General features: G+C 39.6%; 1 protein-coding gene and 1 pseudogene across 1 annotated transcript; one reads left to right on the top strand and one right to left on the bottom strand.

The window, feature by feature from the left end:
• The first annotated feature begins 50,769 nt into the window (after window positions 1-50,769).
• LOC132002956 (uncharacterized) lies at window positions 50,770-70,528 on the top strand (annotated as a pseudogene).
• Window positions 70,529-71,253: 725 nt separating this feature from the next.
• On the bottom strand, window positions 71,254-127,978 carry RXFP2 (relaxin family peptide receptor 2; the record flags this gene model as incomplete). The annotated part of the gene is made up of 18 exons (XM_059378239.1): window positions 71,254-71,513; window positions 75,740-75,958; window positions 78,952-79,362; window positions 79,983-80,212; window positions 82,831-82,902; window positions 85,001-85,072; window positions 85,180-85,251; window positions 88,536-88,607; window positions 90,067-90,138; window positions 94,033-94,104; window positions 95,160-95,231; window positions 96,703-96,774; window positions 97,374-97,445; window positions 104,622-104,693; window positions 105,536-105,641; window positions 108,760-108,837; window positions 111,305-111,451; window positions 127,897-127,978. Coding segments are annotated over 18 exons (2,253 nt in total), but the record flags the coding sequence as incomplete, so codon positions are not given.
• Between the last annotated feature and the right edge of the window lie 16,201 nt (window positions 127,979-144,179).

Here is a 144,179-nt window from a genome sequence, read left to right as displayed (position 1 = left end):
ATTTATTTATTTATTTATTTATTATTTTTTTCCCAAGTGCCCTTTAAAGAATAATTCTTACCAGATTATCATGGACCACTTAATATGATAGCAATTTTTTATTTCTTTCAGAGGATGTCATTCTAGTGATGAAATAAAACCAGAGGATCTCCAACATTATAGTAAATGCAATCAATGCAATTGTTATCCCAGTTCGGGTTTGGAGTCAGGATGAAGTGTTTTCTGGCAGATTTGAATCATCTTAGCTAGTTTTATAAATTCAGTTCTCATTTCCAGCTAAGACTATTCTGCCTTCTTTTTTTTTTTTAAAGATTTTATTTATTAATTTGACAGAGAGAAATCACAAGTAGACGGAGAGGCAGCCAGAGAGAGAGAGAGAGAGGGAAGCAGGCTCCCTACCGAGCAGAGAGCCCGACGCGGGACTCGATCCCAGGACCCTGAGATCATGACCTGAGCCGAAAGCAGCAGCCCAACCCACTGAGCCACCCAGGCGCCCAAGACTATTCTGCTTTTATCAGGTTAAAATATATATGACTTCTGGAAGAACCACACAGATGTTATACTGTAAAAAGCAAGTGCAGTGTTTTCAGCTCTAGGCAGGTTCCTGAGGCCTTGTGCTCTGCACCCACAGCCTTCAGCGTGAGTCAGAACTAGGACTCATTGAATTACAAGAGCTGACAGAAATTAATTCCCAGGAATGTTAAAAATAGGTAGACCAAACCCTGGAGCTCTGCTGATAAAATAAGATATATACTTGTTGACTGGGCAGCTTAGGGCACTCACGTGAGATTGACCAGCAGCTAGGACCTGGAGAAGGGAAGTGGGGGGAAGTGTTATTTCCATATGTGTGCACAGTGTGAAAAGATCCAACAACAGCCTGCTTTTCCCTTAACTATTCATTGAAGTGAATCAGGTTAAACTCAACTCAATAACCACCTTAAAGACAGGGGTAAAGGGCAGCTTGAGGGATGGGAATGAAAAAGGGGAGGGACAATTCCCATGTAGGCTGGGATTTAGGTGTTGAAAGTCTGTAGGTATGTGAGTCCAGGGTTGTTTATTTTTTAGCAACATTTGGTAGAATAATTCTCAGCTTCTTTCTTGCACATAAAAGATAGGAAACCCTGTTCATTTCTTTTGAGGTATATGTGTGTGTGTGTTTCATTAAGTATTTTCTCTAGGCATTTAGAAGGTGTATTTCTCTAATTGTGTTTTTAAACTAATACCTACCAAGTTCTTTAATAAGAGGGCTCTAAGTATCTTATAGTTAAAGCTTCCAGTTTGAGGTCAGAATTAAATATCCACTAAACTTATAAACGTGCAATTTTCAGATACCTTTTGAAAATATACTCAAATTATAGATTTTGAAGTGCCAAAGAATATAGGTTTCATGAATTTGGGCATGTTAAACTATTAGTTATTATGAATAAAAATGAAATTCTCAATACCTCTTTGCTCAGAAAAAAAAAATCAATTTTAAACTCAACTAAAAATAAAATTGCATAAATAAATAAAATCTTTAAAAAAATAAAATAAAATTGCAATGAATGGGAAGTCAACTATGGCTTGATTTGTATGAACTAGATTAATATATTAACTGTTTTATTATAGTCGATTTACATACCAGAGCACAAATTTTTAAATCTTAGAGTAATATATAATTATAGAGTAATTTTTTTTCTAAAAAAAATCTTAATTTCCCTAAAAATAGGCAAACCTCACCTAAAGCAAAATGCATTTATATCTGTTTGCTTTTTCAATATCTGAAAATTCCTAAGACCTAAAGACAAACAAAAAATTATATTTTTTATAAATTATGTTGCTCTGTTATTTATAATTATTCCTCATTATTTTAATCTCTATAGGACCATTAATCTTATTTCTCCAAATATACCTTAGGAAAATGAGTTAAGTATTACATAATTAAGGGATAATAATATTGAACTCATGAATAATATAACTGCTTTTTTTCTATAGTTTTTTAGAAATATTAAGATAAAAGAAACAGTGAATTTTATTCTATTCATTTCTTTGTTAATCAATATTGCTGAAAATTACATGTTACTAAGTTGTAACTATAGAAAATCTATGGCTAAACACAGGGTTAGTATTCAGGGTTAATGGTCTTTCAGCATTTAGTTCATCCTCTAAGTTGATTAAATAAGTATTACTCCTGCACAATCAAATCATACACACAGAATTGAAAGTATAGTTTTTATTTTGATAAAGCTTACCTTTGATTTTTCTAGAAAATGAGATGTATAGGCCTCTAGGATGAATAATGCCCAAGTATGCATTTAAAGTGCTTTAAAGTATTGATTTTTAAATTATATTTCAGAAACATTATAGTTATGTTTACAAACACAATAACAGACATCTCTGTGGTATTCAGTAATAGCTGACAGATAAGAGAAATAATGTATTTCATTTTAAAAACAATTTAATGTTAGATATGCATCACAATATACGCTTGGATTAAAGTTATTTGATTAAGAGACAACTATGTGGAAATATTCCTACTTTACAATCTAAGAAATTTAACTTTTCTGTGTCAGTTATTAAGAAAGAGAAAATAAATCAATAATTTGGTCTAATTTTATAATACCCGTTGGGTGCATTGACACAATTGAATTTTTTCTTGAAAATGCTGTTTCTAAATTGGAAAATAAATACTCAGATAAAAATAAATATAAGGAAAAAAGATTATTAAAAATAATACAATTTATTTTCTTCGTTAAAAAATTGAATCTGACTATGAAAAACTGAATTATTTCTTTCTTGCAGTTGATTATTATTAATTTTGAGAATCTAACATTAAGCAAAAGTGAATAGTACTCTGATCTTGCAAAAACTCAAGTTATTGCTTTTGTTTTTGTGAGTCTGATAGTTTAATGTTGTTTTCTTTTTTACTTTAATTCTAGTTAGTTAACACTCGGTGTAATATTAGTTTTACGTATACAATACAGTGATTCAACAATTCCATACAGCAGCCAGTGCTTATGATGACAAGTGTACTCCTTAATCCCCATCACTCATTTCACCAATTACCCCACCGACCTCCCCTCTGGTCACCATTTTTTTCCTCTATAGTTAAGAGTCTGTTTCTTGGTTTGCCTCTCTCTCTCTCTCCGTTTTGCTCATTGGTTTTGCTTTTTTAAATTTCACAAATGAGTGAGATCATATGGCATTTGTCTTTCTCTGACTTATTTTTTACTGTTGTTTTCTTTATGCAATGACAATTCAGTGACCAAGTCCTTTAGCAATGAAGTCCATCATAATAAAATTGACCAAATTTGACAAAATTAATTTAGAAGAAAAAAGCTCCTTGACACTGGTCTTGGTCATGATTTTTTTTAAAAAATTTGATACCAAAAACAGAAGTAACAAGAGCAAAAACAAACAAGTGGGACTACATCAAAGAAGCTCTGTACAGCAAAGGATATCATCAACAAATGAAAAGGAAACCTATGGAATCAGTGAAAACATTTGAAAATCATATATCTGATAAGGAACTAATTATCAAAATATATAAAGACTCATGCAACTCAGTACAAAATAACAACAACAACAACAAAAATCCTATTAAAAATTGGACAGAGGAACTGAATAGATGTTTTCCCAAAGAAGACATATGAATGGCCAATAGGTACATGGAAAAGTGCTCAACATCACTAATTATGAGGGAAATGTAAATTAAAACCAGAAGGAGATATTACCTCTCACATCTGTTGGAATGACTGTCATGAAAAAACAAACAAACAAACAAACAAACAAAAACGAGAGCAAGTACTGAGAAGAATGTGGAGAAAAGAGAACCCTTGTACACTGTTAGTGGAATTGTAAATTGGTGCAACCTCTATAAAAAACACTTTGGAAGTCTCTCAAAATATTGAAAATAGAACTACCATAGGGGTATCTGGGTGGCTCAGTGGGTCAAGCCTCTGCCTTCGGCTCAGGTCATGATCTCAGGGTTGTGGGATCGAGTCTCACATCAGGCTCTGTGCTCAGCAGGGAGCCTGCTTCCTTCTCTCTCTCTGCCTGCCTCTCTGCCTACTTGTGATCTCTGTCTGCCAAATAAATAAATAAAATCTTAAAAAAAAAATAGAACTTTTTTTTTCATATGATCCAGTAATTCCACTTCTAGGTATGCATCTAAAGGAAATGAAAACAAGATATCAAGGAGATATCTGCTCTTCCATGTTCACTATTGCTTTATTCATGATAGTCAAGACATGGAAACAACATAGCTGTCTATCAATAGAAGAATGGATAAATAAAATGTAGTGTATATATACAATGGAATATTATTTAGTCTTGAGGAAGAAGGAAATACTACATTTGCAACATGGATTGAACATGGATTGAACACATAATGCTAACTAAAATAACCCAGAAAAAACAAATATTGTGTAATATCACTTATATATGGAATCTAAAAAAAAAAAAAAAGTAGAAGAAGAAGAAGTCAAACTCATAGAAATAGAGAGTAGAAAATTGATTGCTAGGGAGTGAGAGGTGGAGCAAATAGGGAGAAGTCAGTAAAAGAATACAAAGTTAAAGAAAATAATTTGAAAAAAATCCCAAAACAAAAACCGGCCAGATTTAAAACATACACCCGTACATTAATTATATGAATCATGACTATGTGCACATGTTATCAAGGGAAAATATTTAACTCTTTGAACCACAATTATATGTTATATCCAAGTAGGAGGTAGACCTAAAGACCATTCTTAAATATGTGACAGTTGATGAAACCTGTCTCCCCAGTCCATATCTCCCATTTTCCACATCATTCATTTCACTGAATGAGTGAATGACTGTTCCTTTTAGTCCTTTTGGATGGTCAGGACTTTTGGGGAACATCAGTGATATGGGCCTCATATTTGCCAATTCGTAAGAACAAAACAAAGGGCTTGCCCACATTGGCCCTCATGCTTTGGGCGTCCTGAGATCCAGAGCTCTGGGTTTGCATATGCCACAGGACATAAGAAGAAAGTGGTGAGTTCATCGTTCGTAGTGATACTTGTTGAACTCTTCACTGCAGCTTGTTTTTTTTTTTTTTTTAAGATTTTATTTATTTATTTGAAAGAGAGGAGGTGAGAGAGAAAACGAGCAAGGAGAAGGTCAGAGGGAGAAGCAGACTCCCCGTGGAGTTGGGATCCCGATGCGGGACTGGATCCTGGGACTCCAGGATCATGACCCGGGCCGAAAGCAGTCGTCCAACCAACTGAGCCACCCAGGCGTCCCTCTCACTGCAGCTCTCTTAACTAAGGGTTGTGGCTTCCCCACAGGACCCCCTTCACTTCTCAGGCTGTCTCCTCCTCTCTTGAATCTCCTTTGCTCTTTCCCAACACTTCCAAATAGGAGCTGTGCTTCTCACAGGACACTGCTGCTCAAGGTCACTGCTGATGAACAGTCCCAAATACTGTTGGCAATGTACTCTTTGCACACGGTTTCTACCTCAGGAAATGCAGAATGATCCTTTTGCATAAACTGCGGGCATTTAAAATCTTTATGATTTTTTAAAAACGTGAAAGTTAAGAGATCATGAGTGTTTTGTGTACTTGTTACTTCTTTCGTGGGTGGTACTCAGTACCACTCAGCACATAATTGTTCTCATGTGTAGGGCACCGCTCCTTTTAATTTTCTCATTTTGGCACGTTTATCCTTCAGAACTGCCAGATCAGAGGACATCATCATTGACAGACACTGAAATCCTCTCTGTTCTAAAGCCAAGTATACTACCAGACTAATGGGAATTAAAGGAATCAAAAAGGCTTTTGGCAAGATATTATCGGCATTCCCAGAACTTTAAAGGAAGGAACTAGCAGGTAGAGCGCCTCTACATCAAACGATTAGGGCCAAGAAGAGCTTCTCAGATTGGGGTGAATGTGGTCATTTGGTGGTAGTTATCTCTGCTCCCCCAGCCAGCTGAATCTGGCTCTCCTTAGCTGTCAAGTGAGAAATCTCCTCCATTAGCATCCTAGTAGGAAAGTGGTTCTCAGGAGTCATTTGTCTCTAGAGGGTTATTATTAATGTACACATGTCATACATTCTGTGGGAGCAGCCCTATACATCCATCCTCCTTCTATAATACTCAAGGAGCCTCTGGATTTGCTAGTTAGCCCTTAAAATCTGAGGGCATGAGAACACACCAACTATTGAAGTTATGAGTAAGGGAAAGAGTACATGCTTTAGGTTGGGGGGATAAAGATAACATAAAGATGGCGAGTCAAGGATGACCAAGTTAAAAGGAGGAGTTTGGGAGGCCAAGGGATTGCCAAGGGTGGAAATCTTCACAGAGCTTGGTAGATCCTTTTTTTTTTTTTTTTTGAAGATTTTATTTATTTATTTGACAGAGAGAGAGATCACAAGTAAGCAGAGAAGCAGGCAGAGAGAGGAGGGGAAGCAGGCTCCCTGTTGAGCAGAGAGCCCGATGCAGACCTTGATCCCAGGACCCTGGGATCATGACCTGAGCAGAAGGCAGAGGCTTAACCCACTGAGCTGCCCAGGCACCCAAGCTTGGTAGAGCTTAAGGGAGAGAGAAAACAGAGATTAACAGAGAGAAAAAAAGAAGGGATACTCAAACCAACTTTACTTTTTTCCATTTTTATTTCAGTTTAGCCTAAGTCTTATTCTATTTACTATCAAACTGATTCTCACCTTCTCTATTAATACTTTATTAATATTTCCCAGAAAAATCAGAATAGTTTTCTCACTCTTGTTCACTGGATTTGTTGGGGGCAGCTCCACTTCCAACAGTTCTTGTGCTAGTAAAGAGTTAAAAGAAAGATCTCTGCCTTAGCAAAGGGAAAGTTTTAATTTTTAATTAATAATGTATTTTTCAGTGAATCGAAATAAGAAACTCAAAGATCTCTGAAGGTTGCTGAAGGTTATAGAGAGGCAAAAGCACGTATTGCACTGGGTGTTATATGTAAACAAGTGTAAACAATGAATCTCTGAAATCCATCAAAAACTAATGATGTAGGGTGACTAACATAACACAATAAAAAAGAAAAGAAAAGGACTTCATTATATTCCCTAATTTTTCTTTTGTGGCAACCATTTGTAACTGAATTTATATGTTAATCTGAGACTATTTCTTTCTCAGAAAAAGAGAGAGAGAGAAAGGGAGAGAGATGAAATGTTTGTAGTGAGACAGTCTGCAGCGGTGGATGTCACACCAACTGAGCAGAGGACTCAGTGGTCAGAGGCAGTAGGCATAACTTCCCAGGCATAACTGACACTTTTCAAGTGCTGTCATCCCCATGATGTCCAGTCTCTACATTATCAGTCTCTCTTTCTCTTACAAATTGAAATGTTGATTGCTCTTTTGATTTCCTACTTACTTTCAAGCTACTTGCTATCTTTCAAGCAAATCTCCTAATGATTATGAAAGAACTTTACAAGAAGAAGAAATAAATGAACCAAGGATTACTCACAAAGTTCTCTGGTCAAGATGGGCTGAAACATTAACAAAATATCCACCATCCCATAAAACCATTTTACTATGACTTTGTACACATTCACAGGACTGAGGACCCATATATCTCCTTTATATCCATCCCTACGTGTGTACTTTCAGCTCCCTCAAGTCCTTTCTTTATACCCAAGATAGCAGGCTCTCATGTAGTCTGAGTCCTGGGTGTATAGTGTATAAATTATGTGGAGTACATTGACATTCGCTCAGAGTTTTTGATTTTTGGCATCTCTTTTGAGCCTTAAAAAGTTAGTTCTAGCCAGATGTGAGAATAATCCAGGAGAGTATTATTCTAGAGTGATCTGAATGGTTTAATGTTGAGAAGGATGGACTTATAGAATAAGCAAAAAACCAAAAAAACTCTCCAGAATCTATTGAATAATAATCATCTAACATCTTGCATTCTGCAGAGTGCTTTTCTCAGACATATATTATGTTGTCAGTAAGTTTGCATGATAACTACCCTATGAGAAAGAAGCGGAGGGATAATTCATGTCTTATAAACATTTGAGGTTCAAGGACAGTGCAAGTCTTATTCAGGACCACACTGACTCTCTGTGGCTCATCTGGAACTTGAACCAGATCTTTTGATGCCCAGTGTGAGATTTATGTCATATTTCCACCCAAAATTCTGGCAACCTCATATTTCCTTCATGGTATGTCACAGGTTGGGATCTCCAAAAAGAAGACCCTCAGTTTAGTTCAGGGGTCATTATTAGGGAGTACCCTCGGGATCAATACCTGTGGAACACATAAGGAAGGAAGCAGATAATGCAGAAAGAGAAGTGAGCTGGATGTGGGGCCAGTAGCCTGGGCTGATGCCATGAGGAGCACCAGATATGAGGTGACTCATCAGAGCTGTCATGCATGGAAATGCACTGGGCCAAAATGGCCAGCCCATCTCAATCAGTTATTGATACCAGCCACCCTTGGGAGATCAAGTCTTTGGCTGGAGATTCTGGCGATGAAGTGGTCCTTGAAAGGGCTGATAGCTGAAGGCTGCTGACTTCACTCACAGCAGCTGGGACAAGAAGTCCTGCCTTAAAGGGCCATGTGGGCAGGTGGGGGGCATATCTATTTCGCCACTACAGAGAACAAGTAGGAGTTGCAGTTGTGACTCATTCTGCGTAGCTTCCCCCAAGCAAAACAAAAACAAAACAAAACAACAACAACAAACCAAACCTAACCCAAACAAAAGCCAAAGAAAACCCTGTAGTGACCTTAACTTCAAGTAGAAGCTTTGAAGAATGTTTGCTACTAATGGCCACACACATCAACAGAAAACTCTAGTTCACATTCAGCAAATCTCACCATTTTAGTCTCAGCTTTGCTTATTTGCATTCCAAAATAAACTTGCTAAGCCTTAGGTAGGTGTTAAAGAAGAGTGAGAAGAGAGGGCTTTATGTTCAACAAGTCCATTGTCAAAGAGCACAAGCCCTGATTCCATTTTTAGTGTGCCCTTGCATTTCGCAGACCTACTGCACCTGTCAATCACCTAGGGAGCTCAGATAATGCAGATTGTGCTTCAGCAGGTCTGAGGTGGGGCCTTGATCCTGCATTTTTATTAGATTCCAAGCTACTCCTAATGCTGCTGGTCCTTTAACCATACTGAATATCAAGGTCACCTATGGAAATTTCAAGTCTGTCTTCAAGGGCAAAGGAGAATCTACCTTAGGTAAGCTGATGGAAAGTGATTTGATTACATGCCACCAATTAGCATCTGCCATGTTTGCTAATTACTGTCAGGGAATTTTCCTCTTGGAATGATTCATGTGTGCTGAGACAGAAAGGAGTTATGACAAAGAACTTATACTGACATTTACTTGTGTAACTTAGCTATTGTTTTCAAAATTATGGAGGTTTGCTTTCTTTATTTTAGTTTTATTTTAAGGCGAATCTTTCAGAGAGAATAACTGTCTCTAAAGACAAGAGATCCTTGTCTCTTTCTTCTATTGTATTCCTGAAGAATTCTTGTGGATATCTACCATACCCATTTGTAGGTGGGAAGGTTGATTTTTTTTTTTTATAGGCTATTTGTGTCAGATTCGGAAAGAAAATCAAGTATTTATTCTTCTTATACTGTCATTTTCTCATCCTGGTCATATCACTTGCACCAAATCAAAGACCACGTGTAGTAAATGAACCTGAATAAAATATTTATGAATAAAATAATAATGTGTTTTGAGCACTTTCTATATTCCAAATACATTCCATGTGTTGAAAATATATTAATTCCTTTAACTTCAAATCATTTAACTTGAAGGGGTGAGGAAACAGCCACAATAAGGTTCAAGAGATATGGTGGAGCTCCAAGAGCTAAGGATTGGTGGACCCAGCATTTCAGTCCAGGCAATCTGGCTCCAGACCCTATTAACTTTGAGTTTGCAACTGAGAAAATTAATGAAAGGAAACCTCATTTAGAATGGAGTTGGGAGGCCAGTAGCTGTCCTCTCATGCTCTACCATTCCTTGTCAATTGCGGACCTAATAGGAAAAGAGGGACCTTGCATGTGGATACTACTTTACCACCCCAGGAGGAGAAAGCAGGGCTTTTCTCTTCCCCCAGCAATAGTCCAGCCAATGAGAAACTGTCACATCTCAGCCAATGAAAAGCCACTATTCTTCGACCTCCCGGTTTACTCCAATTAGCTTTTTGTTTATAACAGCCCTTCCAACTCCCAACTTTTTTCTAGAAGAGTGTTCCTCTCTTTTGTTCTCAGGTCCTGCCTGTGGTTTGCTGTAGCTTGCTTGTGAAAAAATTGCATTTCTCTGCTACTCCTGAATAAACTTATTTTTGGGGGGTGGTGGTGGTGAAATAACTGGCAGTTTTATTTTTTTTTTTAAGGTTAACAAAGTTATGTAACCTGCAGAAACTGTTTACCATACAAATGGCCTTTTCCATACTGATAACTTCAGCTGTGTGAGAAGTAATTTATTACAATCCAGTGGGAATAAATTCCAGATACTTTCTTGTGAGAAGGTCTTCATGGGGCAGAAGGGGAAGAGACAGTAGGCACCTGTGGGGTTTTGAGAAGAGGCAGTTACAGCATTCTGACAGATGGTGTAAAACAGGCTAAGGAGGCTAACAGAAGTAGAGGTAGCCTCCCCTGTTCTCCAGTGTTTCTCCGCAGTGGTGGTGTGGTGGTATTAACTTCCTGTGGCCGCTTTGCCAAAGGACCACAACGTGAATGGGCTTAAAACAACAGAAATTTATTTTCCTACGGTTTGAAGACTAGAGGTGTGAAACCAAGATGTTTGTTGGGCCATTCTCCCTCCAAAAGCCCTTGGGCGGGATCCTTGTCTCTTTCAATTTCGGGTAGCCTCTGGTGTTTCTTAGCTCGGAGGTGTAACTCCAATCTCAGCCTCTTCTTCACATGATTGTCATCCTTCAGTGTCTGTGTCCAAATTTCCCTCTCTTTATAAGGACACCAGTCCTTAGATTAAGGATTCATCCTAATAACCTCAATTTAACCTGATTACATCTACAAAGACCCTATTTTCAAATAAAACATTAACAGGTACTGGGGTTTGGGGCTTCAATATATGTTTTGGAAGGACATAATTCAACTCATAACAGTATGTTAGTCAAGATTCTGCAAAGAAACAAAACCAATAGGATGGATATCTATCTACCTATACATATAGATATAGATAGATACAAAATCATTATGGAGGCTGAAAAGTTGCATGATCTGCAAGCTGGAGATTCAGGATAGCTAGTGGTATAATTCAGTCTGAGTCCAAATGACTGAGATCCAGCGAGTTGGTGTATATCCCACTCTCAGAATGGAAGATAAAATGAGATGTCTTAGCTTAAGTAGAGAGGGGAAAAATGGGGTGAATTCCTCTTTCCTCCAACTTTTGTTCTATTCAGGCCCTCTGTGGATTGAAGGATGCCCAAGGACAATCAGAGAGCAATCTACTTTACTGGGCCACTGATTCAAATGCTAATCTCATCTGGAAACACCCTCAAAGGAAAAACCAGGAAATAATGCTTAATCTGAATGCTGAATGCTTAATCTGAATAATGCTTAATCGGACTGGCCCAATGTCCAGTCAAGTTGACACATAAAATTAACCATCACAATATCCATTCATTGCTGGGAGGGATCCAGCAAGTAATTTAAACATTTAGGAAACATTAGCAGCAAATCAATTCAGTGCTGAGGTACATTTGACACCGATTTAATTTGTAAAATTGTCAAGGATAATGCTGTGCGTGAAATACGCAAACTCAGACTCTGGAGTGATGTGTTTATTTGTCCAGTCTGTTTGCCTACCTGCTTATATTATGTACCAGAGCAGCTTTCCTCAGTGTCTACCTGGTAAGTCCTCTGGCTAATTCTTGTCTTGGAAAGGATCCCGAGATAGAAGTGTATGAGACACTGTAGTAGACCACATGCCCTCCTGGAAATTCATGACCACACTGGCTGTGGTCAAGAGCACAATTTTTTAAAAAATCCTATGTTTCATTTTTGTTGCATTCTAGCTCTCTTACAGCATACTTGACTTTGCAACCCCTCCCTTAAAAAAAAAATATTTCCCTTCCTAAAAATTTTCAGAAATGCTAATCAAGACTTCAAAAACTTATTTTTGATGTCTGACCCTTTCATTGCATTCTGCACTGGGTTTGTGTCCCCTTTTAGTGAGCACATCTCTTTCACCCAGCACTTCTCAAGGGCAGAGACTATTTCATCCATCCATCCATCTATCTATCTACCTACCTACCTTTCTTTCTTACTTTTCTGTCCCTAAAGTTAGTGTGATGGTTGGTACATTAAAAAATGCTTCATGCCTTATAAATTAATGAACAAAGTCAGAAAGATACAAAATGTTTCACAGCAGGAAAGTAGTTAAATTAATTAAGATTAATACATCCATGGAAAATCATGCATCTCTATATAGAAAAATAACAAGTATGAAAATTGTGTAACAAAAAAGTTTTGCAATACAGCAAAAAGAAAACAGTATAATGCAATCATATGTACTGTACACGAGTTTTACAATGACAATATTTGGGTAAAAATCTCATGAGAAGTGCCTGAGATCTCACAAGATTTGGACCATGATCTCACGAGCTTTGGATTGAGATCGCATGATTTCCCTGCGTTCTCACGATATTTGAAATGAGTTCTCACAAGATTTCTATCCAAATTGAGTCACAGTCTGAGTGATGGTGGAAGATGACGAGCCAGTGGGTCTTGGGACCAGTGGAGGCAGTTGTGAGCTGCATTGGGAGATGCTGGGAGGCTCATTCATGCCACTGGAGGGAGTGGTGAGCTGCTGTGGGAGAGTCACTGGAAGGCATGGCAATGCCGCTTGCCACCATTGGAGGCAGTGGTGAGCTGCAGTGTGAAAGACTTAGGAAGATGGATCTGTGCAGCCTGCTGGCCCTGAGGGCAGTGGTGAGGTGCTGGGTGGGGGACCCTGAAAAGTGACATACTACTGCTTGTTTCTACAGGAGGGAGTGGTGAGCTTTATAGCCTCTCTTTCCTCAGGCTCAGAAGTGATGGTAACAACCCCTAGAGCCATCTGCCAACTCAGCATTGTGCCCCGTGTCCCTGGGTTTGGTGATAATGGGCTGTCAGGATGGTGCAGGAGGTGCCTCCCAGTGGGGGTCTGGAGCCTGGAGGAAATGAGACCCAACTCATGTTGCATTTGGAACTGATTAGTGTGTATTTGGAAGAGTAACATCACTTCTCCAAAAAGGACAATAGCATTGGTCGACTTTAGAATGATACTAATTACTATTTAAGAAATAAGCATGTGTCTCCCCTTGCCCAAGAACTGAAACAGGTGTACAGGCCTTAGATCGGAGGTACTGTTGTATCCCCACCTGACAACACTTCTCGATTCTGGCTCCACGAGACCCGATGCTTTGAACAGCATCTGAGTCAGTCATGTAGCTTGTCACAGGATGTCAGCCTTCAGAGAAAGCATCAGGTACATTGGGCACAATGTCACATCCATGTGAGGACAGGAAGTAAAACTTCTCTTCAACCCCAAACCTCCTGCTCTTTTCTCTTGTCTCTAGTGGAGCCACAAAGTCACACTGAAGCAGCTGTCAGCAATCTAGTGTGGTACAAGAGTTCCTTAGTTTCCCTGTAGGAAGAACATGGCAGGGGATCCCATTTTCTCTCTTCACTCTGGTTTATGAAGGTATTTGGAACATCTCTTTCCTAGGCAATTGCTTTGATTAAAAAGAGAAAATGAGATTTACTCTGTGTGTGTTTTAAACATATAATCTGTTCCTTCATCTAGCAGTGTTTATTCCACTGGGCCTAGGCTGTGGTGGAGTGGCCAGCAGAGTTACGTGGCTTTTTGCGATCAGATGGAGACTTGGATAATGTCTTGTCATTTGTCAAAGGTGATGTTTTCCTAACTGATTAGTCTTTTCATCCAAAGAGTTACAATGAGGGTAGAGAAAAGATTCAAAATGATTCTAAGGAGATTTTGATGATTTAAAAGCGAAGCTTGACTTTCTAGTTTCACTAAATGGATCATCTGGATAGTTGGACAAGCCGTATTTTCTCTGTAGTTTCATTTTTGGTGAAGTCAGAAAAAGAGTCTTTTTTTAAAAAGATTATTTATTTATTGACCCCCCACCCCCCACACAGAGATCATAAGTAGGCAGAGAGGCAGGCAGAGAGAGAAGGGGGAAGCAGGCTCCCTGCTGAGCAGAGAGATCCCAATGCAGGGCTCGATCCCAGGACACTGAGATCATGACCTGAGCCAAAGGTAGAGGCTTAACCCACTGAGCCACCCAGGCACCCCCTGAAAGAGAGTGTTTGGGAATTCTCCTGGATAGAAGCATGCTGGTGGCTTCAAAGGGCTTGGCATCAGGAACCTAAGGTGAATTTCTATAGCTGCTTGCCTGACCCTGGGTGAGTCAGGTTATGCCCCAGGTTTTCCATCTCCTCCTTAGGAAATTGCTGGCAGGTAATGCTCTGCTTAAAGAAGAACCGTCCTGCACTGTTGGTGGGCATGTGGGCTGCTGCAGCCACTCTGGAGCAGAGTATGGTGGTTTCTTCAAAAGCTAAGAATTGAACAGCCCTAGGATCCAGCAATTGCTAGTATTTACCCAAAGGACACAAAAATGCACATTAAATGGGGGTACAAGCACTGCGATGTTCATAGCAGCATTATCAACAACAGCAAAACTGTGGAGGGAGTCCCAATGTCCATTCACTGATGAATGAAGAAGATGTAGGAGATAGAAACACAATGGAATAGGACCCAGCTTTGCAAAGAATGAAATCTTACCATCTGCAAGGATGCGGATGGATCTAGAGTACATTAAGCTCAGCAAAATCTGTGAGGAAAGACAAATACCCACTGACTTCACCCCTCTGGAATTTCAGAAAGAACACGAATGAACATCGTGGGAGGAAGAAGATAGGTAAATGAGGAAAGAGACTTAAACTTAGAGCACAAACCAAGGGTTGCGGGAGGGCAGGTGCATGGGGGGAAGGGTTAAGTGGGTGATGGCTATTGGGGGGGAAGCACTTACTGTGATGAGATCCAGCTGTTGTATGCAGGTGAGGAATCACTAAATCCTACCCCTGAAAGCAAAGGAATTAACACTGGACAGAAATGAATTGGAATTGAAGTCAATGAAGAAAAGAATAAGACCATGTTCTGCTTCATGAAGAGTGAGGTAAAAATGGAGTGATTTTTCATTTTCCTATTCTGTAGATGATAGTTTTCAAACACACTGTGGTAGGATACACTAGTTTCTTATTGCATAAGCAGTCTTCGGAAAGCTGCAATGAAAGATTCAGATCCCAGAGCGTGTTCATTTTCCATTGATATGTTACTTACCATTTGCCCAGGTAGAAAGGTAAGTGCAGAGAAATATGACAGAAAAGGAAAGAGGATGTTAACCATTCATGAAGTAGCCTTCTCCCTTTCTCATGAAAGCCATGGGCCAGTGTCATTTTGAAAGGGGGGTGGATCCTGGAGCTTTGCAGCAGGCAGGGGAGTTCCAGGTCTGGGTAGAGCTGACAGGGGTCCTGGAGGAGAGCGGAGTGCATTCTGCAAGAGGTTGTAGGCAGGGATGGCTCCAGGGGTGGCTGTGTGTCTCCCGTGTGACAATTGTGACAGGTCAGGGTGGCAAGCAGGTTCCTGGCTGAGGACAGGTGAGGCCCGGGTGGAGAGCTGGCAGAGCCCCTTCTTCTGTGCCCCCAGCCCCCACCTACACACACAACCTTATCATCTGTCCCTGTCACTCTAGTTCAAACTTCTCCGCGTTACCAGGCCAAGACATTGGTTTGTGCTTCTTTCCTTGCGTGTGGGTGAAGTTTTCAAAGTTAGATGGTGGAAATGATGGGTCACCAGAACGTCCGTTACTCTTCTGTTTCCTGCTCTCCTTTCAATCACTGAAGTGGATTAGACCTGCTAGTGGAAGGGGCAATCTGTGTGGGGTTTTTTCCTGTTTTAATTAAACAATGGGAAAACAGGCATCTGAAATAGTCAAAGAATCCTTTGTGGGAGTTCATGTTTTTCTCTTCCATGAACCACTTTCTGATATTTATAATTATTTTTGAGGGGCACCCTGGTGGCTCAGTCATTCAGCATCTGCCTTCAGCACATATCATGATTCTAGGATCCTGGGATCGATCGAGCCATGCTTTGGGCCCCCTGCTTGGTGGGAAGCCTGCTTCTCCCTCTCCCAATCCCCCTGCTTGTGTTCCTTTTCTTGCTGTGTCTCTCTCTGTCAAATAAATAAATAATATCTTTAAAAAAAATTAGTTTTTAAAATAAAGCACAACCAGGGCGCTTGGGTGGCTCAGTGGGTTAAGCCGCTGCCTTCGGCTCGGGTCATGATCTCGGGGTCCTGGGATCGAGTCCCGCATCGGGCTCTCTGCTGGGCAGGGAGCCTGCTTCCTCCTCTCTCTCTCTCTGCCTGCCCCTCTGCCTGCTTGTGATCTCTCTCTGTCTAATAAATAAATAAATAAATCTTAAAAAAAAAAAAATAAAATAAAGCACAACCTTACAGCTGTAACAGGGTGTGGTGCGCTCTTTGAGCTGGAGAAATGGAGGAGGAGTGTGGGTTGTTTAGGAGCCCAGGGAGTGGCTCATTGTACTCCCAATGGAACACAAGCCCCTGTTAGCATTCCCTAGCTGGCAGGGGGCGGGGGCCGGAGCGGGGGTGGGTGGGTGGGGGATGCAGTGTGTGTGTGGCTGCTCACCTGGTGGCCCACCCTGGCCTCTGAAACCTGACCTGGTGAATCTCTTGTGACTTGAACTGGAGAATTTATGAAGAAAATAGAATGAACCCTGGAGGGTGTCTGCATCCTTTGCACTCAGACAACTCCATGGAGCAGAGGAACCCATCACCTGTGAGGTATGTCAGGCTCCCTGAGGGCATGGGCTTTGCTTCCTGGGAAGAGGTTGTGTCTTCATCCTTATCTGAACCATAGCCATGTTGTTTGGTTATGGAGATCCAGACCTTTATGTGACTATGTCATCATTATTCTGGTTATTTTAAGAAAGCAATCTGGATATTGACTTCAGGATACAAATATCCAAAGGAAAACCACAAGGACAAATACATATATGAGAACCGAACTTGTGGTGCCACTCATTAGTATGGGCAATGTTGGGCTACCCATATGAGAAAAAACACAGAATTCTATTTGGATAGAAGTGTGCTGTGCACACATAGTGTTTGATTCTATCCTTTTCCTTACTTCTCTCAAGGAAAAATAGAGAGTGATTAGAGCTTGGTTTCTGGCTTGAAGGGATGGGAGACAAGAGATTTGAAAGAGCAGTGTTCATGCTGACATGGTGGTCCATGCCCAGTGAGTGAGTGAGTGAAGCTTGGACTTGTTCAGGGAGGATATGGTCCAAGCTTCCTGCACACAGAGTGACTTGGCTGGTCTGCCTCATCGGACCAGTTCCTGCCTTTTGAAGGGCAGCTTGAAGGTGGCTCAAAAGCCTAGGGCGCTGGAGGAATGATCTGGAAAGGACACTTGAGTAGGCCAGTGGAGACAAACCCAGGGAATTCCAGAGCTAACGATGAACACGTTTCTGAGACTGGAATTTGCTTCTCTGTGAGCAGAAGTGAGCTGGGGTGGAAAGCAGTCACTGGGTCTTAGGAGTCATCATGTCAGCAGGTGTGAGCCTGGCAGGAGAGTCCAATCAGATAGCTGGGAGACTGTGAGCCATGGCAGAGGGCCTTCACTCTTGATACACAGGCCAGCTTGCTCCAGGGGCAGAGCTCTGCTCCTGGCCGGCCCTCCTGCTACAGATGTGATAGGAAACTTGCCTCTTGTTGGGTTCTTAAGGCCTCATCTCAGCAGGTGGCTTGGTGGGAAGCAGCCCACAGGCAGCATTATAGATTCTTGCCCAGTGTGCCCCTTGCTGCCTCGGATGTGGCACCACAGATGTCCTCTGCCTGTTGTCTGAATTCAGCCAGCAGCGGCACTTCTTCCAGATCCACAGCCCTGAGAAATCCTCCCTTTTCCTGTGCTGTGTGGAAGAGGTCAGTTTTCATCTGGAACTGAAATCTCAGCTCCTGCCATTAGCTTCCAAGGCCACATGGCACACCAGTCTCCTTGAAGCTCTCGTTCCACATGGGGCCTGTTGTGTGAGACTGAGACCAAACCTGGGCAGCCTGCTGCTGCTGCTGCTGCTGCTGCTGCAGTTCCTTCCTGAAAACTGGAGCAAAGTCTGGTTTGTGATGACGTCCCAGGAAAAAAGGACAGGTGCACCAATCTGCCCCAGGACAGGAGGACAAAGGACATCAATCTCAGGTGTCTGGTGCAGGAAGGAGAGATATCTGTTTACCAGAAACATGGCCAGAGGGAGATTTGGACCCTGGGATGCTTCTCTGCTCAGTTTTCTCAGATGAGCACATCAGACCAGGGGGGAAGTGTGTGTGCTCACCTGGAATTGAGGAAGGTGTCTGGTTTCAGGTTTCACGTGCAAGTAGATTCCTCTTATGGCTCATTTTCCTGATGGCCTGCAGGGTGCAGTAGGGGAACCCATTGTCCCAGGCATCCTGGCTGTGCAAGAGCTCTGGTCACCTTTTACCCCAGGGCTCTGGACAAGGAAATTGGAGGGAGTCAGTGGTGAAACCATCTAAATAGTCCTCTGTTTCTCCCTTGCCAAGATGGACTGGTGACTATGATAGCTACTCTAGAAATATAAAACAGGAGACAGACTGGGGTGTTAAAGGGGATATGGAGATTGTGCTTGCTATTCACATGGCGCCAGATGGGTCTTTACTAGGAAGGTGATGCTTGAGTCAGGTTCTAAAGAAGGCAAGTGATTATCACATCAAGAGCCTTCTAAATCGAAGGGAAAGCATATGCAAAGGCCCTTGGGCAGGAGAATACCAGGTATGTCCAGGAGCAACAAGAATGCCCTGTGGCCACAGGAGACAGCTTAGGGCATGACCTCAGGGAGGTGACAGTAGGGTGACAAAAAGCCATTACAGGGCCATGACCCCATGGGACCTCTTTCACTGGGCCATCCTGGCTAGAGTGTTGAGAACAGATGACACAGTGTTAAGAATGGGCAAGAGAGGTCAATGATGAAGCTTTTCCAGGAGCTCAGGCAAGAGATGGGCTCCTGTGTGGACTAGACAAGTGGTCTTAGAAGGAGGGGTTAGTACTATTCTGGGTACCTATTGAAGATGGAGCTCACAGGATTTGCCAGTGGGTTTGCTATTAGAATTGGGAGGAAGGAGGAATTGAGGTAAATCTGAGCTCTTGTGGGTTGTCCTGAGCGAGGCAAAGAAGGTTTCTGGGTGTAGGAGGTAGTCCGTGTTCCACCTGCTGAGGAAGATGTCTTTTACAGTGTATCTGCTGATGTTTGTGTCCAGGAGAACTTTTAACTTCTACCCCCTCAGCAACTTTCAAGTACAAGTCTCCCCCCTTTTCTCAAAGTTCATGGTAAGATGAAATTTTTGGGAAGATCTATGTTACTACTTAGCTCCAGTAGCAGGAAGAAACCTGAAGAGGATTTCCCTCTTATGAAAAAAGTCAAGAAGTTGGCATCGTGTTCAGCATCTGTTTTGTGGGGAATCACAACAGAGGTGGTGTGCACACCAACCAACTCCTTCCTGGGCACTGCTAGCCACATCCAGCCACAGCACTTTGAATTCCATCTGTGAGCATCTGCTGTGCTTTATCTCCATATATTTTGGGCATCTGTTAGGATGTTTTGTCCTGAGGCCTAAGAAGAGCCAAAGAGAAGGAACTTTTGGTCTCTGAGCATGCTCACTCACTTTTCTGTAAAAATGAATGGTACTTCCTTTTTCAGTTTACACCATTTTTGCTGTGAAAGGTTTCCTAGGAACACTGTACTTTCTTTTTCTTTAAGTTTATTTTCAGCACAACAGTATTCATTATTTTTGCACCATACCTAGTGCTCCATGCAATCCATGCCCTCCCACCCCCCGCTGCTTCAAACCTCTCAGATTGTTTTTCAGAGTCCATAGTCTCTCATCGTTCACCTTTCCTTCCAATTTCCCCCAACGCCCTTCTCCCCTCTAACTCCCCTTGACCTTCATGCTATTTGTTATGCTCCACAAATAAGTGAAACCATATGATAATTGACTCTCTCTGCTTGACTTATTTCATTCAGCATAATCTCTTCCAGTCCTGTCCATGTTGCTACAAAAGTTGGGTATTCATCCTTTCTGATGGAGGCATAATACTCCATAGTGTATATGGACCACATCTTCCTTATCCATTCATCCGTTGAAGGGCATCTTGGTTCTTTCCACAGTTTGGCGACTGTGGCCATTGCTGCTATAAACATTGAGGTACAGATGGCCTTTCTTTTCACTACATCTGTTTCTTTGGGGTAAATACCCAGTAGTGCAATTGCAGGGTCATAGGGAAGCTCTATTTTTAATTTCTTGAGGAATCTCCACACTCTTCTCCAAAGTGGCTGCACCAACTTGCATTCCCACCAACAGTGTAAGAGGGTTCCCCTTTCTCCACATCCCCTCCAATACATGTTGTTTCCTGTCTTGCTAATTTTGGCCATTCTAACTGGTATAAGGTGATATCTCAATGTGGTTTTAATTTGAATCTCCCTGATGGCTAGTGATGATGAACATTTTTTCATGTGTCTGATAGCCATTTGTATGTCTTCATTGGAGAAGTATCTGTTCATATCTTCTGCCCATTTTTTGATATGATTATCTGTTCTGTGTGTGTTGAGTTTGAGGAGTTATTTATAGATCCTAGATATCAACGTTTTGTCTGTACTGTCATTTGCAAATATCTTCTCCAAACACTGTACTTTCGAATAGCGGGGGAGCCTGTACCCCATCCTGCAGGGTTAGCTTTAGTCTCTATACTGCACAATACATTCCATGACCTGTGGATTTTATCACTCAAATATGGCAGCTTTGACAACCTTTACCCCTTTCCCCCACTCCCTGAATCTGGCAATGACCAATCTGTTCTCAATATGTATGCATTCAGTACTTTTTGGATTCCATGTGGAATGTCCAGGAGAACCTCTGGTATTTGTCTTTCTGTCTCTGAGTTACTTAGCATAATGCTCCCAAGGTTGATGTTTCCATGTCTGGTTATTGTGAATAATGCTGCAGTGGCCATGGGAGTGCATCTCTCTTTTTGAGGGAGTGTTTTGTGTTTTCCAAAGAAATACTTAGTAGAGCAATTACCGGGTCACAAGGCAGTTGTATTACTTTTTTCCCAGAACCTCCATAACTTTTGTCGCAGTGGCTACACCAATTTCCATTCCCATCAAAAGTGCACAGGGTCCCCTTGTGTACACACCATTGACCACACCTGGTGTCTGCCTCTGGGACGATTGCCATTCCAACAGTTGTGAGGTGATAGCTGATTTTGGTTTTGACTTATGTTTCCCTGACAACATTTAGTGATATTGGACAACTTTTTCCGTATCTGTTGGCCACCTGTATACCATCTTTGGAAAGGATCTACTCACATTTTCTCCCCAGTTTTTATTCAGTTTTTGTTTGGATTCGAAGGAGTGTTTGTGTATTTTGGATATTAGCCTCTTCTCACACATAGGATTTGCAGATATTTTTTCTCATTGGGTAAGTTGCCTTTTAAGGGTTTGATGGTTTCTTTTGTCATGGAGAAATTTCAGATTGATGTCATTCCACTTGTTTATTTTTGCTTTTGTTACCTTTTCTTTTGGTGTCTGATGTAAAAGACTCTTCACCAAAACCAATATAGAGAAACTTACTACCTGTGTTTTCTTCCTGGAGGTTTATGGATTCAGTTCTTATGTTCAAATCATTCATCCACTCATAATTTTTATGTGTGGTGTAAGAAGGTGATCTAATCACGTTCTTCTGCATTTAGTGTTCAATTTTCCAGTACCATTCACTGAAGAGACAGTCCTTTCCCTATTGTATATTTTCTGCTGCTATGTCATAAATTAAGACCATGCATGTGTAGATTAGTTTCTGAGGTTTCTTCCTTCTTTCCTTCTTTTCTTTTTCCTATCTTTGTCTCTCTCCCTCTTCTTTCCTTTTTATTTCCTTTCTTTTCCTTTCCTTTCTCCCTTCCTCCTTCCTTCATTCCTTCTTCCCTCCCTTTCTTTCCTGTATTACAGTTTATTTGTTGGGAAAATATTTTTCCAGTCAGAATATATGCAGTGCTGACTTTACTGTTGAGATCTTTGTACTCTTTATTAGGACTTTCCTCTGACATCTGTGTTTTTGTAAATGAGTAGCTGGCTCTATAACTTTCAACAGGTTGAACATTTGGGCAGAACTACTTAAGTAGTGTTATATTCTTCCATCAGATACCAGATTGTGGTTCTTATGTGATGTTCTCAGTTGTCATGATGGATATCTATATTTCCTTTTCCATGGTAGGTTTATTAAAGTGCATTTAATTTCTCTTAAAATGTGGATTCTAAATCTTTATTTTATAATATATATTTATATAAAGCAGCATGTTTAAAGAAAGGCATTTATTGGAAGCAACAGTTGGAACAGGACATAAGTATTATTAATTCCCATTCAGAGTTAATAATTCTATCAGAACTAAGTTTAAATATACCTTTAATATATTAATGAATAGGGGCACCTGGGTGGCTCAGCAGGTTAAAGCCTCTGCCTTCGGCTCAGGTCCTGATCCCAGGGTCCTGGGATCGAGCCCCACATCGGGCTCTCTGCTTAGTGGGGAGCCTGCATCCTCCACTCTCACTCTCTGCCTGCCTCTCTGCCTACTTGTGATCTGTCAAATAAATAAATAAAATCTTAAAAAAATATATATATATTAATGAATAATCTTTGCCAAAATTACTATGATTATCAGTTTCTGAACATTCTATTTTGTTTCATTGACCTGTGTGTCAGTCCCATACTGTTTTGATAACAATAGCTTTGTAATCTAGCTTGAAATTGGAGTGTGCTGAATCCAGGTCGCTTAATTGCTTGTTTGCTTGCTGTCTGTTGGTCTTTCTTTCTTTCATCAATGAGATTGTTTATTTATTTATTTATTTAAACTTTGTTTATATTTATAATCTAAATGTTTTTTCTTCACTTCTTTATTATTATGATCATATAATGTGTTATTTGTTTCAGGGGCATAGGCTTGAGATTTTTTAGTTTTACACAACACATAGTGGTCACCACAGCACATACCCTCCTCAATGCCCATCACCCAGCCACCCCATTCTCCCACCCTATCTCTTTCAGAAACCCTCAGTTTGTTTTCTGAGTCTAAGTGTCTCTTGTGTTTTATCTCCCTCTCTGGTTTCATCTTGCTTCCTTTTTTCCTCTTTTCCCCTATGACCCTCTGTCTTGTTTATTAAATTCTGCATATAAGTGAGACCATATAATAATTGTCCTGCTCTGATTGATTTATTTCCCTAGCACAATACCCTCTAGTTCCATCCATGTCATTGAAAATGGCAAGATTTCATTTTTGATGGCTGTTTAATATTCAATTATATATATAATTGAATATATATATATCATATATATGATATATATATATATATATATATATATATATATCTTATATCTTTATATATCCTTTCATCTGTTCATGGATGTTTGGGCTCTTTGCATGCTTTGCCTATTGTGGCCATTGCTGCTATAGACATTGGGGTGCAGGTACCCTTCATATCACTACATTAGTATCTTTAGGGTAAATACTCAGTAGTATAGTTGCTGGGTTGTAGGATAGCTCTATTTTCAACTTCTTGAAGAACCTCTACACTGTTCTCCAGGGTGCATTCACCAGCTTGCATTCCCACCAACAGTATGAAAGGGTTTCCCTTCCTCCACATCTTCCCCAACATGTGTCATTTCTGACTTGTTCATTTTAGCCACTCTGACTGGTGTAAGGTGGCATCTCATTATGGATTTGATTTATATTTCCCTAATTTCGAGGGATGTTGAGCACTTTTTTATATGTTTCTTGGCCATTTGGATGTCTTCTTTGGAGAAATGTCTGTTCATGTCTTTGGCCTATTTCTTGATTAAATATTTTGTTCTGTGTGTGTTGAGTTTGATAAGTTCTTTCTAGATTTTGGATACTAGCCCTTTATTTGATATGTCATTTGAAAATATCTTCTCTCATTCTGTTTATTGTCTTTTGGTTTTGTTGACTGTTTCTTTGCTGTGCAAAAGTTTATATCTTGATGAAATCCCAACAGTTCATTTTTGCTTTTGTATCCCTTGCCTTTGGAGACATGTCTAGCAAGAAGTTGCTGTGGCTGAGGTCAAAGAGGTTGCTGCTTCTGTTCTCCTCAAGGATTTGGATGAATTCCTGTCTTACATTGAGGTCTTTCATCCATTTGGAGTCTAATTTTTGTGTATCTTATAAGGAAATGGTCCAGTTTCATTCTTCTGCATGTGGCCATCCCATGTTCCCAGCAGCATTTATTGAAGACACTTTGTTTTTCCATTGAATAGTCTTTCCTGCTTTGAGGAAGATTAGTTGACCTTAGAGTTGAGGGTCCATTTCTGATTTCTCTATTCTGTTCCATTGATTTGTGGGTCTGTTTTTATGCCAGTACCATACTGTCTTGATGATTACAGCTTTGTAATAGAACTTGAAGTCTGCAATTGGGTTGCCACCAGCTTTGGTTTTCTTTTTCAACATCCCTTTGACTATTTGGGGTCTTTTATGCTTCCATACAAATCTTGGGATTATTTATTCCAGTTCTGCGAAAAATGTGGATGGTATTTTGGTAGGGATTGCATGGACTCTTTGGCTTGTTCTAGGGAGCATAGATATGGTTAGATGGATTCCTAAGTATCTTATGATTTTGGGTGCAATCCTACATGGGATGGACTACTTAATTTCTCTCTCTCTTTTTTTTATTTGTCACAATGTTGCTGTAGACAAATGCAAGTGATTTCTGTGCATTGATTTTATATCCTGCCACTTAACAGAATTCCTGAATGGATTCTAGCAATTGTGGGGTGGAATCTTTTGGGTTTTCTACAGAAAGTATCATATTGTCTTCAAAAAGTGATAGTTTGACTTCTTTGCCAATTTGGATGCCTTTTCTTTCTTTTCATTGTTTGATTGCTGAGGCTACGAATTCTAGTACTATGTTGAATAATAGTGATAAGAATGGGCATCCCTGTGATGTTCCTGACATGAAGGAAAGGCTCTCAGTTTTTCCCCATTGGTAATGATATTTGCTGTGGATTTCTCATAGATGGCCTTTATGATGTGCACGTGTGTACCATCTATCCCTTCACAATGAAGAGTTTTGATCAAGAAAGGATGCTGTAATTTGTCAGATGCCTTTTCTGCATCTATTGAGAGGATCCTATGGTTCTTGTTCTTTCTTCTATTAAAGAAGAGTATTCCATTGATTGATTTGCCATTGTTGAACCACCCTTGCAGCACAGGAGTAAATTTGATTTGGTCATGGTGAATCATCCTCTTAATATACTGTTGAATCCTATTGGCTACTATGTTGGTTAGAACTTTGCATCCATATTCGTCAGGGATAGAGGTCTGTAATTCTCCTTTTGGGTGGGGTCTTTGTCTGGTTTTGAGATCAAGGTAATGCTCACCTTATCAAAAGGGTTTTGAAATTTTCCTTCCAGTTCTATTTTTTTGAAAAGTTTCAGAAGAAGAGGTATTAAATCTTCTTTAAATGTTTGATAGAATTCCCCTGGGAAGCCAACTGGTCTAGGACTCTTGTTTCTTAGGGGATTTTTATTTTTTTAAATTAAAAAAAATTTTTAAAAGGTTTTATTTATTTGACAGACAGAGATCACAAGTAGGCAGAGGCAGGCAGAGAGAGAGGAAGGGAAGCAGGCTCCCTGCCGAGCAAAGAGCCTGATGCGGGGCTCGATCCCAGCAACCTGGAATCATGACCTGAGCCAAAAGCAGAGGCTTTAACCCACTGAGCCACTCAGGCGCCCCAGGATTTTTATTTTTTAATTTTTTATTTTTTTCAGTGTTCCAAGATATATTGTTTATGCACCACACCCAGTGCTCCATGCAATATGTGCCTTCCTTACTACCCATCACCAGGCTCACTCATACCCCTACCCTCTCCCTTCTAAAACCCTCAGTTTGTTTCTCAGAGTCCACAGTCTCTCATGCTTTGTCTTCCCCTCTGATTTCCCTCAGTTCACTTTTCCTTTCCTTCTCCTAATGTCCTCTGTGTTATTCCTTATGCTCCACAAATAAGTGAAACCATATGATAATTGACTTTCTCTGCTTGACTTATTTCACTCAGCATAATCTCCTCCAGTCCCATCCATGTTGATACAAAAGTTAGTAACCTCTTTGACATTGGCCACAGCAACTTCTTTTAAGACATGTTTCCAAAGGCAAAGAAACAAAAGCAAAAATGAGCTTTTGGGACTTCATCAAGATAAAAAGCTTCTGCACAGCAAAGGAAATAGTCAACACAGCAAAGAGGCAACCCACAGAATGGGAGAAGACATTTGCAAATGACACTGCCAACAAAGGGCTGATATCCAATATCTATAAAGAACTCCTCAAACTCAATGCCCCCAAAACAGATGATCACATCAAAAAATGGGCAGAAGACATGAACAGACACTTCTCCAAAGAAGACATACACAAGGCTAACAGACACATGAAAAAATGTTCATCATCATTAGCCATCAGGGAAATTCAAATCAAAACTACATTGAGATACCCCCTTATACCAGTTAGAATGGCTAAAATGAACAGGACAGGAAAGAGGAAGTGTTAGAGAGGATGTAGAGAAAGGGGAACCCTCTTACACTGTTTGTGGGAAAGCAAGTTGCTGCAGTCACTTTGGAAAATAGTGGAGATTCCTTAAAAAATTAAAAATAGAGTTATCCCATGACCCTGAAATTGCACTACTTGGTATTTACCCCAAAGATACAGATGTAGTGAAAATAAGGGCCACATGTATCCCAATGTTCATAGCAGCAATGGCCACAATCACCAAACTGTGGAAAGAGTCATGATGCCCTTCAACACATGAATGGATAAAGAAGGTGTGGTCCATATATACAATAGAATATTATGCTTCCTCAGGGATTTTTGATGACTGCTTCAATTTCCTTGCCAATTATGGGGCTCTTCAGATTTCCTTTTCTTCCTGGTTTATTTTTGGTCATTTCTATGTTTCTGGGAATGCATCCATTTCTTAGAGACAGCCTGATTTGTTGACATAGAATTGCCATTCTATGTTCTTATAATTGTTTGTATTTCTTTGGTGTTGGATGTGATCTCTCCTTCTTGATTCATGCTTTTATTGATTTGGGTCCTTTCTCTTTTCTTTTGGGGAAGTCTGGCCAGGGGTGTATCAATCGTATTAATTCTTTCAAAGAACCAGCTCCTAGTTTCATTGACCTGTTCTACTGTTCTTTTGGTTTCTACATTATTTATTTTTGCTCTCATCTTTATTTTTTCTCTTTTTCTTCTGGGTTTAGGCTTTTTCTGCTGCTCTTTCTCCAGCTCCTTTAGATGTAGGGTTAGGTTGTGTATTTGAGACCTTTCTTGGTTCTTGAAAAAGGGTTATAGTGCTATATTCTTCCCTCTTGGGACAGCTTTTGCTGCATCCCAAAGATATTGAACAGTTGTGTTTTCATTCTCACGTGTTTCCATAATTTAAAAATTCACCTTGAATTGACTGGTCGACCCATTCATTCTTTAGTAGGTTATTCTTTAACTCCATGTATTTGAATTCTTTACAACTTTCCTTTTGTGATTGAGTTCCATTTTTAAAGCATTGTGGTCTTAAAATATGCAGGGAATGATCCCAGTCTTTTGAGATGAGAATGAACATGGTGGCCTCCCAATCTCTGGCCCCAGAGCTGAGAGCTTAGGGCCCCCCTCCTCAGTGCACCTTCACAGAAATGTGGCCAATCTTTCATGTCTCCCTGGTTTCTGTCCACAGTCTGTGCTCACCGGACCTGTTACCAAGTGTTTCTATCTCTGGCACATGACCCCGTTTGGGGTCTCCAAACCCAGCAGACTCCTGCAGCATGCTCAGGTACCACTCCTCCTGGGAAAGGAAGGGGCTCTCCCCAGTTGTGCCACTTCTTAGACCCCTTCTCAAAGAGCAATAGCCAGACTGTGCCATGGATCCCAGTTTATGGCAGCCTGTAGCTTTAGCGCCCACTCCTGGGCTCACTCTTTGCAGACAGCTTCTCTCCTCTGATGCCCAGGAGCTATGCTGCCCACAAGCAGCCCTGGTCTTTCTGGGACCTTGAGAATCCTGAGACCACACTGTCCCATTGAGGGTTCTACCCCCTGCTTAGCCACCAGAGTGCCATCCCTCACCAGTGCAGACTTCTAAAGATCCTGATTTCATGCTCTGCTTCCCCTAGCACTTGGCAGTGGCTGGCTGACAGAGGCTCCCTCCCCCCACAGTTTATCTTCCCAGCTATCAACTTAGAGTCACTTCTTTGTACCTCCTATCTTGTGGGAGGTGGTCGCTTTTCTGTTTTAATAGTTGCAACTATTCTTTTCTTTGATCTCTCGTTGAATATGCAGGTGTTCAGAATGGTTTGATAGCTATCTAGCTAAATTCCTTCGACCAGATGAAATTAAGGTCTCCTACTCCTCTGCCATCTTGGACTCTCTCTCTTCTTCTTTTTCCAGATTGCTTTAGGGTTTTTGTGATTCCATAGGAATTTTAGGACTCTTCTATTTCTTTGAATGAAGAATTGGAATTCAGATAGAGATTTCCTTAGACCTGTAAATTGTTTTGGGTACAGTGGACATGTTAACATTATTAACTCTACTAGTTAATGAGCATGGCATATGCTTCAATTTGTGTCATTTTCCAAATCTTTGGCCAATACATTCACCTGCCAACATGTGCATGTTTTTCCTTCCTTTTCTGACATGTGTTTAGTATACCAGGTCTTTCTCATTCTTGGTTACTTGTATTCCTAGATAGACTTATTTATTTATTTATTTATTTATTTATTTATTCCTTGATGCGATTGTCAATGGCATTGATCTCTTAATTTCTCTTTGTGAAAGTTTGTCATCAGTATACAGAAATACAAGTTGGGGCACTTGGGTGGCTCAGTTAGTTAATTGTCTGCCTTCATGTCAGGTCATGATCCTAGGGTTCTGGGAGTAAGCCCAGCATTGGGCTCCCTACTCAGCAGGGAGTCTGCTTTTCCCTGACCCTCTGCTGCTCTCCCTGCTTGTGCTCTCTCTCTCTCTGTGTCAAATAAATACATTCTTTTAAAAAACGAAATGCAACAGGTCTCTGTATATTAACTTTGTATCTTGCAGCTTTATGGGATTTGTTTATTCTAATAGGTGTTTTCTTTCTCTTTTCTTTTCCTTTTTTTTGTGGACTCTTTAGGGTTTTCTACATATAGTATCATGTCATCTGCAAATAGTGACCATTTTCTTTTCTTATTCATATTTTATATCTTTTTTTTTTCTTCTAAATAGTTTGTCTTGGTCTTTCAATATGATGATGAATGAAAGTGGTAAGAGTGGGCATCTTTATCTTGTTCTTGATCATAGTGGAAAGGTTTTCAGTATTTCACCCTTGAATATAATGTCAGCTGTGTGCTTTTCATATAGAGCCTTTGGTTGAGGTATATTTCTTCAATACCCAGATGGTTTAGAGTTTTTATCAGAAATACATATTGAGGAGGAGTCAAGATGGCGGAGAAATAGCAGGCTGAGACTACTTCAGATAGCAGGAGATCAGCTAGATAGCTTATCTAAAGATTGCAAGCAGCTACAAATCCAATGGCAGATCGACAAGAAGAAGAACAGCAATTCTGTTGTTCAACCACTTTCAGAAAATCAACTTCTTTCTGAAAGGTAGAACTGGTGGAGAAGTAAATCCAAGGTGACAGGAAGATAGACCCTGGGGGGAGGGGCTGGCTCCCGGCAAGCAGCGGAGCAATGGAGCAGAAAATCAGGACTTTTAAAAGTCTGTTCCACTGAGGGACATCACTCCAGAGGCTAAACCAGGGTGAAGCCCACACAAGGTCAGCGTGGCCTCAGGTCCTGCAGGGTCATAGAAGGATCAGGGATGTCTGAGTGTCACAGAGCTTACAGGTATTAGAATGGAAAAGCCAGCTACAGAGACAGAGCTGAGGAGTGAGCTCCCAGCTCAGGTTTACCTTGAACCAGTCACAGGCTTGGTGAGCTCGGAGTGTGGCCAGAGGCCACGGAGATGGGATTAATTGGGCACTGTTCTCTGAGGGCGCACTGAGTAGTGGAGCTCCCGGCTCTTGGCTCCTCCAGGCTGGAGATCGGGAGGCCGCCATTTTCATTCCTGTCCTCCGGAACTCTACGGAAAGCATTCAGGGAACAAAAGCTCCCGAAAGCGAACCCGAGCAGATTACTCAGGCCGGCCCCTGGTAAGGGCGGTGCAATTCTGCCTGGGGCAAAGACACTTGAGAATCACTATGACAGGCCCCTCACCCAGAAGATCAATAAGAAATCCAGCCAGGACCAAGTTCACCTACCAAGGAGTGCAGTTTCAATACCAAGGAGAGCAGCGGAATTCCAGAGGAGGAGAAAGCAAAGCACAGAACTCATAGCTTTCTCCCCATGATTCTTTAGTCTTGCAGTTAATTTAATTTTTTTTCTTTTTCAATTTTTTTTCTCTTCTTCTGCTAATTTTTTTTAACTTTTACCTTTTCTTTTCTAATGTTTTTAACTAGTTTATCTAATATATGTATATATTTCTTTTTCATACTTTTTCATTATTTGTTTTCTTTTTTTAACTGTTTTTTTTCTTTTTTTTTTCCTGAACCTCTTTTTAACCCCCTTCTTCCCCCTCATGATTTGGGATCTCTTCTGATTCGGTTAAAGCATATTTTCCTGGGGTTGTTGCCACCCTTTTAGTATTTTACTTGCTTCTTCATATACTCTTATCTAGACAAAATGACAAGGCAGAAAAATTCACCACAAAAAAAAGAACAAGAGGCAGTACTGAAGGCTAGGGACCTAATCAATACAGACATTGGTAATATATCAGATCTAGAGTTCAGAATGACGATTCTCAAGGTTCTAGCCAGGCTCGAAAAAGGCATGGAAGATAAGAGAAACCCTCTTGGGAGATATAAAAGCCCTTTCTGGAGAAATAAAAGAACTAAAATTAACCAAGTTGAAATAAAAAAAAAGTTATTAATGAGGTGCAATCAAAAATGGAGGCTCTCACTGCTAGGATAAATGAGGCAGAAGAAAGAATTAGCAATATAGAAGACCAAATGACAGAGAATAAAGAAGTTGAGCAAAAGAGGGGCAAACAGCTACTGGACCATGAGGGGAGAATTCGAGAGATAAATGACACCATAGATGAAACAACGTTAGAATAATTGGGATTCCATAAGAAGAAGAAAGAGAGAGGGGAGCAGAAGGTATACTGGAGAGAATTATTGGAGAGAACTTCCCCAATATGGCAAAGGGAACAAGCATCAAAATCCAGGAGGTTCAGAGAACACCCCTCAAAATCAATAAGAATAGGTCTACACCCCATCACCTAATAGTAAAATTTACAAGTCTTAGCGACAAAGAGAAAATCCTGAAAGCAGCCCGGGAAAAGAAGTCTGTAACATACAATGGTAAAAATATTAGATTGGCAGCAGACTTACCCACAGAGACCTGGCAGGCCAGAAAGAGCTGGCATGATATATTCAGAGCACTAAACGAGAAAAACATGCAGCCAAGAATACTATATACAGCTAGACTATCATTGAAAATACAAGGAGAGATTAAAAGCTTCCAGGACAAACAAAAACTGAAAGAATTTGCAAACACCAAACCAGCTCTACAGGAAATACTGAAAGGGCTCCTCTAAGTAAAGAGAGAGCCTAAAAGTAGTGGATCAGAAAGGAACAGAGACAATTTACAGTAACAGTCACCTTACAGGCAATACAATGGCACTAAATTTATATCTTTCAATAGTTACCCTGAATGCTAATGGGCTAAATACCCTAATCAAAAAAATCACTGGATATCAGAACGGATAAAAAAACAAAACCCATCAACATGTTGCCTACAAGAAACTCATTTTAAACCCGAAGACACCTCCAGATTTAAAGTGAGGGCGTGGAAAAGAATTTACCATGCTAAGGGACATCAGAAGAAAGCAGGGGTGGCAGTCCTTATATCAGATCAATTAGATTTTAAGCCAAAGACTATAATAAGAGATGAGGAAGGACACTATATCATACTCAAAGGATCTGTCCGACAAGAAGATCTAACAATTTTAAATATCTATGCCCCCAACGTGGGAGCAGTCAACTATATAAACCAATTAATAATAAAATCAAAGAAACACATCAGCAATAATACAAAAATAGTAAGGGACTTTAACACTCCCCTCACTGAAATGGACAGATCATCCAAGCAAAAGGTCAACAAGGATATGAAGGCCTTAAATGACACTGGACCAGATGGACATCACAGATATATTCAGAACATTTCATCCCAAAGGAACAGAATACACATTCTTCTCTAGTGCACATGGAACATTCTCCAGAATAGATCACATCCTCGGTCCTAAATCAGGCCTCAGCCAGTATCAAAAGATTGGGATCATTCCCTGCATATTTTCAGACCACAATGCTCTGAAGCTAGAACTCAGCCACAAGAGGAAGTTTGGAAAGAACCCAAATACATGGAGACTAAACAGCATCCTTCTAAAGAGTGAGTGGGTCAACCAGGAAATTAAAGAAGAATTGAAAAAATTCATGGAAAGAAATGACAATTAAAACACAATGGTTCAAAATCTGTGGGACACAACAAAGGCAGTCCTGAGAGGAAAATATATAGTGGTACAAGCCTTTCTCAAGAAACAAGAAAGGTCTCAGGTACACAACCTAACCCTACACCTAAAGGAGCTGGAGAAAGAACAAGAAAGAAACCCTAAACCCAGCAGGAGAAGAGAAATCATAAAGATCAGAGCAGAAATCAATGAAATAGAAACCAAAATACTGATACAACAAATCAACAAAACTAGGAGCTGGTTCTTTGAAAGATTTAATAAGATTGATAAACCGCTGGCCAGACTTATCAAAAAGAAAAGAGAAAGGACCCAAATAAATAAAATCATGAATGAAAGAGGAGAGATCACAACTAACACCAAAGAAATACAAACAATTATAAGAACATACTATGAGCAACTCTATGCCAACAAATTTGACAATCTGGAAGAAATGGATGCATTCCTAGAAACATATAAACTACCACAACTGAACCAGGAAGAAATAGAAAGCCTGAACAGACCCATAACCAGTAAGGAGATTGAAACAGTCATCAAAAATCTCCAAACAAACAAAAGCCCAGGGTCAGACGACTTCCTGGGGGAATTCTACCAAACATTTAAAGAAGAACTAATTCCCATTCTCCTGAAACTGTTCAAAAAAATAGAAATGGAAGGAAAACTTCCAAACTCATTTTATGAGGCCAGCATCACCTTGATCCCAAAACCAGACAAGGATCCCATCCAAAAAGAGAATTACAGACCAATATCCTTGATGAACACAGATGCGAAAATTCTCACCAAAATACTAGCCAATAGGATTCAACAGTACATTAAGAGGATTATTCACCATGACCAAGTGGGATTTATTCCAGGGCTACAAGGTTGGTTCAACATCCGCAATCAATCAATGTGATAACAACACATTAATAGAAGAAAGAACAAGAACCATATGATCCTCACAATAGATGCTGAAAAAGCATTTGACAAAGTACAGCATCCCTTCCTGATCAAAACTCTTCAAAGTGTAGGGCTAGAGGGCACATACCTCAAAATTATCAAAGCCATCTATGAAAAACCCACTGTAAATATCATTCTCAATGGAGAAAAACTGAAAGCTTTTCCACTAAGGTCAGGAACATGGCAGGGATGTCCATTATCACCACTGCTATTCAACATATTACTAGAAGTCCTAGCCTCAGCAATCAGACAACAAAAGGAAAGGCATCCAAATCGGCAAAGAAGAAATCAAACTATCACTCTTTGCAGATGATATGATACTATATGCGGAAAACCCAAAGACTCCAATCCAAAGCTGCTAGAACTTGTACAGGAATTCAGTAGTCAGGATATAAAATCAATGCACAGAAATCATTTGCATTTCTCTACACCATCAACAAGACAGAAGAAAGAGAAATTAAGAAGTCAATCCCATTTTCAATTACACCCCAAACCTTAAGATACCTAGGAATAAACCTAGCCAAAGAGGCAAAGAGTCTATACTCAGAAAACTATAAAGTACTCATGAAAGAAATTGAGGAAGACACAAAAGAAAGGGAAAAATGTTCCTTGTTCCTGGATTGGAAGAATAAATATTGTGAAAATGTCTATGCTACCTAAAGCAATCTACACATTTAATGCAATTCCTATAAAAGTACCATCCATCTTTTTCAAAGAAATGGAACAAATAATCCTAAAATTTATATGGAACCAGAAAAGACCTCGAATAGCCAAAGGAATATTGAAAAACAAAGCCAAAGTTGGTGGCATCACAATTCCAGACTTGAAGCTCTATTTCAAAGCTGTCATCATCAAGACAGCATGGTACTGGCACTAAAACAGACACTTAAATCTATGGAACAGAATAGAGAGCCCAGAAATAGACCCTCAACTCTATGGTCAACTAATCTTTGACAAAGCAAGAAAGAATGTCCAATGGAAAAAAGACAGCCTCTTCAATAAATGGTGTTGGGAAAATTGGACAGCCACATGCAGAAAAATGAAATTGGACTATTTCCTTACACCACACATGAAAATAGACTCAAAATGGATGAAGGACCTCAATGTGAGAAAGGAATCCATCAAAATCCTTGAGGAGAACACAGGCAGCAACCTTTTTGATCTCAGCCGCAGCAGCATCTTCCTAGGAATATCGCCAAAGGCAAGGGAAGCAAAGGAAAAAATGAACTATTGGGATTTTATCAAGATCGAAAACTTTTGCACAGCAAAGGAAACAGTTAACAAAACCAAAAGACAACTGACAGAATGGGAGAAGATATTTGTTAATGACAAATAAGATAAAGGGCTAGTGTCCAAAATCTATAAAGAACTTATCAAACTCAACACCCAAAGAACAAATAATCCAATCACGAAATGGACAGAAGACACGAACAGACATTTCTGCAAAGAAGACATCCAGATGACCAACAGACACATGACAAAGTACTCCACATCACTTGGCATCAGGGAAATACAAATCAAAACCACAATGAGATATCACCTCACACCAGTCAGAATGGCTAAAATTAACAAGTCAGGAAATGACAGATGCTGGCAAGGATGTGGAGAAAGGGGAACCCTCCTATACTGTTGGTGGGAATGCAACATGGAGGTTCCTCAAAATGTTGAAAGTAGAACTACCCTATGACCCAGCAATAGCACTACTGGGTATTTACCCTAATGATACAAATGTAGTGATCTGAAGAGGCACGTGCACCCAAATGCTTATAGCAGCAATGTCTACAATACCCAAACTATGGAAAGAACCTAGATGTCCATCAACAGATGAATGGATAAAGAAGATGTGGTATATATACACAATGGAATACTATGCAGCCATGAAAAGAAATGAAATCTTGCCATTTGCGATGACGTGGATGGAACTAGAGGGTATCATGCTTAGCGAAATAAGTTAAGCAGAGAAAGACAGCTATCATATGATCTCCCTGATATGAGGAAGTGGAGATGCAACATGGAGGTTAAGTGGGTAGGAGAAGAATAAATGAAACAAGATGGGATTGGGAGGGAGACAAACCATAAGTGACTCTTAATCTCACAAAACAGAGGGTTGCTGGGGAGAGGGGGGTTGGGAGAAGGGGGGTGAGGTTATAGACATTGGGGAGGGTATGTGCTATGGTGAGTGCTGTGAAGTGTGTAAACCTGGCGATTCACATACCTGTACCCCTGGGGACAAAAATATATTATGTTTATAAAAAAAATTAGAGAAAAAAGAAATACATATTGAATATTGAATCTTGTTAAGTGTTCTTTCTACATCTATTATAACAATCCTAGGATTTTTATCTTTTATTTTGTTAAGGTGATGTATCCCATTGTTGGATATGCAGATTTAGAATCATCCTTGCATCTCTGGAATAAATCTCACTGGATCGTGTTGTGTGACTCTCCTGATGTATCTCGAATTAATTTTGCCCATAATTTCTTGAGGATTTTTGCATCTCTTTTTATGAGGGATATTGGCCTTTCCTTGTCTTATTTTGGTAGCAGGGTACTGCTGCCTTCATAAAATGAGTTTGGACGTATGCCTCTCTCTTCTTTTTAAGCCCAGTTTGGGAAGGGTTGGTATTAATTAATTAATTAATTAATTCTTCTTCTACCATCTGGCTGAACTCCTCAGTGAAACTGGTCTTGGGCATTTGTTTGTTGGAAGGATTTGATTACCAAATCGCTGATTTTACTAGTGATCAGTCTGTTCATATATACATTTTTTCCTTCAAGGCTCATTCTAGGTTGTTGTTAAGAACTTACGCATTTCTTCTAGGTTGTCCAAGGTGTTGGCCTCTACTTGGTCATACAATCTTTTGTATTTTTGTGGTGTTCATTGTAGTAGCTCATCTTTTTTTGTTGTTTTTTTAAAGTTTTTCACATTTTTAAATTTAAATTCAGTTATTCAAGGTATAGTTTTTGATGAAATGGTCAATGATTCATAAGTTACATATAATGCCCAGGGCTCATCACATGTCCTCTCCTTAATACCCACCACCCAGTTACCCCACCCCCCAACTTGCCTCTCCTCTAGTTTGTTTCCTATGATTCAGAGTCTTCCATGGTTTTTCTCCCTCTCTGATTTCTCCCCATTCAGTTTTCCCTCCCTTCCCCTGTGGTCCTCCACACAATTCCTTCTGTTCCACATATGCATGAAACCATATGACTTTTATCATTCTCTGCTTGATTTATTTCTTTTAGCATAACCCACTCCAGTTCCATTCATGTTGATGCAAATGGGCATTCATCCCTTCTGATGGCTGGATAATATTCTATGATATGTATGTACCACATCTTCTTTATCCATTCCTCTGTTGAAGGACATTTCAGCTCCTTCCATAGTTTGGCTCTTGTCAACATTGCTGCTATGAACATTGGAGAGGATATGCTCCTTCTTTTCACTGCATCTGTATCTTTTGGATGAATACCCATTAGTGCAATTGTGGGATCACAAGGCAGCTCTCTTTTTAACTTTTTGAGGAATGTCCATGCTGTTTTCCAGAGTGACTGCACCAGTTTGCATTCCCACCAACAGTGTTAGAGGGTTCCCCTTTCTCCACATCCTTGCCAACACTTGTTGTTTCCTGTATTGCTAATTTTAGCCATTCTAACTGTTGGAAGGTGGTATCTCATTTTGGTTTTGAATTCCCTGATGACAAATGATGTAAAGCATTTTTTTTCAGGGTCTGTTGGCCATTTGTGTTTCTTCTTTGGAGAACATTCTCTTCCCATCTTTTTCCCATTTCTTGAGTGGATTCTTTGTTTCATGGGTGTTGAGTTTGAGAATTTCTTTGTAGATCTTGGATACCAGACCTTTATCTGTAATTCTGTTTGCAAATATCTTCTCCCATTCTGTAGGTTGCCTTTTAGTTTTGTTAATTATTTATTTTGCTGTGCAGAAACTTTTTATCTTAAAAAGATAATTTTTAAGTAATAAATAATTCATTTTTGCCTTTGTTTACCTGGCCTTTAGAGACATGTTTTGCAAGAAGTTGCAGTGTCTAAAGTCCAAGAAGTTGCTGCCTGTGTTCTCCTCTAGGATCTTGATGTGAGGAATCAATTATCTTTTTTACCTGATGTATTTGAGTCCTCTCTCTTTCTTGGTGAGTCTAGCTAAAAGTTCATCAGTTTATCTTTCTAAAAACGGCAGCTCGCATTTTCATTGATCTTTTTTCTTTTTTGTCTCCATTGGATTTATTTCCACATTCCTTTTTATTATTTCCTTATTTCCACTGTTATGGGGCTTTGCTTTTTTTTTTTTTTTCTTCCCAATTCTTTCCATGTAAAACTAGATTGGTTATTGAAAAACTTTCAGGTGGATTGCTGAAGACCTGAGTTTCTATCAAATTCCCCCTTAGAACTACTTTTGCTGCATCCCCTAAGTTTTTTTGGTTCTCTTTTTCATTAGTCTCAAGATACTTTTAAAATTTCTTTTGATTTCTTCTTTGACCATTTGTTGTTTAGTGGCATGTTGTTAAATCTCCACATAATTCTGAATGTTCCATTTTCTTCTTGTGACTGATTTCTACTTTCACACCATTGTGTGTGGACAAGATTTGAAACAGAGGGTGAAGAAAGCATTCAGTTTAATGGTTAATGGTTTAATGGTTAGTTTCCTAGTTTTGTTTTGCTTTGTTTTTCTGAGGGAAGACCAGGCATTCCATGGAGAAAGGTACATTTTGTGAGACTAGAGTGGGAGGGGGGGGTCAACTTTTGCTAGAATTACTGATTACTACCATGCAGCCTGTGTACCACCACTCACACTGTAGCCCTGATGGACTTGTACTTCCTTAGAAACATTTTTATAAGAGGTTCAGGGGTGGCCTTCTCTAACAGAAAGGTGCCATGTGGGTTCACGGCATGGTCCCAAGTCAGCAGCCAGGATGTATGGTAAATTGGGGGATCAGAACCCAACTTTCTGTGGGAAGTGACAGAAATTGTGCATGGTGAGTTTCATGACAATAGCGGAGGTCCCAAGTGACCCACAGGGTGTTGGTGGTGGGTGGGGTAGTGGGGTCTGTGGATCTGTCTCATCAGAACCTGTGGAATTTAGGAAAACCCTCCTGTTTGTTGAGTTGTGTGTAGACAGGTAGACAGCAGTCTCTGGCCAGGCATGAGGTTCACACTGGACCACCACCAGAGGGGCAGTGTGTGGTGGGAGCCACTGCTCAGTTTCCATGAAAACCGATAGGGATCTGATGATGGTGATTCCTAGCAGCAGCATGGGGAAAGGAGGGCAGTGGTGGTGCTCACTTCCTAGGGTTATGGTCAGGACTAGTCTGGAGCCCACTGAAGGGAACCATGTCTGGCACAGGAGTCACTCAGTCACTGTAGCTGTGGGCACAGTGCCCATGGCACTTTTGTGTCAGCCAGCTCCCATGCTGCTACCTCCTACTTTTCATTATCTTAATGATTATGAGCCTATGCTCTTGCCTCTTGGCCCCCCAGGGTATTGACTTCCCTTCATCTGGCCCTTATCTTCCACCTTGTGCAACCCAATGGCAGGGTAGCCTTCTTGAGAGGCAGTTCTGTCAGTCCCCTGATGGAACACATCCATGGATCCTTTGAAAGGTGAGGACGATGCCCTGACCTGGAAGGGGGCTGTAGGTTCCCAATCAGGAGAGCCACATCTTTATTTTCAGCCTGGCCTCCCCTCCCCTCAGTCCTCCTCAGGGAAGCCATCCGTACTTCCTGAGCTGACAGCTCTGACCTTAAAAACCAATACTGTTTTCTATTTCTCCATGCCTTACTTCATCTGTGGCCTGTCTTTTGAACCTCTCAGTAGGGTTTCAGCAGTCCTGCAGGTCTGTCTTCTCAAAGAGAGGATGACCTCGGAGGGGCAGCCTTCCCTGCCACCTCCCTCAGCATGTCGCTGAGCCCTGGAGCCAGCTGTCCCACTGAGTGTTGAGGGATCTGAGCCAGCCCATCCTGAGCCCAGGCTTGGTCAGCTGTGTAGACTGATGTATGCCAGGAGCCATGGGCTAGTTTCTCTTTCTCAGGCAGGCAGTTTCTCTTTCTCATTCCTTCCTCCCTCTCCCTCCCAGAGGTAGTGCAGAGCGGCCTCCATGCCCCACATCTTGAGAACCCTTGATCGGTGCCTCCTGCATTCAGCTGGTGAACTTGGTGTTTTTTCATTGCTTCTGTCTCCCATACCCATACCCATGGCAGTTCCTGAATCAGGGGAGGGATCATACCCTTCTCTGTACTTCCTCTTCCTATCCTGCACTGAACCCACCTACCTTTGTGTCTTCAATAGATGTGCTTGGAAGCAAGCTCATCCACAGGGAACCTATTAACCAAATGGATCCAGGTAATGACTACTGAATTAGTGATCTAGGATAGAGAAAAAACCTGCTCTGAAACCTGTCCCACACTCTGTGACCATCTCATACCAAAACAGAAACAATAATAGCTTTCTGGATTATGAAGTGGCATCTATCTCTAGTTACACTCTCTTGAATGCATAGATGCTGATCCTGGGTGGAAAGGGACCATGGCTCCTGTGGGCTGGGATTAACAGGTAAAATATAAGAATTCAGTGAAATTTGAAATAGAGGCATAGAGTGAATAAACATTGTTGAGGAAATACTCCCAAGTAGGGCATATGAGCATTGTGTACCAAAGCTTTTTCAAATAAGTTACTGAAAGAAAAGTCTTTTTTATTTTATTTTAACTCCAGTTGAGTTTACATACAGTGTTATATTAGTTTCAGGTATATAACAGTGTGATTCAGTAATTCTGTATATTACTCAGTGCTCATCAAGAAAAGTGTACTTTTAGTCCCCTTCATCTTTTTCACTCATCCTTCCATCCACCTCCCCTTTGGTAACCATCAGTTTGTTCTCTATTGTTAAGAATATGTTTTTGGTTTGTCTCTTTTTTCTCCTTTATTTATGTATGTTTGTTTCTTCAATTCTACATAAGAGTAACATCATATAGTACTATCTTTCTCTGACTGATTTCACTTAGAATAATAATCTCTAGATCCAACCATGTGGCTGCAAATGGCAAGATTTCATTCTTTTTATGGTTGAGTAATATTTCTCTCTCTCTCTCTCTCTCTCTCTCTCTCTCTCTCTGTGTGTGTGTGTGTGTGTATACACATCTATTATCTCATTTATCACTTTATCAACAGACACTTGGGTTGCTTCCATATTGTGATCTTGTAAATAATGCTTCAAGAAACATATGGGTCCATGTATTCTTGTGAGTTATTGTTTTCATATTCTTTGGGTAAATACCCAGTAGTGTGATTGCTGAATTTTAGGGTAGCTCTATTTTTAACATCTTGAGGAACCTCCATACTGTTTTCCAGAGTGGCTGCACCAGGTTACTTTTTCACCAACAGTGCGCAAGGGTTCCCCTTTTTCCACATCCTCCCAACTCCTGTTATTCCTTGTGCCATTCTGACAGTATGAGGTAATAACTCATTATACTTCTGCTATGTATTTTCCTGAGGCTGGGTGATGGTGAACATCTTTTCATGGGACTGTTGACCATCTGTATTTCTTCTTTGGAGAAACATCTGTTCATGTCTACTATTTTTTTTTAACTGGATTATTTGTTTTTTTGGGGTGTTCAGTTGTATCCATTCTATATATTTTGGACACTATCCCTTTATTGCATAGGATATTTGCAAATATCTTCTCCCTTTCAGTAGGTTATCTTATTATTATTACTTCTTTGTAGTTCTTCTGCTGTGTGGGAACTTTTTATTTTGACACAGTCCCAGTAGTTTATTTTTGTTTTTATTTCCTTTGCCTCAGGAGACAGTATAGAAAAATGTTGCTTTGGTCCATGTCAAGAAGTTACTGTCTGTACCCTCTTGTAGAATTTTTATGGTTTCAAGTCTTCCATTGATGTCTTGAAACAGTTTTGAGTTTATTTGTCTGTATAGTGTAAGGAAGCAGAGTCATTTCATTCTTCTGTGTGTAGCTGTCCAGTTTTTCCAGCACAGTTTGTTGTAGAGACTGTCCTTTTCCTTTTGATATTCTTGCCTGTTTTGTGTAAGAGTAATTGGCCACATAATTTTGGGTTTATATCTAAGCTTCTATCCTGTTCCCTTGGTTGCTGTGTGTATTTTTGTGCCAGTACCATACTGTTAGAATGACTGCAGCTTTGTAGTATAACTTGAAATGTGGAATTCTGACTCCTCCAGCTTTGTTTTTCCTCTCAAGATTGTCTTGGCTTTTTAATATTTTTGTTGGTTCCATACACATTTTTAGGAGAGTTTTCTTGAGTTCTTTTTGTTTAACTTAAATTTAATGAGTCAACTTATAGCACATCATTAGTTTCAGATGTACTGTTCAGTAATCAGGTGTGTACAACACCCAGTGCTCATTGCATCATGTGTATTTTACATGAAGAGTCTCTCATGGTTTTTCTCCTCTGATGACTTTCCATTCAGTTTCCCCTCCCTTCCCCTCTGGTCCTCTGTGATGTTTCTTCTATTTCACATATGACTTAACCCATGTGCCAATTATCTTTCTCTGATAGGCTTATTTCGCTCAGCATAATACTCTCCAGTTCCATCCAGGTAGATGTGGTGGTAAGTCTTCACCTTCTCGGATGGCAGAATAATATTCCATTGTAGATATGGACCACATTTTCTTTACCCATTCATCTGTCCATGGACATCTGGCCTCTTTCCATAAATTTGGCTAGAGTGGACATTGCTGCAATGAACACTGGGGAACATGTGCCACTACTTTTCACTCAATCTGAATCTTTGGGGTAAATACCTAGTAGGGCAATTGCTAGGTCATAGGGTAGCTCTATTTCAGGTTCTTGAAGAAACGCAATAACATTTGGTAGAGTGGCTGTATAAGCTTCAGTCCCACCAACAGTGTAAGTGTGTTCCCCTTTCACCACATCCTCACCAACATTTGTGGCTCCCTGCACTGATAATTTTAGTCATGCCAACTGTTGTAAGGTGGTATCTCATTCTGGTTTTGATTTGTATTTCCCCGATGGCTATTGATATGGAGCACTTTTTCTTGTGTCTCTTGGTTGCTTGTATGCCCTTTTGGTAGAAAGGTGTGTTCATGTTTTTACCTATCTCTTAAACTAGGATGGGGTAGTTCCATGGAGCATGCTTAGGTGTGGAGACCTTCACAGACATCTGAATTGAAGGCTAGAGTTAAGGAGAGTATCAGCCTCAGGCTTTGTGCTCAGTATGGTATAAAAGTACAAATAAGCAGGGATTGGTTCAATTTCATTCATATTTCTCCTGCTCTAATTCCTGTCTGAAGTTCCAAAAGGCATGATTTTGGACTTTGTTATAGGATGAGCCCTCTGCTTCACTTAGATGTTCCCATTCCCTGGGGATTTGGAGCTAGGCTTCTGGGTGTGGTCCTTTAAAAAGCCAACCTAAGATTAGGGTTGGGGCCTAGGATTGTGGCAGGTTCAATCTGCCAGCTGTGTGACAAGACTCTCAGTTGAGGGTGTGGGCCAGGATGAGTGTCAGGGCCCAGGTTTTTGTCCAGTAGGCCACTGAATGTGGGGGGTTGCCTCAGGTGGGCATGCAGATTTCTTTTGCTCTGAATGGTTTCTGGAGTTTCAAATGACATGGTTTTCTTCTGGGTGGCAGGCAGAGCCCTCTGGAATTGCTTGAGTGTCTCCAGCCCCTGGGGCTTTGGTGCCAGGTTTCTGGGCCCAGACCCCTCTGAGCCCAATCTAGGGCCAGGGTTGGGGTCAGGTTTAGGGTCATGGGTTTGGGTCATGAATTAGGGTTAGGGGTAGAGGTAGGTTTAGGGGTTTGCTAGAGTTAATTTATTTGCCTTTTAATACAAGATGTCTGTGCTTAAATAAGACACTTTCTTAGAGTATTTTACAGTGAGTAAAGGTTAGCATGTAACCCAAATAGTTACAGAGAAGAACCAAATGTTCCAAAGCAACACCTAAGGCAATAATTTTTCAGTTTTATGTTTTATGGTCAAAATAATTAAAAATCAAATTGCTCTGTCACTCTTCTTACAGATGGATTCCCTGGCCCTATCTTTCTAGTCTTGGCTGAAAAGCATCTTCTCAGCGGGTTTCCTTAATGGGCCTCTCTGAATAGGATGACTCTCTTAACCCTTAGCCTACATTCCTTCCTGTCATTGATCCATTGCTTATATCCCACACTCTTTGTAAATTCCCACGTAGGACTAGAGCTACACAGTTGCACTAAGTAGATACCCTATAAATATTTGTTAATTGAACAAGTATGACTTTCTTTTTAATAAAAATATCCATGTTTTATCAGTGAATTTTCATCATTTCAGAATATATTTGGAGAAATCTATTGCTCAATGAATATACATCTGTCAAGGCTGTGACTTTATTATGTCCTGTGTCATGCTTCCCTGAGCTTGCTGGAGCACTCATGACACATGTATGAAGCTCATCTTCAAACCTTAGGGGTGAGTTCTGTGAAGGCGCTGGGGGACATTTTGGGGGCTTGTCCTGCTGGACACCACTGTACCATCTGGGGCAAGATGTGACATAAGCAGCCCTAGCTTTTCCCATCTTCCTCTACCCTCTGTCAGCATGTGGGTTTCCCACCAACCATATCTTTGCAGACAAACTCTGAGATGGCCTATGGCTTGGGACTCCACTGACATCATAGAGTCTTGTTATAACTAGTGTCAGAGCTTTGGCCCTGACATGAACTTTATTCCCAGAATATGCCACATGAACAGTCCCATGAGAGTCTGGGAGTCCTGGAAAGTTCAATGGGTAATTGTAGCTTTAGTTAAAGCCACTCTGGGGGATCATGCTGGTGGCCATCTCCCATCTCAGACTGGTACTTTTGCTGATTTCCAATATGACCTCGGAGAGTCACTTCATTGGAGCTTCAGGCTCATCATTTCTAAAATTAGGAAATGTTTTTAGATTCATTTATTCATTCAAGACTATGGAATGAACTCCTAGGAGATTCTAGGCAATCTCAAAGATGGATTCTATCTCAAGAGTTCTGACTTCCATCCCCTCCGCTCCTGTTGAGTTCCACTATTGGACACAATGGCTATTCCATGGAAATTCCCTAGGGCAACATTGGACTAGCAAGTGTCTTCAGGATGTGCCCCCATGCCTTCTGATGTGACTGAGGGACCACGAGCAATTCTCAACCTAAACCAAGGTTTTGGCTGTGCTGCCTTACTTGCACAAAAATAGTTGTGTCTGGATCAGACCTTTACTACAACAGCTGATCCAGCTTAGTGAGGACCTTGCCCAGGACACTAGCCCCATGACACTGTGAAGGCACTCAGAGTCCACAGTTGAGCCATGCAAGGAAACAGGTGATTCTACATCAGGGTAGATGATGCAAGGTGTAGTTTCATAGCAAACATGACAAAAAATATTTAAATGACAGAGTAGTATGTTGTTAAATGTACTATTTATACTATGGCAGTGATGGAAAAAGTGAACAATGAGGTCAGAAAGGAGAATGGTAGTTCCAAGAAGCAGGATGGAGTCATCAGGGGGTAGGGGATGCCTCATGGAGGAAGGGACCAGGAAAACTGTCACAGGTTATGACATTGCATCATTAGGGTGTGTGCTCTGCCTGACCCATGACCCTCAGGGGCATTGGGGGCATTCTATCTCCAGAGGATCTACAGACTGCAAATTGGCCTGAGCAGAGCTTCTATGGTCTGTCTTCTTGGTTCCTGGGTGTGATTCTTTCTCTGCTTCTGGAGGTTGTTGATTCTCCTTTTGTATTCTTCTGAGATGCATTATTTTGTGTGGGTTCAGTACTGTTAGTTGGCACAAATTTTTCCTTAAAAGAAGTGGAGTAGAAGTCATCTTTGTTTCCCAAGTTGACCTGAATAGATTCAATAGTAATGGCCTTTTCCTAGGCTCCTGGGCCTTCATCTGCTCGCCAACTCTGAGATTTTAGACAACATCATGTATTCTTAATAGGTTGAAAGAATTCATCTTGTTTTTTAAAAATTCAGCAAAGTCACAATTTTCGTAATCTATGAAATGATCTGTAAACACTGAATGAACAAGGCTTGACAGGATGAAGGAAGAATTGGCTTTGTAGCGGGGTTTGCACCAGTGCTTACTCACTGTTTCCCCCATGTGGCCACTCTCCAAATAGCATTTGGCCAAACCTGTTCCAGCTTAGATTCAAGGGAGACTAAGACAGAAGGTTGGTCCCTTAATTTCTTAGCTCCTAAAACCCATCCTCTAATTTATGAGTAATATTCTAAATTGAGTATATCTTTACTATATATTAGGGTTAGGGTCAGTGTCAAGTTGCATATCTCAACTATGGACAGCTTTTTGTATATCAATCTTACCTGCCTAAAGTGATTTTAGAAAATGAAATGAGAGAGGGTATAGTCACCAAGTTATTGTCACTGAGCACATTACCTGTCCCAGGAAATAGGTAACTAACATAATTATTGTTCCATTTTAGCTGAGGACCAGGAGCTGGTCCTACAGGTACCTGGCAGGTAACATCCGTAGCCAGGTGCCCATCTCCCCCCAAACCCCACACCCAGCTTAGCACATCCTCTGCTCTGCTCAAGGGCAGCAAACAGATGGACCAGATGCAGGTGTGACTCTCTCCTGTTAGGCATGGCTTGCTTCCAGCAGGTAGAGAAGTGGGCCAGCTCACATACACATGACCTGTTCTTTTGGTTCCTTGCTATCTGCCTCCCCTTTCTCTCGCCCTGGTCCTGAAGCTTTAGCTCCTGTGAGAACTTGGATTTGGAGATTTCTGTTGACATTTCAAAGTGTAGATCTGTGTTGCCTTTGTTCCCTGTCCTTGGGTGGGAAAAGTCATTATATTCTGAAAGCAACAAAAGGAATATCAAGTGTGCTCACCTCAGACTTGAAAGCAATGGCAAACTACATACTTCAAATTCTACACAATCAGCTTTAGGGACTCATAGACACATGTAAAATGAAATCATGCTGGAAGAAATCTTGTTACCAAACTTTTGCCTTGCAGAAGACAGTTTAGGGACACAGCCCCTTGTCCACCCTCTCATTTCCAGTCTGGCCAATGCCCAGTCACACTGACACATGTGGCCACACAAGGGGACAACTGTGACATCCTCCTGGAGCACTCTTGGACCATTGCCCCTTGGTCTGGCTAACCCTGAACAATCCCAGTCCTCCTGAGCATCCCCCAGAGTGACACAGCTGTGATCATCCTCTTGGAGCATTCCTGTGCCCCTGCCCCTGAGTCTGGCCAACACTGCACAACCCCAGTCCTCCTGAGTGTCCCCTTTTGTGGCATTTGTCACACAAGGCTGTCACTTGTCTCTCGGTCTGTCCTTTCTGCTTGGAGTAGATGTCTTTCATGGATGCCTGGCTGGATAATAAGTGGGTGAATGGTTTAGGGGTTTTTTGTCCTGGAACAGCAGGCATCCTTCAAAATCCTGATGGGCAGGGTGAGTCTCTGTCCTTCTGTGTATCCCCAGCCTTGGTGAAACATAATGTCCAGGACAAGGATTTGGGAGTCCTCCCAGATGAAGTTTGTTCTATGAGAGTGGATTCCTTCTGAGATCATTATGGAACCACATTGCATGGCCGTTCCTGTAAGACAGAAAGCATGCTACTGTATTGTATTATCCTTGCACAATGTGGCTAACAAAGAAGAAACACACACTCACACTCACGAGTTCACACTTACACCTCTGTTTCTGAGCATCACTACCATGTAAACTACAGTGAATTCCCTTTGGACTGCAGACATGTAGATGTGCAACTCAAGGTGTAAATAGAAGAGGATGGAGATGGCATTGTAGCTAAAAGGGTGGAAGTCCTTGCCTCTGGGGGTGAAGAAATTAGATTTTATCCAGAAGACATTACGTTATACTCAAAGAAGTGATATGATCCTAGGATCTTTGAGACGAGGGATGGGCACAGACTTTTCTGTGAAGTCTTCTGTAAAGATTTTCTGTTAGGTGTTGAAATCCATGTAGTATCTCTGACAATGACTCCATTCTTGCATTGTGGCTTGAAAATATCCACAAACCATCCATAACTAATGTTCCAGCAATTACTGATAGACAGAATACAGGGGGAAGTCCCATTTGGCTCATGGATGGTAGTTTCCCACACCCCAGATTTGCAGCATGGTGGATAATGGGGAAAAGGGCTCTTCTTTTCCAATGGCAGAGTGGAAGTACACTGGGATCTAACCTACCTAACACCAGCCCCTCCACTTAAAAGGAAAAAAAAGATGATAGTGAGATTGGCCAACAATAAAGGCCTCAAGAATTCCCCCACATTTCTCTGTAGGCTTCGAGTATTCCATGTTTGTCTGTGATTGAATTCCATGTTGGGTATTGTTTGGCTGAGGATGTCTCCATTGCCTGGCAGATATATCTGGTGTGTTATATACCATGCAGATGGTCATCTTGTTCCGGCCAAGACCATGAGCATATTTAGGGTTCTGAGTTAGCAGAGGATCTAGCATGTGCGGGCTTCAGGACAAGTCTGATTCAGCCCTTAGCAATGTTATGGAGCACCTGGCTTCCTAGACCCTCTGTGGCATTGGCATAGGCCTGGCCAAGGCCACTTCTGTAGTCACATTGGACAAGTCCCTGGCTTGGATGGTCCACCCCACTTCATTATCTGGGACCAGGTCACATGTTCATGGATGAGCCAATTCCTGGAGCCAAGGAATTGAGCTGTGTAGACTGCCACAGGTTGTTATGATCTCTGTTGTAATGATTTTTCTAATGGTGGTGGTGGTAAGATCTTCTGGAATGCCTCTATTAATAAAATGAATATTAATTTCTAATAGTAAGTGGGTCCAAGGTGCTGGCTTAGCACCTAGCATCTCAGTCCCAGCACCTTGGTAATACTGTACTACTCTGCAGAGACAATGGATGAGAATGAACAAAGTGGATGGAAACTGGTCTGGAGTGCACAAGGGAAGCATGTGTGGGTATGTGTAGGGGAGTGGGGATAATAGCTCTGGCCAAGCTGTATCTCCAACTTAACTAGGTTTGAGAAGGTGCAAGGAGTCTTTGGTATTTCACCACCCATCATTTTGCAGATGAAGAATATGCCTTTTTCATGGAGTATGGCAAGACTTGTTCCAAGTATTCTCTAGTTGGTATAGAAGTCAGGAAGGGCAGCATATTCCATCTGCTAGGATATGTGTGAGAGGCTGAGTGCTCTCAAGAAGGTATCTGGCTTTCGCAGGGCTCACTGTGAGCCTATACACAGGACTGACAAAGACAGTTCATGATTTTGTTCTGAGGATGGAGTACTGGAAGAATGTGGTGCCCTGTGTAATCTTGGGAAGGGGGCAGACCTGGAGTCCACTGTAGAGTTACTTTGTGGGAGTGGTGGTGATCTGCAGCATCCACTTCATGATATGTCTGTCTTTTATTGAGTTCTGGGTGTGGTTTCTGTGACTTTGTCCTAATGGCTGTGATTACCAAGGAGTGGGATTTTTTGACTTCCCTGTAAGAGTTGGTCCACCAGGACTGGGGCAAGTCCTATTTTGCTGCTGAGAAGTGTGTCTCTAGTGGTTGGAGTGTGTATTACAAGCCTAGAGGTCAATGATGGGGTGGTTACAGTGGTCAGCAGGCTGTTAATGATTTTTATGGGTGAATTTCATAGGATGAGATGTTAGATGTTATGGTTAGGGATCCTCAATAAGTGCCCATAAAGGGTGCTTTTTCTAAGTTTCATATTCAATATCTTTTTATTGCTTCTAAGACCCCTTCTTGTACTTGGTATTCCAATGAGCATTCCATTATAACATTGCCTGCATTTTACCTGTGTGTTAATGAGGATTTGAGAAAGGAAAATGTTGTCAATGCTTCCACAAATTGTCCACTGGAACAGCCAAATAATAAATTCTTATTTTTTTACATAAAATGGGAAGTATCTGCTGTGATTCTTAGTTTAAACCAGGGGATGGGTCCTCTTTTGGTAGTGGTAATGAGTACCATAGGCCTTCCTAGGGAACATTATCAGATTCTATTGGAAACTTGGTGTTTGTTATTGTGGAAGAATCACAAGTCGACCAATTATTTGTCTCCTGTTTCATTTTCCGTGAACAGTTATATGATATTTGGTTTCACACCTCTATCATTGTGAAATCATCCCAACCTTGGCACCAGCTTGCCCTCATCTGCCAAAGGTATGTTTGGGCCAAGAAAAAATATGCTTCTGGGTGACTGGAAGACTCTAGGATCAGAATGCTGTCAGTAGGGAGTTACTGGGATCCTAAATTCCAAACCAGCTCCTGACACCCAGATGAAATACGTTACAGATTTAGAAATTTCAGAAAGAAACTTTGTGTCTATGATGATAACTGAACATCCCTAAACCTAACCTTAACCCTTAACTTTAATGCTGAAACCTAACATGACCTTAAAGCCCAAACTAGAACCCTGAATCCCAAACCTGAAATTGAATCCAAAGCCTGGAATCTGAACCTGAGCCCTGGAGTCAAGCCCTAAACCATGAACCTGAACCTTAAACCAGAGTTCTGAGTCATGAACCCTGAACCCAAATCCCAGTATGAATCCAAGCTCTAAATTTGACCTTGAACCTTATCCCAGATGCCCTGAGTCTTAAACCCTAAATCATAAACATAAAGCCCTAAGCTCTAACTATTCCCTTGCCCCTCACTCAAAGTCCTCATCCTGACCCTGATCTAGAACTCTGACTGAAACCTGAACCTGAATCCAAATTCAAACCCTTTACCACACTGTGTTTATGCATTCACCATTGATGGACATTTGCAGTTTCTACCTTTTGATTCTTGTGAACACTGTTTGGGTTGAGAGCTAGGGCTGGGGTTTTGGATTGGGGTCAGGGCCAGGCTTGAGAGCAAGTTGAAGTCAAAGTGTGGGTCTGCATCAGGGCCAGGGTCATGTTTGGGGCCACTGTTTGGGTCAGGAATTGTTGTCATTCCATATTGTTTCCAACTCATTGTTCCTTAGCTATTTTTGGAGAAGTTGGGGGATATTGGGCTCCATGCAGCTTGAATTTCCAGAATGAAATGGCTTCAGCTGGACCCCGGGAGGGAGCAGGTGCTTCCGCTGAAGGGTGATCTCCCCTAGTCCTGCACTACGTCCACCCCCTGCAGAGGGTGCAGGACCCCAGCTCCTGCCCTGAGCCTGGCCTGAGCAACTGCAGCTGGGACAGGAGACCAGGAGACGGGCCTCCTCATGACCCATGGTGGAGGCATCTGGAGTATGTGGGGCCTCTCCCATGCTGACAGGACAAGCTGGGGAGCATGTGGGTCCACATCCACATGGACAGGACCTGCTATGGAGGACATGGGGCCGCGTCCACACTGAGAGCAGTCCAGTGCCCTCAGGACCAGCCACTGGAGGAGAGGAGAAGGTGAGGAGAAGCCACCTGAGCAGGGACTGGTGAGGGGGTGTGTGGTCTCAGGACCCCACAGAGGAAGGGAACATTGTATAGACACTGGAAATTCCATGATTTTGTGTGTGATGACGTGGTCTCCTGTGGTGCTGAGTATGGGGCTGTGGGGTCTCCCCTTTCTGGTCTCCTCAGGTCCCACAGCTGTTTGTGCATATTCAGTTCCTGGGGCTCCTCAGACAGTGTACGTTGGGGGGCAATGCCCGCCTCAGTGCTTTTGCTCCTCCCGCCTTGGTCCTGCAGGGTCCTTCCCGTGTCCACACCCGCTTCAGGGTTGGTCTGATGTCTAGAAGTTCATGAGTGACAGTGCGGACTCCCTAGTTGGCTTTGGGGAGAGTAGGTATTTTCCCAGTGTCAGTTCTTGCCTGAGCACAGAGTTTCTTCCCATCTCCATGTGTTTCCCTTCCTGTCATCAGTGTCTCACGGCTGTCAGAGGACAGGCCTGTCACCTTCTTGGTTCAGGGGACTTCTAGGTATCTTGTTCTTTTGGATGCAGTAGTAAATGAGATCATTCTCCATAGTCTCTTTTCTGTTGGTTCCTTGGGAACACATAGAAATGCTATTGATTTGTGTATATTGATTTTGTTCCTTGCAAGTTTCTTAAATTTATTAGTTCTGTTCACCTTAAACTCTGCCAGCTATTTGGCCAGCAAAGTGGGTTTATTTGGGAAGAGCAGAGAATGGTGACCTGGGATGAGCAAGCTATGGGCACATCACAGGCAAGTGCAAGAAACAAAGGAGAGGAACATTTTTTCATGGAGAAGGAGGAAGAAGTTGGGAGGGTTGCTTAGAAGGAAAGTTCACTGGAGAAAGGCAGGGGTTCGAGGTGATGAAGGATTCTTACCAGCCGAGCTGTGGGGATGGTGGATCTCTTGTAGGAGATGAACTCTCGGGCTTCCCCTGTGGAGCCTGGAATGGATGAGTCTCTCCTGTGGTGGATTGTAGTGTGGAGTCTGTAATGGGCATTGAGCGGCAGGTGCCCCCTTCCAGTCTCCCCTTCTGGCGTCCCCAGTCCACTTTACTGAGAATTCCCTTTATGCTTTTTCACAGTTCTAACCAGGTTGTGGTGCAATGTTGTGGAAAACTGGAATTCCAGATCCCACTGCTTCTACTGCACCCAAGACACGGGGCCCCCCGATTTAAACCTCCCATGAGTCTCTGGCTAACGTGTGGCCTCTTCCAAGGGCAAGGGGCCTCTCCATGGTGGGTGAACTGGATCTGGGAGGGCTTGGCCCCCATCCCAAAGTCTGATGTTCTCTCTGCTTCTGTGATGTGGTGCTGATGTGGATGTTTGGAAGAATCATTTACTCTGTGGTGATTTCAAATCTGCATTAACTTGTCACAGCAGCACAAATATGCTTTATCTCCACACTCAGTCTCCCAGCTGTCATTTCTTTACCACGTTTGCCACTTCACATGGGCTACTTCAGTGCATTTTACCCCGAAGCAGGAAACTATCCTGTGGAAACACCATATAACCCCAAGTGAGGAAATTGTGATTGTTCCCACATTTGAACCCAGAGCACAGCCATTTCAGCTGTCACCACCTCACTGATGGTCTGAAATGTCTTCTCCATTCAGATCCAGTTCTCTTCTTCTGGAACTTTTTCCAGGACTTTCCCTTCTTTGAGTAACCTTGATGGATTTAAGCAGCACAGACGGCTCCAATCTGAGTGGTATTTCTATATGGCTTATGTCACTGGGGCTGTTTTTAGTGTCCATCTACCTTGTGACATGCATTGTCCTTCATGCACTTTTTCATGGTGACTGAACATAAGAACGTTGACCCCTTAAAACATTTCAGGTACACAGTTGTCTGGCCTTAGCTGAGTTATACATTATTGTACGTCATTCTCCAGATCTTTTTCATTCTCTCTGAGGGAGACTGTATGCATGAGATGCCAATTCCCCATTGCCCTTTCCCCTCAGTCCCTGAAACCACATCCAGCTTTGTGTCCCACACACCTCTTCCAAGTGGACTCATAGAGTGTCTGCCCTTCTGTGACTGGCTGATTTCAGTCAGCATAATGACTTCCAGGTTCAATCTGTGTTGTAGCCCATGTCAGAACTCCCTTTGTTTTTAAGGCTGAATCGTGTTCCATCATGTATAAACCACATTTTTTTTTTTTTTTATCCATTTATCTGTCAGTGGACACTTGGGTTAGTTCCGCCTTTTGGCTGTTGTGAGAAATGCTGCTCTGAATAAGATACTTCTACTTTCAGTTTTGGGGGGCATATAGGCTGCAGTGGAGTTCTGTGTTTAATATTTTTAGGCAACAATAAATGAACTATTTTACTTCATTCCTTCATAGGGCAGAACAAGATTGCCATTTATGGATCTACCTCATTTTGTTTATCCTTTTCTTTTTGGGGGTGTTTAAATTTGTTTTCAAAAGCTTTTTTTTTTTTTTTTTTGGATGGACATTTGCATAGTTTCTAGTTTTTGCTTATTGTGAGCATGGCTGCTATGAATATTTCCAAACATTTTTGTTTGTTTTTTTGAAGCAGTGTTTTCAATTTTATGGATATGTATCTAGGAGTGCAATTTTTTTTTTTACCATATGGTGATTCTGCTTTGATCTATTTGGGTAAATGCCAAATTAATTTTAATACATAGACTGCACTGTTTTTCACAAGCGAGGTTTAAGGTTTTCAGTTTCTCAACATCCTTTTGTTATTTTTACTTTTTTAAAAAAATTTCTTTTCAGTGTAACAGTATTCATTGTTTTTGCACCACACCCAGTGCTCCATGCAATATGTGCCCTCCCTAATACCCACCACCTGGTTCCCCCAACCTCCCACCCCCAACCCTTCAAAACCCTCAGGTTATTTTTCAGAGTCCATAGTCTCTCATGGTTCACCTCCCCTTCCAATTTCCTTCAACTCCCTTCTCCTCTCCATCTCCCCATGTCCTCCATGTTATTTGTTATGCCCCACAAATAAGTGAAACCATATGATAACTGACTCTCTCTGCTTGACTTATTTTTACTTTTCTTGATCTTAGTGATTCTACTTGTGTAAAAGGACAATCTAATTGGTTTAAATCTTCATTTACATAAAGACTAATAATGTTTAACATCTATTCATGTATTGTTCACCATTTGTACGATTTCTCTGGAGAAGGGTCTATCCAAGTCCTTTGCCCATTTTAAAATTGGGGCTGTCTTTTTGTTGAGAAGTTGTAAATCTCTTTATATATTCAGGGCAACAGACTGTTATTAGATAAATAATGTACAAATATTTTCTTCCATTCTGGGGGCTGTCTTTTCACTTTCTGGATAGTATTTTCTGATGCACAAATATTTTTAGTTATTTTTTACATTTCTTTTTAAAGAGTGAGTGAGAGAGAGTGTGGGAGTGGACAGGGACAGAGGGAGAAGGAAAGAAAATTTTAAGCAGGCCCCACACTTCATGTGGAGCGTGATGTGGGGCTCAATCTCAATCTCAATCTCAATCTCATGACCCTGAGATCTGGGCCAAAATTAAGTGTCAGACAGCTAACCAACTGAGCCACCCAGGTGCCCAGGACAGATTTTTAATTTTGAGGCTATAATTTTATCTATTTTTTTCTTTCCCTTCTTACATTTATTTTTTCTTTCCCTTCCCTTTTTCTTTTCCCTTTTCTTTCCCTTTTAGATCTGATTTGGTGGCATATCTAAAAGCATTGTTAAATCCATGATTATGAAGATTTATCCCCATTTGATTTTTCTAGAGTTTATAATTTTACTCTTACATTTAAGCCTTTAACTTATTTTGAGTTAATATTTATATGTGGTGTGAGGTAAGGGTCCAGTTCCATTCCTATATACATGGGTATCCAATTGTCTAGCACCCTTTGTTGAAAAGAGCATTCTGTCCCCCCAGCATAATGTTGTCCACCCTTGTCAAAATTCAGAGGACCATAGATGAAGGGGTTTATTTCTGGAATCTCAGTTAAATCCCACTGATCTGTATGCATACTTAACTTTTTTTTTTAAATTTTATTTACTTAAAAATTTTTAAAATATAAATTCAATTAGTAAATATAGAATGTATTATTTATATCAGGGTGTATGCATACCTTTATGACTATCACAATGTTTTATTTACTGTTGCTTTTCAAAAAAATTTTTTTTAAAAGATTTTATTTATTTATTTGACAGAGAGATCACAAGAGGCAGAGAGGCAGACAGAGGGACGGGGGGAAGCAGGCTCTCTGCTGAGCAGATGCAGGGCTGGAGCCCAGGACTGAGATCATGACCTGAGTCCAGGACCAAGATCATGACCTGAGCCGAACAAAGGCAGAGGCTTAACCCACTGAGCCACCAAGGTGCCCCTTGCTGTTGCTTTTTATTAAGATTTGAACTTTGGAAGTATGACCTGTCTCCTTTGATTTTCTTTTTCAACATGGTTTTGTCTATCTTGTGGTCCCTTGAAATTCCATATGACTGTTACAATTAGCTTGTGCATTTCCTCCCAAAGGCCTTTGTGAAATTTCTTGGGAAAACATTGAATTTCCACATTACATTGTGTACTATTGCCATCTTATCAATAGTATGTCTTTTCATCACCATGGGGTGTCCTCAGATTTATTTAGGTTTCCCTTACTTTCAGCAATGTTTTATAATTTTCAGTGTATAAGATTTGTACCTTGATTACATCTATTCCTAAGTATTTTGTCCATGTTGGTGTTCCCTAAAATGGAATTATTTTCTTAAATTCCTTTTTGGATGATTCAAAAATTGCTAGTGTATATAAATAAGAGAGATTTTTGTGTATTGATATTTTTCCTGTAACTTTGTGGAATTAGGAAACTGGCTGTAATCACTTTTTGTTGATTCATTAGGAAGCTCTCTATATAAGATGATGCCATCTCTGGTCTCTGAGTAGACCTAGTTCTGTTTCCTTTCACATGTGGATTCCTTATTTCTTGCCTTATTGTTCTAGGTAGAACTTGCAGTACAATACTGAGCAAGGAGTGAAAGCCAGCATGATGGACTTGTTTGTGATTTCAGAGTAGAGCTGTCAGTCCTCAAAATGGAGGATGATGTTTGATTATGGTTAGGGTGGGGTTAAGGTTAGGGGTTAAAGGTTAGTGTATCCCTGTCCTCTGCTGTACAGAGCCCATTCTTCTCTGGTAAGCAGAGTGATCTTTTCAGAACATAACTTTTGAGCCTCTTTGTGACCCAGCTGCCTGTCCTCTCCAGCCTCACCTCTCTCACCATATCTCCCTACCCCTGTGGGCCTCCCAGGTGTGTGGTCATCCTACATGTGCCTCTGGCCTGAGTCCAAGCCTTTACATTCTCTGTACTCTCCCCTTGCTTCATGTCTGGCTTGTTCCCCTGTTGGCTGGACCTGGATTTGCCCCCCAGCGACCTGACTCATGTCTGCTGGATGTGGCCTTGCCCCTATTTTAATATAGTGCCCACTTTCCCTGTGTGAGTGATTTCCTAACTTTCCAGGTATGGGGAAAACACAGGGAAGTAGCCTTAGTGCCTGTGTGAAAAAATCAGTTTCAGGGCACCTGGGTGGCTCAGTCATTAAGCATCTGGCTTCAGCTCAGGTCATGATCCTGTGGTCCTGGGATTGAACCCCACCATGTCATGCTCCCTGCTCAGCAGGGAGCATGGCTCTCCCTCTCCCACTCCCCCTACTTGTGTTCCCTCTCTAGCTGTCTCTCTCTGTCAAATAAATTAATAAAACCTTAAAAAAAATCAGTCCCAGAGGAGCTCACCACACTTGCTGACCTGACTCATGTCTGCTGGATGGGGAGCTGCTGGATGGGGGAGCTGCTATTCCAAGTCCCCTCAAAGAGACAAGACTTCCAACTTCTTGGGGCCAGGGAGAGGTAGACCTAGACCTGGAAGCTTACATTCTTGGATTCATGGCTAAGGCCTAAGCAAGCCCCCTCTTCTTCCAGTGGTCCTCTTTCCCCTTCCCTGCCCATGGGCTAGACCTGATTCTTGATCTGGGGGAGTTCAAGGGTGACCCCTCCGAGGAACACCAGTGGTTGACTGATGGACCTTGTCAGCAAGAGGTCCAGTAGCCTTCAAGGGAGGACCCTATAGGGAGTGGAGACAGCTATAGAGGGGCCAGCAACAGCCCACTCAAAACAAAGTGGAACAGGAGACCAGCCCTGCTGATTCTATTCAGTCTGTAGGCCATAGAAAGGAGGGCTGTGCCCAAAGGTGCTCTACTCCTGGCAGATAAGGACAGGACCTACATGGGGTCAGCCAGGGGAGAACGCCTAAAGGGTTTGCCTGGGAGCTCAGCACATGGGCAGTGTTTCTGGCTCCAGCATGCTGACTGTGGGGTTGGTTTCCCACCTTTGAAGCCTCAGGCTCCCTTTTGTATGATGGGGTGCTGATGGCCCCCATCTCTGGGAGTAGAAATTAGGGAGGCCCTATGCAGTGACTTGCTCAGGACAGGCTGGGACAGTGGCTGTTGCTTAAAGCAGCGCAGGGCCTGCCTCCTTGAAGAAGCACACATTCATGGCCCCCAGCTCTGGGGTCCTGGTGCCAGCCTCTGACAGTGACCCTCCTCCCGCCTTGTCCCTTGTCCTTGTAGATTGGTGGTCTTCCTGGAGCTGTTCCTGCAGAGATCAGAGAAGCCCATCATGGTGGGACACAGGGTCACCTACTAGGTCTTCACCAACCAGTGGGCTGCCTGGTCTGTGTTCCCTGCCCCCCTGAGCTGGCTAGAGAGTTGTGGGATGTGTCTATGCAGTGCATGGCGATGGTCAGCCACTTATATGTTCAGGGCTTCCTCCATGAGATGGACAATCTTGTGTGTGTGGATGTGGACATGAAATTCTGGGATTATGTGGGCATGGAGACCCTGTCCCCCCTCTTTGGCACCCTGCACCCCAGTTTCTACCAGGTGGCCCTTGAAGAGACTTCAAGAGACTTCAGGTACCAGCACTGGCCACAGTTCTAGGCCAGTGCTGGGGACCAGGGTGAGGTTTACTACATGGAGGCCTTTTTGGGGGAGCTGGTGGTGGATGTTAACTGACTGACCTTGGCCTGTCACCAGGTGATGAGGGTCGACCTGGCCAATGTGGCATGATGTGAGCCACTTGAATATGTATCTGCTGGACCACAAGCCCACCAAGGTGCTATCCCTGGAGTACCTGTGGGACCTGCAGCAACTGGGCTGCCCTCACCATGCCCCACCCACCCCCTATGCTCTCCACCCCCCATCGTGAAGAAGCTGAGATTTGGGCCATGCCCAAGAATTATCAGGATGTCCAGAACTCATGAGAGGCTGTCCCAGGAGGACCTGTGGGACCCAAAGCTGCTGGTCTGTACCCTGGAGGACCTGTTGGACCCACGGCACTGGGCTGCCCTCCCCCCACTTCATGAAGAAGCTGAGATTTGTTGTGCTCAAGAATCAACAGGACATACAGGACTCATGAGAGGCTGTTTCCAGAGGACGTGTGGGGCCCACAGCTCCTAGGCTGTTATCTGGAGGACCTGTGGGACCCATGGTGACTGGCCTGTTCTACCCCCACCTTCATGGAGAAGCTGATATTTGTGACAGTACCCAAGAATCGCCAGGACATCCAGAACTCATGGGGGGCTGTCCCCATCTCCATCAGGGAATGCTGTCCTGAACAGAATTGTCAGGTCATGTTCTTACTTCTGTCCCCTCAAGACAGACCATGGAGCCCACTACTATCCACATGGGCATGTCCAGGGCCCCCAGCTGTATCTGCCCACAGGAGGCCTACCTGGGGACACACAGTCCTCTCTTTGTGGTCACTACATTTTGATAGCTTCTGGGTCATTTGTAGCAGTGAACAGGCCCAGTTTTATGTCACATGTTTTTCTGTGTCAATGCTGAGCAACCATCTTAAAAAAGAACAGTTGAGGGAAAAGGTTTTCTTCCTGGTTCTAGACAGACACTGCCTGGTAGGGCTGGGAATGGTCCTGCTGATCTGTGGAGGCAGAATGGACTCTGGTTGGGTCTTTCTCCCAGTCCCTGCACCTTGCCACGACCATAGGGCTTCAGGGTCAAGGGTGCACTGAGCCACCTTTCAGACATCCAGACCCCTGACTGCCAGAGGTCTTGACCATGGCCACTAGCTCAGCCTCCAAGAGCATGGAGCCCTCTGGGTTATGTACGGTTTCTATCTTGGTTTTATTTTTTATTTTTTACTTTAATTTAATGTAATTTAATTTTAAAAATTTAAATTCATTAGCCAACATCAGTATATCAGTAGATTTTTAAAAATTTTTAAAATTTTTTATAAACATATATTTTTATCCCCAGGGGTACAGGTATGTGAATCGCCAGGTTTACACACTTCACAGCACTCACCATAGCACATACCCTCCCCAATGTCTATAACCTCACCCCCCTTCTCCCAACCCCCCTCTCCCCAGCAACCCTCAGTTTGTTTTGTGAGATTAAGAGTCACTTATGGTTTGTCTCCCTCCCAATCCCATCTTGTTTCATTTATTCTTCTCCTATCCCCTTAACCCTCCATGTTGCATCTCCACTTCCTCATATCAGGGAGAGCATATGATAGTTGTCTTTCTCTGATTGACTTATTTTGCTAAGCATGATACCCTCTAGTTCCATCCACATCATTGCAAATGGCAAGATTTCATTTCTTTTGATGGCTGCATAGTATTCCATTGTGTATATATACCACATCTTCTTTATCCATTCATCTGTTGATGGACATCTAGGTTCTTTCTATAGTTTGGTTATTGTAGACATTGCTGCTATAAACATTCGGGTGCCTGTGCCCCTTTGGATCACTACGTTTGTATCTTTAGGGTAAATACTCAGTAGTGCAATTTCTGGGTCGTAGGGTAGTTCTACTTTCAACATTTTGAGGAACCTCCATGCTGTTTTCCAGAGTGGTTGCACCAGCTTGCATTCCCACCAACAGTGTAGGATGGTTCCCCTTTCTCCACATCCTTGCCAGCATCTGTCATTCCCTGACTTGTTAATTTTAGCCATTCTGACTGGTGTGAGATGATATCTCATTATGGTTTTGATTTTAATGTAGTGTTCAGTGATTCAGTGATTGCCTGTAACATCCAGTGCTCATCACATGTGCCCTCTTTAATACCTGTCATTCAGCTACTCCGTCCCCCCAACCCCCTCCCTTCTATAACCCTATTTGTTTCCTGGAGTCCAGAGTCTCTTATGGTTTGTCTCCCTCTCTGATTTCTTCCCATTCAGTTTTCCCTCCTTCCCCTGTGGTCCTCTGCTCTATTACTTATGTTCCATGTATGAGTGAAACCATATAATAATTGTCTTTCTCTGCTTGACTTATTTCACTCAGCATAATACCCTCCAGTTCCATCCTTGACAAGGTGAATGGTGGGTATTCATCCTTTCTGATTGATTATTAATATTACATTGTATCTATGGACCACATTTTCTTTATCTGTTCATCTGTTGAGGGACATCTAGGCCTTTCCCACAATTTGGCTATTGTGGACATTGCTGCTATGAACATTGGGGTGCAGGTAGCCCTTCTTTTCACTACATCTATATCCATCTATATCATTGCTGTAAATACCCGGGAGTGCAATTGCTGGGTTGTAGCATAGCTCTTCAACTTATTGAGGAACCTCCGCACTATTTTCCAGAGTGACTGCACCAGCTTGCATTCCCACCAAGAGTGTAAGAAGGTTCTCTTCTCCACAACCTTGCCAACACTTGTTTCCTGTCTGGTTAATTTTAACCGCTCAAACTGGTATAAGGTGGTATCTCATTATAGTTTTGATTTCTATTTCCCTAATTTTGAGGCATGTTGAGCACTTTTTTATGTGTTTCTTGGCCATTTGGATGTCTTCTTTGGAGAAATGTCTGTTCATGTCTTTGGTCTATTTCTTGATTAAATTTTTTGTTCTGTGGGTGTTGAGTTTGATAAGTTCTTTCTAGATTTTGGATACTAGCCCTTTATCTGATATGTCATTTGAAAATATCTTCTTTAATTCTGTTTATTGTCTTTTGGTTTTGTTGACTGTTTCTTTGCTGTGCAAAAGTTTCTATCTTGATGAAATCCCAACAATTCATTTTTGATTTTGTATCCCTTGCCTTTGGAGACATGTCTAGCAAGAACTTGCTGTGGCTGAGGTCAAAGAGGTTGCTGCCTCTGTTTTCCTCAAGGATTTGGATGAATTCCTGTCTTACATTGAGGTCTTTCATCCATTTGGAGTCTAATTTTTGTGTATCTTATAAGGAAATGGTCCAGTTTCATTCTTCTGTATGTGGCCATCCCATGTTCCCAGCAGCATTTATTGAAGACACTTTGTTTTTCCATTGGATAGTCTTTCCTGCTTTGAAGAAGATTAGTTGACCCTAGAGTTGAGGGTCCATTTCTGGTTTCTCTATTCTGTTCCATTGATCTGTGGGTCTGTTTTTATGCCAGTACCATACTGTCTTGATGATTACAGCTTTGTAATAGAACTTGAAGTTTGCAATTGGGTTGCCACCAGCTTTGGTTTTTTCAACATCCATTTGGCTATTCAGGGTCTTTTCTGCTTCCATACAAATTTTGGGATTATTTATTCCAGTTCTGTGAAAAATGTGGATGGTATTTTGGTAGGGATTGCATGGACTCTTTGGCTTGTTCTAGGGAGCATAGATATTTTGGCAATATTTGTTCTTCCAATCCATGAGCCTGGAATGTTTTTCCACTTCATTGTGTCTTCCTCCATTTCTTTCATGACTATTATATATTTTTCTGAGTACAGGTCCTTTGTCTCATTGGTTAGATGGATTCCTAAGAATCTTATGGTTTTGGGTGCAATTCTACATGGGATGGACTCCTTAATCTCCTTAACTTCTCTATTGTCACATTGTTGCTATGACAACAGCAACATTTGTTGCACAAATGCAAGTGATTTCTGTGCGTTGATTTTATATCCTGCCACTTAACGGAATTTCTGGATGAATTCTAGCAATTTTAGGGTAGAATCTTTTGGTTTTTCTACAGAAAGTATAACATTGTCTACAAAGAGTGATAGTTTGACTTCTTTGCCAATTTGGATGCCTTTTGTTTCTTTTTGTTGTCTGATCGCTGAGGATAGAAATTCTAGTGCTATGTTGAATAGTAGTGGTGATAGTGAACAGCCTTGCCTTGTTCCTGACCTTAGGGGGAAAGCTCTCAGTTTTTCCCCATTGAGAATGATATTCGCTGTGGGTTTTTCACAGATGACTTTATGATATTGATGTATGTACCATTTATCCCTACAATGTGAGGAGTTTTGATCAAGAAAGGATGCTGTACTTTGTCAAATGCTTTTTCAGCATCCATTGAGAGTATCATAAGGTTCTTGTTCTTTCTTTTATTAGTGTATTGTATCACATTTATTTGTGGGCATTGAATCAAGCTTGCAGTCCAGGAATAAATCCAACTTGGTCAAGGAGAATAATCCTTTTAATGTACTGTTGGATCCTATTGGTTAGTATTTTGGTGATAATTTTTGCATCCATCTTTATCAGGGATATTGGTCTGTAATTCTCTGTCTCTGTCTCTCTCTCTCTCTTTTATAATTCTCCTTTTTGATGGGGTCTTTGTCCAGTTTTGGGATTAAGGTAATTCTGGCCTCATAAAATGAGTTTGGAAGTTTTCCTTCCATTTCTATTTTTTGGAACAGTTTCAGGAGAATACGTATTAATTCTTTAAATGTTTGGGTAGAATTCCCCTGGTAAGTTCTCTGGTCCTGGGCTCTTGTTTGTTGGGAGATTTTTGATGACTGCTTCCATCTCCTTAATGGTTATGGGTCTGTTCAGTTTTTGTTTTTTTTTTTTTTTCTTCCACGTTCAGTTTTGGTAGTTTACATGTCTCTAGGAATGCATCCATTTCTTCCAGATTGTCAAATTTGCTGGCATATAGTTGCTCATAGTATATTTTTATAATTGTTTGTATTTCTTTGGTGTTGGTTGTGATCTCTTTCATTCATGATTTTACTGATTTGGATCTTTTCTTTTGGAGAAGTCTGACCAGAGATTTTTCAATCTTATTAATTCTTTCAAAGAACCAGCACCTAGTTTAATTGATTTGTTCTATTATTCTTTTGGTTTCTATTTCATTGATTTCTGCCCTGATCTTTATTATTTTTATTTTTATTCTCCTGCTGGGTTCAGGCCTTTTTTTTCTTTTTTCTTTTTTTTTTTTTTCTGTTCTTCCAGCTCCTTTAGGTGTAGGGTTAGGTTGTGTACTGGAGACCTTTCTTCTTTCTTGAGAAAGGCTTGTATTGCTATATACTTTTCTCTCAGAACTCTCTTTGCTGTGTCCCAAAGATTTTGAACAGTCATGTCTTCGTTTTCATGAATTTTAAAAATTCTTCTTAGTTTTCTGGTTGATCCATTCATTCTTTAGTAGGCTGCTCTTTAACTCCTTGTATTTGAGTTCTTTCCAACTTTCCTCTTGTGATTGAGTTCTAGTGTCCGAGCATTATAGTCTGAAGCAGGGAATGATCCCAATCTTTTGGTACGAACTGAGACCTTACTTATGACCCAGGATGTGATCTATTCTGGAGAATGTTCCATGTGTACTAGAGAAGAATGTGTATTCTGTTATTTTGGGATGGAATGAGCTAAATAAATCTGTGATGTCCATCTGGAAAAGTGTGTTATTTAAATCCTTTATTTTGGGGTGCCTGGGTGGCTCGGTTGGTTAAGTGACTGCCTTTGGCTCAGGTCATGATCCTGGAGTCTTGGAATCAAGTTCCACATCAGGCTCCCACATCAGTAGGGAGTCTGCTTCTCCCTCTGACCCTCCCCCTTCTCATGCTCACACTCTTTCTTATTCTCTCTCTGTCTCTCTCAAAAAAAATAAATAAAAATATTTAAAAAATAAAGTCTTTATTTCCTTGTTGAAATCCATTCTGATACTCTGTGTCTTTTGATGGGACATTTTTCCCATTTACATTCAGGGTAACTATTGAGAGATATAAATTTAGTGCCATTGTATTTAGTGCCTTCCAGAAATTGGTCACTTTTCTGTTCCTAGAATTGCTGTTCTTCTTCTTTTCATCTCCTGTTGAGTTTGTAGGTGTTCAGAATTGTTTGATAATTATCTAGTTGAACTCCTGGGATCCAATGATATTTAGGTCTCCTACTCCTCTGCCATCTTGTCCCACCCCCTCACTCTGAATATTTCTGTTACCTAGAATATTGCCTGGCATAATGGCACCTGATAGATATTTGTGAATGAATGAATAGCTCAAATGAGATATTCTGTGCTTTTGCTTATGCACCATTCTACTTCTGAGCTTTAGTTTATAAGTCTGTAACAACTATTTTTGTATGGAGTTCCTTAAAGGCCTTTAAAAATTTATGGGTTTATTCTTTTAACTTAGTTATGTTCCAAGTAGGTGATATTGCCAAGTAGATTAATTCCAACATAATGAGGTGTTGTGTGTATGTACATGTCTGTAAAACCACACAGTTGTGAATGAATAATGCTTGACCTCCAGCAAGTTAAAGGCTACATGAAAGCAAATTAAAGGCTACATGTAAATCACTGTTCAGTATAGATGTTACTGTATTATTTGTTGCTATATGATGGTGGTCACATGGTTAGACCTCCTGTCATTGACTTTGGATGCTTATAGTTGTCAGAGAACATAAAAATGGACCTGATCAATCACTCTACTCCTTAATGTGCTGAGCAGAAGAGTCTGTCTCTCTTTTTTAGCCTCATTCTGGCCTTATATCCCCTCTCCAAACACTGCCTACACAGGGAGAGACAGACAGACAGACAGCAATAGAAAGAGTCAGGACAGAAGCAAGGAGGCAAAGAAGAAGATTTAGGAAGAGGTAGGAGGAGCGTGACTGTGTGTGTGTAGTGAGAGAACAAGAGAAAAAGAGCAATAAATGTCAGCAAAAAGTTTGAAAGAGGGAAAAGGAAGAAGAGTAGGAAAAAGATATTGCAATAAAGAGGAATGTCCTGTGGATAAAATGTTAAGACTGGTACATATTTGGACTTAACCTCTGAAGACAACTCTAGAGAAGTTGTCTCACTTAGCCTCTTTTAATGGAGTGTGAATTACCTGCCCTTGAAGATGACCTTGTCACGTAGCACTATGGCAGCTCCAGGTAACTGTACAAGGCCTGTTTGCTGACTGAATAAATGAATGGCAATAGAAATTCAGACGTGATTCACTTCCTTTAAAAACGTGTCTTTTTAGAATCATAAATAATGTCCAGCTGTTTTCTTATTGGCCGAAAAAGAACATGGCAGGACTCCAAAGATGGCTCAGCAAAGGGCAGGGCTAAGGCTGGAAAGAAACAGTTGTGAATCTAAGTTAAACTCAGCACCTGGTGGGTTTAGAGTTAGCCCCTATTCAGGACAAAAACTTGAGGCTTTTCTTTTCTTTTTTTTTTTAAAGATTTTATTTATTTATTTGACAGATCACAAGTAGGCAGAGAGGCAGTCAGAGAGAGGAAGGGAAGCAGGCCCCCCACTGAGCAGAGAGCCCGATGCGGGGCTCGATCCCAGTACCCTGGGACCATGACCCGAGCCGAAAGCAGAGGCCTTAACCCACTGAGCCACCCAGGTGCCCCGAGGCTTTTCTTTTTTTGAACAATAACATAAAAGAGGTGGAAATGAAAAATTCAAAGTAAGTGAGGAACCAAGATTTTTTTAAGGATTTTGTTTTTATACCCAACATGGGGCTTAAACTTATAACCCCAAGATCAAGAGTTGCATGCTCTGCCAACTAAGCCAGCCAGGTGCCCCGAAACCAAGCATTTTTAAGGGAGAATATAAGCCACGGAAGAGTGGAAAAAACTAAGACAAAAGGTTTTGTTATTTACTGAACACAGAACGATACAGCCTTTGATCTCTAAGGCTACTGCCAGCTACATAAAAACAGGAAAGGTAAATCAATTAATATCCACTGGCTCAGTCTCTATGATGGCTACCACATGATCTGAGGTTTCCACCCTACTCCATCCAGTGACTCTTCAGTAATGTGTGTAAAACTTTTCCTTAAGATCCCTTTCTGGATCTCATACTTTTGGTGGACATGTCTGCACATTCTGACCTGGTCAAATAAAAATGAAGAAAAAGTAAGAAGTTTATATAAGCTTAGGTCCTGGATTGAAAATAAAGGAATTGAGAGGAAATTTATATAGAGAGCCACCAGAAACTTCATCTCCCCTCTCCAGCTTAGGTCACTTATGTAGTTTGAGCCTATGGGATTTTTCTATTAAAAATCTTCCAAACAAATGACTTTGATGGGTTATGAATCCATTTGTAAAATACATCACATGTAAAAATACATCACTTCTAGATAAGTTTGAGAGAATCACTGATTCTCGGGAGGGAAGTTAGAAATTTCGACAAGCTTGTATGACAGTAGACATTAAAAAAAAATAAATGTCAAGATTTAATAAGAGCTATCAAAATAAGCTCCTTATATTTATAATTATTTTAAGTGAGTTTTAAACATTGATTTACTTAGCTATGATGGATATAGAGAGGTTGAAGCCTGGGAGGGGCTTATGGAGGATAAAGAACAGGGGCCCCAGAAACTTATTTATACATTTATGGGACAGGTGGAAAAAGAGGAAACTCATAAACGTGTTAGAAGGAAGAGCTAGCAAAGTAGTGTCGAACAGGAGAGTGGTGTCCTTCATTCCAAGAGAGGAGTTTAAAGGAGGAGGTGGCCATCAGTGAGAAATTCTTCAGAGAAATGAAATAGTTAAAGAAAGGAAACTGTCAGTGGAGTTGTTATCATGAAGATCTCAAGGAGGGGAGCCTCTGTGGAGTGGTGAAGGTAGAGGTATTCACCTGTTGAGAAGTCAAAACAGTGATGACAGAGAGTTTACCATCCTTTCTAAATGTTTAGCTATAAAGAGAAGGTGAGAATAGGCAGATGCTAAAGCAGGGTGTTGGATGGCAGGACTGTCTTCTTAGATATGAGAAATTGGAGCATTGTGAGCTGAGCAGAAAGGGCCAGCAGAGAAGTAAGGTTAACGGTACAGGGGAGGGAGTTTGTGGCTGATGGAGCAAGGTTTAAGGCAGATATCAATTTTGGGTCAAGGACCACCTGTTGTATCCTAGTTGTATCCTATGAGTGGAATTAGATATGTTGTGTCTTTACCCTAACAGCATTTTCCCCAAGAATATACCTAATCATAAGTGTTTAACATGCCTGTGCATTTGTGTTTTCCAGGATAATGTAGGTGGTAGTAGACCTATTAATCACTTAGGTAAAGAGACTCGTTTATGATTTGTAGTTAATTAGAATGGTTGCTTGTTAATTATATCACTGTTTGTATTCCTAGATTTTACTTATTGCTGTACTCTTATAATCTTCCACATATTAGGAAAGCCTCATTGTCTGAGACTTCATTTCAGAATTCCAAAATAGAATAGGCCCTGTAAGCCTCCTGGAAGAAATGGATTTCTGAACATTGGTGACCTGTGCAATGTATTATCCCAGGGAAACTGAGAGTTAGAACTTTATTATCCTCTTATGATCCTTGAACTTAATATAAACTTCTGGATTTTTAAGCCACATGGACTTGGTTTAAGTGGTTTAATCCACATTATAGATATTCCCCAAAATGGGACAGGACATCAATTTATGTGATATGATCTTAAGAAAACTCAGTTATAGAGAATAGAAGAGATTTAAAGGTATTTGTCTAAGGTGTTATAAGTAGTTGATGACTGACTACAACTATGGCACTAGACCCTGACTTTGACTCTGTATTTCTTTGCCCTGAAGGTGTATTGTCTGTAGCAGGAAAATATACAGTGTCCACTACAAAATCGTTACTGAATCAAATACCCTAGCACCATGAATTTAGAGAATCAGTAAACAGGTGAAAGTTTTATTGGTTCCCAGACAGTCCAGAAATACTTTCTTCTAGTATCTAAACTAGTTGTGAGTTTATAATTCAAAGTAGTTATGCTTGTTCAAGTCCTAGAGGTAAGTGGTTTCATCGTGAACTGGAGCTGGGCTATTCAGATGCCTAAGGCACCCATTCTTGGATCTGCAATTTTGTCATTTAGCCTTATTATTTTCTATATCTTTATTTGTAACCGATTTCTTCCATATGTGTCATGTAGACCGAAGACTATTCCAAAGACATACATTGAGTAATAGGTTTCAATCAGCTTACAGGGCTTTAAAAAGTATTCCTCAAGGACTTTGAGTTCTCCTACTACAAAGCCATTTAAAAGAATACTCTAATTGCATTTTTTATTACTGGCTCAGAAATAAACATTTTCTTTATTAAATATGTATCTTCCATCTTTCAGAAACACGATATTAGACAACTGACATATAAACAGATATATATATAAGGATAAATCTTTGTAATCAGTCTTTCTTTTCCTTATTCAGGATATAAGAAAATACAAATAATTATCTACAATGCTTTGTTTCTAGAGTAAAATTGCCTAAGGCTGTTTGTTAAATAGGACCATATGCCCGTTGATGCTACCTTGGAAAAATTAAAGAGAAATATGTCTTACATGTATTCCTTGTTAATTTTGGAAGATCCATTTCCTTCAGACCTCTCCTGGAGCATTTATAAAATGATGGGGAACGTGATTGGTGACAATTTACCATTTTTCATTTTTATCATATGTGTTCTTTGAATCTTTGCTTTGCTTACAAACTGGAGTGAAGAATCATATTGGGTGAGATAAATTCTTGACAATGTAGCATAAGTATATATGTGGCAAATTACCCAATAATGACTTGATCTGGTACCAGAGTCCCCTTAAGAGACAAACATCAGGGTGATGGGCCTGCATTTGTGGACTCATGATCCCCTATAGAGACTAGGTGGTTGGGGCTGCAGAGCTGTAGTGTATGGCGGGGTAGAGGGATGGTATACTGCCACCTGGGAGCTAAAGCTCAGGTATATGTAATCCCACTTAATTTCCCTCATCATCAAGGCCTCTTTCAGCAACTGCAGTGCGCATAAACTCTAATTTTGATTACAAATAAACCTTAAGAACAAAACAAAATGATGTATGTAAGCTTACCTAGGTCTAACACAGATAAACCATGTACCCTCTTTTTGTATACTCATTTGAGACTCCATGTCGATTTTTTAGAGTATCTTTATTTCAAGACCAGACATTAGTAATACATAGAAACATGGTGAGAATGTGGATTGGATAATTTGCCCCGTTTTTTCCTACTGAGAGATGGCACAGTCTATGGCCTCTTATATTCTCAAGTCATGTTTACTTGCTGTTTGTATTGTCATGGGAAGCGGTTCAAAAACAGAGGTGGGTATTTTCATAACCATCCAGAAATACCAGGTTTAGAAGACAAGTGTAACCTAATACAAAAGACCTTACCCAATCCAAATAAAAGACCTATTTGCTAAAATCAAACATATTTCTTACAGGTTTCTATTTATATAACAGTACAGAATAAGAGTGTAGATCATTAACCCATTAGTATTGTTTTATACTATCTGTTGGCTCACAACTGACTAGTATAGAGCTTCAATTTTTCTGTGAAATTTGCTGCCAACTTCCCTAACATACCTGACCTTGTGCTTTTCATGTCTGTTACTTAACAGTGAGAGTGTAGACATTCACAAACAGTTCCCAGATGCTTGATGCGTGGGCCATGCCTGATGCTTTTCAAGAATGAGAGACACACATTTGTGCTAAGATCGAAATACTCTGGGCTCAGGGTCTATTGCTTATTTATGTTCCTGATGTTGTGAAATGTATTAGGAAACAAATCATTTGATGACCAAAGACTGGCAAAGGACATTTAATAAAATGTCAGCAAATAAAGAAAAGAAGCTGGGAAGTAACTCACTGTAGTGAAAAGACAAGATGGAGGAAAGTTTGAAACCATAAAGGAAAAGTTCAGCCTACTTAATGGAGAGGAAAATTATTTATAGAATCCTAATGGAAAGATTTGACTGATGCAAAAAAATATTTCACTTGATCAAAACAAAATGGTTCTTTTAGTCACTATTAAGCAATAACAGGTAAATTACCAGAACTGCTGTGACATATGAACTCTAAGGTTCTTTCTTGGATGCTACTGGGTCCCCATAATAGGAGGTAATCAGGAGTTCTCAGTCAGCTGCTTACATCCCACTCATTAAAGGCACTCAGAATGAAGCCAGCAATGAAGACATTCAGTTATTCCCTCATGCTTTGGAAAAAGGGGGAAGAGAAAAATTTAAGATATGTCTTGTTAATTAAGGTGTTGTGTTTCCTAGCTATAGTCTCTGTCAGGAGAAACATGGTAACAGCTAATAAACACTATCTGTAGACTTTGCTTTAACATAAACATAAAATAATATGTGGACAAATGCAAAATATAACTTTATTTACCCGATTTTTTTCCACATATAAACTTTCATGATAACAACATGTCCAGGTCTTTACCATTACTTTTCATCCTCAAAAATCAAATCTAAACTCACTGGCCTTTTTGTTAAAAAGAATGGGAATTTCTCTGAGTATGCAAATGGTCCCAATCAAACCACTGTTCTTAAATCCCCTTTAATATCGCTCATCAATGGGTTCTGTGAAGGCAGAACAGGCAATAGGGATACCGCTGTACGGAAATTAGACCTGAAAGTTACTAAAATATAGCATTGACAGTTCAGGTGCCCTGAACTGTCTTGGGAAAACTGAAGAAAGATATCTTATTTGAGATCTCAGCTCTATCGACATTAAATAATATCCAAGAAGGCAAACGGTACTAGGTTTAGTCAGTGTGTCTTTCTGCTTCTCCACTGGATGCGATAGCTTTGTGTGAAAATCTTCTTTCAAAGTTTCTACTCCTTTGGCCTCTGGAGGGCCAGGCTTGAGGCAGGTAAACATTTCAGAAATCTTTTTCCATCAGTATAGCAGAATGCTGATGATTTCATTTAACATTGAAAAAACAAGGGAAGAGATGCTAAGATTATGTTATTATGGCTACACTGGAATTAGATGTCCTGAATGTTTTTATTTTGTAGACAGTGCAGCCCAACTTATAAGCAGACTATGCAGTGCCAACATGTGGGTGTTCACTGGTAGGTTGGTCATGTTGACTAGCTGTAGATCAACTGCACATCAGCCTACTATACACGGATTCACTCATGCATGTCAGGAACATAAGGGTGAGAAGAACCCATACGTATAGTTCTCGGCACTGTTGATAAATAGTACAGCTTCCCCTGGAATGTGGTGCAGGCCAGAAGTCATTCTGCTGTGCTCTCTGTGTAGAAAGGTTTGGTGTTGGTGGTGATGGAAAGCATTGCAGACGTCATCTTCCAAACACTGTACTTGTCTTAAAGGTAGTCCACTAAAAGTCCAAGGATCTGAAACCATTACTAGGAAATTGGTTTCACTGTACCATCCCCAAGGGTTATTTTGTTCAAAACCCCAAGTTTAAGTGAAGAGGAATCATCTGTCCACACAATGGATGTAGAGAGACTCTTTTTTTTGGTTTTAAAAATCGATTTCCTTCGATGTTTGTGCAGCAGCTGTTTCAACTTGTCCTTGAAAAAGCTGGTTGTGAGAGTGTAGAGGATTGGATTCAAGGCACTGTTTACTGGAAGGAAAAAAATGACTATCCAAGAGATGATTGTGCCTGGAGAGGGAAATGAAGTGTGGAAAATTTCATGAAGTGGAAGTGTTAAACAACACAAATAACATATAACATTTTGTGGTCAGTGCTATTTGGGGAGGGCTACCCAGTTCACTCAAGTTTTCTTTCACCTTATTGAAAATCTGTCTGTTGGAGGAGCATAGGAACTATGAATCCAACGTCCTACCATTCTGAATTTCAGTAACTATTTGGTAGTTTTTTGTAAGGTCAAATGAGAGGAGGTATGTAAAATACACTTCATAGATGTAAGTTGATATGTAATTTATTTTTCTTGTTTTCTTGATAGAAAAGTAAGAAAATGAGGAAATACTTCTTAATCAATATGTCAGTGTTGAGAAAACATCTGGTCCAGGGTCATATCTGACCTGGGTCTTAACTCCACTCTTGAAAGCCCTATTCCAACCATCCTTTCCAGAGTGGAGGCTGAAGTTGTGAAGAGCAAACAAGAATACATCTTCCAACTTAATCAATCTTATCTTGTGAAGCATTACAGATACTAGTTAGAATATTAAGGGAAAGATGCCACAAAAAGTCCTTTGTGAGGAGAAATTTGTGATGGTAGTGTCCTTTCCAAATACATCATGCACTTGGTTAGGATGAAGTGTGTTTTCCCCTTTATGCACAGCCTGCTCTTAGGGCCAGACACTTAGCTACGGGACTATGGGCAAATTACCTAAGCTCCCTGGACCTCAACTACCCTATCTGTGGAAGGGGCTGATGATAACTTACTTGATCGAAGTCAGGGGGCTGGGTCAGAGTCGGCGGCTCTGCTGACGTCCCTCTTCAGCACTAATACCTGTGATCCTCTGACCCCACCACACTATGCTGCCTCTTTCCACGTCTCCAAAGATGCAAGGAACTCCCAGCTCAGATGAAGAGCTGAATCCTAAGACCAGGGATATGTTCCCTGTCCCACCCCCTTTGTCACCTTCTCTTTCCTAGCCACCGTCACAATTTTCTTATCCTTTAAACACCATTACTTGTTCTTCTTTGCCTTGTTTTGTTCCTTCCATCTTTTCTGTTCTTCTCTTTCTTTTCTATTCTTCCTGACTGCTTATCTGGCCTTTCCTCCTCTCCTGCTATCTCTCCCTTCTCCTTTTGCCTGTTTGCCTTCCTCTTTTCCTATCCCATCTTCTCTTTCTTGTCCTTATTTATTTTTTTGAACTGGAAAGAATATGGAAGAAAAATATCTATATTTAGCATATCTTAGATTTATTAAAGTTTCATATTACTATATCACTTGTATTTATTTTTTTTTCAATTAGACAATATGGACAGTGCATGATTGAAAAAAAAAAAACAACAAATCAAAACAGAACAAATTAAGTTGCTTTTTGTCTGTTACATCCCCAAATGAAATTGTGACCAGGAATGAGACTTCCCATTCAGTCTCAGGGTAACTCACTTTATAAGGTCAGCAGGTGAGTTCTGAGAAAGGAGCGCTAATGCTGCCTTATCTTTCAGGCTGATCACACATACTATCAGTGACATGCCATGGTGGAGCACACCCCAGAGTTCTTGGAGGGTGGGCACAAGATGGGTTTAGTTCAGTGAGTACAGCATTTCCTACAACACATGGGAAGTCAGGCAAACAAGAAGGGGCTTAGTAAAAAATGATCAGGGCTACTCTCCTAGGTCCACTGATGTATTCAAGACAAACCTCAAAGTACTCTGCTACAAACATAGAGAAAGACTGATGTATGGCCCATTAAGGATTTCATAAGACACTTTTTTTCCTATTCCAGTTTCCCATCATGATCTGAAATGTCATAAGCTTTCAAGGACAATGACTACTCCTGTAGCTCTCTGGTACCCTGGATCACCAGACATCTCCTGATTTTAAATCAGACAGTGTTATGGGATGAATTTTGTCCCCCACCCCAAATTCATACATTGAAGTCCTAACCCCCAGGACCTCAGAATGTGACTATATGTGACAGCCCTTTAAAGATGTCATTATGCTAAAATAAGGACATTGGGGTGGGCCTTAGTCCAATTTGACAGGTGTGCTTGTAAGAAGAGGGAAACTTTCCTATATGAGAGATACAATGGGAACGCGCACAGAGGAAAAACCATGTGAGGACACAGTGAGAAGGTGGCCATCTGCCAGCCAAGGAGAGAGGCCACAGCAGAAATCTGTTGACACTTTATTCTGGAATTCCAGCCCTCCAGGACTGTGAAAAATAAATTCTGTTGCTTCAGCCACCCAGGTCGTGTTACTGTGTTACGGCAGCCCGAGCCGAGTAATACAGAGAGAAGGGCCTCAAGGAGCTGACGGACTCACAGAATAAGAAAACTGGAAGGCATTCGAGAGGCCTTATGAAAATCTTCTCAGTGCGGTGAGGTGACCTCCCTACATTTCCTCAGCTGCTCAGTGGCGGGGTTAGGACAGAAACCTAGGACTCCTGCCTCGCTTGGTCCTTCTTCCACCACACAAGGCTGCCTCCTCCCACACCCAAGAAAATCAAGTGCCCGAGGTGAGGAAGGACATCAGAAACATGGAAAGAGAAGCTGGGGACGTTGATGAGATCATCCTCCCACCCTGTTCCATCATTCTTGGACCAGCGCAGCATCTTTTGTTGAACATGCATGTATTAAATAACACTATGTGAAAAACACTGTGGAAAGATGAATGAGACATGGTCCCTAATATTCTGAAGCTTATAAACTGAGGGGAGCAATGAACATATTAAAAAATAACACTGGTAAGAAGTGGTTCAGATGAGGCTAATAAGTAAAGTATGAACAAAATGTTACAGACATTTAAGCGATTGAGTTGGATGGGAGTGGGTTGGAGAGAGGTATGGAATGGCACCATGGGTGAGTGAATATTTGGGTTGAATTTTGAAGGATGAGAAGGGCTATTTAGTAAGCTTAAGTCTTACAGATTGAAGATACAACACAGTTGGAGAGAACAACTTCAGCAAAGGCAAGGCATTAAAAAGGTGCCGAAGAAAAGAATCCCAATAATTCTGATGGGTTCTGGATCACAGAATACCCGAGGGCAGAGTGGGAGGTAACATTTCTCAAGCTGATCCCAGCATTTGGACTTTATTCTATGAGCAATGGAGGCCAAAGGCCATTTTAGTCCTATTAAATTTGGAATGTAAGGATATAAACATTGAGATGCCCAGGAAGCTGTAGTAGACCGGACAATTCAGACTGGACAATTCAGCTCTCGTCTTAATGAACTCTGCTCCTCCCAGCCTCTAGGCTCTCCCCTACCCCTAAGTAATGGCACACGCATTCTTGTGTCCTCTGCTCTCCCTGCCCAGTGGAGGTTCCCAAGTAGTCATCCCCGATTGCTCTCTTGACCTGCACATTCACACCTTACATGGCTTCAGGGATGCCTCTGCCTTGCGGTCAGGCTAAATGGACGACAGGTGAAGGGGGAGTTGTGGATGTTGTGTCATTTTGCAGTGAGACAATGACAAGGCCTCCCATGACTCTGCACAAGCTGGAGGGACATAAACTGTTCCAGCTGTTGGTTACTTGTACATTCATCATACTTTTGTAAGTGCTTCTGAAGTGCCAAACCATGTGTAACACTGGGGTGCCAGGATGAAAAAGACCCAATCTATTTCACAAAGTTAGGCCAAAGCCCCAGGGTGGGGGGCTCTCCATGGCTGTGATTTCTAGATCCTAGAAAGGGGTTCAGATGAAATCCTAACTCATGAAAGATTTTTTCCTCTAGTTGAAGTAGGCATGTGGGTGGGAAACCTGGCCCTCTGGATGAAGCACTTGAACAGAACATCTGACATTCTGCAGCTTGTGTGACAACCACAGGGTAAGGACCATGAAGTAGACCTGCAGATCTCGACCAGGGGTGTGTGTCTCAGAAGCACGAGGGGAACTTTTCCAAAATCCCAGGGTACAGCTCTTTGCCCCTATAGATTAAATCTAGAAGCCCAGGGAGGAACCTGGGCATGTGTATTTTGATTTTGTATGTTAACTCTTGATTAAGAATCACTATCTAGGGAATTGAGTTAGTTATTTTTCCTAGCTCCTGTTTTCTCATCGTTCTTGTCTGGGTTATACCACTACCCAGTTTCTATCTTAGATTATAAAATGTTGAGAAAAATAATAGCTGTTTGCACCAAAGTTGTAGTTGTTTACAGAGAATTTACTATACGTCAAGCACTGTATTCTGACCTCGTCAGGGAATGTAAGATGGCACAATGTACTTGGGAATAATAGAAGGGACTGACCTGGTATTTCCACCCGGAAGAGGGAGAGAATTTTAATTACAAATACAGGAATCCAGCAGATGGCATCAGAGAACACTATAAAAAAGAAACGATTTGCAACAGCCACCTCTCTTCCAATGTGATTCCTCACTTCTGAAGTCTGCAAGGCAGTTTTTTTAATGGAACAGAACATAATAGTATAGGAAAACACAATGATGAGAAAAGCCAGCAAGTTCACACCTGTTGGAAAAAGCACAGCTCTTAACATCTCAGGTATAAATCAACAGTAAAATACTGTGTTACATAGATGTTCATTATGGTGCCTCTTCTTACGCTGTAGTTCCAAGAAACATTCTTTTGTATAAGCCCAGTTGTAATCAGCTGAAAACCTTGAATCTAAGCCTATAAGCTAATGGATTGCGTTTGCCGAATCAAAAAGATATTGGAAATACACAAAACTTTTATGAAGAGTTACAGATCTCTGAAATTCAGTTACAGATCTCTGAAATTCAGATCTAGGTGTGTATCATGAGGCAAATTTTAGCTTTTTTAAAGTCAGAAAAAAGCTCTTTTCATTTTTTGCTCTCTGCAGATTCAAATTAAAGGATTACTGTAATCATATGTACACCTCAAAGAATAAATATGATTCCGTTTCTTTATCTTATAAGTATGAACAAGATAACCTTGGAATATCAAGAAGATAATAGTCACAGAAACACTACTTCTCATGGTTTTTTTGGTCCTAAGTAAAAATAATATATAGAACAAAAATCCATTTTTTCAGATACCTTATAATAATTTAAGCTAAGATTCAGAACCCTTTAGACTTGTTTTAGAAAAAATATATGTATAAGAAAAAATAATAAATTCAACTATGAATTTTTTTAGGGTCAAATATGTTTGGACGATTCTCACTGAACATCACTATCTTAGAGTGTTGACTTCTCAGTCACTTTGTTATATTTTTCCTATAATAAAATTCCTAAGAGTAATGATCTTATTCCTCACTATGCACATAAAATATGCACACAATTTCAAAGTTGTTTAAAAAAATGTTCTTCTGAATCTAGACTATGTAAGACAGGTGAAGTCTAAAGGAAAGTCCTATAAATTCCCAGTGTTCTATTGTTTTTATCTAAAATATTTCACATTCCACAGAATCTCATAATAAAGCCACAAAATAGAATTTTATAAAATTGGTTTATGTTGGGCCTCTTGTCAGAAACTTCAGTTAGGAACAATAGAAAATGACTGTTAAGATGACCCCCTGATGCATATTATGAAAACAGATGTGAACAGACCAAAAGTGTGTGTTCTGAAAGCAACATAGGGATGTGAGAGGTTAGCAACAGAAGATACTGGGCGAGGGGCATAAGGAAACTATACTATCTTTGCAACTTCTCTCTAAATCTAATTCTGTTCTAAAATAATGAATTTGTTTAAAAACTGTGTATTCTTATACTCTTTAAAGAGAAGAAAGGGCTCTAGGACTCCTACTCTCATAGATAAACCAAGTGTATATAGATGATGAGATACGTGTGTGTGTGTGTGTGTGTGTGTGTTACAGTTACTATCTCATTGTCTATTTGGAATACATCACAGGTGCTACACCCATTTTAGCCTATCTCACAACCTTTAAGATCCAGCCAAACCTAACTCCTTGGCCCTTCATCTGAACCTGTTCCTTGGTTATGGACCTCTACATCCACTATGTCTTTTTCCTGGAATAGACTTCATTTAGCTAATACCTCCTTATCCTTTGAGACCAAGGATTTCAATTCACTTCTACTGGAAAACTTCCCCTGGTGCTTAGATTTGAGGCTCCTTGAACATCCAGTACTCCTTTTTTACAGCATTTGTGAATCTGTGATGTAAGAATGTGTTTACTTGTCTTTATTCCCCTTTCTAGTGGTGGTCTGTGAGGGCTGATCTGTTGTATCTCCAGTGCCCCAAGTAGTGCCTGGCCTATACCAGGTGCTTAATAAATCCTTGATGAATGAGTGAATATAATGTAGTGTGTGTGTGTGTGTGTGTGTGTGTGTGTGTGTATCTACAAAGTGTATCTATGCTAGGAAGAGCTTACAATATCCATGAAAAAATAGCTATAGAACAGATAGTATGTGAAGAGTATTATTAAAGTGGTGCTAAGAAAGTGTATTTCTCAGAAGAAGAGAAGGAATAGATGAAGAGCTGTGACTGGTGGTTAGACCCAGTGGGTGCTGGGTCACTGCAAACTCATTGACGATTGACCTTGAGAGTAGCAGGAAGTCACTGAAGGTCTTGGAAGGGGAAACAGTCTTTTGGATATTCAGGTAGGGAACAGGTTACCAGGAGAGAGAAAGCCTCCAAGGCCGAATGACAAGTAAGGGCTAATGTAATAAACCTTATTTATAAGCCCTTGGGGGTTGAGGTAGTGAGGTTTTACATGAAGGTGCTAGTAGGTACAGACTAGAGGAAATAGAAGGCAGAGGCATAGTTGGATGAAAAAATTATCCAATGTAAAAGAAAGGATGATAGAGCTTATTGACCACTTTGAGGAGTAGAAAAGATGAGAAAAAGGGAATTAAAATGATAATACTCCCCTAGTTAAAAAATGACATGGAAATTGTCTTTAAGCAGGAGGGTTACCTATTAGGCAATAACAAATGCTTTTTTCTAACCTTAAAGAGCTAAACTTCCCATTCATTTTTTTTTTTTTAAACAGAGGAAGTAAGATCTTTTAAAAATTAGGGGGAATTAAGAAAACTGAAAAGTGAACCATTTTATTCAGCACTCTTACATTGTTGACTTTAGAGCTGCATTTACCAAAGACAATAAACATTCTTGGTATTTCCATTCCAATAATCTCCTGCCAATGAGTTTCCAGAATTTTATTATTATTATTTACTTATAAGTCATATCTAGATTGTAAGAATAAATGATTTCAGATAACTTGGTGGGGTCACAGTTCAAGGCACTAAAGCTCAGAGTCACGGTGTGAGAATCAAAGGGTCTTACAGATAATAAAAGACTATCCAGAGATCTTGACAGTATGCTTTTGTTTCCCCTACTAAATCTCTATAGTTAAACGTTTAATAAAAACTATCAATACTTAGTAAGAACTTTTCTTTCAAAAAGGACCCAGTCTGGAGTAAAACTGTTTACTTTCTGAGGTGGACAAACACACCTTTGCTAAAATTTCTGGTATTTCCATCAGAATTACGTTGGTTCAGAAAATGAGAAATATAATTTACCTAGGAAAATTCCAAGAGAATACCCTTTGCTTCCAATATCTTCCGTTTGGTCATAATACAGTGGGAAACATACGCCATTTTTTCCATAAAAGTTTCCAAAATAATCTTCATTCCAAAATGGAATCACAGCTATTAAAAATCCCACAATCCAGATGCAAATGAGGATGACTGAGGTCTGCCCTTTTCCCGGACGGATGTTACTGAAGGGAAAGACAATGACCAGGAACTTCTCCAAAGTCAAGTATGTCAGGAGCAGGACGGAGACTTCAGTAGATAGCATGGCCAGGAACCCCATGAGGCGGCATTCTAAACTCTCCATCCACAGCAGCGCATACTTCTGATATTGCCCGCGGTATTTTATATCAAAAAAGCCAATGAAGAACAAATAAATACCCATCAGGCAGTCTGCACCTGTTAAAGAACCAATACAGTGTCTGTTGGTAGTTTCCAGCGTCTCTGTTTTGGTTTTTTAATTAGGTCTTCCTCCTCCTTCTTGTATTAAACGAACTAATATAAACACTGACAACAGTCTCTAAAGGACAAGGACTTCAGGAAAGTTCTCCTAATTCTAAGGTCTTTGATTTATAGTTAAAAAAAAAAATGGCAGAGTGTGTGTGTGTGGGGAGGTGGTAATTTGTGTGGGGCAAGCTAGTTTTTGAACAGCAAACAAATAGTACTTGCATAGTTAATAAAGAGAATGTTTTCTGGGCTTGAGGAACATGGGTGCTATCGTCATCAAACGTTAAACAGAGTTTAGTTTATAATCCACAACCTGTCCTCCATAATCTGTCCATTGATTGATTCATTGGCTCCCTGTTACCCCATTTCCAAGATAAATAGCGGGTGCTGGGTCACTGCAAACTCATGCTATCGAAAACAGAGAGCCAAAGAGAACAGTAACTTCATACTTAGAGAAAAAGCTGTACAGCTCAGATAATTTATATTAAGTGCCATTGTTGAAGGCCAGTATGTATCTTGTGCACAGGTCACAGAAGACATCCTAAATCCATTTAAATAGGAAACATACTTACAACAAAGGATTTTGATGGACGTAGCGTGAGTCGTATTTTCAGCTTTAATGAAAGATCTCATGCCAATGACAAAAAGATTTCCAAAGCAGGTTATGAAAGCTATAACCCACACAAATATTCTGAGGATATTGTTAGCCAAGAGGTCCTCAAATGAAGAAATGCCGTCAGTCAAGGGCATACATATGCGGACATGGGGAGCATAGGAGCAGTATCGAAAGTTTGTGAAATAACTAAATTCAAAGGGAAAAAAAGAGTCACTTTACAGCAATGACAGAGAAACTACAGTTGCCATCCCGTATCAGAGCTACCGCTCTGTCAGGTATGCAACTTCACTAGGCCTGTTTATTTTTGTGTAGTAGTGATTATGCAATTATAGAATTCCTCATTAAATAGGACGTTACTCTAGGCAGTGTGCTTCTTGGGAAGATGAAGAACCCTAAGGACACAGAAATTCCGTGTCTTGACTTGAGATGAATTGGGGGGACATGAGAATGTGAAGTCTCCAGGACTCCATTGTCCTCATCACATTGGATGATTCTCTAGGGTGTTATAAAAAGGAAATTGTCTTTGTTACACTGATCTACAGCAAACACTCAGGGACTTGGGTTTGGGATGTAAAGGACCTATAGCAGCTCACTGAAAACATCTCTGTCTTGTACTTTGTTTTAAGTATACTCACTTAACCAGCCTCTTTCTCCCTGACACTGGCAGGAAGGGAGGGTCTCTGAGACTAGGAAAACTCAGTCTCACGGGAGCTAGGAGAAGAAGCAGATTTCATACCAGGGCCTCATAGGGCTTAAACAATTTCTAGAGGCAAATATAGGTTTGTGTTGGATCTAGGTGTATGGACGCTTGAAATGTTTGAATTGGGAGTTCATGTGGCTTATTGCCATTCTCCAAACCTGTGTGTTTAGGCTTCCCCCACCGCCCCCATAAAACATATTCCATTTTTGTTTTCTCATACCATCTCTTGTAGCTCATTTCTCTTCGTCTAATCCTTTTTTTTGCCATCTCCCCATTCAGTTTTGAGACTAGCAACGTGAACTAGCTTTACTTGGCCGTGGACTCAAGGTCCCTGCGGTTGACTGGCTGCCCAGACCCACCTCACCTTCCCTTCCTTCATTGTTCATTCCATTCAGGCATATTGGCCTTCTTCCAATTCTCAAAGGAGCCAGGCTCACCCCCCTCTTGACACTGCAGTGCTTTTGCTGTTCCCTCTGCCTGGAAGATTCTTTCCCTAGACATTGCCAGACCTGGTCTCTCCCTGCATTCAGGTCTGCTCAGACATCACTTCTCTCTTCGACGTGAACCATCTGTATCCTCTTTGGGTCCTTTCATCTTGCTATATTTTTCTTCACAGTGTTTTTTCACAATTTATTTGTTCACTTTCTGTTTCCCAAAGCTAAATGGAAGCTCCATGGGCAGACACTTCTGTCTCCTGTTTGTCCTGGGTTCTCAGATCTAGAACAGTGCCTGACACATGGGAAGTACTCAACAAATACTTTCTAGGTGAGTAAGTGAAATATGGAGAATTTAGTGCTGGGCTTGTCAGGTAGAGAAATAGGGGGCAATCATTGCCCTCAAGCAGCTGACAGTCTAGCTTCCTGAAATCATCTATCCAATTAAAGGAACTTGATATATAATTGCCTTTTTATCTTCTCCTTGCCTGGAGTCTTTGGCACACACTTGACTTAACCTCTTTGTTCCTTTAAGTTTCCATTATGTCCCCTGTCTTCAGATGGACCCACCTTGGGTCTCTTGGCTATTCATTCTCTCCTCCTGCTGTGACCATGGCACTGGTTGGCAGGTGGAAGGGCAGGGGATTATGAGGTGGGGACATATTTCAATAAATGATGGACAAATAAGTTGAATAACTAGGTCACTTAGTAGGGAAATAACCAACTTAACACATTTTCTGTTAATTGTTCGGTCCTTCTTGACCTCAACCCAAGGTTCATATTTTAAGTGACGCCTTCTCTATCAAGTTCTGAAAAGGTTGAATTTCTCTATTCTAAGAGGACTTCAGATTCTACCCCCAACAGTGAAATGATAGCCTCATTAAGTAAGTATCTACTGGTGCCACAGAAAGAGAAATTATGAAAAACCATGTGGATATGCATTAAGTACTTGTCTTTTAGTAATCACACCTACTGCAGACTTAAACAAAATGTTCTCCCAAAAAAGCACCTTCACACCAACCATTTCATCCACTTGCTGCACCCAACGTGTAATCTTACACCGAATCCTCCCTATTGTTGTGGATAACAAGGGTTAATTTTTGAAATCATGAACACATAGATTACACAGTTGATAAAAATGAATCATGTCATAAACATATATATTAACACAACTTACACAGTGTACTTTAGCCAAATATATTAAAGTGACATCAAAAACTACTATAAAGATTAATTACCTCCATTTTGTAATGCACTTAGTAACAGTAACAACACCTGGAATTTATATAGCACCTTTCTTCCTAAGGGCTCAAATCTTAGAGCAGCCGACTGCTCATTCATGTGAGGTGAATTAATGTTTCCAGGTCTCCTGAGTACCATTTAGCCAGGGACTTCATCTTGTGTAATGTGTGGCATTCTGGTACCCTGATCTCTTATTGGGCCTCAATTGGATAAACAGCGTGTTTCCAGAGAGAAGTGTCATTCGTGTCGGCACATCATTATATTGAACTCTATTTGAACAGGGACCAAAGGTGACAAAATTAAAAAGTTCTCAATAAAAAAACTTTTCTTGCATATAAACACATTGCAGTGATACATTAGACAGTTTATACTAGAATATTGGCAATACTTGGCCATGCTTACTTCTCCATTCTTTCATACATACATACATGTGAGAAAGATTCGTCATGGGTTGAAACATCCGTGTGTTTATATTTGGAATCTCTATCCTTTCCAGGTCTCTGGAAAATATGCACAATAGGTTTCATGTTTTCAGGACTGAACTTTAATAATTGCATTGTGTGTCATATGCTAGATACCATACTTCCAAGTCTTATTACCAGTCCAAATTAGGATGAAAGTTTTACAGTAAGCTATCCTAGAAGATCGCCATTTCTATTTATGACTACTGTAAGTTGGAGCTGATTTGGTCACTTCATATGCAGAATTACATTCTAATAGAACATTCTCATACATTTCTTTGATTTAAAAATGGCAGTGGTGATTTGTGTGATCATGAAATTGGCTGCCTCGTTTGATTTTATAGACCACGCCATGTGAGTTTTAGAGGCTTTCAGACAGGAACTCGTATTTCCAACCTGAGAAAATCACTGAAGTAAGTTTTGTGAGAACCTGGATTTGAATGGAAGCATAATGCCTTTCCTTCCTCCAACCCTATGAGATATCCTGGAGGGCTCCAGTGGGAACCCCTATATTCCTCATTTATCCAGAAGCTTCTTCAAATACAGATTCTTTGAAGACTGTTTAGGGTGGCATGAATTAAGGGAGTCTGTCATGTTCTCAGGAAACAGATGGAGAGAGGAAAGTCTAAGAAAACGGAAACATTTACTTTTAAGGTTTATTTTGAAAGATGTTTGATTCTCACTCAGTTTCTTTTTTGGCTGATCTGAATAAGGATTTCTTGACATGGTTCTGAGTTTTCCTTTATCCATGGAGTCCTTCACAGAACTGCCTTGTTCTTTGGCAGTCAGAAATGAAACCTTGTGGAGCAATTATACTCCAGAATTGTCCCAGGGCCTCTTCTGTAGGAAACTCTTGAGTCATTTTTAAAGGATTTGTTTCCCTCGTCTTTCTTTTGCCCTCTGGCTTTCTCCTGGATTCACCACAGTTTTCGCTCTACATGGATTGTGTGATTATTTGATTAATAGCCACTAGTCTCCAAAGGGGCAGAGGTTACTATATCTTGGGTGCCCAAGCCAGTGGTATGGATAAATTGGTGACCAGCAAATGTTTGAAAAGTAAATGTGTAAATGAATTAAAAAAAAAAAGAAATGAAACAATAAAGAAAAGTGTTGGGTAAATTGTTTCTAATTTGATTTTTAGAAAGGCATGCTATGATAGCATGATAATTTAGCTTTTAGAATTCAGTGTGCAGTAAGTGAAAAATCATTTTGTTCACATCCTAAGGCCTATTTTATATGAAAAAACAATATGCTATATATATATATAACATATTTAACAAATAACATGTATATAACATATAACACACACATATAACATGTATATCATTGTTCTTTTTTTTGTATTCTTGCTTCTTAAGAACAGGAACCAAGTCTTTTTCATCAGTGGGTGCTCACCTATACATATTGAAAGGGAATCTAAATCTGAAATTAATTTCCAAAAGAAAACTATTTAGCAAGAGGAAAAAGTGATATTAAAGATTAGTCTTTAGAATTAAATGAACAAAAGCTTTAGGCTGTGGTCACGTAACGTGTATGTCCTCTGCGTAAAAACAAACAACAAACTTGAACCAAAAATGGTTATTTCTGGGAAAGGAATGAGGAAGTTCAAAGAAAAACTGGCAGAGTTCTTGATGGTATTTAAACCTAATACATTTGAAATTTAAAAATACTAAACAACATTAAGTGCCTGAATATTCATATTGGTGGGATAATTTTTTTCTTTACTTTTGAAATATAGAAAGCATACACCATAGATCAATATCAAGGAAACTGTTGTAGCAAAGGGGAAAAGAAAAAGCAAGCAAGTCTTACATAATTGTTTTTTTTTTTTTAACCAGTTTTTCAGTAACCAAACTACAGAAAATTTAATTTTTTGGGAGGATTGCAGGTTGAGATTTTTCCATGTAAATCTGGTATAGGTAACTTCAAACAAAGAAATGTTCTTTAAACATATTGGATGGTTTTCGTTGTCATGCAGCACATACTTGATGATAACAATGATATTTACAACTGTCTGATGATACATGTTCAAGTAAAAAGCTCTCTGTGTATAAAGCACCCATTTAAAAATAAATGTGGTTCTGAGTAAAGTACATCCACTAAAATGATAATCAACATGTCATTATATTTCACTTACAGAGACTGAAGTTGTTTAAGACTTTCAAACTGGTTCTTGTGGAGATACAAAAGAGGATTGGACGACAGATTCCTTTTGTACCATCAGAAAGAGGGAGGAAAGAAGCATCAGGATGTTATTATTTTGGAAGCTCAAGATATTGCCATTTAAATCTGATGATGGTGGGAAAAAGAACTCACAGTTTTTGTAGAAGCTTCAGGTCTTTAAAGATGTGAGGTGGTAGCTCCATTATCATATTGCTAGACAGGTCCCTGTTGATGACAGTGAAAACCCAACACAGTTACATTGGAAATAATTGACAGGGTTATTACTTCTTACAATTATCATCATCCCATTTGATGTAACAGAAAATATGATCTAATTTAACCCACCTGATAACTTGTTACAAAACAAGGCTGTATGAGACAGACAAATGGATATGTTTTCCATCACTTTCAGACATGTGACATTTTGCTCATCCAGTTCCTGTCTGGAATTTCCTCTCAGTCTCTTTCCAACACATTCCAACCTGGCTTCAGTGTCTACTTTGGGTAATTTTCTCTGTTTCAGGTACTCTCTGTACACTTCAATCATTCATTATTTCTTTGACTCCTCTTTGTTTCAAGTATGTAGTATCTTGTTTATCCAACTGTATTACAAGCTTTCTGAAGCCAAGACCTATGTCTTCTACTTATTCTGCATTCCAGATAAGACAGGATTGGCCACATATTATCTGCCCAGACACTTTCAAATGAATAAGTTTGCACATTTTAAATCTATTTTTAAAAAGATATTAAAAATGTAGAATGAAATATATTAGGACTGTCCAATCCACGAAGAATCATAGGGAACTGCTTCTGTAGAATGTAGAAAAGGATTTGCTCATATCAGAAGGAATCAGGACTCTTCAAGGGTCCAAAATATCCTTCTGAAGGAAAGATGTTCCAAGGTGAAACAGACATGCAATTGCTTAAGACTCAAGCAAAAGATCTTATCTATTTTTGATGTTTTGGAAATGCTAATGAATATGTGGAAGTTATGAATAACTAAGACTCACGTCTCTTTCTAAAGAACCTTACAATTAGAATAAACAACTAGATTATAAAACAAGGAAGTAATGAAGTAAGTGCTATTATAGATATACTGATAAAAAATGGAGGAAGGAGTTAAAAGTCAGGAACTGTTTGAACAAAGCTTTATGATTTTCATAGCTAGTATAAAAAAAGAACAGCTTTTTAGGTGAGAATTAAGCAAGATCAGTGAAACAGAAACTTGAGATTTAATGACAACTTCTGGAGTTGGCAAATGGTCCAGCATGGGTGGAGGATGGAAAGCATAGCGAGATACAGAGGAAATGAATCTGGAAATGAGCATGGAGACAAAATAGAAGGGCCGTGAATACATTCCAAGGCAGAACTTCCTTGGATAGTCCAGGGCTTAGTACAGGCATCAGAACCAAAGAGGATGCTTATAAAAAGGGCACATTCCTGGTTGTCTACTCCAGAACTATCACCTCAGAATCTCTGGGAGGGAGCCTGGTAACATGGATTTAAAGCCAGTATCCCTCGTGATTCTTCTGAACATTAATGTTGAAAGCTGACAACAAAGAGTGAGAATATGAAGCAGGAGAGCGGCATATTATGCTCTGGTTTATGGGATGATGGTTCTGTCAGAAGCATGAAAAGTCGGAGAATCAAACAATGGAGACCAGGCAGGGGGCTTTGGCCCTGGACCACATGAAAGCTGATGAGGGCTTAAGGGGCTCAGGGGCAGGTCTTACCATCTGATAGGACATGAAATGTAAGGAGGTTTGGAGGGAAAGGAAGAGGCTTCAAGCCCGGCTGCCAGGAAGGATGCCATACTGCTATGATAGTAAGTTCAGGGAAAGAAGCTGGCGGGAGGGAAGGGTCATCTAAGAATCCATTGTAACAGATTCCTTTTCAGGTGCTACCATGGTATTCAAGTGTAGATGTCCCGCCAGCTGGGAGTTCTGATCTGGGGCTGCAGGTAAGACAGGACACCTGGGTCTAGAGCAGAAGGGAAGCCACAGGTATGCAAGGGTCAGAGAGAACACAACAGAGCAAGATGATGATGTCTTGTGCGGCTAGAAAACACCCTGCTAGTGTTAGGTTGAAAAACTAAGTGCAGCCTTTTGGAAGAAAGGACTTTAGTGGCCTCACCTAAATGTGCTTTTCCTCTCCAGCAGGGTTTGTTGTCATGAAGGCATAGTAAAATTGTTTAACATTTTTGTAAATTCTGGAAGTAAAAGTGTCTTGTTCAAGTTAGTTCTGTAAACTGAATTTCTTGCTTTCACTTACTGATGAGCAGTGGATTGGAATAGATGATTGGTGATGTTTTAAAAAACAAGCTAATATCTCTTAATCAGGCTCTTTTTTGGGGTGGGGGGTGGGAACGTGTGTGGCTCTGCCTAAGCATAGGATGAAAAGAGGATCAGAATATTTTTCAAAATGTGGACTCCATACCACTGTTTCCTTATGTTTGTAACATGCTCGTGTGTGTCCTGGGCTGCTTGCCTGCTCTACCCTATATCCCAAATCCCTATTAACCCTCTAAAGTCTCATCAGGAGTGCCCTTGTGAAGAATGAGTGAGCGATTCTGAGGGAGCTGCCTTTCACTTTTTGCCATAAAATGACAATATTTTTAGTTCTAATGCAGTGTCTTGCACATACTAGGTACTTAGTAAATATAGGTGGATTTGGTTTGTGATACTTAAAAATTCATTTGAGTCAATTATTCATGAATTAGTTTTCAAATTACTCTTCCTATTTTCCACAGTACTTCTTGGATTTTGAAGTGAGATATAAAGAATGGGGGAGAGATTAATTAAGAAATTAATTTCCATTTTTAGGCTTCATACCAGGAGGAGTTCTGTACCCGAGTCATGCCCCTTTGTAATGTAACAGACTTAGTTTTAACTTCTAGTGATACACAGTTATGGGGATAGCAACAAATTAATAGCAAGATAGATGCTTTTAAACGTTTTAGCTCTACAAAACCTATTTGAGCAGAAAAAGTTACATGAGCTCTCTGAATATTTTTCAATAAACCCGATCATTCTAGACATTTGTGTTTGCTTCATCAGCTCTGCAAGTCATAATTTCTCAAGGGATAATAAGCATCTTTGTTCCTTTGTTCGGTCATGATTAATATGATTTCAGTCAGTCATTCATTTAGCAAGCAAGTATAGTTATTGAGAATTAACTATACTCCAGCCATTAGAGATAATGATCCTGGAGTTTAAGGAGCTCTGGAAAACTCATTTGCTTCAAAACACACACACACACACACACACACACATACACTCACCCAAGAAAACAGGGAGAGAAATTAGAGTAGGCTAAATCCATATTAAGCCCAGTACTTGATTTTAATTTGCTTTTGACTTTAGGATAATGTTGATTTTCTTAATTGATTTTGAATATCCAGGAGTCTTCAGGATTTGGTTGCCACTAGTGAAAAAGCAGCCTCCCTCATCACTTAAATTTATAATCTTGGAAGAAGCAATCCTATTTTCCTAGTAGACAATGCTACTTACAGTTCTCCTAAATTTTTTAATGAAGAAAATGTCTTCTCTGGAACAAAATCAATTTGATTTCTAGGCAGAAACCTGTAAGACATGGTGAGAGTCAGCACTGTTGGTCTGTGTCTGCTGTAAGAACCAGTTCTCATTGGGAGATGCCACTGATCCGGGGGTAATTCCACAAGGCCTCCTTTGAAATCTCAAAGTAAGGCTTGTTCTGGTGTGGAACTTAAGGCAAGAATTTCTCACCAAAGATATCCATGTGTTCTCTCTAGGAAATGCTGCTGTAGGTAATTTGAGGGACTGAGTGTAGTCTATGAAGCTGCATTTTGTTTGGATTCTGATTAATTCAGAAAATGTTCATTTCACAATATGCACACACAGATGTCAAATTTGTTAATTAATTAGAGGATACTTTGAGAGGATTCTTGTATAAGGCACATTCCTTAGGAAAATGCCAGAAAGAACAAAGCTTAAACAAACCCCATATCAGTTTCTGGGGCCACAAATGTATTTTAAATTGGATGGTGGTGGGGAAGAGACTGGTTTTATATTTTCTTTGTCTAGAAATGGAATTCTCCAAGACATACAGTAAAAAGAGGGGGTCTACCACTAGCTGCTTTACAGAGGTGTTAACAAATGAGATAATGAATGTGGCCGTGATTCAAACGCTACATGGAGTTATAAAATAGAAGGTGTCAGTGGAATTTGTTTGGTTTACCAGGGTATGCTCTCATTATCTATGAGAAAAGGAATCAACTCTTTGCATCTCTTCAGTGGGATAGTCCTTCTTTAATCATTAAATATGCTAGTCTGCGGTCTGATTGATAAATACATAGACTGGCAATAACCTCATCTCTTAGTTCATTGAAAAACAGTGGTTAGACGACTACAAAAAACTAAACTCCAATTTTTCTTATCCAACCACCTGTGCAACCATCAAACATTACTAACTGCTTACTACATGTGGAAACTATGATTCAATCCGAAGCAAAATTCTTGTGTTTTTACCAGTGCAAATGTGCCATAGCCGATCCACGTGCGTAACAGTGCCCCCACTTCAAAAAACATAATCAGCAATCAGAATCACCAATCAGAATCTTTGGGAAATCAGAATACATTAGATATTCTTCCCTTAAGAATAAAATTATTATTTTTTCTTTAGAGAGAAAGAAGAGACATCAAGGGATAATTGCTCACTGGCAGTAACAGCTAACTGTGGTATAGCTAACCGTTTTCACACACATTATCTCATTTCCTTGGTGATCACAGTGTTAGATGCCAGCTCAGCTGAGAGGATGCACGGAAATAATGATTGCCCTCAGCAAGAAGGAGATCAGCTGGAGACCTAAATGCTGGGCAGCTACATTGAAGGCTGGGCCCCACCATCAAAATCGATAAGTCTGTGTGTACATTTTCTAGGACTGCAGTTTCAGACAGAGGCTGTAAACAAAACACGACTTTAAAATTCCTTGTCAGTGTTTTCTTTTGACTTCCAAATCTATTGGGTTTCCCCTTGGTTTACTGATTTCCATTATATACTTACAGCACTGTGAGTGAATTACATGACAGAAAAGTGGAATTCGTAAGATATTTTATCCCATTGCCTTCCAAATCCCTAAAAGGCATGGAGAAGAAATATTTTCAGTGTTTTTGCACAAATCACATGTCTACAGGCACTTTTGTTGATATAACAGTTCTGAACTTTATATTTTACCTCATTCCAATTTTTATGTTTTCTTCCTAATCATTGCAGGGTTAATGATATAATTAATATTATGCTTCTTTTCCCTTTCCAGTTAATGTTCAAACTTAATAAAATTGAGGGAAAGGGCAGCCCAACATTTTGTGAGTGTCCCTCTGTGCTAGATTCCATGCTATTAATTAACATTACATTGCCACCATAATAGGAGTAACCACCATTTATTAGAGTTTTACAGTGTCAGGTACTCTTCTGAGTATATAAAAGCACTCCTGGAAAGTTGGTATTATTCCCTCCTCCCCCTGTTCATTTACATATGAGGAATGTGAGGCTCTTGGGAATTCACTTAATTTCTGGTCACACAGCTGGTAAATGGTAGAACTGACCTTCTAACCCAGGTCTGTCTGTATCTAAAGCCTAGACACTAAAGCATGGCATCATAGACCCTTATAATCTCACATTCCTCTGACATCACACAGATACTTTGGTCTCTATTTTGCTAAAGGAGAAAATCAGGCAAATTTATCTTCCAGATACCGAACACCAGAGTCAGGATATGTATCCATCTGCATGATGGAAAGCAAATGCTCTTTCTTTTATTTTGTTTTTTTGTTTGTTTGTTTGTTTGTTTGTTTGTTTTTGGTGCTGAAACCCAGAAATGAAATGACCGGTCTTTCTACCATGCTTCTGAGAGGCTACTGCTGAGTGTCGCGCTGCCCCAGTGTGGCTGGGACAGCCCCCAGCATCACCTGGGAACTCCTCAGAAATGCAGACTCTCAGGCTCCATCCCAGTCCTACTCCAGGACTGAGGTCTTCGTTTTATTTATTTATTTATTTATTTAAAGATTTTACCTATTTATTTGACAGATAGATCACACGTAGGCAGAGAGGCAGGCAGAGAGAGGAAGGGAAGCAGTCTCCCTGCCGAGCAGAGAGCCCCACGTGGGGCTCGATCCCAGGACCCCGGGACCACGACCCGAGCTGAAAGCAGAGGCCTTAACCCACTGAGCCACCCAGGCGCCCTGAGGTCTTCGTTTTAATTCCAGTATAGTTCACAGACAGTATTATATTAGATTCAGGTGTAAGATACAGTGAGTCAACACTTCCATACAACCCTCCGTGCTCATCCCAAGTACCCTCCTTCAGCCCCATCACCTATTTCCTTCATCCCCCGACCCAGTTCCTCTCTCTCTGGTCACCATCAGTTTGTTCTCAATAGTTAAGAGTCAGTTTCTTGGCTTCTCTCTCTCTTTTTCCTTTGCTCATTTGTTTTGTTTCTTAAATTCTACCTATGTGTGAGATCATATGGTATTTTTCTTTCTCTGACTGATTTATTTCACTTAGCATGATACTCCGCCCACATCGTTGCAAAGGGACTGAGGCCTTAACTAGTCCTCGTATTGTCTGAGATGTGTGCTAACACTGGAGAAGCACTGGTGGAATTAGTGCATCCTGCTAGTGATCCCTTATGACAGGACATCCCACCATCAGGGAGCCCCCACCTTGGGAGCACTCGAAAATTACCTCTCCCAGCAGTTCCAAAGAAGAAGACAGAGGCAGCTTTCTTGCTAAGTCTCTTAACTTCTTTTTATTGTTTGCTTCCTATAATCTTCTCTGTATATGACGATAGCTATTTTGCTGATTCTGAACATTTCTCAGGTTAACATTAAAATCACAAATTCTTTTGTCCTTCCCTTTTAAGTTTTATTTTATAGCCATCCAGGTGGTCTTGTAGGAACTTGATATTTTTTTCAGCCTTAAAATACTGTGGTTAAAATAATAAACACTGTACTCTCTTTAAAGTCCAAATATTGTTAAATGGAATGGGAATAAATCTTTTTACATTTTGCAAGTATAACAGTAAGGATTTAAGAGTATAGCCCTACTGATGGCAAGTGAGGGAGGAAAAGCCTGGCCAGGTCAGACTTTTTTCTGTCTCACTGGATTTTTATGGGACCGACCTCTCAGTTCTTTGTCCTCTTGGTTTAAAGGCCCTTTTCCATGTGTGATCAGACAATGCTACGAATGATAAATTTTTACTGGGTGTAAAAATTTCCCCCTAGTATTTGAGGAAGCCTAGAGTGACCACGAGTATGCCAGAACCCTGAGTTTTGACACTGGTTTCTGATCTACTCTTGGTTGTTGATGTCCATTTTGGGGGGCAAGTCTGGACTTCTGATCTTTTTCTGCTACCATCACTCTTCCCTGTTTGCTTCTCATTGTGCAGATGTGCTTATGTGTTTTCTTTCTTAACAAGTTTCATTCTCATGTTGTTCAGACTTTTATTTCCCTTTCAGCAGTGGCACATTTACATGAGACCTCTATTGCCTTAAGAGTTTTTTGATAACAAGTATATAAATAATAAATAAGTAAGTAAATCAATCAATAAATGTATGTATGTATGTATGTCAGTAAATAAACACAAGGGCACCTAGTAGTTGTAACAAGTAATTCTAAGTCTAGCTCAGAAAGAATCAAAAGCTGAGGTACTGGGGCACCTGGGTGGCTCAGTGGGTTAAGCCTCTGCCTTCGGCTCAGGTCATGATCTCAGGGTTCTGGGATCGAGCCCCGCATCGGGCTCTCTGCTCAGCAGGGAGCCTGCTTCCTCCTCTCCCTCTGCATGCTTCTCTGTCTACTTGTGATCGCTGTCAAATAAATAAATAAAATCTTTAAAAAAAAAAAGCTGAGGTACTAGTTTTATCCTCGTACGATTATTGAATCCCTGATTTGACCATGAGAAGTGTTCTGGGGGACAGTACAATCAGCATTTCACAGGGCAAGAGATAACAACACCGCCTGTCTCTGGAAACTGTGAAGATGAAGGTGGCAGGGAATGGGGAGTAGAGGTAGTGAAACCATGAAGTAAACTAACTAAATGTGTTTTTTTGGTTATATTTTTTTTGATTTTATTTATTTATTTGAGAGAGAGACAGTGAGAGAGAGCATGAGCGAGGAGAAGGTCAGAGAGAGAAGCGGACTCCCCATGGAGCTGGGAGCCTGATGCGGGACTCGATCCCGGGACTCCAGGATCATGACCTGAACCGAAGGCCATCGTCCAACCAACTGAGCCACCCAGGCCACCTCAGTTTACATGTTTTAAACAGGTATTTGTTCAAAGCTAACAAGGGGTGGAAATGGTTTAGTACATTCATTTCACAAAGATCTGTTGAGCAGTTATTGTGTGCTGGTCATTGTACAGATGCTGGGATATAAATCCCAAGGTGGGTTTCTGCCCTCATAGAATTTACAGAATGGTGGGGAACAGACATGTAAACCAATGGTTCTATGATAGCGATAGCAAGATAAGTATGCCATATAGGGACCAACTGGCATGGTGGACGTCTGCCCATAGTGTAAAAGAGGCAGAGGGGCAGGCAATGAAATTGACTGGCATGTCAGGGATGGCCTCCTGGAGGGGATGTTTAAGCTGACCTTTGAAGGTGATGTTGGAGTTAACTAAAGAATAAAGGAGCAAGACTTTCAGAATTGAAGGAATAATATGTGCTCGGGGAATTGATTGTAGCACTTTGGTGCATCTGGAAGGCACATGAGGGGGAGGAGGAGGATGGTAGACTACATGGAGGAAGGGACAGAAAATGGGGGGCCTTGGGTGCTCAAGTGTTAAGTCTGAATTTGACTTGTACACCCACTGGAATTTTCAAAAGATATTTAAACCAGGAAATAACGTAATTGGTTTTGGGTTTTGGGAAGAAGATCACCAATGGCCTTTTTATGTGATCATGAATTAACTTCAGGTCTAGTTTCCTTAATCTGGATGAAAGACAAATTAGCTCCGAAATGCATACTCACATCCAGTTGAGCTGAGGCATTTGGGCACACATCTGTTTGGGAAGGGCTTCTAAGTAGTTATTAACCATAGACCTTTACACAAAGAAGATGTTAATTAGAAGCAAGAAGATATGCCACTTTAAGAAGAGCATTTTTATTATTTCCACCATTTGGAAAGTTGCATGCTAAAATCAACACACCCCAGATAAAGAATAAACACATAACTACCTCTTCAAAATGGTGTCTGGAAATGTGTGGAAAAGGAAGCAGATGTCAGAGAAGCTATGAATATAAAAGTATGATATATAACCTGGGAATAAACATTGGACAGTTTAATTTTATGAGATGAAAACAAAGTATATATTGAGTAATAATTTTGAAGTTCATGGTAATTTTCCTTGTAAACTTTTAATTTGCAATCATTTCTAGCATCCTACATTTAGAATTTTTTCTTAAGGGAAACATCAATCACTTATAGTATTAAAAGGCCACATCGCAAACTGCATTAAATCTAAGAAGTGACAGCAGGGGGCACTGGGGGAAAGAAGACAACTCATCAGCATGTTAAGCTGCACGATTAATTTATGATATTGTGGTTCCTTCTGGCAAATGGAAAAATAATGATGCTATATGATCAACTATAAAGGAATATAATAATCCCCTGCTGATAAATCATTCCAGTGTATTAATAAACAGTGAGAATGTAATTATGAGAATAGCTCTTTTGGTGGGACAAAGATTTTGGAATTTTTAGTGACTCTTGCTGGGCAAAGGCACATTTCCCTCTGTTAAAAATGTAGTCAGAGCTGAATTCCCAGGAGATTCTGATAGATTTAAATGTAGTAAGCAGATAAAAATGAATACTACCTTTGGTTAACCACTGCAGGCCAAACATGCTTTAGGATTAAAGGAAATTAAAGGAGATCAAAAAGCAATCAACCAGTAAGCTTAAATGGTCATGGTCAGCTTTCCTGACCATGAGCCACGGTCAGGGAACTGCAACAGTAACTGTGGCTAGACACACAGGAAAGGTTTTGACTAATAAAAATGTTAGCAGGCTTGAGTTTTTTAAAGCTCTTTTTGAAAGCTAGTGTTAGATGTCATTGCAATTTATAGACAGATGTATTGAAGGGTAAATGAACACTTACAAGAAAAACAAGGACTTTAATCCAGTAAACAACTTCTGTGAAATTCTGGTTATTGGATTGTCATCTAGAATTCTGAGAAAACATATCACAAACATTTCCAACGTTAGAGACATTTATGAAATAAAACCAGGAAACAAGAAGAGGCGCATGACAATCCTGTCTCCCCCAACACCTGCTCTCCTCCCACCTGCCCGTCCATACTTGGTCCCTATCCTCTTCCTTGAAAGCTCCTCCTTCACCCTGGGTCTTTCCTCATTCCCACTACCCTCCATCCCAGTTATTACAAGCTCTGTCCTGATTGTTTTCTCTGCTTGCATCCACCTCCCACTGGACTTTAAGACCCGAGTCACACCCTTCACCTTTGGATACTTGGGTCCAGCACAAGCTGAATTGTTAATCAGCTGACTACAGACTCAGTGAAAGCTTTGACCTACTGATTGACTGAATGAAGAGTGAGTGAGAAAAAAAAATTCTTAGGAAATCACAAATGGTTCTTTGGTTTCATGGGGTTTAAATGACACATTTAATAAGGTCTATACAAACAAACTCATTAGGAGCTCTGAGGGTGAACGAGCGGAAATATTCATATATTCAAATCACCAATCTTTTTTTTTTTTAAAGATTTTATTTATTTATTTGACAGACAGAAATCACAAGTAGGCAGAGAGACAGGCAGAGAGAGAGGAGGAAACAGGCTCTCCACGGAGCAGAGAGCCCGATGTGGGGCTCGATCCCAGGACCCTGAGATCATGACCTGAGCAGAAGGCAGAGGCCTTAAACCACTGAGCCACCCAGGCGCCCCCAAATCACCATTTCTAACCATATATGGTATTTTCCTAGAAAGAAATAGACTAAAGGGAAATATGCCTTCTTTTCTCTTGTGCCTTTGAAGCCAGGTACCCTTTCCTCTTACTCTCAGGGTTCCTTGAGGGTAAAATTTGGAGAAGGGAGTGACATTGGGCACCTTCTATATGCCAGGAGCTCTCCATGTGGCCATTTATATATGCTCTGTGATTTAATCCCCAAAACATTGCTTTTAGAAAGGAACTGTGATTATAGTTTACAGATGAGAAAAAAACAGCCAGCCTCTGAAGATTAAGAAAGTTGCCTGGAACATTAAGCCTAGGACTTGTTGAAGGACTAGGACTAGTTGAAGTTCTGGCTTTTCTACTAGGCCAGACCAACCTACAGAAAATGGGCAAACTGACACATAGAGCCTTCTAACTGCCTCATGTTTATTTTTCTGAGGAAAACACAAACATCTGATGTGGGACTCCTCAGTACAGAGCTGGTGGCTAGCCTGGGAAGTAATGAAACACCACAACTTACCGTATTTTCAGACCTTTCTATGAATGTTCTGGAAATCAAAAAACTCCTTAACTTGGACCTTAACCATATGAGTTGCTTGGGTAAAATGCTCCAGATTATGTGACAGAAAAATGAGTATAATAAACAAGATCCATAAACAGATGGAAACTATAAGCATTGATGTATATCATCAAGACTGCTCTTTTGTTGGGGAAGGAAAAGCTGGAATACTTACAGCCAAGTTAGCTGATGCAAGTCTTTGAATACGCCGGGTCTGAGAGTTGTAATGCAGTTGTGGCTGAGATACCTATAAATAGCACGAGCAAGTCAATTAAGCAAACTCAGTACTCCATTTTAGTCATATATAATTAGAATAGGAGCTGCTGCTGATGATTATGGAATATGGACATCTGTTTCTGAAAGCACCCAACTGGATAAGAAGAGGGGGAGAAATCAAGGAACAACTGGGAGATACAGATAACAAGCCTAATGTGTGCGACCCTGGGGCCAGGACCAGCAAAATGGCCAAAAGTAATGGGTGGAATATTGTATTTTGTTAAGAGTATAAGAGTAGGTTATTTTTGCTTTTGTCCTTTTTGGTTCCATTCTTAGTAGACTAGTATTTTAAGAAAACATACAGGTAAGTTAGCGAGGGTTAGAAAAAATAAAATGCTAAAACATTGTGGAAATGACCCAAACTTGAGAAGACAAGGTTAAGGAGAGCTTTTATAGCTGGTAGAACTAGGAATCTTTTAATAATTCTTTTAGCATAATAATTAATCTAAGTCCTTCGTGATAACAGTTCCTCCCACTTCGCTATAGATAAGTCAAGTCTTCAAAAATGACCATTCTACCTTTATAACCTTCACTTAACATTGTGCTCATAATTATAAAGAAGTTACTTACAATATTTGCAGGTTATGTAATCCAAAAAATGCTTTCCTGGATATGTGTGTAATACAATTATGCTGAAGAAATCTGGTGGGAATAAGATAGAAGAGTCATGTGATTATGGTTTAGGCTTTTTATCAAGTTGTTGAATGTGGTCTGCACTTTATTCATCTAAAAACAGTTTGTGAAACTGGCTTATAAAGTCCCAAGTCCTACTTTTATGTTGGGCAGTAGAGGCGTTGCCCATGAGAGATGGCTGTGAACTAGCTAATTCTTCTTTCCCGCTAGCACCCATGCAGTGAGATTTCTGCCATCTCTGGTTTGCACTGCTGAGCTCATGTGTGATGAGTTTGAGGGTCGAAGTGGTTTTGTTTTGCAGTTTTCTTATTCTGACTAAAGAGAGATACGCCCCATGTGAGACCAGCCAGTCTCACTGTTGAGCTTTATTTTTTCAGGGCAGGGTTCTAACTTTAATTCCCCATTTCTCTTCATTTTATTCCCATGGGAAAAGGAGAGGGCAAGCCTTATTCTTTTCTATTTTGAGATGCAGAATGAGAAGCACAAAGGGAATTAGGTGCTCAAGGTCAGGAATGGCATGAGTAGTTGAACCCGAGCTAATACATCTACTTCAGCTCACCAGGTCATGATTTACTTAACCCCTGAAGCAATTTTGCAATATAATATTCAATAATAGCACGGTTGGAAGTATCTAAGCAAATAATTTCCATTTCCTGTGCTCATTATACAATGGGAGGTTAACCTTGCATTCATATTTTCTAAAGGTATTTAGGAGCAGGAAATGTCCAGTAATAATAGTAACTAATGACTACATCATCTTTTGAATGGCTTCCCTATCTCTTATTTTTATTTTATTTGATTCTTTAATATTATACAACATTTTCTTGATTGTTAGGGTACTTCACTGCAAAACTATTTATAGAACATGTTCTCCTTCAGCATCTGACTGTACTCTGAATTTTGTTATAATGTAACTATTCATTCTCTAGCTAAGCTTCCCAGCCGTTGAGTCATGAAGGCATTATAGGTGTGTCAGGATGCTGAAGCTCTCAGACGTTCAGGTAAAGCAGAGATGCTGTTCCCAGTTATCAGCTAATGCATCTATTACCCTAAGCGTTAAATATTGTCATTTTCTCTATGTACCACCAAGTGGAAAATGTTGGTACTACAGAGCACAGGCATTACATCCATAGATACACAAAATATCAATTTCAATCCCACAAAGTAAACTTGAAACCCATAGAGACCTCATACCCTTCCAACCCTTCTCCCCCTCCACCATGTCTATGAAGAGATGCTTCCCATTGCAATGTAAGTTGTGCTTTTGGTTTTCAAGTTCTGCTATGAATAGAATGAATCCATATAGATCAATATCTGTTTTAGCATTTCAGAGCTCTTGAGTGATGTAATGAAAATTAATATAATGAATTGTGTTAAAATAGTAAAGGAGACTAGAAAAAGAATATAATGTTATAATACAGGTATATTGAAGTTTCTCATGAAGATAAGATTTACCACCTAACTAATACGATTTATATTTTATTCAAGATAATGAATTTTACCTACATGCTCTCAATCTTGAAGAGATGGGCAGTCATAAATTGTGAATTTGACTTTGTGCTTTCCATCTGCATGACTCACTGGACATGTACAGCCTCTCTGCCTTCCCTGACATGAGTTAAGATTCCAACTCCTTAAATAACGAAGAGCCTCTAGTCTTCTGGTTTGGCTTCAGCTTGCTGGCTCCCCACAGATAACCAGAGTTCCAAGTCCCCTGTCTCAGACTTAGGCTAGTGAATTTTAACATGATCCTGTGCTATCCCCTTTTCTCTTTGCAGAACAGAAGCTTAGTGAGTATGAAGGAAAATTTGGAAACATGACAATTTGGCAAGTGGTGTCCTCTTTTTATTCAGAGCTGAGATATGAGCCCATTTAATATACTTTACATTGAATGGCTTTTCTAAGAATAACTTACTGGTTCATGAATTCCTGCTGTTTCAGCTGTCAGGACTTTTCAAGCAGAAACGCCAGGAATTTATGTACCTGAAACTAAAGCAAATAAATGCTTTAATGACATGCATGTTTATAGGCTATTTTTTAATGCAACATTTTGTATTCATGAACCAGGCAGACTCCTTGAGCTACATTTTGTTGCCAATGATTGCCTTGACCTAGAACCATGTCTAAGTAGGAATTTCTAATTTATATAAGGTTTATGTTACAATAGGGAGGAGAACTGCTATTGGTTTCCACGGTAGTGGTGATAGAGTATTACATCAATGTTATAAATTATATTTTATTTCTCTGAAAGATCATCTTAAATGTCCTCCCCCCAACATTAGAAAGTCTTGATATTTTAAAAGGTTATTAAAACGAGTAATCTGATCAACAGTAAAAGCATTCAGATAAGTTGAACAACATTTAGTCATCTGGCAATTAAAATTTCATTTTGATTTCTAAGTTTATTTTTTTGGGATGCCAAACTGACCTCAATCCACTGAATATTTAGAGCTTTCTAGACCACAGACTCACTCAAAGTAAGATTCAGTGATCTCTTAGGATATATCCCAGTGCATAGAATGATGAGCGTGATGTTGGCTGTGGGCAAGATCACAGAACAGGCTATTTCGGACACTGCCTGTGAATGCCTCAGAGAGAGAGAGTAAACAGGGGACTACATGAGAATCAGGGCATGTTGGGCCAACTTGATTTTTTTTCTTTGAAAAACTGATCAGTCCTAAATTCAAACAACTATGTGCCTGACCTTGCTTATAGGTCTACTAGGCATTGATCAAATGGCTTTATGATTGTTTTATGGACAAGATAAAGAACAATATACATTATTTGAAGGATGATGATGGAGGAGTCAGGAAAAAGTATTCGGCACTGTCCTCTTCAATGTTTTATGCATGATTTGGGAAAGGTGGTTCATCTAATTTTGAGATGACAGAATGCTAGAAAGAACAGCGAATACATTGAGTTTTCCAAAAAGTTCTTCACAGTCTGATAAGAAAAGCTGACTCTAACAACATGAAACTGAATAGAGATAAATTTATGGACCTACCACTAGCTCTCAAATGCCGAGTGTACAAATGCAGGATGGAGTAGCCATCCCTGAGCGGAAACAAATGTGGCATGGGACTGGGAATTTTAGAGGCGTGATTGGTAGGAGTTAAGGGAATGAAGCAGCCACCAAAAAGCAAATGTAAGCTTAGGGCATGTAAGTTTAGGAAGGAAGTGTTGCTAGCTTTTTCCTTCCCTGCTCTGGTTATGTCACAGTGAAAATATTGCATTTATTCTAGATACTACATGTAAGGCAAATGTAGGTGAACATATACAGATTAATGTGACCAGAATGATGATTAGATATGAAACCAGGTCCTTTTGGGGGAGAATTCTGCTTGAAGAGACTTGTGGGTGTGCAGCTTGAAATACCAACAGTTACATGGATGGTTGATTGGGTGTATTCTGATCAGTTTCATGGCATAAGTCTAAGAAAGATGGGAAGCTTTGCCAGTAGTAGAGTTTTGTGACAGGACAAAATTTATTAACACTCCTTAATATTTCTTTTCCTTGGCTTGCCCTCATTCCCTTCCTGGCTTATTTTTCTCCATGGCCCTAATCAGTATGTAATACACTAAGTATTTTTAATTTTATTATTTATCCTCCTCCCTTGTACTTTAAGCTCCATGAAGAGAGGGCTTTTTTGGTAGGTGCCTGGTACCTCTCAGGTATCAAGAAATATTCATTGAAAGAATGAATGAACATGTGGTTTCTTCAGCATTTACCCTCCTGTTGAATGCCACCAAGGGTTCTGGGGGTTGTCCATTCTGCGGACACCTTCTTTTGGGCATGGTTTGGGCTTTGTGACACCGGTTATTTGGGTTATTGTAATGCAGAATGGGGAAGGAGAAGACGAGAGTAAGACTGGAGGGAAGGGTGTGTCTAAGGCGAGGGGCTGGAGAAGGAGGAGAAAAGGGCCTGGGTGAACTCATGAGCTACTTTGCGATATTTGGGTAATGTTTATGAAGAACTTGAGTTATTTTCAAATCAAAGTTTGGTTAATGGATGTTTTCATCAACAGTAACAATATTCTGAGACAGGACCATGCAACTAAGCTTCCAAAGGATCACAGTCAGAGGTCTGGGTTTGAGGCCATACTCTAATAATTGTCAGCTGGCTGCCTTTAAGCAAACAACCCTTCTTCTCCAGAGTAGGTATCCTCATTCCTAAAAGGATCTCATGATGTCTGCCTCGATCTCACAGATTTTGGGGATCAAAGTCCAAGTGGGAGTTCCAAATGCCGACTTCTTTGTAAACTTTAAAAAGTGTTATATAAATAAAAAGAATTGTGTCGTACTTTGCCTATAATAGATAGTTAGTGAATATTTACTGATGATGGTCTCCTGATCTCTTTTCTCTCAGTCTCCAGGAGAATCAACCTGCCTAGAAAGCATCAAATAGCAGCTTGCATTGAGAGAGCCTCTGCTGGGTGATGATGTGGCCCCTAGGCTTTCTCATACAAAGTAGAAGTCAATATTTACTTGGAGAATTTTCCAGCTGATCTGGGCAATTAAGGTTAATCCCTATGTTATTTCACTGGGAAAAACTGGGGCCTTAATTATCAAAAGGAGTGATTCCATATTCTTCCCTTAAGTGGGCTAGCTTATACTATGGTAAATAAGTATTGACATAGATCAGTGGTCCACAAAAGGATTTGGTCTGAGTAGCTGAAATTTAACTGTCTTTTGCTTGATTCTCTGGTGATGGCTCTGCCTTCCCAGAAGTCAATTTGTCCCCACTAAGAGGGCAAACATAGAGAAGAGAGTTCTGCATGGGGTAGGACAGTATGGATTAGTAGAACACTCAATCTGTTGCTAGAATGATTTTTTTCCATCTCTAGTTTCTGGTTATTATAAAATAAACACTGCATCAGGCATCAGAAGATAGGGGCTCTAATTCTGGCTCTTCCACTTCCTAGTTGTAGATCCTAGTTAAATCATTTAACCATTGCAGACCTTAGTTGCCTCCTGAATAACAAGATTTAATTAAAAATTCATAAACTTTCTATGACTCTAGATCATAGAATTGGAAAAGGTACCCTACAGCATGAGCCTTTCCCCCCTTCCTTCCTGCTATTGTATTTTTCCTCCCTTGAGCATTATCCTGGCAGTTGCAAACATAATATTGATTCATAGAATGAACATGTGATTCTAAGGAATTCCAGTAAGATTAGCAGCAGTATAGTGAGGATTTCCTCTCTGGAGGTATCTGGAAACCCAGAGAATGTGCACAGCCACTCCATGGTGATGATGTCAACATGACCACATGCTCCAGGATGGTATTTATAGAGATGTGAAATGATATTTACAAAGGCTGTAATCAAATGCAGGCATGATTATCTCTGTTCATATAAGATTCTACCTCACTTATGGACTTCCTTCAGTGACTTCTTTTCCTATATGAGAAAATCTGTACCTAAATTCATGAACAGGGGCGCATGGGTGGCTCAGTGGGTTAAGCCTCTGCCTTTGGCTCAGGTCAGGATCCTAGGTTCCTGGGATCGAGCCCCACATTGGGCTCTCTGCTCAGCAGGGAGCCCGTTTTCCTTCTCCTCTCTCTGCCTGCCTCTCTGCCTACTTGTGATCTCTGTCAGATAAATAAATAAAATCTTTAAACAAACAAAAAATTTCATGAACAGCATAGAATTGTTGATGGCATTTTTAACCAAATACGTCTGTCCAGTGTCATCCAAAGATCAGATTATTTTTATTCTTTTTAACATATTTCACATTTCTAGAAACTTTTTACGCTGAAGGATAAAACAATATGATTGTACTGCCAAGGGACCTTACAACATTACCTTGTTATTTTTTTTTTAAGATTTTATTTATTTATTTGACAAACAGATCACAAGTAGGCAGAGAGGCAGGCAGAGGGGGCGGGGAAGCAGGCTCCCCACTGAGCAGAGAGCCCTATGTGGGGCTCGATCCCAGGACCCTGAGATCATGACCTGAGCCCAAGGCAGTGGCTTAACCCACTGAGCCACCCAGGTGTCCCTACCTTGTTAATTTTTAAATCTAGTGTAACAATCATCTTGGCAAGTATAGAAACTTGATCTCTTCATTATCCCAGACTGACTGGGCTCAGAGGAACTGACATACAGTAAGCAAATTCATGAGCATTTGAATATTCTCAATTTCTTTATTTAAATAGGAGGTATCCAATTTCACCAATAGAAATGTTCTTATACCCTATCCAAGATAACTGCCCAAATACTTCAGTATGAATAATTTGAGAAGTTAATGCACTCATCATAACGTCGCTTGGTGAGCAAGGAATCAAAGCAAAGGTAATCTCCATCAAAAGATAGTTCATGCTAGTTATGGTGGAAATTAACAATCCAACCCTGTCCTCCAGAATAGACTTCTCTAGGGAGCATGTCTCCCAGATCCTGGTTTTCTTTCTTGGAAGATAGCATCTTGATACTTTGTTTCTCTCTGACTACGATTTCTTCATTGCTGACTGTGCTGTATTTATTAACATTTTCGTTTCTCAGATATGCTAATATCACTGATTTCACTAAGATTGTGTTTTGTTCATATTATCCTAGGAGATAGTCTATATTCTTTCATTATGTGTTCTAAATGATCTGAACATTCTGGTCTATACTAACATTCCTCTTTAAATTAAAAAGTGCATCAAGTGCCTCTGAATCTACAATGTCATTTTCCAAATGATCTTGGAAATTCATATGGAACTATGTGTTTTCTTATGGAGATGCCTGATCTCAACTCCAATTTAATTTTCTAAAAATAGTTTAAATAAAATCAATTCAGCTACTTTATATTATGAAATGGAAAGATAATATGCTAGTTTTCAAAGCTTAATTTACTAATATTAATTACATTTGGAAAAATAAATTACCTGATAAAGCTTATCAAGTTTATATTTAATTTAAAAAATAAAAGGCAGGGGTTCCTGGGTGGCTCAGTGGGTTAGAGCCTCTGCTTTCAGCTCAGGTCATGATCCTCGGGTCCTGGGATCGAGCCCCGCATCGGGCTCTCTGCTTGGCAGGGAGCCTGCTTCCCTCTCTCTCTGTCTGCCTCTCTGCCTACTTGTGATCTCTGTCTTTCAAATAAATAAAAATAAAATCTTTAAAAAATAAAAATAAAAAGATAAAAGGCATCTTAAATAAAACATCATAAAGATTTCTTCATAAAAGCACTATTAATAGCTACTTACATCTGTTTAAGTTCTGTGTATTTGATGAAAACTTTATCTGGAAGACTGTGAATTTTGTTTTTCTTAAGAGACCTAAAATAACAGTTAAAGCAGACTTCATTACGAGTTTAATGGCGAACCAAAGTTATCCCTAGAAAGTGCATGCTTGAAAACAGGATATTTAATGATACTCCATGCTACTTAACACACATCTGAAAATGACTGTAGTAACTGAAAACTTCCTCACATGAGAATGAGAAGTCCATAAAACAAAATTAAAGCAGTTTGCAAACATTTGACAAGTCTGGCCAGTTAGTATCATAGACTGGAATGTCTATTGTGATTTAACATCTTTACTCTCTGGGTAATTTAACAAAATACAACAAGCAAAACCACCACCACCACCACCAACAGCAAAAACAACAGATAATCCTAACCAAATCATACTTGCTCAAATTATAACATGACTGTAATTTCTGAGACTCTCAGAACATTTTTGCAAAGTACAGGAAAACTTCCACAGTGATAACACAGCTAGCTTCATGGACCTTTTATATCTTTGCAAACTTGGACAGTTATCACTATTTAAAATAAGAGAAAATAAGCTAGTGGTTTTCTTTTTTATTTCCATCTTTAGTTGTACAGTATTGGCATTTTGGCAAAAACAAGAGATCAGAAAGTAACTGAAATGAACACTCCAGACCACAGACATTTGTGAGCTAAATGATATCCAGGCAATCTAACACTCTTTAAAACCTGTTTTCTCTGGAGAAGAAGCGTGAGGAATTCTCTGACGGCTGGTGGTTTAAAGGGAGCTTCTATTATTTTGCTAGTATACAAGTAACATAAAACAGAACAAGGGGAGGTTAGATTAGACTACATGGTTTTCATATGACTTTATAGGCAAATATCAGCACGTTGTGAATTCTACTCACAGTAATGTCGTATTGTTGGAAATCCTTGGCACAGACTTTAAGCCGACATTTACACATTCCAATTCAGTTCCTTTGCAGTCACAGGGTTGTGGATACTGATTTAGAACTAGGGGGCAAAAGAGTAGTATTTCACTGGGGAAAAAAATACTTTTCTTTAATTATGACCTTATCTCTAATACATGACATTGTTCTCTCTTCACTGAATGTATAACATTTACACCTTTAGGGCACTAATATGGGTCCATAATAAAAGCAAGTAAGAATTCTCACCTAGTCAAATACAGGCTAATGTGATGTCTCATCTCAGTTCTAGCTTCCAGTGGTCATTTCAGAGGCACTTAGCAAGTGATTAGAAAGAAACCACAGAAAGGTTTAAATGGCAAAAAAGTGTATAGTGAAGCAAGATTAAGTTCTCCTCCATGAAAAACATTACTATGATGGAGTAAATCTGTAATGGGTATAATTGTGTCAGTTTAATTGAATTGCATGACACAAAGAGGTTGCTCAACAAATGCTTGTTGAGGGGCGCCTGGGTGGCTCAGTGGGTTAAGCCTCTACCTTCGGCTCAGGTCATGATCCCAGGGGCCTGGGATCGAGTCCCGCATAGGGCTCTCTGCTCAGCAGGGAGCCTGCTTCTCCTCATCTGTCTCTCTGCCTATTTGTGATCTCTCTCTCTGTCAAATAAATAAATAAAATCTTAAAAAAAAAACCAAATGCTTGTTGATTAAAATTAAATTCCATTCTTTTTCCCCTTTCAAACTTCTGGAGCTGGTAAAAAAGAGATGCAGTTTCTGCGAGACCCTCCATTGTGCCTTATTAAAATCGACCAAGTTAGATCCCCTCTTACTGTGGTTCTTTGTTTTTCATTCCTATAAAGATATAGTGGAAGACAAAAATTGTAGAGAAGCTATAAGGCTGAGAGAACCAAAGATCCATCTATCTGAAACATTCTGAAGGGGAAAAAAAAAAAAAAACAACAACTTCTGAATTTACTGTGAAGAAGCTTACATAGTTATTAAGATAATGTCATATAAAGGAGTGAGAAATCCAAGGAGAAACCGGGCCAAGTTGTCCCATAGGACAGATAATCACACTGTGTGTGTGTGTGTGTGTGTGTGTGTGTGAGAGAGAGAGAGAGAGACAGAGACAGAGACAGAGACAGAGACAGAGGAGTGATATTTATGGAGCACTTGATTTTGCCTCTGATCCTATGAGTAACTCTTTTGATGGGAGCTAAGAAAATGAGGATTATTTTCCAATTTTTATATTTGCTATTATGTATTTAAATCTTTATAAGTTCTTTCTAATTGCTCTGCTTCCTTTAAATCACTTTATCCAAACTTTAAAAAATCAATTTCACTGAATTTTGGTAAATTCAACAAACGTTTATTGAGTACTTGCTTAATTCGAAAGATGTATTCTAGTGTATAAAATTCTGAATTCTATGTTGTTTATAAGTTTATGCTAATTAGCTCAACTTCTTAAAGCTGAGTTCAGAATGTTTACTTCAATGTTTATTGACATTAAAAATAGTGGTTATTATTAGATGGAAAACCTAGTGTTTGAAACTTTTATTTCCTAATAAAAAAATCCAATGTAGTCAAGCTGGGCCTGTTGTCTAAACCAGCAATGTGAGCATAGATCCCTCACCTGTAAGTCAGTGATACCCATAAACTCTGGATTCTTCTTTATAAATGCTTCTTACATCTCTCTCTATCTCACTTTTCTCACTGACATTTTCTGGGCTCAGATTCTGAATATTAGTTTGAAGTATTATAGGAAACATAATGATTAGTATCTCTTTCACCATACTTTCTCCTCAGCCTTGGCAAGGTTGACATTTGGGGAACCTCATTCTCCACTGTGAGGGGCTGTCCGTACATTAGAGGATGTTCAACAGCATCCTTGTCCTCTACACACTAGATGCCAGTAGCAAACACCAAGCTGTGACAACCGAAATGTCTCCAGACAATTGTCAAATGTTCTCTGGGGGCAAAAGTTGCCCAGGGCTGAGGACTGCTGTTCTATTCCATTCTCTATAATTCTGTCTCACACATGCCCCTTATCATGTGCTTCTGCCTATTCATTAAAAGAAAATAAGCCCACAATTTTGGTGATTGCCCAAAATTGTGTACAGCAGTGATCTGCACAATGGGATGCATACGAAGTGACCTATTGTGGTTCAGGAAGAAAATACTAGAACTTTCAGTTATATTTATTTTTAAACTTTTAATTTATCATGTTTATATTTGATCCTCCTGTGATGTATATGAAAGCATATAGTAAGTGGTGATTATAAACTGGTTGTTACAAAGTGTATAATATAGTATTAATATAGTGTTTAGTGTAGGTACATTATAGATACATAATATTATACATACATAATTGTACATGCACCTTCATAATTATGCCTATATATACATTATATGCATGTATGTAACATAGGTATGTATAAAGACATGATTTTATGTACAGGGTAGAGGCCAATGTCTAAAGTGTGCACCCAAAACCTTTTATGGGCTGGCCTCATCTTCTAGGTCTAGCTCCAGCTCCTCTGCCCCATGCACTCAGAACCACTGGGAAAGACAGTGTTTTGCAGATCTTGCTTCCCAGCTTGTCCTGTTACCTCCACTCATTCCTTCATCCAGGGACTTCTATGTCCATCTCAATGTCATCTTCTCTGAGAATCTTTCCCCACCCCTAACACAGTCTTCATTTCTTCCAATGGGCTTTTACATTCCCTTGTGCAAACATCATTCCTGCAGTTTAACACTACGTTGTACCTTCCCTGCTTCCATGAGGATTTGTCTTTCTTGCTACAGTATGAACTATTTGCGAGTTGCAGCCACATCTTATTTATCATTGGACACTCAGTCCTTAACATAGGGACTGGAAAGTAGTTGGTGCTCAATATCTTTATTGAAACACTTTCTTCAGTAAAGGGAAAAAGATCTTTAGTATTTGTCATAATTATTGAACATCTATATATTCTGGTAATCATAGGCTAATACATCAAATAAACATGAATAAAGCACACTGTTTTCTTCCATCTCTCAGTCCCATGGCAGACAACAGCAGACAACAGAGCAGCTGACCAGTGAAACACATTGAACTGAAATCGAAATTCCAGAGGGAATTTAATCACACTCCCCATATGAATCCATGCACCGCAAATCATGTTGCTCACAAAGCTGATACTGAGTCTTTGAATCAATACCACTTACAGCACTCCTGTGTTAATGCCACATTATTAGCATTTCCATGGACTGTGCCAAATATAGTCGCCCATCCACTAGTGTCTCCTGCGAAATGGTGATGAATATGTGTCAGTTATTCTATAATTCAAATATCAAATTACAAAACAAAAGTATAAGAAATTGATAATGAAATCAGTTAAAATCAGTTTAAGTAATTGAATGATAACATAGATGTAAGGGAGAAAAAGCTAGGCCAACATTTGGAGTTTTCCCCTTTTTTGAGGTTACAAATATTTCAAATGTGTGTATTGGAAAATATGGAATGGAAATAGATGACTATTTTACATATATATCCATCTTGAAAAATGTTACTTGTTTCTAATGCTGACAGTTTAAATGTTTCATCTTTAATTTTGAAACCCTCAGAAGAAAATACAATCTGAATTGTTTTGTCATCTGCATATTGCTGCATATGTATATGTAGTTACGTACTTGATAGGTTTAATGACTAATAATAAAATATGTGTCACCTGACCTTCTTAATAAAGCAAAAGCAAAGTGCCTTTTAATAAAGACCATCTGTTTCTATGGAGTGAAATCATATTTTCTCAATGTGTCCGAGGACACAACATGCTTATTTGCCAAATTCCCTTCTCCTTTTCTGCAAGAAAATTCTACTCTTTTTAAAAGAGAAGACTGGTTCTGAAATATCATTTCTTCAATATTTGCTATTAAAATGGTAAGATACATATTATAATACACCATACTAAAGTTCATACAAATAGAAGGGTAAATTTAAATAGTTTTCCACAGGTCCCCTTTGATGCCTGAAACCTTTAACTCGTTTCTATTTTTTTTTTTATTAATACCCACAATGGTTTTTCAAATGATTCTATTTGATGCCTTCACACAAATTATTTTTAATTTGCATTCAGAACACCCTCATGAGGTAGATAAACATGCAGGGTGTCTGATTCCCATGCAGTGGAGAGGGAATGCCAAACATTTGACTGACTTGCCTATTGGCATTCTGAGAGCTGCCCTCATCACTGAGCAGTGTTTGAGCACCTATGATATACTCTATTGTCTTAGGCTCTGGGGCCACCAAAACAAATAAGACACAAAGAAGAACTCTTCTCAAAAAGTTCATGTCTAGTGAAAGAAGTACAGTGAAGAGACAAGGCAGCCCTTAGTATGACTATACAGGTATAGCAGGATGCCGTGGAAACAGAGAGAAAAAATGCTTATCTTAGACCGGTGGGAGAGCTTCAGGGTAGGGAAGTGGGGCCAGGGAAGCCAAGTCTCTCAGGTGAAAAGGGGATGTGAACTGCATCCCAAAGAGGAGCATGAATGATCCACAGAAGGTGAGGATGGTAGGTTCCATGAGTAGGAAGCATGCATGAATACTCAAGGGCAGGAAAGCAGATTCTAGAGACAGACACCTGGCTTTTCTGGACGATGTTGTCTCACTTTGATTGCTAGTTGGGCAATTCCAAGGAAGGGTAGTTCTGTGTGGTAGAAGACACACAGGATTTTTTAAATTGCGGAGATCTGGGTTCTAGTGTCTACTCGCTCATTAGCTCAGTAACTGGACATGTCAACTTGGCATCAGCTTCTTCAAGTAAAAATATACTTCTTCAAGTAAAAATAGTATTATATTAGACAATATATACATTCCCAACATACAGATCTGAAATGGCCTGTAGGACTTTTGGTGATCTGGCCTCTGTCACCTCCTCACCCTCTATATCCTTGTTCACTCTGCTCAAGCCATACTGGCTTTTCTGTCCCACAAACATATTTTCTTATTTCACTGAGCCTCAGGGCCTTTGCACTTGCTCTTTTTTTGGTCTGAAACTCTGTTTCTCTACAACTTTTCATGGTTTGGTTCTCAATTCAAATTGAGAGGTTTTCTCTGGTTGCATCTTTAAAATAGCCCTCCCTTCATGACACTTTCTATTCTATCATTTTGTTTTCTATTCTTTGTGGCACTTAACACTCTCTGAAATATTTATTATTTAAATAAGTATTAATATTTAAATACATTTCATTTACTTATGTACAGGTTTATAGTCCTCCTTGTTCACATTACCCATGTGAACTCCTTGAGGGTAAGACCTCCTCTCCCTTAAGCCTGCTCTAGTTGGGTGAGTTGAACAGCCCCTGGCACATAGTGGGGACTCAATATAGATCTGTTCAATAAATCCATTCTCTAGACAGAGCCCATTCACACTTTATGAAAGGTATTCTTGTAGCTGAACCAAATTACCGAGCCAAAAAGAGGTAGTCATAAGAAGACATTTAAAATTAGAATATGGGCATCCAAGTAGATTTCAAAATATGACTTCAATTTTTATCAATTTTATATTTCTGATTTAAGCAACTTCTACCTGTGAAAATTCTGGTCATCTCACAAATAAATTTGGGGTGCAATTATTTGTGTTACAGTAGGATTCCCTGGAGAATACCAAATCATCTCTTTCCTTTCAGGACAATTATTATTTGGTCCAAGCACACTTTGAGGGCATTCACAAGGGGAGGTGGGCATCTGGAGCTGAGTGGGGAAACTCACCACAGTTGTCCTCATCAGCCCCATTCCCACAGTCATCCACACCATCACAGTGAAAAGCACGGGGTAAGCACTTGGTAAGATTCCCACAGGGAAAGTATCCTTTTTGGCACAAAGGAGTGATTGTACTGCCTTCAGTCAGTGGAAAATCTATGCAAAAGAGGGGACAGAAATATTGTTAATAGGGCTAAACTCTTTTTCATGGCATCCCATTTAAAAGAACCCTAAAAGTTGAGTTTGTCTGATGTTATTATTCCCAGCACACAATTTCTTTGAATAATATTCTTAATTATAACATTCTAAACAATCATGGTCATATCTAACCCCAGCTGTATCAACAATGGGACCAACGTTCATTTTGAACTAATTTCAGGAAGGCAGTAGTAAATAAAACTAAAGTAATTTGTCTTACTTTCATGTGAAATCAAAGAGTTGTCCACTCTTGGAAACAGAAACGTAAAGCCATGAGCTAACAGAATTAAATAGATGGATTTATTTACTTTTTAATCCTTTATGAGAAGGAGTTGAGGTGACATAATAAAAATATACATGCAAAAGGACAGCTTAAGAGTGAATTAGAGAGAAATCTAGAACTACATTTGAATAGGGAGATATAATGGAAAGTAATGACACGTAACACTCACTGAACTTACTGTGTCCCAGGACAATTGCCCAAGGGGTTTATCTCAGTCATTCCTTCTACCACTCTATGTATGGGTGATATTTTCCTTTGTGTTTCAGGTGTAAGGAACTTAAGTGCTTTCATCAGTTTAGAAAGACATAGAAGGTTTGTTCTCTGTCCTTCTGCTATATTAAAAAGTGTGATATCACCAGTCCAAGGGAGCTCCTGGCCTTGATGCCAACCTTCAGTGGCAGAGATAGGAACACCTTGCTAATGCTCCTTGCTCTCTTCAATTAGTTATAATGAACCACAGTCATGACTGAGTGCCTCTCTTTCAGTCAATTTTTGTGAAGTTTTGTCTTGCATTCCTTTTAAAAAAATACATGACTTCCACAATTATACTAGAGTATTTGCAGAAAGCATCTCTTTATTTTCTGGAAAGTACTCTTTTGAAATTCAAAGAATGTCTCTTACATCTAAATTTCTGAAATGTTTTGGTCATCCTATCCACAGAGTAATTTCTCAAAGTTAATTACATTCTTTTTTATTCCTTTTTTATTTTCTCATTCGACTTAGCCACTGTTCAGCTTTTGTCCTCTCTTATGTTGCCTGCACAAGGAGGCTATTTTTAATCCGCCCTTGAAGAGAACTTACGCCCCTTGAAATGCAGCTTCCTGCTTTAATTGATATCTTCATAACACAATGTATGGGGAGAGAGGATATGAGAACTAAATTGTCTTTCATAGGGAGGAGGTTCATAAAAAATAGTTTAACATCTTAGAAAACACATAATATTTGGTATGTCTTTGTTCACTTTGTCTAATTTTCACTTCCCTTTAATAAGTACACAGAGAGACACAAAGAGAAGCTGGCCCTCCTGGGGGACAGCTGGACATACCAATGCAGACTCTACTCCAGACGCTGCTGCTGCTCCATCCGCTACGCCTTCCCTAGATGGGGAGGGTGGCTCTTGGATGCTTTGCTACACATTGGATTTTTGTTCTTACCAAAGCAAAAAATACTTGTTTTGCTGTTGTTGCAGTGGTCGATGAGTGATTTACTCTTAGCCAGTTGGCATAAGACCAGTCAGGTCTGACTGTTTCAGGGAAATTCTGCTGCATGGCTCTGGGAGTTGGCTTCTTAAGCCTATTCACACAGGGAAAGGTGTACTGAGTCACATATTTTTAAGTCTCTCCTTTCTTGTAAACATTTCTGTAGAGGGAAGATTTATAAAAAACTAGTAGTCCTCCTGTGTTTGGAATGTAGATGACTGAGAGTCAATATATCTTAGTGAAGCAGCTTTGAAATTTTTTATGATACTAACTCACAGACATGTATTTAGTGTCACAATTCAGCATACAAACAGACTCACACTGAAAATAAAATTTCTTGACATATAACTTGCTTTTTACTTTGTGGGATATACTCTGATCATTGGTATTCTATCTTACTCACATTTGGGATTACAAGCCACTAAACTGATCTCATGATCCACTAATGGTATATGACAAATATTCATTCGTGATGAAGTACTCTGGGGACCATCAGACCTGCCTAGACTGGAATTTTCTCTGCCACTCACTAGACTTCAAGCAAACTACTTAAGCTCAAAATTTAGTTTCCTCATATTTAAAATAAAGTTCATGTAATATCCTCCCTCTGGATGTGTTTCAGGAGCTAGATAAGCTAATGCTTATGAAGTACTAGAGAGTGCCTGGCCCATAATAAGCCCTCAGTTAATGTTGGTATGAGGGCAATTTCAACACAGAGCAAGAAAATAGGACTTTAAGAAAGAAACTCTAAAGTGGAAAGAAAGCTTGCTGTGCCTTAGCATTGAAGAATTTTTTATGTGATTTCTAAGAAAAAAATAACAGGGACCAAACGAAAGCTTCCCCTACTTCCTCAGGTTTTTCTATTTGAAAATCCATGAGACATATATGGTTTCTATTTTAAGCAGCCTCAAATCACTTTGAAAGCTAACAGGGAGTTGTAAGTGTCAGAAAAGCAATGAAAATGCCCTTACAACCTCATAATAATAGTATACTCTTAATGACCTAGTAAAGATGATTAGACATTTCATTAAAGACAATTTTGAAATAGAAAGCTAAGACATTTTGAAGGCAATATATTGTGTTCCCTTGGGGGTTTACCATGAAGGTAACCTTGAATTCCTTGCGGGCTGAACCTAACTAAGATCCATCTCCCAGATGCAGATTCAGAGCAAGATAAGTAATCAACTGTCACAGACAAGAGGGAAAAACCTTATTTCCCTGTCCCTGGAAGGAAAATGGAATACATCTGGCAAGTTAAGGTGAGGAAAGGGGAAGGGAGAGACTAACCATGTGCAAACTGAACTTATCATTACATTCCTCTTAGCCCCTATTTTGCACTCAAAAATGGCATCTTCCTGAAGACATTCTCAAGGTATAAATTTTATGTGGAAGGAAAATAAATAAATGAAATCTATTTCTTATGCCGTCCCTTCTGTATCCTAAATCCCTTTTGTTGAAGTGCCTGGTGCTTACTTGATGCTCAGTCATTTTTTTAATGAATGAATGAATAAATGAATAAATGGATCATTTAGGGATAAAAAGAATTGAAGGAAGAGCTCTTTTCAAGATTTAAACTTCCCAAAATTGCAAGCTTGTATTTTTATTTTAATAACAAAAATATTGTTTAGTTTTCCAAGTACTCCATTTATTATTTTTTCCTGCTCATTATATAATTTAAAATAATTAAGAATTCCTGCAGTATTTGGCACATACTGAAAAAGAATCAATAGCAGTCTGTAGAAAGCATATTCTGCCATCTAGTCTTCCTGCCATCTGTGGAAGTGGAAAGAGATAAGTTTTTATTGAAACTTGGGGATTATTAAAATGGAGGATGCCTACATAAAAGCTATGTTGATAGCTTCTGCAGTGATTTCTATGGGACCCTTGCCAAACACACAGCTGAGGGGAGGTTCGAACATGTGAGAGAAAATTGCTCAGTGAGTGCTTCTTCTCTCTTCTGGTCAATATTCTGGACATGTCCGTGAAAAGAGCTTTTTAAATGACTCCTTGATAGCCTTTTGAGGCCAACTGGACTGCTGCCCAAGACATTTTTTGTTGCCTGCCAACGCCTTCCTCGTGTTACTGGGAAACAACAGGTGAAAATGCTTTTTTAGGCCCTCAGTTTAAGAATCCATGGAGATGTGCAAGTCCCTCTTTGTTTTCTCTGATTCTTTGCCAATAATAGTCCTGTGTGAAGCTGAAGAAAGCACTTTTCCCTTCAACCTGGTGTTCTGGCTGAGATTCTTTCCACACTAACACCAGGGATGACAGCTCTACAGTCTCAGGGGGAATATACAGGATCCCAGCCAATGAGGCCATTTCCCAGAATGCTCCACTCATAGTGGAGTTCAATTCAGATGCAGATGATGTCTCTGCTATTGACTGAAGAGCCTGCTACTCTTTCCTCTAAAGAGAGGCAGCACCAGGAGAAACAGTTATTCCACATGCAGAAATGTTAACAGTGCCTTCGATGTGCTAGGTCATTAGGGTAGACAACGCCTAATCCTACCTAGAGCTGAGGTGCTAGGATGTCTAAGAGAAGCATCAACTCTATTCACGATGCAAAGCAAAAGCAAATCCAGCTCAGTCACTGAATCCACCTTCTAGAAGCCCTCCTATTTCTAGGAAGAGTCTGAGCATCATAAAAGCCCACTCTTGTGGGATGGATGATTTATTTTTTGGTGGTAACAAGTAAAGTCTTTCTAAAAAACTTTTATGCTAAGGTGAGTGGGCAGAAATTGGCCTCTTGTTTGTTGTTTTTTTTTTTTTTTTAACTTAGAAATCTTGTGTTTTTATGCCTCTGTGTGGTCCTCCCTTCCCTGACAGTATTGTGTGACCATATCAACCAGGTTGTATAGGATTCAATCCAGTTTTATTTACACATTTACCCACCTACTTTTCATTTTAAAGACTGCTGCCTTAACAGAGTTTCTCTAAGCTTCTATCTCTGACATGTTCTTCTGGGACAAACCAACCATCTCAGCCTGCGCAAGTCCCTCAGGATTCTATTCACAGATGTTCTGCAGAAACTACCACCCCATCTCCCTCTGAAGATGATTGTCCAATGTTTGAACAAACAGATTGGGGGAAATGATGAGAAACCAGGTGGAACAGAGTATAAGCTCAACAGATGTTTAAATTAGAAAACAAGAGAACTTCAAATTGCCAGTATCACCATCAACAAGGATGGATCTCAGACCCATGTTTTCCTTCGCTGGGTGCCTTTATGTGGCTTATGAACTAAATGTTGTGTCCCTTAATGGGTTATAAAAGATATAAAGACAACAGGAAGACTTCTCTTCCAAAAATATCTCTGCTACTCACCATTAAACTGCTTAAACCTCACCTTAAGGATGAATTCTTTTAAGTTAAAATATTGTCTTTTAGTATTTAGATACCTAACTTGTTCTTCATGAGTTTGAGAGACTTTTCTTCTTAAAACCTGCCTGAGCACAATGCACTCGGAGAATGATCACTGTGGTGGATGAGAGGCAGAAGAACATGGAAAGAGTGCTTGTGAAAGTGAAGCCTGATGGAAACTTGGCATGAGAAGTGTGGAAGGGAGTGAGGGTGGCTCCCTTTCCCTTCTCTTGCTCTTCCAATTCACCCCCAGTCTGCTGACTGCTCTGTCAAGGGAATTTCATCAGCTCTTCCTCCTGTTGCTGGTAATTCTCCACAATTCTAGTTCCACTGACTTACAGATTTACCTACATACAAAACTCTGCGTGTGCCTGGGCAGGATGTACCTCACATAAGCATGGGGCACCATTCACATAGACAGCTGGTATTGAGCCAATAGAAGCCAACAGTCCTAGACTGAGGCCCTAAGTGCTTCTTTGATGACAAAGGATGAAGATCTCCTTCCCCGCCTGTGCTGAAGTTGTTCATCTATGTTCTATATTCCACTTGACCTCATGTTCTCAGAATCTCACTCATTAATTATCATCTTTTACTTCTATATTTTAATATCCCTGTTTCTCCACCATTTTAAAAAAGATTTTATTTATTTATTTGTCAGAGAGAGAGAGAGGGAGAGAACAGAAACAGGGGGAGCAGCAGTCTCCCTGCGGAGCGGAGAGCCATCCCAGGACCCTGAGATCATGATCTGAGCTGAAGGCAGACGGTTAACCGACTGAGGCACCCAGGTGTCCTTCTCCACTGGTTTTTAAATATTAATCTTATTCAATCAGATCTCACCTTCAAAACCAACCAACCAACCAGCCAATCAAGCAAACAAAATCAACCAACCCATCAACCCAAATTCTACTGTATCTGCAGCAGAACTGAGACCCACTTCTCTCTTCAAAATTAAATTTCTCAAAAATTCATACAAGTCAATGTCTCCACTTCTTCACCAACCTTTCTGTCTTCAACCCACAGTGTTTGGTCTTGGCCTTGATGCTCTGCTAAAAGTCTCCCATTGGAATCATGTCCTCTTTGTTATTAGAAGCAGTAGATATTTTATAGTCTTCCTCTTACTCAGTTCTCTGTAGCATTTGACACAGCCAACCACAGCCACCAGGCTGAAAACCTTTTTCTCATGGCTTTGTGATATCTCACTGCCCTGGTTTACTTCTGCTCCATATTCTCTAAAGCTCATATATCTCTATATATCTCATCTATATCTATATCTATCTATATCTATATCTATATCTATATCTGTATAATCTATATCTATATCTCATTGATGCGTTGGCTCCTTTTTCTTTGTCAACACCCTAAAGATCATTGATAAGCATATGGTCAGAGACTTCTGAGACCATCAAGTCAATTAAAAAATTAAAAGGGACCTGCAACAAGTTACTAATATTTTAGTTTGTCAAATAAGAAAAAAAAATTAAAACCCTAAATTACAATTAGGGTATTACAATAATGATTTATTAGAAAACAGCATTTTATCATTAAAAATTACACCAAAAAAATTATACACCAAAAAAGACAATCCTTTAAAGGAATACACTTAGCTTTATGAAAAAAAAAAAAAACAAACTCATTTATTTATGCTTTTGGACTGGTAAAACTTTCATTCCTGATAGCAGAGGCCTGGAACATAGTGTTTGGAACTATGTGTGAGAAAATCGAATTTGGCAATGTTATTAGAATTCTTTAGAGAGCTTAGCCCTCTGGTCTATAACTCACAAATATTTTCATTCAGTCTGTCATTTGTCATTAATTTTGCTTATGACAGGGGATCCAGAGATGGATGTATCAAGTTCTGACTTTAAAATAAGTATGCAAACTAAAAATAGAAGGTAGCTTGCTTGATTTAATAAAAAAATATCTGTAAAATATCTATAGATAAAAAATATCTATAAAATATATTTAATAAAAAATATCTGTAAAATATTATATTTAAATATTAAAATACCAGTAAGAACTGGTAGCATATAATATGCTTAATAATGGAATTTTGAAGGCTTTCCCTTTGAGACTGGGAACAGGACAGCAATGTTCACTATTTTTATATCTATTCAACACTGTAGTCAAGGACTTTAGCAAATGTAGTGAGACAGGCAAGTAAATTGATGGTTTAAATATTGGAAGAGAAGAAATACAACTGTATTTATGAATGATATGATTGTGAACATAAAAAACAAAAAAATTACTAGTATTAGTGAATTCAGCAAAGTTTCTGAAAATCAATGTCATTTCTCTATGTCAGCAACAAACAATTAGAAACAAAAATGTTCAAAAAATACCTTCTATTATAGTATCAACAGTGTTCTATATTTGGGGATAAATATGTAAAGTATGCCAAGTGACATTAAAGACACAAATAAATGGAGACTTAATATTTTAAAGATGTTAATTCTTCCCCCAATTGATCTACAGGTTCAAAGAAATTACAGTAAAAATCCAGGAGTGTGTATGTACATGCACATAGAAATGGATACATTGTTTCTAAAGGGCACATATTTCTAGAAGCTCAATAAGAGCCTGGTCAGTCTGGAAGAAGTGTGCAAAGCAAAAGGATTTATCTGTAAACTAAGACTTATTACGAGGCTACAATAATTTATGTAGTGTAATACTGGGGGGAAAGGGTGAACAATAGACAAATCGAATAGAATAGAAAGTTCTGAAAGAGACAGATGTGAACGTTTGATTTATGACCAAGTGGCACTGCAGAACAGCGGTAGGGGAAAGGTGTTTCTAGGTGGATTATATTTAAATATTAAAGGTAAACCAATAGACTTTCTGGAAGATAAGAAGGGAAAAGTCTTTATGGCTTTGGGGTAGAGATTTTAAAGAGACTACAATAAAACAAATGAACAAACAAACAAAAAACCAGAAAAGAAACAAAAGCATTAATCATAAAGGAAAAGAGACCCGAATTAGACTATATTAAAAGTAAGAAGGTCTGTTGCAAAAAAATGAAAAAAGATATCATTAAGAAAGTGTAAAGGCAAGCTACAGAGTAGAAGATGGTTCAGAAAATTTGTAATTAGAATATACATATGTGTGAGTGTGAGTGTATGTGAGTATGTGTATGGGGGGCAGGGAAAGGGAATTCCTATAAATTAATGAGTAGAAGAGAGTAAATAGAAAACGGGCAAGAAACTGAAGAGACATGTAACAAAAGCGTATACACAAATGGCCAAAAAACATTTGGAAAACCATTAAATCTAATTAGTACGTAGGGAAATGCAAATTAAAACTATAATCTATCACCACAGACTACCGGTATGACTCTAATGTTAAAAACCACTGATTCTATACTATTTAGCGAGGATGTGCGGCTATGCAAACTCTCATGCCCCAATGGGGTGTTCCTTGGAGCAAGGGTTTGGGAAACCATCTGTCATTATCCGCTAAACTCAATGCCTTGAAAGCCTGATGAGTCAGCAGTTTTATTTCCGGGCATGTGCCCAGAGAAATGCACACACCTGTGTGCCCAGAGACTCAGACAATACTCACAGAAGCATTCTTCATAACAACCTCAAACTGGAAGCAAACCCAAATGTCCTCAAAAATAAAATAGATAAAAATTGTGGTGTGTTCATTAATGGTATTTAATATAGTATTGAGGGGTGCCTGGAGGCTCAGTGGGTTAAGCCAATGCCTTCGGCTCAGGTCATGATCTTGGTGTCCTGGGATTGAGCCCCGCCTTGGGCTCTCTCCTCAGTGGGGAGCCTGCTTTCCCCCCTCTCTCTGTCTGCCTCTCTGCCTGCTTGTGATCTCTGTCAAATAAATAAAATCTTAAAATATATATATATATATATATATATATAGTATTTTTTTTAAAGACTTGTGATCTACAGAACTGTAGGAAAATCAATTTATGTTGTGTGGGGTTTTTTTGTTTGTTTGTTTAGATTTTATTTATTTATTTGACAGAGAGATAGAGAGCAGAAGTAGGCAGAACAGCAGGCAGAGGGAGAGGGAGAAGTAGGCTCCCTGCCAAGCAGGGAGAGTCTGATGCGGGGCTCGATTCCAGACCCTGGGATCATGACTTGAGCCGAAGGCAGAAGTTTTAACCCACTGAACCACCCAGGTGCCCCTGTTTTGGCATTTTATTTTATTTTAAAGATTTTATTTATTTATCAGAGAGAGAGAGGGAGAGCGAGCGAGCACAGGCGGACAGAATGGCAGGCAGAGGCAGAGGGAGAAGCAGGCTTCCTGCCGAGCAAGGAGCCCAATGTGGGACTTGATTCCAGGACGCTGGGATCATGACCTGAACGGAAGGCAGCTGCTTAATCTACTGAGCCACCCAGGTGGAGGCGCCCCCCTATGTTGGCATTTTAAAAAAGCTTTTATTTATTTATTTGAGAGAGAGAGAGAGAGAATGAGAAGGGAGAGTGCAGAGGGAGAGGGAGACGCAGGCTCCCCGCTGAGCAGGGAGCCCCACAGGGGCTCTGTCCCAGGATCCTGTTCCAGGGATCCTGGCTCACTGACTGAGCCACCCAGGAGTCCCATATGTTGGCATTTTTGCTTAAGTTATGTACCATTGAAAGGGAGAGGTGGTTAGTTTCTCCTGATTTCCAGGTAGATTCTATGTAGGTGGAGGTACGGTGGCCCACACTGACTTATAGTATATGCTCTATGTCTGGGAGTCAGGTTATAGCACAAATAATTTCCTCATGCTTTCCTCTTTACAAAACTCTTGCAGTTCACTCATACAATGGATAAACATCACATTGCATTTGAAAAACCCTGTGCTCTTTGTGAGGGCCACTTATTTTTCCAAGTAGATAATTTTAATGGTAGTTATAGCAAGAGTGGCATTTATAAGTGGAAGTAGGAAAAAACCAATAAAGGACTAGTTTCTGAGCAAAGGAACAGAATTCTTCACCAACACTCAGCATGGAGTATTATCCCTTTCCTGACTATAAGTAAGTTTACCTAAAGACTCTCTTATCTCACTCTCAGAATTTAAGACTTTTGAGGGCATATTTTTGCAGTAGCCTGCTATGGAAGAATGGAAGTGAATCAATATCCTTTGAATTTCTTATATTTTGTGAATTTACATGAAAGAGAATTAAGAGTAGAAATATCTACAATAATAGATAAACTATTTTTAGCCTATGTGGTTGAGCCTGAAAATCTCAGACAAACGGGTGAGTATGAAAGAGACACAGATGTGGGTGGGGGAGGGCAGAGGAGTGAGGAGAGGGCCTGAATTCGCACTCTTGTCCTGCGATAGGCAAATGACTCTCTGGCATCCGCTGACTGGACCATAATCAAACAAACAAACAAAAAAAATGGGTAATGAAAACCAGGGGACGAAATAAAAAGAGGATCTCACTCTAAATCAGAAGAGATGCCTCCCTAGTCATTTTGTCATGGATTGACAGATTCTTCAAAAAAAAAAAAAAAAAAAAAGGGAGTGGTGATTAACATCAGGACTACCTCATTGTTAAATGTGCAAATCATTTATATATTTTTTTCTACCCACTAAGAGGCTGTATATTGATCATTAGACAATATGGGTTCAGCTATTCCCTTGCTAAATATTTAATTTGTTCATATAATTCTCAAAATTAAGAAAATTTCAAGTAGAATTAATATGTTACATCATGCAGTGAACCCAATTAGCAGCCTGATATGCACAAGGAGTATAGCCAGGAATCAGCATCTCTTCTTGGAAAAAAGCCTACTTCTATTTTGATGGGCTAACTGTAAGAGCAGTGTTTCTAGAGATGTTATCCATAAGACAAATTTATCAGATCACCTGGCCTGATTCTGTACAGTGCAGAGTCCTGTCCCCTAGCCTAGACCTCCAGAATCTACTGGGGGCGGAATCCTAGAATCTATTCCCTTAACATCACCACAAGTGGTATTTAGAAACCCAGCAGATATAATGATATTATGGCTGAGGCTAAGAGATTATTTGGTATGCTGAAGGCAAGGCTGGTAAAGGATAAGGCAGTGACTCGAACACAGTTCTGCTAACCCTGTCTAGCCTCCTTGCCACACTGCTACCTCCCCTACCCTAAATCTTACATTCGTATGGCACTTCATTTTAGTACTCCAAATCTCTGGTTTGTGAGCCTATCAGTGTCCATTTTCTGATAAAGCAAAATCGGAAGAATGAAAACTACCTTCTTTTCTGAGCTTCTGCATCAAGGTGTTCTGATATGAGCAAGTTCTGAATATGCTCTCCACAACTTTTCCATAGGCACAAAAAAGATTGATACTATGTTTCTTCATTAAAACATAAAGCTCATAGCAGAGAGGACTCTCCACAAATACAAACAAAGCAAAAGCCACGGAGCTAGCACCATAGGTGGGACTGGATGCGCACTAGGCCTGGGCACGAAAACCCTTTGTGATAGGGACTGAATGCAGCCTGGGCCAACAGGTGCATGGACCTACAGGGCCGAGATCCCGATGATGAATGGGGGATGACCACCCAAGGTTGTGAAATGGAAATCTCCCTGCCCATGCCAGCAGCGAAAGAAGCAGTAGTGCTTTGCAAACTGAACACAAAAGATTCGAAACTGGTAAAATCCTCAGGATTCAAACATTAACTACATCTCAGATCTGAACACTTCAGTGGGTGATGTCGAAGCGATGATGGGATCCCTCCGAGGGAGAGGCATGCAGGAGGAAAGTCCCTCTGACTTTATGAAAATGTCCAGGGCTTCAGAAAAGGGAGGATTCATCCCCGGGGAATTAGATGATAGTATTTTAAAAAGCAGTGTAAATCTGTATGATTAAAATTCTCAAAGAAATAATGGAAGGAAAAATATAATGAGGTAGGAGTGGAAGTTTATAAAACCAGAACAGACAGATTTAAATACAGTTGGAATTATTGAAATGGAAAATATCATCACCAAACATTTTTTTAAAAATCTGAACAGATTGAGTAAAAAATAAACTGGAATTACAGGAAGGAAGAAATAGTTAAAATGATCTCTCTCTTTCATTGAACACTTATTCTAATAATACAGAACTTCCCTGGGGAAAGAAAATAGTCATATAGCACTGGGGAGAGTCATGTGGCATGGGACAGTTGGTAATCTGAATAGGGTGATCGTGAGTACAGATTTTTAACACCTTAAAAGAAACCCAATTGGTGAAACGTTTATTTGAGAATTTATAATTTGCTTTAGAATCTAGAAAGTTAATATGATGCATATGCTATAAATGAGATAACATTCCCTGCTGGGTGTGGGGCAAAATCATATGATCAAACACATATTTAAATTCACAAAATATAAGAACACACATTTATCTGTATCACAATGTGTGAAATTTTTCAATAAAATGATAAGTGAAGAGTCTATATGGCTTACGATCAATTTTGACAAAAGAGTTTATATCCTCCGTTTTCAGAGCTTTCTGGATTTCAGAATTGTCAGGCAATTACCATGGACCTAAAACACGAGTGCACGGTGGGGTTGAAGTTATAAGGAGACACGATATGTATAAGGAATGAGCTTGTGTTGGGACACGTGCTCTAGCAATGTGAGCCAAAGAAATGAGGACCGCCGACCAGGCCAGGAGCCACTGGGACCAGCCACAAACAACAGCAAGGAGACAAGGGCCTCCGAGGGGGACAAGACAGATACAGGAAGTTCTGGGCAGGAAGCTCAAGAGCGACAGGAGGCCATGAGAGGTGAGGCATGCTTGAGGAAGGAGGAAATGGAATGGCAGATGGATTCCAAGGGGAGATGACCAGACAGATGCTAACAATCAAAGCAGAGTAGGTATAGGAATTAGGGGGCTTGAGCTATGGAAAGCGGGAAGCTTGAGTCTGAGAAGGTAAGAGCTCCAAGAACAAAAGAGTTGAAAAGTGGAGGCAGCAAGATGAGAGAGAAGAGGTTTCAGAGGCCAGGAGGCTTGGAGGAGACCACAGTGAGAGGCCGAGCTGGAGAAATGACAGCAAGAGAGGCTGCGCAGGCATCTGAGATGGGTGTGTGCAGAGGTGAGGAGAAGAGGGGGTAAATGTGGTGGGAGGCGAATCTAAGCAAGGGTCCGCTGTGGGACTGCAGGAGATGGGGGGGGGGGCCCTTTTGGGAAAGAGAGAGGTGTAAGCAAGAACAGAGGTAAGGACAGAAGCCAGAAGAACAGTGGAGAGAAGGAGCAGCATAAGACAAGTGGTCTACCATTTTATCAATAAAGCCAATTCCTCATTTGAAATTGCTTTCTAATCTTATGATGTTCAAAAATTTATTTAGTCACAGGAGCATAAATAAATCAGTTTACTTTGATTGGAAGACACTCTTCTGAAGTATTTAACACGGTTGAAATGATTGCAAATTTAATTTTTTTCTGCACATACCCAATGACTGGAAGTATGGAGTGAGAAACTGATGAGTGTGAATAAAGCATAGAAGACAGGTTTTTTTTTTTTTTTTCATTTTCAGATAATTCATGTAAAACAAGCACATTAATTTTTTTCTGATGAATGTTAAATTATATATTAACCAAACAAATAAAAAGTAAACCAAGCCACTTTGGGCTCTTAAATACTATACATGGATGTAGAAATATATATATAGTATAAATATATGTATAAATATAAATACTAATATATATAAGTATATTTATCTATAGTATTAATATGTATTCCAGAAAATGTTGTGCATTTATCATTATATAATTATGTACGCAAAAGCTATTCTTAGTTAACTGAATTTTATTCAGGCCACAGTTTTCTAGGTAGGATAAAAGTGTAGCATATTTCAATACTAACTTATTTGAAGGCATACCAATCTTTTCCTCTAAAATCCAGGCAGCAGCCAATTTTGTTAGTTCTAGTAAGAGTCCTTAAAACTCCTAATATATCTGGTCATATTTGTTTGTAATAAGATGAACAAATGAATAACGTCTGGTCCAGGGTGTATTTACTTAGTGCCTTTAGAGAGAACATATCTCAAATAGCTTTCCCTTCTGGGCTTCTGATATTTTCCCTCCTGGCTCACAGTGGGTTCCTTTCAGCCTTCAAGCAGGTGAGTTTCTTTTTCATTAGTGGTGCCTCGTTAGCCTCTCTGTATGACTGGCTTGCAGTATAATTGATTTTCACAGCTCCCAGCAGCATGATGTAATTGTGTGAAATTAAAATTTAGTTGAAAACCTTTTCTGAAGTCACAGCAACCAATCAGAAGTGACGTTACTTGGAAAAGAAGCCTCCAAGCTGAGCTTTGAATTTGTCCACTAGGGGGCAGTCAAATACTGCTCACTTCAAAATACTGTTCGGGCCCTATTTCCACTGACTCCATATTTTGAAGGTTTGCAAGTTACTTAAGTAGCAACTGGTAGTTCCCGAGTAGCATTGTAGGCATTCATGCTATTAATTTCCCACAGAAGCCCGGACTTTTTGGTTGGTAATATTGTCCATAATTAGTCCACAAAAAACTTTTTTTGAGGAGGAGGTGGTTTGAGGCTGGTTAATAAGGATACCCAGTGAATAAATTGATAAAATACATGTATGGAGTTATAAGAGGATATGTTATCTTTACTTAACAGTTAATGTCTGTAGCTTAAGTTAGTCAGTTTCATTCATTCCTTAGGCATTCAAGGGTGATCCTAGCCAGAAGAGAAAAGATAATAGCAAAATGTCTACATTTTACTTTTGTTTAGCTGTGGCCTAAGAATCTATCGCAAATATTTAAGTAAATTTAAGAAGCAGTCTGTGCTCTTACATAATTCTGAATGACTTTTCTTTATTATAGCCTAACTGCTTTATCTATCTATAATTTTATTGTGAAAAAGAAGGTTCACTAATTATGTAACAAGTGATTATTATTTTTATAAAAAGGAGTAAGATATCAAAGCATTAGTATGTCTAATTTTGAAAATAAATAACTTTAAATATAAAGGGTTAAATTGGCAATTAAAAGTAATGTAAAATCAGAAAATGAAAATTTCCAGGGAATTACAATTGAAATTACAATTGAAATATTTATTAGGGTGGTACTACGGATCTGAAATACGGCATATACTTAGAAATAAAACCCAAAATCATCTGTTTAAAATTTCTTTCCTTCTTTTTTTTTAAAGAATACCATTACATTATGGTCAACCTTAAAACATTATTTCAGGAATAGATGTTTTTCATCCCAAAGATTTTGTTTTTCAAAATCAATTAAATGCATTACCATAAGCAAAAGCAGAACTATAGTAAAATTGGTTAACTATAGTTGCAATCCCTGTACAGTTAAGAATTAAGGGCACAGATGACCTCTATAAAGTGTTTTGGATCCAAGAACCTATTTCTTAAATTCTATTCTTAAAAATCATACTAAATGGAATATTACAAATGTACATAAGATATGAACCAAAGGAAGACCTTAAATCAAAGAAATGGACTGCTTTCTACAACAGTACTTCATGTCAAGTGAATTCATATATTCTTTCTCTTTAAGAAACACGTAAGATCACACTTAAATGATAACTTATGTTTTCATAGAAAAGAGTTTAAATTCCAAAATAAAAATCATGTATTAAAATAATATTTTAAAATAATTTCAAACAAAATTTTAATATTTCAAATTCAAACTAAATTTAATATTTTAAAAATATTTTATTTGTTAGTTTGTAAATAACTGCTCATAAGTACTGCATTTTATTTCGAGATTATAAATGTTCAGTTGAGTTCATTTTTGAGTTTATTAAAAACCTATAACAAATTTCTCAGAAAATAAAAATAATTTCAAATTCTTTTACTCTCAGTTTTATCAAAATTCTTTAAGAAAAACTATGAACTTAAACAGATATTTTGAATAATAATAATAATAAAACTCACATGCCGTGGATCTTATATAGAGATATAAGTGTACAAGCTTATAACAAAACAAGTCTATATTTTTCTTTAAAAATATGTGAAGATTAATTTTTTTTCTTAACTTTACAAGAAAAATACCACTAACTTGAAAATTACCAGCTTGGCTGAAATAAAAATCTTTAAAAATCAAGAACAGTAAAGAGAATTATCTAAATAGGTATACTTTTGTACACTTTAAATGATTTTATTTTATATAGGTTGGTCCTTCTGGAGAGCTTCTGATTTTTAGATTTATCTGTGGCTTTCATTTTTTTTTTTTTTTTTTTTTGCAGTTCCCAGTTTAACTATGTTAACAACGAAACATAGCAACTAACAGTTACATGCATTTTATGAAGCTATTTCAACAGGTTGAAGTTTCATAAGGCAACATTTTAATTTATTAATTTGTCATCCTTTTGTTACAAATACTAAAAATTATTTTCTCCATTATAACTGACATGTTCAACATTGTTTTTTAAAGATGTTTTATCTACGATTTTAGTAACACATAAAAGCAAGTTTCCATGAAAAATTTGTTGCTAGGATGGGACTATAAGCAATTAGTGATCATGACAATGATCGTGTAAACTAGATGTCTGTTTCTCAAACACTGCACCGAGTCTATTATAAATATGTTAGAACTAAATAGAAATATTCTATGTCCTATTCTTTTGGAATTGCACTCATTTAAGCGAGAAAGTAGCAGCCTTACCTTTGATATCTATCAGGACGATGAAATGAAGGAGAAGGAACATTGCAATCAGTCTGAGGCTGAAGAGATGTTTAATACCAGAAAAATAACAATAGGTTTACAGCAATTGAAGTATTGGATGTATCCTCCTTATACCTCCGAAGGAGTTCTGATATAGTAACTTCTGTCCTCCCATGTGTCTGAGCATGCTCACAGCTAGAACCTTACTGGCATGAGGGGAGACAGTCTTGTCACTAGCAGCCTATCTTTTTCACTCTTCCTTTTCTGTTTCATTTTATTTTAAACCTACAGTTGTATTCTTGGTCGTTATTTCATTATAGGATGGACAGAGAGGCACAAAGAAGACTTTGGAATTGTTAGATAGGAAACATTTTATTTAAATCATGTAAGAATTGTTTCCCCTCAAAGCATGTAGTGCAATTTGCTCTTACTTAAAATCCAAACATATACAGTTCTTACATACGAAGGGATATAGATTTTCACTGATTAGGTGAGGAAACTACGAATATGTTTTTTTAACGCAAGAAACAAATGACAAAAAGCTACTTACTGACTAATACACAGAGAATACCTATGCAAGTGTACTTAAATGTTTTCAAATAATATACAGAAAGATAGTAATAATGAAAATATATGGCCTTGGGTTTAATAGTCACTGTAAAACACTTGCACAATATTTTAAACATTTACTTCTTCTATAACCATATTCCTTTTTTGAAGTGGATAATTTTATTCTTGCCTTCAATTCTTGTTGAACGCCTATTAGAAAACATGAATTACAACTTAGTTCTTACATCCTGAGAGCGGCTTCTAACACAGCAGAGTTAGTGCAAGTTCAAGTATAGGAAGGGAATTTTGGTCGATTCTAACATTATCAGAAAGACTTCTACACAAGTTTGTTGTAGGATTTTGTTCTCAGAGTATATGTTTTACTAACTGAGAAATGCCTACGTAGACATACAAAACAGTTTGTAGTCTTGATTTGGACAGAGGATTTTGTAGGTGAATGATATGGATTCTCTTACGTATTATAAATCGTGTTGTTAATGATACTGTTTGAAAAACTATCCTTTGATGACTGGATATTGTTGTCACAAATCATAAGACAAGGGGTTTTCATCATTCTTTCTTTCATTCCAGCCTTTGATAGAATAAGGATTCAAAAGGAATTTGAAAGAGAAAATATTTTATTGATCACATAATGTACTATTTCTTTCTCTTTTAAGAAGTGAGCTAAATTTTTCTCCAGATACATTTAGATGTGTTCTCTCCTTTTTCAAACCAAGAAGGCAACAAAGGAATCAAGTATAAGATGAGAAGAAAAAATTCAAAATCTTTTCTTACATTTCAGGCACCTTTTTTCCTTCACTAGCCCTGGAGTCTTTTCAAATAAAAATTGCCTAACTTCGCTTTAAAAAAATCAGGGTGATCAGTTTTTCTTACATTTTGTGTTTTGCTGTCAAGTGGATGGATGCTGGTTTCCGGTATTGAAATATTGAGCATGAATTTTTAAGTGTAAGAAAATGCCAGGAATTGCCCATCACAAATCTATTTGAAGTTTAAGTATATAGTTCACGAAAACACAATTTTTAGAGAAAGAAGAAATGTCAAGATTTCAAAGAATTTACTAGGCTCCTTCATGAATACTAAGCCTTGGAAATAGATTTAAATTGCTAAAAAGTTGAACCACCAGCCCTTCGTGTTAGGCTTTTCAGAGCTAATCTTTGAAATATTAACGCACACACAAAATTCAGAACTCAGTAATTACAAATAATAGTTAAGAACATCTCTGGTTCGTTACTGATTTCTAAAGGCAGAAAAGGACAAGTATGGAAACATTTTTCATTTAACATGTTATAACTTCTATTTATCTAGTGTGAACATTCAGCCTTTTGAACTGAAACTGAAATGGTTGAAATGTGCACAAGATATGATGTATGGGTTTTAAAAAGGGTAAATGAATTTACTCTTGAAGACACCGCTGGGGAGGAAGTTCCAGAGAGGGTTTCCCACAGCTGAGAACAGATGTGCAAACGGATTCATCCCAGGATATTAACTTCGAATTTGCACAAGTGTGCTTTATTGATCCTTGTCTGAATCTGATCATTCCTTTATGCCAGTCCCTGATGGCTAGCACCCCTGCTTTTAGGGAGAACAGTAAAACTCATGTAAATATGTATTTACTATATAGAACAATTCAGTATCATTCTGCATAGCTGGAGGGAGTTTATTTACAGAAAGCTCAGATTACCTAGTTCTGTCAGGGGTAGAGGCAGGTTGGGGCATTTTCCTAGTTTCCACTGTAACTGTTAATCTTGTTTTAGACACCATTGTTACACATAAAGCTCTGAGCTCCAGGACACAATTTATTTAAATATTGCCAGAAAGCCCTGATTTTGACACATTCTTAGAATTATGTGATAATTTTTCATATACGCTATAATTCATTATCTTGCCAAACTAATGTTTTCATCAAGATGTTTCCTGAACATTCCCGGTGCTTGATGCCAGTATGGGCTTGAAACACCTCTTGCTTCTACAAATTATTTTGCTTTTTATTCACAAAACCTTATCCATTCGCTATTTACTAAAATTTTTGGTTTGGGGAGAGAAGGACAGAGTGATATTCAATGAATGAGTTATCGTAATAGATAAGATTTGTTCTCAAAAAAGTAAATTACAAAATAATAAATATCAGAATTCCAAGTTTATGACAGCGGGCCGACAGTGGCAATGTTCACTTGCGTAGTCTACCTACCGTAAATAAAGTTATAGTAAAGCCTTAATAATTCAGCCGTATTAGCCAAGTATTTGTGATAATTATTGTGAGCCTTTCTTCATGAGATTACGTCACTAATGTATCATTCAGTAAGTGATATTTTGAGTAACCTTTCCAGCAGGGGTAACAGATCTATATGCACCCTATTGTCAGAGCAAACGGGACTGAATCGTATGTAGTCAAATGTTCTACCACTAAGCTATACCCTCGGACTGAATCCTATGATCTCATTAGCACAAGCTGTCAGTCAGTTAAACAAACCCGTCCTGATACTGGGCCCATTTTGAGTGAGAGAGTCTAAGTTAAGCCTTCTAACTCTGATGTTCTACGTTTAAAATAATTTAAGTCATGCTCCATTTATCTGGGAATCTCAACTCTTGGCAAACGCAGCTTTTAGGAGCATAGCTATAAACCCAGAGGAAAAAATATCACCAAGACATCCACTACTAACAGTGTGGTAGATTAGATATTCTGAAAGGTCTTCTTGCTTGAAAATAATAGCTACTGCATAAAACATTTTTTATTGCATTTCTGAAGTCTTTGAAATGAGGGGAATTAAATAGAAGAGGAAAAGAGAAGACAAAACCAAACCAAAATGCTGAAATGGCAATGAAGAGCAGTGAACAAAAGGAAAGGGCAAGGTGCCCCTGCAAACGGATGTGGATATTAGCACTGCAACTTTTAGACCAAGCCTTGAGTCAGTGGCAAGTTCTGAGGCCGCATGTCTGCCTCCTAAGAGGACACAGCTGAGCACTGTTAGCACCATTCTAAACAAACAAGAACCCTGTAGGAAATCTCCATTTAGATTCTTAGGATTGACCCAGACTAACATTAGCTCATTATCAAAGATCAACGGAGCGCACTTGGGTGAAAGTCAGCAGAAAAAGAAGCAATAGATTTAAAACCCCAGCAGTTACAAATATTGAAATGATCAGTTACAGAATATAAAATGTTCAAAGACAGAGACATACATGAGTAAGAAATAACAAACCATTCAAAGGAAAAAAAGAGAATTTTTAGAAGTGACTAGCATATTATGGAACTTAAGAACTCAATAGGTAGGTAAAACAGTTGTTAAGATATCATTGGAAAAAAGTTATACATTGGAAAAGGGGGTGAAGAAATTACCCAGAAGGTAGTACAGGCAATGAAAAAATTTAAGAAAGTTAAAGAGATTTGAAGGAAAGCATGAAAAGTTTTAACGTTCAGGTAATTAGAGTTCTAGAACAAGAGATAATGAGAATGAAGAGAGACAGTATCTGAGGTGATAATGACTGAGCATTTTCTAGAAAGGATAAAATATAAAATTTACTCATATAGGAAGACCAATTTCTAGTGGGCAGTGCAAATAACAGTAAGTCCACTTCTAGACTTTTGGCATCGAAATGGTATAACATCCAATATACAGAGAAGGTTTAAGAAGAAACCAGACAGGAAAGAGAGCACCGGCAAATGCTAGACTTTTCAACAACAATGATAGAGGCCAGAATAAGTACTACGGCTCTCCAAGTTCTCGGAGAAAATAGCTGGCAACTAAAACCTGTGTATCCAGGAGAACCATGTTTTAAAGGGACCATTAAATAAAGTCAAGCGTGGGATCTATTAGAAAGGTTAAGTAGGTACCAGAATGAAAGGTGGAGATGAGAAGTTCAACGGCATTTCAGGGAAGGGAGCAATGGTTTGAGGTGCAGAGACTATTAGGTAAAACTGGAGCTCTGCCCATCTTGAATCATGGGTTGAGAGATTAGAAAGTAACATCAACTATTCTCACAGTGATATTAAGACATAGTCCAGGAAGGCTTAAGGGAGAAGGAAGTCAAGCAGATTCTTGTGTTTGTGTAAAACTGAGAGAACAACAGTATGGGTATTCAAAGAGTGTATCAGAGGTATTATGGTACATTATTACTCCTAATTCTTCCACTCCCCGTGAAAGGATTACACACACCCATTTTCTGTCGTGTGATTTGGCAATACTTCTTATAGGTAGTGTGTACTTCTCTGATCCATTGAATTTTTCCTTGACCATGAGACCGTTTTGATCAATGCGACGTGGCCAGATAGGGCATGTGCCACATTCCAGCGGAAGCTTTACATGTCTTTGCATTGTGTGGTGTGGCCTTTTGAGTTCCCCTACTCCTTCGTGGGATTGAGGGTGACATGCAGCATGCTTGACCCTGAGTTGAGCTAAGCCCAGAAGAGCGACAGATGACCAACAGACCTGTGAGCAAGGCGTGCGTGTGTATTATGGAAAGCCACTAAAATTTTGACTTTATTGTTGCTCTTTTGATTGCCACAGCAAACTTGATCCAAACAGATAGCTAGAAGTCATCAGTCCTGTCATTTATTTTTCAGGACAAAAGCTGAAGACATTGACCTAGAGGCATGTGCTACGTATATTGAATAAGTTAATGTGCAAATCCCATTTTTCTCTGTAGAATTTTTCTTCTTTTGGAATACCCCCTTCGTGATACTGTTTTCCTAAATTTCTTAGAGTCAGTTAAGTAGGGACTACTTCCAGAGGGGGCATTCCTGCCGTTGTTCACAAAATTATTCTTAAACTTTAACTACATTCTTTGATTTTTCTGAAATTCTGTGTAATATGACTAAACTTCAGTATGCACTTAGTAAATATGTGCTGTTTTCTAGTGCATTTGTATCATGGTCTCTAAGTGCCTACCTTTTAAAGCTTCAGTTAACATAAAATAAATTAGAACACTATTTGATGACTGCTTTAATTTTCAAGTCTGTGTATTGAGTTTACCCTGAACGAATGTACTTTTATTTATAAAGCATGATCATGTATATTGTTGGATAATGACCTTTGATTTAAAGTGAAAAACCACAAATCATTTTTATCTCGATTCTTTTCGAATTCATTAAGCCAGCTCTTCGTTTTATAGGATCATAAAATCAGAAACTAGGCAAAGCCTGCTGAAGCCCTCAAACCAGCTAGAATGCTCATAATGGCCATTACGCTCATTCTCTTCCCTTACTTCGCCTCTTGCTTAAGGATGAGCACTGATCTGTGCACTGTTTCCTCACATTGTTACTTCACCTCTTGACAGCTGGATGAAATATCCAGGCAAGCGCCTACAATGTTAGCTGCAGATGCAAGAATGAGCAAGAGGAAGGCCCCAAGCAATCAATATATTGGATCATCTTGGATGACAGAATTAACTGCTCATCGTTAAGCACCTTGTCACAACTCATGATGGGTATTTTTATTTCATCTGTTGACATAGGCATTCAACAAACACTTACTGAGTTTAACTGTGGTTTAAGCTGAAGAGTGAGGGAGTGTGACTTGTAAGGAGGCCTGGGCTGACGGGAGCTGTGGGGGAAGCCAAGAGCTTGTGTGGAATTGAAATGATCATGTGAAATGTTTTTAAACCATGGAGAGAAAGGTAGACTTTTAGTGTCTGGAAGGGGAGAGCCGTTGAGAAGCTTTTTTTTTTTTTTTTTCCCATTTCATTTTATTTTATTTCTTTTCAGTGTTCCAGAATTTATTGTTTATGCACCACACCCATTGCTCCATGCAATACGTGCCCTCCACAATACCCATCACTGGGCTCACCACTCCTCTCCCCTCCAAAACCCTGTTTGTTTCGCAGAGTCCGTGGTCTCTCATGGTGTTGAGAAGCTTTAACCAAATAGGGAGAAAAGTTGGCATGACCACTGTGGAAGTTGAACAAGGAAGGACAGATCTGCAGGTGGAAGGACCCATCAGCTCTACTGCAGTGGCCCACAGAGACGCATGAGCCAAGACTGTGGTAGAGAAAATGGAGAAGAGGGAACAGGTGCAAGATATATTTAGGAGGTAGAATTGAAGGTATATGATGAACAGTGAGAGGAAGGGGGAGAGAGGGAAGTCTTGGTGACTCTCAGATCTTCAGATTGAGCCATTTAGTATGAGAACTAAGAGAAGTATCTTACCAGACACAGCACTGAGTGACTATTTCCATGTGCTGAATTTGAGGGGACCAAGGGACATCTCAATAGCAGTGTCTAGCCAGTAGGTGGAAATAGAACTTAGGATTCAGGAATGAGATATAGTGTGGGAAACAAGAGATTTCATTCGTGAAAATAATTACAAATAATTACAAATATTATTATAACAAAGGGATTAAAATGCTTCAGCCAAAAATTTTAAGCCATCTAGTTGCTATACATCAGAAGATGGTCATTAGAAACCACCCCCCCCAAATCATTAGAATTCTAAGGCGCTCAAGGTACCAGGGTTACATGTAGCTAATTTCAGACTACTATCTCATGAACATTCATTCTATGAGCAGCATACATGAGCTCCATTTGGACAAAACAAAGGAAAAAAGCTAAGAAAAGAAAAATTTTAATACCACCTGGGTAGTAGATGAGATTAGGTAAGTGATGATATGCACATGTGCATATCCAAGCACGCATGCAGAAAATTAGCTAGATCCCGTTAATATGATGCCATTGGATTTTAGAATGGATAGTTAAGGCACACGAAGCCAGCAAACAAGTGAGAGTAACCCCAAAACTCTGTGAAAATTTTATGGAGTTTTATTTTCACAACTTTTGAGTTAGCGGCTAAGTTTATGAACAAACTGTTGAGCCCAAAGAGCTCACGGCAAACACAGGGCCTTGTATGTCTTTAGATGGCATACATTGAACTAGTTTTGGAGGTTTCTTTTTTTTTTTTTTTAGATTTTATTTATTTATTTGACAGATAGAGATCACAGGTAGGCAGAGAGGCAGGCAGAGAGAGAGAGGAGGAAGCAGTCTTCCTGCTGAGCAGAGACCCCGATGTGGGGCTCGATCCTATGACCCCGAGACCATGACCTGAGCCGAAGGCAGAGGCTTTAACCCACTGAGCCACCCAGGCGCCCCTAGTTTTGGAGTTTAAAAACTGTTTTAATTACTAATTTTAGTGAATTGAGTCTTTGTTGAAATTTATAACAGATATCAATGACATACTTTGAACGCTATACTTGAATGCTTCTCATTTAATGTATTTATATAAATAGATTGCCTTTCAATTAAAAAGTAACCCTTGACTATGATCAGTTTTTCACTACATGAAACTCTGAGCTCAGGATATACTGCAGAATCGTTGTTGTAAAAACATATTGGATTGCTTTGGATTTGGCAAGTCTCCCACCCATGGGCCAAATTTGGCCCCCAGCTCTAGTTCATCTGAATCTTGGCAAATATCCCCTATGTGAGTTTGGGGCCTGCCAAGAGCTTCTGCAGCCCCCAGTGTGATTTTATGGCTGGGATTATTCCATTTGGGGAAGAGTCTGTGAATGTTTAATGAGGCACTATGGAGAACTGTGCAGTGCAGTTCAAAATGTCAAAGAGCAGCAGGGTTGGCTTCAGGTGACTGCCCCTCAGATAGCAGAATCCTGGAGAACAGCAATTAAGCCTGGACTTCCTCTCGTATGGAAACCACAGGGCTTCTCCCTGGCTTTCACTCCTCCCTTCTTTCTCCCCTTCCACCTTTTTAGCGCTGCTCTGGGCACATAGGAGACCCTCAGGAAATACTGTGATGTTTCCTTTTCAGTCTTCCTCTTTATTCTGTGTGTTTCTCTCCATTTCCCTTACCTTTCTGGTCTGTTTTCTCTCTCCCTCCATGTCTCCCTGCTTTAATTAATAAAATATGAAGCTCAAATAGATTTTGATTAAAATAACTTTCATTCAATAATAGAATTAAAATTTCTCCCCTGTGAAGACTGTTAGGATTCATGTAATCCATGGAGGAGTTGGTAAATTGCCCATGTTATAGTTCATGGAAAAGGAAAAAAAAATTGTTTTTAAGCCTTAATTGATTTCTCTGCTTAATATTATAAGTTCCTGATAGAGCTGTTTTATTCCTTATCATTATTTGATGAACTAAATACCATTGTTATAAAAATACTAAAATGATTTTTAAGGTACCAATACTGAAGAAAGCAAGTTTCACTTTACTTCTTTCCACAATATTACTTGACTCTTAAAGGTTTATTTTAAATACTCAGGGTATTTAGTCATTTTTGTCTTTTAACTTTTGAAGAGAGAGACACTTTAAGAAAAATAGCATCCTGATTCTAAGCATATTACATAAATCAAGAACAGATATGTGCTAAGCAAATGATACTTAATTATGGTTAGAAAAAGTGCCCTGATGAAAGTAATCTCTTTGGATATTCCTCCTCTGAGATGTCTTCCCTGGAGGTTCTTTCCCAACTCGGGGTGGTGCATGTGTACTGCATGTGCTTTGGGATTCCCTTGGGGTCTCATTGCAAATGAGGTAAGATGGATAACTCAGCCAGTGTTGAAGTAGGGGATGGAGGGACCCCTGAAGCTAATTACTGATGGCGAAAAAGCAGAGCTGGGAAGGTCTGGAGAGTGTTTTTGAGTTATCACATCCCTGGGTAACCCATAAAGAAGTAAGCGTAAAATAGTTCAACATCAAAATGTGGGAGCAAAATATCGAGAACTTACATGGGTGAGGTCTGCATCAAATTACACAACGAATCCAAGAACACAGAACTTCTGAAGAGCTGGGAAGAACTCTTCAGGCCCTTGGAAGCTGTTCTCTTACCAATGCCAGAGTAGCTGCAACAGTCTTGAACTCCACTTCCTCTTGGAGAAGTTGGCTACGAGCACAGGAAAGATGTTTCTAAAGAAATGAGAGCCTGCATTGAACAGAACATGCATTGGAGAAGAATGTTGTTTTTCAAAATTCATGTGAAGCTGTGCAATGGCAAAACTGGAATAAAAATAACTCGAATAGCAGAAATATAAAGACAATAAGACAATGCAAGGACCAATAAGGTAGATATGCTGAAAATCATATCATTGAGTCTTTGCAGACATGGGAAAGGAAAACTAGTCCTTCTAGCCCAGTTTCGAAGGAATACAGAGTAATGCTGTGAAAGCCAGGATATAGAAGAAAAGACTCTGAATGGGAACAGAATAGAAGCGTTTCCTCCAGTTAGTTCCTGAGCAAGGAAGAATTAGATGTTGACATTAGCACAAGCAAAGTGTTGGTGATTTGCTTATCCACAATTCACTCAGTCACTGCTGCAGAGTGAATTCTATAGGGTAACTGAGTCATTCCAATCGGTTCTTTGGTTGTATTTTCAATACCCTATTTAATGGATGCTTGCAGATCAGAAATTGTAAAACTTTCGGTAGTAATTTCAAACCTCCATAAAAATAGCAACCATATTATTAGTACAAAAAATGCCTGTATACTCTCTAACCAAATTCAGTTTTTGTTACTGATTTGTCCTATTTGGTTTGTCACTTGCTCTGTTGATTGATTGATCAATCTATTTGTCTGATCAATCTATCTAATCTATCCAATCTATCTAATCTATTGATCAATCTATCTAATCTTATATACATTTTATTCTGGATCACTAGAAGGCTAGTTACATACTGGATGGCTTTTAAGTACTTCAATGTATATTTCATAAGAATAGGTATTTTCTCTTATATAACCATAATATACAGTCAACATCAGTAAATTTAACTTTGATGCAACACCTTAATCTTAACCATCCATATTCCAATTATGTTAATTGACCAAATGATGGTCTTTTTAGCATCATCACTCTGGTACAAGATCTAGATGAGGGCTAGGTGTTGCATTTGGTTATTATGTTTCTTTCTTTCTTTCTTTTTTTTTTGGTTGTTATATTTCTTTATTTTATTTCAATCTGGAATATTTCTGTAACCTTTTGTTGCCTTTTATGACACTGATATATATTTTTAAATTTTTTATTTCTTTTCAGCGTAACAGTATTCATTGTTTTTGCACCACACCCAGTGCTCCATGCAATCCGTGCCCTCTCTAATACCCACCACCTGGCTCCCCCAACCTCCCACCTCCCGGCCCTTCAAAACCCCCAGATTGTTTTTCAGAGTCCATAGTCTCTCATGGTTCACCTCCCCTTCCAATTTCCCTCAACTCCCTTCTCCTCTCCATCTCCTCTTGTCCTCCATGCTATTTGTTATGCTCCACAAACAAGTGAAACCATCTGATAATTGACTCTCTCTGCTTGACTTATTTCACTCAGCATAATCTCTTCCAGGCCCGTCCATGTTGCTACAAAGTTTGGGTATTCATCCTTTCTGATGGAGGCATAATACTCCATAGTGTATATGGACCACATCTTCCTTATCCATTTATCCGCTGAAGGGCATCTTGGTTCTTTCCACCAGTTTGGCGACCATGGCCATTGCTGCTATAAACATTGGGGTACAGATGGCCCTTCTTTTCACTACATCTGTATCTTTGGGGTAAATACCCAGTGACACTAATATTTTTGAGGAATATATTCCCTGCTCTTCACTTTGAAAAAATACCATTGTTCTCATTTTGGAGTTATCTGATATTTCCTTATGTTTAGATTTGGGTTATGCTTTATAGGCCAGAATACTAAAAAGTGGATGTGTTCTCAGGGCATCACATTGGAAGGCATACAAATTCCATTTGTCCCTATTAATAATGTTAATATAATTACTTGGCTAAGATATTTTTGATTTTGCTAATGTGCACAAATAATTTTTTTAAATAATTTTTACGGATTGCAAACTAATAAGTAATCCATAGGGAACCACTTTAAAACCAGATATTTCCCCCCTCAAACAAGTTTCTTCCTATATTTAGCATCCATCAATTGTTGCTGCCTGATTCAGTCCTTACTATGATGGTTGCAAAATGCTGATATTCCAATTCTAGCACACTTTCTAGATTTACTAGTGCATAATAAGCATACTGTAGTAAATAGGAACTCACTTTTCTTGCTCCAATAATTCATTACTACAAATGCAGTTTATCCCCTTCAAGTTGGCTCCCATGTACATGACATAACCTTATCATATCTTTTTGATCACTTGTATACTTCATGGCATGAGCAGACACTACTGTTCTACCCCAGCCTAGGAATCAGTCTCTTCTTCAAGGAGTTCTCATCCTTATGGTAGAGGATGGCATCAGAGAAGACTATTTGGGAGAACTAGTTCACAGCTGCACTGAAGAATGTGGGGGGATGGTGGAAGACCTGGCTAAGGCTTTGCTTACTGACAGAATCTGAATGTGGTTTTGTTTTAAAGTGTGTTTTACTGGGGCGCCTGGGTGGCTCAGTGGGTTGAGCCACTGCTTTTGGCTCGGTCATGATCTCAGGGTCCTGGGATCGAGTCCCGCATCGGGCTCTCTGCTCAGCAGGGAGCCTGCTTCCCTCTCTCTGCCTGCCTCTCCATCTACTTGTGGTCTCTCTCTGTCAAATAAATAAATAAAATCTTTAAAAAAATGTGTTTCACTAGCAGAGGAGAGGGGACTGGGAACTGGAGAATGAACAGGAGGCTACAATTGACATACCTAATCCACGAATTCTGTTGCCAATAAAGATCTTCACAGGCAACCTTGCCCTCATTCAGAAACTTTTGTGTGGTTAGGACCTTGGTTTATTGTGGGGAGTTAGATTGCTTCAGCATCTAGACTGTAAACTTCCTAAAGGACCATTCATACCTGATCACCTTGTACCCCCAAACTGCTTTGTACACTGCTGATCACCCGATAATAGGTAATTAGTAAATAGTTCTTGACCGAAGAGCCAGCAAAGGTCAAAGTAAAATGGGGTTAAGACTCTTTACCACCCTCAGTTCTTCCTTTGTCTTCCAGGATATCAAACATTCCCATTCCTTTCTCTGACTGCTTCCACAAAGAACTTTGTTTTGTTCACTCATTAATCTCCTCTTTCCTACCTCCTTGAATGAGTGAAAGCCTTGGGTTTCAGTCCTTTACGCTCAGTCTTCCTGTCTCTATGCTTTCGTCTAGTAACTCTTATTTATTTTATAATTCAGCCATCCTATTCCAAATGTGGATCTCCAGCTCTGACTCAGTCTAAGTGTCAGCTTCATGTCTTTTTTTTTTTTTTTCCTTTGAAGAGGAAGGGCAGATGCCGCCTACCCTTTTTAAAAATTTAGTTTAATTGTACTTAAATTCAATTAATTAACATATGCTGTATTATTAGTTTCAGAGGTAGATTTCAGTGATTCACCAGTTGCATGTAACACCCAGTGCTCATCACATCATGTGCCTTCCTTGATGCCCATCACCCAGTTACTGCATCCCCCCACCCCCATCTTCTCCAGTAACCCTCAGTTTGTTTCCTATATTTAAGAGTCTCTTATGGTTGTCTCTATCTCTCAGATTTCATATTGCTTAATTTTTCCCTTCCTTCCTCTATGTTCCTCTGTTTTGTTTCTTAAATTCCACATATGAATGAAATCATATGATGATTTTCTTTCTCTGATTGATTTATTTCACTTAGTAGTATAATACCCTCCAGTTCCATCTACCTCATTGCAAATGGCAAGATTTTGTTCCTTTTGATGGCGGAGTAATATTCCATTGTGTATATATTCTACATCTTTATCCATTCCTCTGTTGATCGACATCTGGGTTCTTTCTATAGTTTGTGGACATTGCTATTGTGGATATATATAGCTATATATAGCTATATTATATTATATATAATTATGTTATATATAATATAGCTATTGTGGACATTGCTGCTATAAACATTGGGGTTCAGGTGCCCCTGTGGATCACTATATTTGTATCTTTGTGGTAAATACCCAGTAGTGCAATTGCTGGGTTGTAGGGTAGCTCTATTTTTAACTTCTTGAGGAATCTCCATACTGTTTTCCAGAGTGGCTGTACCAACTTGCATTTCCACGAGCAGTGTAAGAGGGTTCCTTTTTCTCCACACCCTTGCCAATATTTGTTGTTTCCTGAGCCGCTAATTTTAGCCATTCTGACAGGTATGAGTTGGTATCTCATTGTGGTTTTGATTTGTATTTCCCTGCTGCTGAGTGATTTGGAACATTTTTTCATGTGTCTGTTGGCCATTTGGATGTCTCCTTTGGAGAAATGTCTGTGTATGTCTTCTACCCATATCTTCACCGGATTATTTGTTCTTCTGGTGTCGAATCTGATAAGTTCCTTTATAGATACTAACCCTTTATCTGATAAAACATTTGCAAATATCTCCTCTCATCCTGTAGGTTGTCTTTTGGTTTTGTCAACTGGTTCCTTTGTTGTGCAAAGGCTTTTTATCTTGATGAAAGCTTCATGTCTTTGACTGGTGATGGGACATTTCTAATTTAATATCCCATAATCACTTACTTGTTTCCTTTTCCAGTATCTCCCCTCCATTCAGGCCCATATACTCTCACATCTACCTACCAGGGAGGGCTCCTAACTGGGCTATACTATGCCTCTCTAATGCAGTTTATGTCTCACTCCTAGATTACCCACCCTGAAATAACATTTGACACATTGGGTCAAAAATTTCCATCATTCCCCACTGCCTTCATAATTAAATCTGGTGCCTTTATCTTGACTTTCAAAGTCTTTCTCTCTAATCTTATTTACCACTGGCCACTCCATGCTTCCTTGACTCCTGCCAATCAATCCACCTTAACAGTTTTCAAATATGCCCATGATTTTTCACCTATAACTTGTCACTCACGTACTCTTCTTCCTGCCTGCAGTGGTTGCTCAAGAATCTATATTTGCTCAAGAATCTACCAGTATGTGATGTGTCCTCTAAGATCTGGTAAATGTCCTGCTACTTTCTTATCAAACCTTTTCCGGATTTCCCAGCTCACAGAGATTCCTCCCTCCTCTTATGGTAATTTTTGTCCATAATATACAACTCATTGCTATCTATATAGCTTTGTGATGTTATCTGTTCCTTTGGTTATATGTTCTCATTCCTCTTCTAAACTCTAAGCTCTTTGATGGCAGAGACTTTGACGCACACAGTGCATTAAGTGGCCTGGATAGTTATTCCTTTATAATTACTTGCTCATTGCTCATTTGTAATATAAAAGCAAGATCATAGCTGATTTCAGAATAAGGCATAAAGAATAAAAGTTGGAGACCTTTCCCTAATCCTGGGAACTTTGTTCTCATGATCAGTAAATGAGACAGGACATTTAAACCTGCCTTTTCAAGTATGGTTAAACTTGATTCTTTTCTAATTAGTAATTCAGTTCTATCATTATAAATTTAATAACTGATAACTTTTCACTTCCATAGATCACTTCATAGTTTGCAAAGTGTTTTTACAGACCTCGTTTAATCTTTATGACAACTTTGAAACAGGAAGGGTTGGTATGATTCACCAAGCTTTTTATGGGTGAGAAGTTAGGGCTGATGGAGTTCAGATGGCTTGCTCAAGGTCATTTCACCACTGACCATGTATCTTTTAGCTCCTTGTCCAATGCACTTGTACTATTTTAAAGATACACATTTTATTATTATTTCCCAGTTGTGGTAAGATAGGACTCACGACCTCTGTTTGGTCTGTCAGCTCAAAACGAAACCCAAAACTTGTGTGGCTGAAAAGACCAAGACCAAACATGCCCTGGGAAATGGAACAACAGTGTCCAAACCCATTGCATTTCAAGTTGAATCAGAAAGCCAACTTCATCATTTTTAATGAAGAAAATGACTGCCAGAATCATTTGGATAAGGAATGTCAACATATTTTTCTCCCAGTAGTTAATCCTGTTTTGGAAACCAAACATCAATTTATTATATTTGAATAGAGATTTTTATGGTTATAGTTTACAAATCACTTTCAAATACATATTCTCTTTTGATCTACCCATCATCCCTCAGTGTCAAGCAGAACAGATATGATTACCCTCCCTTCAATAGGAAGGGAGGTTGCTGGTAGGCTCCCTGGGGCAGAGGTCATATAGATCTTCCCTAATACCACCTGATTTAGGGTTCTGGAAGAGGGACACACAAGGGCAAGGAATCTTACATATATTATGGCATTTATTGAAATTAATTACTGTTCTTCCCCAAAGCCCTGACTTTCCCGTGTGATTAGTTGTGAAATGAATGAGAAACAAAAAAGAGTTCTTTGATACAGAAGGGTGAACAGGAAAAGTATATAAAAGAACAACATTAGAAGAAGGAATTAAGACATCTGGATTCCACCTTTGGTCCTGAGGAGAGATAAAGAGGGAGAGTCCCTCTTGAAAGGGATAAAGAGGAATAAAGGGATAAAGAGGAAAAAATCCCTAGAGATTGTGATGAGGGAAAAATAACCTGAAGAATAATCCAGGTGCCAGAGGGGTGTGGAAGTCAGGGAGTCTTCCTGTTCTCAACCTTTGCTGGACAGTGGGACAGCAAACCACCTGCTGTTATACTCAGTGAGTGTGTGGACATTGGCTGTGCCCAAATGAAGAACAAAAAATCATTAGCAAGCCAGGGGTGCCAGTGAATCTCCAACTAACTATAGAAGTGAAGCCAAGAGAGGGTTCCCTCCACCAGGTTCCAATGATCCCCATAGATGAGATTTACTGGTGGGTCACAGAGCAAAGGGGTTCTCAGAAAACTGCAGAAACAGAAATCTCTAGCATGGGGAATAGAGGAAGTGCTATGGAACACAGGCAACACCCAGAGCTTAGAGGAAGTGCTGTGGGACACTGACAGCATCCAGACCCCAGG

The sequence above is a fragment of the Mustela nigripes genome, chromosome 15, assembly GCF_022355385.1.
Source record: "Mustela nigripes isolate SB6536 chromosome 15, MUSNIG.SB6536, whole genome shotgun sequence".
Lineage (NCBI taxonomy): Eukaryota > Metazoa > Chordata > Mammalia > Carnivora > Mustelidae > Mustela > Mustela nigripes.
Note: the sequence above shows the minus strand (reverse complement) of the source record. Positions and strands in the feature narration are given on the sequence as shown.